The sequence below is a fragment of the Rhipicephalus microplus genome, chromosome 1 (assembly GCF_043290135.1).
Source record: "Rhipicephalus microplus isolate Deutch F79 chromosome 1, USDA_Rmic, whole genome shotgun sequence".
Lineage (NCBI taxonomy): Eukaryota > Metazoa > Arthropoda > Arachnida > Ixodida > Ixodidae > Rhipicephalus > Rhipicephalus microplus.
The window spans coordinates 140206218-140350396 of NC_134700.1; the positions used below are offsets into that span (position 1 = coordinate 140206218).

The window sequence follows — 144179 nt, forward strand, 5'->3', positions numbered from 1 at the left end:
ATCTCCGAACTCAACTGCCGCTCAGCCCCTGGCCCGGATGGCATAAAGAATAAGCTTCTCAAAAATTTTGCCGAGGAGGACATAAAAGTTCTCACCAAGCACAATAACATATGGTGGGAGACTGGCAACGTTCCGCCTGAATGGCGCGAGGCAACCGTCATACTTATCCCTAAGCCGGGTAAGCCATTAGCGCTAGGTTCACTTCGTCCCATCTCGCTCACGTCCTGCGTGGGTAAGGTGGCCGAACACGTAATACACAATCGAGTCACAAAATTTGTTGAGGAGCGCCAGATTCTACCGATCAACCAAATTGGCTTTCGTTCGTCCCTCTCCACGCAAGATGTTATGCTGATGCTCACCTATGAGCTCATGGATAAGGTCACCAGAGACACTAGAGTCATTCTAGCGCTCGACCTCGAGAAAGCATTCGACCGCGTCAAGCACTCTCATATCCTCGACTCGATTCGCGAAGCAGGATTAGGTACGCGTTTCTACAACTATGTTAGATCGTTCTTGCGCGACAGGACGGCTACAATCAAACTCGGCTCGATGGGCTCGAAGAAATTCAACCTGGAACCAAGGGGCACACCCCAAGGGGCCGTGATCTCTCCGTTCCTGTTCAACCTCTCCATGCACGCTCTGTCGCAAGAACTCTCACAGATCGACGGCATCAGTCACGCCTTCTACGCAGACGACATCACCGTCTGGTGTACTAGCGGCAGTGACGGCCATAATGAGGAGCGACTGCAAGACGCGGTAAACATGATACAAATATTCTTACGGCAGGCCGGTCTTTCGCTATCAGCAGAGAAGTCAGAATTACTCTTATACCGCCCGAAATACAAGGCGCGCAGAGACGCATACGCGGGGATCAATGTCCTGACGGCGGATGGTACACCCATCCCCACGGTGGACCAAGTTCGCATACTAGGCATGGTAATTCAGGCCAACGGCCATAATGACGTCAGTATTTCTCATATTTCTAGGAAGGCCGAAGCAATGGCTAAATAATTAACAGATAGCTAACAGGCGTGGTGGACTATCTGAGGAGAATCTCCGCAGACTGTTTCACGCTTTCCTCATGAGCCACATCAACTTTGTGGCTCCCGCCCACCTGTGGCAAAAAGGAGACATACGCCGTCTCGACGTGATCATCCGCCGGTTCGTTAAACACGCGTTCGGGTTACCTGGCAGCACCCGTACGGTCAAGCTCAATGAGCTAGGCATTCACAACACATTCAACGAAATCGTAGAAGCTGAAAAAGTATCTCGAATTGTAAGGATGTCTTACACTGCAGCTGGGCGACGGTTACTAGCCCACCTCGGGCTCAAATCTCCCGTATCCCAAAAATGTTCGCAGCAGCTCTCCGAAGACCTGCGCGCAAAATTAACAGTGTCCCCGATACCCCGTAACATGCATCCCACACATAACGTTGAGAGACGTCAGGCATGGGCGCGAGCCCTGCTCAGTACCGCAGCCGCTATGGAGGATAACGTGGCCTTCGTAGACGCAGCAAAGTACAGCTCTACGGACCACTTTGTCTCGGTGGCTACAACACTCAAAGGCGAACACTTGTCGTCTGTGACTTTATTAAATTCGAACGCTGATCGCGCCGAGCAGGTCGCTGTGGCACTAGCTCTCGCTGCCACCGATCGCACCGCCATTTACACGGATTCGCGCGCAGCCGCACGGGCCTTCATGACAGGCTCAGTTTGTCGGGAAGCCGTGCGCGTTCTCTCTGCTGCCAATTGGTCAGGCAAAAAGCACATAATCTGGTTCCCGGCACACGCTGGCCGACACGTACACGGAACCATCCCTAATGCCAACGAGTTGGCTCACTCCCGGGCGCGAGGTCTCACGTTCCACGCCGGGGAGAACCTCTCGAAGGCTGAGGACGTCACTTGTTTCTTCAGAGACCCGTTGCTAAGTTTTAATGAAATTGGCAAACACTACCAGTTGGAGCGGCGGAAATTCCCACTCCCGCACCGACACTTAACAAGACCTCAGTCCAACACTCTATGACTTTTACAGACGGCGGCGTATGCATCGCCTCTAACTTGCTCTAAATACATAGATGGCATAGATTCGGAGTGCCCACGCTGTGGTAATCCCAAATGTACTCTCCAACACATGCTGTGGCAATGCCCTGCGTTGCGCGAGAGCAGCGAGTCTCCCTCTACGGAGGCGGACTGGACCTGTCTCCTCACAAGCCATAACAAAGGAGACCAGATTAGGGCCATCCAGAGGGCCCACGACATAGCCGTGGAGTTTAACCTCCCCGTCCCGTCGTGGGAGTGGCCCACCGGTGTTGCCCCATAAGGGGACTGAGCGCCGCCTCCGGATATTAATAAAGTTCTTTGCCTGCCTGTTTCTCAGCTCACGGCTGCTTGTGCGCAGAGCTGTTAGACGAGCGTCCAAACGACGGTGAGGTAAGGCAAAATTTATGTACAGGATAGAATAGAGGAGTTACATTATCAGCAGTGGGGCCGACATCTTAGGAACTCGAAGAGCCGAGATGGGTTCGAATTCTCTAACGCTGTCGTCTTCTCTTTGACGCATAGGTCGGCTGCTTGGTGATGCGCCACTTGACTTTTTGTTATAGGCCCCCCTGGTGGGTTCTTACGCCAGAAACGCCCAATCAGAACCACCGCTGAATGTGATGTCAGAATCCTCCAGTCAGGAACTGCCGCTGTGTTGCACTCGGTTGCACCCATGGACGAGTGATGTTGCCTCGCATTGCGTAAGACTCGCCAGACTAGATGGCTCCGATTGCATCATTGGCCTGTTATTGGGCCCGAGGGTTGAGGGAGCTCACCGTGCGTTGCGTAAGACCCACTGGCTCCGCCTGGTTAGATGTCGTTGAGGTGATGTCGTCAGGCGGGCTCGCTTTGCTGGCGTTGACACAGATTGCTTTTGCAAAGGCAATGGCGTTCGGTCTGAACTCCTAGGTGTAACAACACGCATATCAGACGTGTGGCGCATATGGCCACGCGGGTATGTGCTCCACGTCTGGCCGAGAGGGTTTAACGACGTACGCGACGTGATTGAGAAATAATTCGTGTCATGACCTGAGAGTCATCTTTGTGAAATGATCTTTCCGTCTCATAGTAATTTTGGTTTACCCTATACGTGAGCGGCTAGATAGATAGATACCTAGATAGGCGCTCAAAGTTCCTGCAGTACACAAAAAAATGCTTCCATTAGAAAATGAGTAATAAGTAAGAGCACGGTCATTTATATCAAACGTGAACTTGTACGGTTCTATAACGCTGAAATTGCCACCATGCGTGATCGATCGCTTGTGCATAACGTTCACTTAGTCCTCAATACACTTATTGTTGCTGCTTAACGCTCAAGAAGAAACATGCTTTCCGGTTCACGCAGACAGGATACCAACACGTAATCTTGGGGTTCGCCAGCTTTAAGCGGTGTATAAAGGACCTTGATATAGTTTCGCTGAACTCCAAAGTGGGAACAGAAAAATGCACATGCACGCTATGATATGATCATGGTTACTGATTAAGCAGATCGTATACTAAAGCTATTCAGCCAACGATCCTCTATCACTGCACTCAAATCTAAATCCAGCGTTTATGTAACCACATTACCCCGATATTTACGACTACTAACGGACAACGATTCCAAGAAAAGAATAGCTCATGTTATTAGTAATCGCTATGAAATGTGAAAAAAAATTGGCAGCATATCCACGGAGTGTATGATGGAGAGTGGGGCGAAGCATTCGTCCGTCCATTCGTTCTTGCTTCCGTCCGTCCGTGCATGCGTCTGTTCGTCGTCCATCCCTGCGTTCGTCCATGCAGCCGCCCCTGCGTCCGTTCATGCGTCCATCTATGCATCTGTCTGGTGTCCGTTCGTCCATCTATTCAACACTCCAAGTACCACCATCTTGCATCTTTTCATCATATATTCCCCATATAGAAGCACCGCCATCCAGCGGACATTCCAAGGACTAAACGAGAAGTCGCACACTTTCTTACGACTTGCGCTTCAGGTCTACTTCCCACCTTTAACCACCTCGAGTTCATGGTATATACTAGTTCACTGTATTCATGGCACTGCGGCTCAACGCTCACTAAACCTTTCTAAAACTGAGGAGGTTAGACCCACCGAGTATAACGTGGCAACCTTTTCTTGTTAGATAGTGCTCAATGTACATGCCAATGGCTGCTGATGGGGATTACAGCGTGTGCGTTAACTAAAAGCCGAATGCTCCTGTCTATCATTTTCCAGTAGCAGCCATCGGCATGTACATTGAGAACTATTTTTTATTGTTCAACAACGCACAGAAGAAATCTCTCACTTGCACCACCTTGGAGGTCAAAATGTTATACTTGTTATACACTACAACGGCTAAGAGGGACGAACGGGTTCCGTTATAAAGAGCTTCGTCTCTAAAAAAGAAAATTGAATGAGAAAAAATAACCCCAAGCCAGCACCGACCGATCCTGCGACCAACAAATAACGCACGTACGCTCGCCCGAACGCAGCTATTTCTACTTTATGTTGTCGCTTGTGTCATTGTATGTTCTTATCAACATTATGTGTATAACTGGAAATGAGCCCTTAAATATTCACTTCTTTCTTTCAAATTAACTAAAGCTCATAAGAGACGTCACATTTATATTGCCCCGAACAATTCTGAACTATGCGCTTGGTGGCATGCCGAATGCTCGATAAATACAAGCATTTTTTTTGCAATCAACGTTCATTGTTACGGAGCTTCTTTTCAGCAAACTTCAACATGCGAACTTTTTCGTGGAGCATCTTGCATTGACAATTATCACCTTATGAAGAGTGAGAATGAACTCGTGCCATACATTTCGAAACACGTGGTGTCAGTTTAATATAGTAAAACAAAAACAGTTGTTAGTGTATCTTACGTCAAGAGACTAAAAAAAGGTAGTGAACACATCTAGTCGAAAACGTGTATGGCTGAGTTTTATTAGGTTGAACGATGTCAATGACTTATGTTAAATTGCCGCGCCATGGTGGTCTACAGGCTAAAGTACCCGGCTGTGAACCCGCAGGTCATGGGATTGAATCCCGGCTAGGGCGGCTGCGTTTTCAATGGATGGGGTAATGCTGTAGGCTCGTGTGCTCAGATTTTGTGCACGTAAAAAACTCCAGGTGGTCTAAATTTCTGGAACCCTCAACTACTGCGTCTCTCATATTTATATGGTGGTTTAGGGACGTTCAACACCACATACCTATCGTCGACTGATGTTACATTGTCACTTTAAACATATATTCTACGTTGATTTCATTATAGAATAGTGCGTGTGTGGAGGAAAGAGCACTTTCCACCTTCCACCGGTGGAAAGGGCGCGCTCATTTTTATTACTGCCATTTTGGGTCATAGTCACAACACGCCGAAAACAGCAATTGCCCCTTGTGCTTTCCATCGCTGGAGTGTTCACTACTTTTATTGGTGCTGGCTTTCACGAGGCATAGTCACACATCCCGTTCCTAATAAAATCAGTATATACACCGTGCCTTAGAAATACAGAACTTTGAATTGGACAAGTTGATTCATGGTCAAACTTTTGGGTTTCAGGGCTACGAAACGCACAAACAAAAAACATCACTTAGTATACGTAACGATGCTGATATACAGCTGGTTTTTTTTGCCTTCGCCAGTGAAAAAGTGTGCGTGCCATAACCAATTGAAAATGACTGTGAAAATCACGTTTCTTCTGGAACCATTTATCCATTTGACCCAAGGCCACTCTTACGGGACGGCTTTGAGCTCTCCCATAGTAGAGTACCCTGTACTCTAAATCGTTGCCCCTTTTTCTAATCCCGCCCCCCTTCTGAAACTGGCACTCTGCAATAATAAATCAGTGTTAAAATTTTTCTTGGTGCAGAAATCCACCTGCAGCATGCGTGGAGGAATGAAAGAGCACTGTGAGCACAGCAGATGAGCACCTCGAAAAAAACTATTTAAAATAACAAAACTAAAAGACATGAGTGACCAAGGTGCGCTAGTGAAACGAACGATTAATTAACGCCTTCAATATAACCAATCTCAGCGTCTGACATAATGATGAAAGGTGTGCTAACATTATTGTCATATTGATTTTTGAACAATAACGGCACATATGTGTGCACTGGTGAAGTTCAATTCGTTGCACATCAGCACCAGTTGCATCCACTATGCGTTTCACGTCCGTGCGTTTCCCAGCGCTGCATCCCAAAAGTTAGAATTTTTTTTATCATCGGTTTCAGTTGACTCTATTTGTTTAAGGATGTTCAATTCAGAAAACTATACAGAATATAAAAAAGTCATCACTCGGTCACTGCAAAACACCACTGAAGCCAGGTTGAATAATAATGACACTCTATAGTATTGACGCTGCAAACATTCATTTGATAGTTATTGAGAGCTTGAAAATGGCAATACTACAGAAATATGTGCTGTCAAAATATATTTATTAGAAGTTTAGGTGCGCGATCTTCACAAAATTAGATGAAATAGAGGCCTAATTTATAATAATAATATGAAGGCCTCACTACGTAGTGCGTCTATATTGAAAATAAGTTGCGAAATTGAATATACATATAGCATTCTTGCCCGGATATCCAAAACATTGCACAACACGAAGCAGTCGTCGACTACTTGAAGTACAGTGCGTGTCTTTGGTGGATTAAATTGTTGCCTTTAAAAGGCATTTGCCATAAATAGCCACTTCGGGTTTTTAGATAAAGCTGAATATCGGGAGACGTCACTGGAAAGATGTGCGGGTTCAAAAATGTCTGGTACATTCACTTCCGTCAAGGAAACGGTCCTCCGTAGAGCCTCGTCATCACAGACTGCACGGCTGTCAGTATCTCGAACTTGCCAAAATGAACAGTCTGGCCTCGGTAGGTGAAAGTCCGCTCTACATTGTCATCCGACAAGTCATCGAGGACGACGCACTTGTCTTTTCCGTAAGCACTGAGCATCTGGTTAAGCTGCAGGAGAATGTAGCGCCATAAGAGTGTAATGAAAGCTACTTCACACCACTGAAGCGATTTCAAGCAACAAAAAGATTCTTTTTTCACAACTATAATCAGCAAAAGGAGTGAAAGGTTTTCTTCTCAGAGAGTTCTCGTTTCAACAAGCAATATTATTTACCTTAAACATCTTTTGGGCGCTAAGCGTGTTATGCTACCCCGTTGTGGCGGCCAGTTTATTACGGTGCTCGACATCCAATTCGCAACTCCCGGGATTGAGTTTCGGCTGCGGGGGCTGCATTATTAATGCAGGTCAAAATGCTTGAAGCCCTTATGCTTATATTTAGGCGCATGTTAAGAAACCACAGGTGGTAAAAATTTTTGCAGCCCTCCTTCAACGTAACAGTGATAATCCCATCCATGTGGTGGGACGCTGAACGCCATAAATTATATTTATTATTAAAAAGCATGCTATATTGAGCTGAACGACGCATTCCGCGCGGTTTCAAAGGCACAGTTGTGCCTTAGCAATATTTATTGGCCATGAAGATACTGATAATCATATGGTGGTTTTGGGACGTTAAACCCCACAAATCAATCAACAAATCATGAAGATACCTAAAGTAACGAAAAAACTCTCTACCATAACGAAGATCAGCAAACAGGGGTGAAAAATTTTTAAATGCCAAGCATTTCGTAGCGAACTTCAGCGACTTCGAGCGTATCTATCTATCTATCTATCTATCTATCTATCTATCTATCTATCTATCTATCTATCTATCTATCTATCTATCTATCTATCTATCTATCTATATATCTATCTATCTATCTATCTATCTGTCTATACTAACTATCTATAAAAGAAAGATCTTTTGAGCACTAAGGATGCTGTATTTGGCCTAATGATGAATACTTGGCGGCTTTAGAGTAATAGTGGTGTCTTAACAATATGTCTTAGCCTTGAATCAATTTCAAGCAAAGAAAAGATCAGATTTTATTACCAGAAACATGAAAGATAGGGATGTGAAGATCGCTTGTTTTATAATGCAGTTGTCCTTTGAAAAAAGCACTATTATTTACCCTTAATATGATTTGAGTGTAAACAGTGTTACATTAGGTTGACGAATGAATACTGGCGTCCTTAGAATATCAACGGGCCTACAATAAATGCACGCATATGCGGCGATTGTGCATTGCCTGATTATGCAGGGCCACTTGATCTCCAGCAGCACTGAATAATGATTCATGATATGGCTACATATACTGAAAGGTCGACATGTGTTTGTATGAAGCTAGTATTCTCTCCAGTCTGTCTTTTACTACAATATGGCTTTGTGCAGGATAAACATACGTGTGTTTGCGTGTGTTCGCATGCGCGTGCGCGCGCGCGCGCGTGTGTGTGTGTGTGTGTACGTGTGTGTGTGTGTGTGTGTATGTGTGTGTGCGTGTGTGTGCGTGTGTGTGTGTGTGTCACATTTTTTTATTCAAAGTTCATGAGATGGTATTGTTGTGCCTGTTGGACTTTAAGTTCTTGTTTTTCAGTTATGACGGTGTTTAGACATTTGAAAAGCCTCCATGATATCGACGTATTGTGCTAACAAAGACAACAGCACTTTGAAATGTTATGAATTTTGGTTATCTCCTGCAACCACTAACTTTGGAGTTGGCAAATATGTCATTCAAAACATTTTCTAAAGGTGTCGTTCGCTCTATTACGTGCAATGCAAAAATAACAGAGCAAATAAAGCAACGTTATTATTCGTCACCTTATGGTTCACTCAACTTCATGGTTTACGAGGAGAGATGTCTATTTCTATCTGTTAGGATGTCTTTTATATAGAACGAAGGCCGCTCAACGGCCACAACGTTAGCGCTAAATGATAGTTTTTTTTGTTGGCTCATCTGCTTTACTTGAGCACTTATAACACTGCCGATTGAAGAAAATATTTATTAATGCTACCTCTCAACCCCTCGCACCCTGGAAACGCCACTTCCGCCGACGATTAATTCATACACAGTTTTTCCAACAACCTCGGTAGAGACGCCTGTAATACTCACGCATTCAAAAACGTCTGCTTCGAAGGTGGAGTGTGCGACATACCTTGTACGATAGCGTGGGACCAGTGTCGTATGCGAAGAGGGTTAACAAGTCGCCGTTGCGAACGTAACGCCAGAAATGGGAGTACGTTGTGTTGTCAAAGTGGTAGATCGTCTGCAGGTCTTCTACCGGGTACTTGTTATTGCTGCCCTGGGTTGTGAACTGCAGATAAGATTGCAGCACAGACAAAAACAAATGAAACAAGTGCAACGCGCACAATGCAAGAGCAATGCATATGCCAGAAAATGTTCTTGGAGAGGCAATTGGCATGCACGCCACCAACATAAAAACAGAGCAGAGATTAGGCTCAAGGAACGGTTTCTGTGCCTCTTTCTCTTAAAATGCGAAGCATTTCTTAGCGAACTTCGGCGACTTTGCGTCTATCTATCTATCTATCTATCTATCTATCTATCTATCTATCTATCTATCTATCTATCTATCTATCTATCTATCTATCTATCTATCTATCTATCTATCTATCTATCTATCTATCTCTCCCAGCCGTTTCGTTATGGTATCAATACCAAACCTGGTATGGCACAACATGACTCTATGAATAACATATTTGACTAGTCATACCATGAAAATCAAGACATAGATGTCATTAATGTCGTGATTTACATTTCATGGTCCGGCAGCTCTTTCGGTGGTTTCGTTCGCATGGCATGTTGCAAAACTGGTATGGTATTGCATGATTACATGGCGAACACAAGCGACCGACCCTAACATGAAAGTCATGACATGCATGTCATGTAACGTCATGACTACATACCAAGCTCCTGATGCGCTCGTGGGCGTTTCGCTGGCGTCACATATACCACAATTGGTATTACGTTACGTGAATGGATGACGAAGGTATGCGACTGGTGCAAACATGATAGTCAAAAGTTGCGAGCCGTATGGCAACATGACGACATGCCACGCTTATGATGCGCTGGTGGCCATGTCGCTAGCTTCGCTTGTACCTAATTCGGTATTTTAGGACGTGATTGGCTGATGAAGGTATTATACTGATGCAAACCTGATAAATATGAGATGCGTGTCATGTAACAACATGACTACTAGCTACACTCATGATGCGCTCAGAGCCTATCTGATAGCATCACATGTACCAAGCTCGGTATTACACGACTCAAATGACGACATAGGCTAATTACACATACAAACATGATAATCGTGACAGGTGTGTCATGTAACAGCATGACGACATGCCACACTCGTGATGTGGTCGCGGCCGTTTCGTTAGCTTCAGATATGCCTAATTCGGGCCCCGCCGCGGTGGTCTAGTGGCTAAGGTACTCGGCTGCTGACCCGCAGGTCGCGGGTTCAAATCCCGGCTGCGGCGGCTGCATTTCCGATGGAGGCGGAAATGTCGAGGCCCGTGTGCTCAGATTTGGGTGCACGTTAAAGAACCCCAGGTGGTCAAAATTTCCGGAGCCCTCCACTACGGCGTCTCTCATAATCATATGGTGGTTTTGGGACGTTAAACCCCACAAATCAATCAATCAATCAATGCCAAATTCGGTATTACGTGACATCAAAGGATGACAAAGTATGTGACTGGTGCAAACATGATAATCATAACTGTGTGTCATGTGGGAACATGATTACATGCCGCAGTCAAGGCACCAATACATTTAGACGTGACGTGGTGCGCGTGCTCACCGACGTTCATTTCATCGGGTCACGCCAGCGTTGCCACGCGAGGCACTGGTCCTGCCATATACTCGCACGCACCCGCCGCACTGCGTTGCTTTGACGCATGCGCGTTCCAGCGCGTCCGGCATCCCTCCGTCACGAAAAGAGAGAGACGCAGTGTTGTCTGTGTAATCGGTGCGAAATGCAGCATGTCGCATTTCGCGCCTGTTGGCGTCAGGCCGCGCCGAACAGACCCTGGTCACGCCTGGCGTCTGACTATGGAGTGCTCGCGTTTTTCTAACGTAGCGTCGCTGTGCCCAGCGTGGGCACGCGTCAATGCTAAATTGGAGTATATTGGGCCCTTCATGATGCGCTCGCAGCCGTTTTGCTAGCTCCACATATATCAAATTATGTGGTACGTGATGTGAACGAATGACGAAAGTATATGACTGGTTCAAACATGATAATCCTGGCATGCGTGTCATGTAAGTACATGACAACATACCACGTTCATAGCATGCTCGTGGTCGCTTCGCTAGCTTCACATATACTAAATTCTGTATCACGTGGCGTGAATAGATGACGAAGGTAAACAACACATCCAAACATGATAATCATGATACGGAAGTCATGCACGGCATCGTTTATCCCCACCTCGTAACGTTGTGCTGATTTTAAAGTGACATATCAAGCTTCCTCATTTGTGCTCTTCATATCATCGATGCCCACTGTAGGTGGGATCTGCCAATTTTTTTTTGTATTCGTGCTGCTTCCATCGAAGCGGCGAATTGGATGTACTACCGGTAATGTGGAATCACATTGGCAACATTGGTAAAAAACTCGGCCATACACTGCATTGACTCAATGAGTGCGTTTTATTATGTGTTGGTGGATAGCCTAGCATACATTGACCATCTAATGCCTTATTCCCAACACGGGGTTGGGAAAACAGTAACCTTAGCAGGGGCAGCACTGAAAAAGGTGCGATGAAGGTCGCTCTGCTGTTAAAACAAGATGGAGGCTGAGTGGATTGATCAAATAAATTAGGTAGCACCGGCAAGCCTACCTGTCCGCGTGTGGATCCAGCGAAAACCTATCATTACCTATATAAGAGACGTGAAAAATGCATATGCTTCTCAGCTCCTAATACAAGTAATGTTAACTTTTGTTTTAGTAGATTTCAAGAGATCATGGGTTCAAGAAATAACCATTTTGCCTCCTTTCTCTGTTTTTTTTTGGAAGAGGTGCAATGGCTTGGGATACCCCAGACACCGTGCCTCTCATTCCACTGCTCAGACGACAGCGGCTCGATGCCATACTTGTGAACTCTCTGCGCAGACAATCCATGATGCTCTTCACAGTTCAACTGCCAGTGTTGTTTGTATAAGTAATAACATTTCAAATCAGCCATTTGTTTAGCGTAATTACCCAACGTTTTAAATAACTCAGCAAACACTAGCATGCTAACGAATATTAGCCACTGCTAAGTTAGCGATAGTGGTGTTATTCATAAAACACAACACAAAATGAATACGAGAATTTCTGATTGTCCATTTTAAATAGGTTTGGTTTTTTTCCCTAAATTTGATCAGGAGCCATCGATATTGGGTTTTGAACTAAAGAAAAACAAAGGTTGAATGTGCGCCAACCTCTAGGTCAGCCCAGACGCTTCATTATTATTCACGGAATATGGTAATAACCACATGGTGTACACTTGTAAAAATATATAGCCCACAGATATAAAGCATTATAAAAGATGTGAGACGTGGGAGGCAATTCTGCACAAGCGAGACTTTAAGAACAAGGGCGCATTCGTTCATAGAGCATGGTTGCAGCCACTTTTCGTGAATTTATGATTGGACTAGCTCTCCCGGCCAAAAAGGAAAAAAACCCTCTTTTAGAGAGCGTGTAAACAAAAAACATCAATATAATTACCTTGGTTGATACATTCACGCAGCGAACATCATTATTAACACCACACATATTGGTGAGCTTTATGCATATTGAGCCAGGCCACGGTGGTCTAGTGGCTAAGGTACTTGGCTGCTGACCCACAGGTTAAACCCCACATATCAATCAATTTATGTATACATTGAGGCAACACTCACCCTAAGCCGTCCGAATCGTTGCACGTCCGGATCATTGTGGACTTCGCTCACGAAGTCGATGGGATCGGCGCTGCTGCGCATGTAGTTGATGGACGTTGTGAGGGAGAAGCACAAAGATCGGCGGTTCAAAACACTCTTCCAGCGCGGGAATTCCCCCAGTATGTCGAGCTTTGAAAGATAAAGTAAGAGACGACGTGACGTTACCTAAAGTATTTAAGGCCTAGGTGTTTTGCGAACAGAGTAGACAGTTTACTACGTGTGAACGCCACCATCATGCTGCACCCCCCCTCTCCTCTGACATTGGCGATTGAACACTTCGTTCATGGTCACCATCATGATGATTATAACAACTGTACCAGTTGTTAAAGAGATATGGGAGCAAAATGTTGCGGCTTAGCAAGTGTCGCTTTACAAGGCGTCACTGTATCTATCAACGTTACTAGATTACCTCAGTTTGCAAGCTCCGCCGAAATGCGGCGGCGAAACGCGGCCCCCTTCGTTTCCCGCTCTCTAGGTGGCGCTTCCGACGCCATTTGACCGGTCGCCGCATCGTAACAGAGCTTTCGCGCAATGTTAAACGGAATTTACGCGGTTAATTTTGTGTAATGGGAGTTATTTTCCGAGAGGGTGAGCGAAGGTTATTACGAGTGTGCAAGTAATTCACCAGTTGAGCCGCTAAGGCGATGCAACACGGCAGAGACGTGAGCGCGATGCCCGAATCTTGCGGGACTTCTGTTCATACAGCTCTTTTGCGATCCTGTTCTATAAAATTCGATTGCCTGTGTAAAAAAACCATTGACAGTGGGCCACAGCATTAAGTCTAAATGCTAGAGGACTATGCACTCCGATTCAGGTGCACGTTAGAGAAACCCCAGGTGGTTAAAATTTCCAAAGCCCTTCACTACGACGTGCCTCATAATCATATCGTGGTTTTGGCCCGTAGAACCTTCGATATTATTGTACGATGAGCCACGCACTACAGCCATCTAATGACGCCGGATTCGTTAAAGTGTAAAGCCCAGAACGACTTGTTCGTTCCAGATAACTGAATCGTATGATTCGCATTATTTTAGAAGAAAGATACCGAACTACTTCAATAAAAATTTGGCCTTTTTAAAGCTATAAAATGCGCGAGATGACAAGAACACAAAGTCAAATTAAACACAATTTATTGAACACTGAACAAAGTCAAATTAAACACAATTTACTGAACACTGAAACAAACGAACTGGAAGCCACTTTTCTTCAAAGGCAAGAGCCAGAGTTACAGGAGACGTGCTTTTTTGTTTGCTACAGCCGCCTTTTCTTTGCTTTCTAATGTATGGTTGAAATCTCTGAAGGCGCACCTCGTCAGCGGGAGGCTTGAAAAAATGTCTCTTTTCGGCCGCGGATTTCGTCGAATCGTACCCACTTCGGCAAACAGTCACAAAGCAGCGAGGCATGTTTTCTCACATTCAAGAACCGTCACATGAGACATGTGAGCTGCGTAGCTCACAGGGAAAGCGATGACTGAGTAGAAGACATTAAAAAACACCCGGCACCATGCAGATCACGTCAACGCTGACAGCGTCGGTGCCGTTGTTAGACGGCACCGCCGAGAGGGGGCGCGCTTGCGGCTTTTTGACCGGTACAGGGAAGGGTGACACTCACGGCGCCGCAGTTTGTAAACTGAAAAAAGTATCTAGTAACTTTGGTATCTATTGCATGCATCTATAAATGATCGTACGCATGGTATTATGTGAGTGAGAGTGACATGGGTGCTGCCAGCTTGGCCAGTCGAACGAATGCTTTGCAATTTTTGTATACAGCGAAGAGGATTGATAAGGTCATGATAACGTCTAGTGCATAAACATAACCGTTTTCATGCATGGACGTCCAGAGAATAATTATTAACCGTTTGCTTATATACACAACGGCCACGATAAGAGGCCGTTATTATCGCTCCGAAACCGTTCGTGAGCGGGTCAAAGTAAGAGTTTTTTCATCGCCATAAAAATTTAGCTCGAAATTTTAACAAAATCTGCGCTCATGCCAACCTCGACTCTGACATATGCTGCGTTTTCAACTGTGCTCTTTGAACACTAAGCGCTTTCGTATTCTGGAAGACGCATGAGTGGAACCTTTTATATAGCAAATGATTGATTGATTGATTGATTGATATGAGGGTTAACTTCCGAAAACCACTATATAATCATGAGAGACGCCGTAGTGGAGGGCTCCGGAAGTTCCGACCATCTGGGGTTCTTTAACGTGAACCCAAATCTGAGCACACGGGCCTACAACATTTCCATCTTCATCGAAAATTCAACCGCCACAGCCGAGATTGGATCCCGCGACCTCCGGGTCAGCAGCCGAGTACCTTAGCCACTAGACCTCTACGGCGGTGCTTTTACAGAGCAAGTAAACTTGCAATGTGGGATGGTTGGTGCGGCATATTTAAATAATAAAGATAGCACAAAGTAACAAGGCACACAAAAACACAGAGAAACACACGCATTGCTAAACTTCCAACGAATGGTTTATATCTGGGCCCCACGTTTATTTTATACACTTTTATACACACAGCTGCAACTAAGACGTGTGAGAGCACAAGCGGTTTCGCAACATTCCATTATTTTTTATTTTTGTGCCGATAATCACGGAAATGAACCCTATCGCACGGTGTAAGACAAAATTACTTTGCGCACCTTCCAGCTTGCGCGCATGTACTGGAAATTCTTTTTTAGGAGTGCAATATAGACGGACTACTGGCACAAGCACTACCATATACCAGCCAAATTTATCCATTCAGCTTCTGAAATAGGGCGTGTCACTTAACACTTTCTCCTACATAAGAAGGAACTATTCTGAAAGCATGGATTGCACCTGCATATTTCGCCATGAAAGGAGAGGAAGCCATCTGGCAGTATCTTGTTCACTTTGTTGCTATGATAAGATACGTAAATTGTTGTACCGGTGTTGTACACCAGGTTCTGTTATAATGTAGAAAGAGCTAATTAGAACAGATGGAGAGGTATATCAACGACAGGTTCACTGTGTTGCTATGCGCAAACATAGCAGCAAGGTGAACAGAATTCGAAGAGGTGGACGAACGAGCCAACAAAAGCAGTCCCTGCGGACTCGTGCACAACTGCGACGCCATGACCACATTAAATCTGGGTAGTGAGGGGCCCTTTGCCGACTGCAACCAAAGAATCTTTATTTGCAATCTGACATGCAAGAAAAAACTGATGATTGGTTTCAGTAATAAGAATGACAAAACAAGTGCCAAAAACACCAGCAATGACCACGTCACTGTGAATATTGAGAACGCCTTTGCATGTCTTTCCGGTAAAGAACCCATTGCAAGTGATTTGCACTTGACATGAGTGCTTGGAATGACTTCAAACGGCCATTTCTTTTCACCTTCGCCTTTTCCCGGATAAACAAATAAAAGACCAGTCTAGCAACTCTTTTAGTTACTTCTATGGCTGTCATGGGTAGCTGGACCACGCAATGGACACACCAGACAAATAGCATAAATACGATGTTCAAGAAAAAGGATGAATAACATGTGCCAAAAGTGTCGCGGAAGCAACCATGGTGAACTCCAGTCATGATTACTATAGCGATTATTCTAAAGTACAAGTAATGACAAATACAGCATCAAATCATGAGCATGTGTGGTGATTGATACAGCTTCAATACACACACCCATTCACAGGGCGAAACGGATGCGACGTTATAGGTGCGGATCAGTTTAGTGGACGAAGCTATCATATCTCTTCATATTTTGCCCCACCGCGGTGGTATAACGGCTAAGGTAGATCGCTGCTTACCCGCCGGATGCGGGATCCAGTCCCTCTTTCGGCAGCAGCATTTTCGATGGAGGCTGAATTACTGTAGGCCCTTAGCTCAGATTCGATATTTGGGGTTTGTCGTGCCGAAAGACCATATGATTATGAGAAACGCCGTAGTGTAGGGCTCCGGAAATTTCGGCAACCTGGGGTTCATTAACGTGCACCCAAATCTGAGCACACGGGCCTACATCATTTCCGCCCCCATCTGAAAAGCATCCACCGCAGTCGTGATATGATCCCGCGACCTGCGGGTCAGCAGCCGAGTACCTTAGCCACTCAACCACCTCGGCGGTGTTTGGTTAAGATTTGGCTGCACGGTAAAGAACCCCAGGTGGTCGAACTTTGCGGAGCCTTAAACTATGCTGTCATAATCATATGGTGTTTTGAGGATCAGTCAATTCCTTCAGATTTTGTCATCGTCGCTTGGCGTGTGACAGGCGAAACCTCGTATAGCAGGGCCAGCTGTACCATGCGCACGCACTCGCGCCAAAGTGAGGTCTTCTTCCTTTTGTTCTGCAAGTACCTCGAAGCTGATGACGAATGTGGGCATTGCTGGGGTGCCATGCAGGATAACCCGAGCTTCTCGGGTAGCCCAGTTTGCTCCGGGCTTGCTAGCGGTGGTTGTGGCATGAAGACAGTGCGGATAGCGTGATGGCAGCGTTGTTAAAAACGGCTACACGAATGCGCGTGGCATAGAAAATGCAGGTGGGACATTTGCAGCGGTTGTCTCAAACATCACAGCCGAGCACGTCAGCGCTGCCACTCATTCAACATTTCAGCATTGCAGCGACGTCAGCGTGATTGTTGGGCTGTAGTAATGCGATAGCGTTACAGAGCTTTTGTCGCAGAAATCCCGGTTTGTGAGCAAAAAATCAAGTTACCAAGATAGCCACAGGAGGCCGCTACTTGTACACGCGTGCACGTGATCACACTGAAAAAGCAGGACCTGGTCGAGCAGCGTCAACTGGTCCCTCGAGCCAGGCGGGCTGTCTAGTCCAGAGTGTTCCCGGAATAAGGGACCCTCCCACCTTCACTTGCAAGCTTACTACAATAAATGTTTTCTCTCTCTCTCAAGGTCACGAGGTGCGGTAGTTTCTTTGCCCTGCCACCCCTCCTTGCTTAGCTTCTAGCGCTTTCGTCGAGAAAAGAGAAGAGATAATGCTACAAAACTTTGTAGCTCCACTAACACTGGACAGCTTCGTAAAGTTTTGGCGGCGTTGACTACATGAGGCAATGAGTTCTTTTAATTCATTTCGTGGTTACTAGAAAAAGTGTTTTAGGGCCCCTTTAACGTATTTTGTGCGACAAGTGTCACGAAGAAAACGAGCCTATTCGGGGATAATAGCGCACGCTGGTCCAATCTGTGTGCGTGTTTGTGTGCGTGCGTGTGTATGTAACAAAACATATAATTAAATTTTCGTTTAATGGTTGAAGGTTGCACAAGAGGCCGGATTTCCCTATCGCGTTCAACTTTTAAAGGCAAATTTTAAGGGTCCATCAATTTTTTTTTTGGCCAAATCAGCACGCGCCCCCGACAGGCTTGTTTGTGCGCGTATGTCTTCTTTATCACATGTTTTCTCGTTCCCCCTGCAGCATGAAAATTTCCACTATCGAAGACAGCAATGCTGCACACGCAGCACTCTGGTGCTGCTCGCTTCGCTTCTATCGAGTATTGCGGATAAATGTAAGGAAACGTGGTCACCAGACACACTCGCATCTTGTCGACAAGGTGGCTTTGCTTGGGTATGTCGTGAGCACGGTGAAACTAAATACGAGACATAGGGAAGTTCAGAATAACGTTCGGAGGTGTTGCGGGCGTTGCTGTAGTTACGGGTGCCATGTGAGTTTTATAATAGCGTTTGCTTCCCCTAGGAAAAATAGGCAGATCTCAAGTACAGTGGGAATCGATGATATGCGAAGCACGAATGAGGAAGCTTGATCTGTCACTTTAAAATCACCACAACGTACGAGGTTGACGAAAATTATGCCGTACATGAATTCTGTGTCATGATTATCATGTTTAGAAGTGTTGTTTACTTCGTCATCTATTCACGTCGCTTGATACCAAACTTAGGTTATGTGGAGCTAGCGAAACGGCCGCGACCACGCTATGAGCGTGGTATGTTGACATGTTCTTCCATGACACGCGTGTAATAATTATAATGTTTGCATCAGTGATATGATGACCTTCGTCATCCTTTGACGTCACGTAACACCCAATTCGGTATATGTGGAGCTAGCGAAACGGCCGCGAGTGCATCATGAAGGGCCCAATATGCTTCAAAGTGACGTTGACGCGCGTGCACGCTGGGCACAGCGACGCTATACGTTACCAAAACGTAAGAACTCTATAGTCTCACGCCAGGTGCGACCGGCGCAATCGGATGGCGACCGGCGCGAAATGCGACACGCTGCATTTCGCGCAGTTGCGTTACCCAGACAGCACAGCGTCTGCCTATTTCGTGACGGAGGGACGCCGGACCCGCTGAAACGCGCATGCGTCAAAGCAACGCAGAGTGGCGCGCGCCTGCGAGTATACGGCAAGACCAGTGCCTGGCGTAGCAACGCTGGCGTGATGTGACAAAACGAACGGCAGCGCCCACGCACAGCCGTGTCATGTCGAAGTGCATTGGCGCCTCTAGTGTGACATGTAGTCATGTTGTCACAAGACACGAATCTCATGTTTATCATGTTTGCACCTCTCGTACCTTGGTCATCTCTTCACGTCCCGGAACACGAAATTTGGTATAAGTGAAGCTAGCGAAACGGCCACCAGCGCATCATGTGGTCATGTTGTTACATTACACGAATGTCATGATTATCATGTTTGCACCAGTCACATACCTTTGTCACTCATTCGCGTACCGTAATACCAAATTTCGTATATGTGACGCTAGCGAAATCACCGCAAGCGCATCTTGAGTGCGGTATGTAGTCATGTTGTTACATGACACGCATGTCATGATTTCATGTTAGAGTCTGTCGCTTGTGTTCGACATGCAGTCTTGTCATACCATACCAGTTTCGCAGCATGTTATGTGAAGGAGACCACCGCAAGAGCAAGACCATGAAATGCAAATCTTGACATTCATGACATACTTATCATGATTTTCGTGTTATGACTAGGTAAGTATGCTCGTCACACAGTCATGTTTTGCCATATCAAGTTTGGTATTGATACTATCATCTAAACGGCCAGGAGAGCTAAAAGTCGTAAGCGGATAGATAGATAGATAGATAGATAGATAGATAGATAGATAGATAGATAGATAGATAGATACGCTCAAATTCGCCGAAGTTTCCTAAGAAATGCTTCGCATTTAGAAGTCTAGGGACCTTGGCCCCGACCGCAAATTTAATGCACTGAAGCTACACACTGCACTTCGCGGGCCTCGCAGGCCGCGCTCACCGTATGCTATTTCGTATTTTATGCGGATGGGTCGCGATCATGAACAGCAGACCGAGTTACGACGCATGCGCAATAGCAGCGACCGCACCGCAAGGGCTTGCGGTGCTATTCTAAACCTCCCTTTTAGTCACCGCATGGTGACATAGCCTTTACTTCTGCGCGCGTATGTGCGTAGCCTGTGCGATAAAGGCTGTAGCTGAACCGTGTGCTCTCTGGCGTTGCGGCGTGAGCACTGCTCCTCGGTAAGAGCAATATTGATACGCGGGCTCGATATTTGCCGTGGGCGTCTGTCAATCAAACTGATGGCTCGGATAGAAACTCGTTAATTCTGAAGGAACCGAGTTCAACTCATGAGTGTGATGATGCCTATGTAACTGTCTAGCGCTTTTAGATGCGGAAGCATCTTATACTCGCGCCTTGTAGTGCGCCGTCCGCGCCGTTCGCGCCGTCCGCACCGCTTCTCGAACATTCGACAGCTGACGCGCGCGCATGCGCCGTCGCGCCGTCGCCCACTCTTCTACCATCTGTGCATCCCTTCCTCCTCTACACACCGCGCGTGCTTCACTCCTCCACCATCTGTGCACCCTTCCTCCTCTACACACCGCGTTTGACATCTACAATTCTCCTGATTCTCCAGTGGACACGCATGTGGCGTCGCGCTTCGAAACATTCAACAGCTGACAGTGCATGCGGAGTCGAGCTGTATATATACTCAAGGTCGGCGCTCGCTCGCTCAGTTGCCGCTCGTCGGTTGGTTTGTACGGCGCGTCGACGTCCAAGGTCGCGGTGAAATGAATTCTAACGAATCCACAAACACAATGATCGACGTCCCTTCGACCAGCGCCGCCCTTTCGCATACGTGTGTACGTGTTCACTCATTTAACACCCCCTCCTACAACCACGTTAACCAATTTAGCCATCGACCCAAGTAAGTCGCAATTTAACACCCCATTTCACAACCACGTTAACCAATTTAGCCATCAACCCAAGTAAGTCGCACTTTAACACCCCGTTAACCAATTATATGCTCCGCATCCTCCTCAGTGTTCCCCCGAGGGAAGCTGCGGGCAATTTTTTTATCCCCCTTCTGTCTGTGCACGCGCTTCTCCTGAAATGCCGACTGCATGCCATAGCACTCATGTGCGACGCGGACCGCGTGTCGCTGGCACGCCAGTGCGCGTTCGTTACTGTGCATTTGGAAGTGTTTCCGCGCACTTTTGGGACAAAGACAGCGTTCTCTTCAATATGCACCACTTGAGAGAGCTCAGCTGATGGGCGTCTTTTGCACGGCCCGTCCCCAGTCATAGGGTACACTTATGCACTCAGTGGAATGACAAAAAAAAAAATGGTCTCATATCTGCGTGTAATCTGCAAATGTCGTCGAAATACGATAGTCTTGCGTGTAGAGAGACTGAACAAAACGTTTATTTGATGTTCTGCGCAATAAAATTCGTGAATGGTATTCCGGAGGCGCTGCGTTAGAGTGCCTCGAGCGTGCAGCGGAGGCGAACGAGCGCATGAAGTCACGTCACACGTGAGACATGAGTGCCATCTGACAGTTCTTTTTGAAAAAAAGCACGTGACCCTGAGACGGGCATGCGCGCCCGCCTCAGAGGTGATAAGCTGTAGAACGCAAGGCGACGGGTGGGTGCCAGCAGCGTATCGTCTTAGCAAAGCGTTGGAAACACCCCCCGTTCCATGCAAGCGTTGCATGGTCGGCGCAGCGTAATAAGCGCTACGGTCGTCAAAATTTCTTATATATGCCTTTTCTAAAAAACGACGAACATGCAGAATTAATATGTGTTGTTATGGTGCATCAGATATGCACAATATTTGCTTTTTAATTGACAATTGCACAGGTATGAACGCTGACTCGAGCAACATAAGTGGGCGCTGCGGATGGGGTCAGCCGTTCGGGGTATCGGCTGGTGCTGTTTAGAGTGCCCGGTTCCCAGTAACGGTGGACAAACAGACAGACAGATTATCTGTGAAAGGTCTCCAAGAAAGGCTATCGTCTTTGATAAAGGGTGATGCCTCGGGTTTGAAAACACCACCCAACTTAGAAGACAATCCTTGACGTGATGACTGGTTACATCATAGCCAATGAAACGCGGCGCGCTGAGAGGTGTGTTTACTTTCCTTAGCGAACTTCGGTGACATTGAGCCTTACTATCTATCTACCTATCTATCTATCTATCTATCTATCTATCTATCTATCTATCTATCTATCTATCTATCTATCTATCTATCTATCTATCTATCTATCTATCGACATAGCCACCTACGACCTTTAGATTTCCTGGCCGTTTAGATTATGGTATCAATATCAAACTCGGTATGGCATAGAATGACGGTATGCACAATATATTTGACTAGTCATGACATGAAAATCACAACATGCGTGTCATGTAACAACATGACTACATGCCACGCTCATGATGCGTTTGCAGCCGTTCCGCTAGCTTCACTTATACCAAATTTGGTATTACGGGACGTCAATGAATGACGAAGTTATGATACTGGTGTAAACATGATAAATAGCGTGTCATCTAACAATATGACTACATGCCTCACTCATAATGCGCTCACGGCTGTTTCACTACCTTCACATATGTCAATTATGGTATTATGTGATGTCAATGGTTAACGAAGGTATGTGACTGCTGCAAACATGATATCCATGAGGTGCGTGTCATGTGAGAACGTGACTACATGTCAAAGTCAAGGCGCCAATACATTTTGACATGACGTACTGCGCGTGCTCACCAGCATTCATTTCATCGGGTCAGGCCGATGTTCCAACGCGAGGCACCAGTACTGTGATGTACTTGCAGGTGGGTGCCAAGCTGCGTTGCTTTGACGCATGCGTGTTTCAACGCGTCCGGCGTCCCTCCGTTATGAAAAAGGAGACGCAGCTTTGTCTGGGCAACGCATCAGCACGAAATGCAGCGTGTCCCATTTCGCGCCGGTGGCTGTCAGGTCGCACCGACGCACGCTGGTCGCGCTGGTCGCGCGTGGCTTCAGACTAGAGTGTGCTTACACTTTGCTAACGTAGCCTTGTTCCCAGCGTGCGCGCACGTCAACACTACATTGAAGTATATTGGGCCCTTCATGATGTGCTCGCGGCCATTTTGCTAGCTCCACATATACCAAATTTGCTGTTACGTGACGTAAAGGAACGACGAAGGGAAACGACACATCGAAACATGATAATCATGAAAGTTACCTACGGCATCGTTTACCTCCACCTTGTAAGGTTGTGCTGATTTTAAAGTGACTTGTCAGCCTTTCTCATTCGTGCTTTGTATATCATCAATTTCCACGGTACATGGAATCTGCCATTTTTTTTTGCACTATTGGCCTGTTCATAAGGTGGTGTTGCCAGGACTCTGGAAGATCCAGAGTTTCACGAACTCGGCCTATACTGTGCCTATCATGCATAGCACCCCTGCTACGGCTAGCAAAACTTACACAAACCACTGCATATCTGATGGAGGCGGAAATGTTATAGGCCCATGTGCTCAGATTTGTGTGCACGTTAAAGAACCCCAGGTGGTTGAAATTTCCGGAGCTCTCCTCTACGGCGAATCTCATAATCATATGGCAGCTTATGACATCCAGAGACAGTGACTGGCGTCCATTCTTGCGCGTATCAATACCAGTCCAATGTCTGTGGACACTATTCTTTCAAGTACCCCAGAGAGGACATTGCAACAGGAGGTGACAAAACCGCTGTTGAAATTCCTACGCGACACGGACTTGAAAAAGCGGCTGTAACAGCAATATCAGACACCACGAAAGACAAGACTGGACTATGACTGATTGTGCGCGCGTGTGCTGCCTAATGTGCTGTGTCTATCTCTCTTTCCTCTCTCCATCTTTCATCTCCTCCATCCCCCTCGTATGCCCAGGGTAGCAAAGCGGCTGCCTATAGGCTGGCTAACCTCCCTGCCGTTCTTTTCATCCTATTCTCTTTCCTTCCTTTGGACTTCAAAATCCACACATCAATCAATCAGCAATCACTACGCAAACTACGTATAAATTCAATAGCGAGCAACGAAGAAATATTAAGAGACAAAAATAAAGGAAAACTAGAAAGATAATATAGGAAGAAAGGGAACTCAAAGAGAAAAAAGAGAAATTAGTGGCAAAGAAATGAAAACCGAAACGAGAAGGAAAGAAAGGGAAAAGCAATCGCAACCAATGAAGGCTACCCGGCTTCACACTTCCTTAACGTTTAGCGCTGCTAGGTTGATGCAGCCTCAATTTTTTTCGTAGCTTGAATACACCTTTCCTGTGAGAGCCCTGGGTAAGCAGGTCTTTGGTGACGAAAAAAGGACGCTTTGCTTACCATTCCACGGGTGCCCGGAGCGACTGCGTTGAGAGGATTTGGCGGGGAAGCAGCCTTGTATGGAGAAACGTTACCTCCCGCTCGGCCCAAAATTATGTTGCTCTCGTCGGTAGTATTGCTCGTGCTTACCCCGACTACGTCCGCATCCCTGCGTATATAAACAAGAATAAGAGAACATAAGGAAGCAAAAGACACAGTATGAAGTGCTAGACCTTGTGAACGTACACGCTGAAGTACAGTGACACTTAATGAGTCGCTCAGCATCCGTCTTTAAGCTGGTGTCTGCTACAGGCGAAATCACTAATGTTTCCGCCCTGTCTGGCAGTGCCGTCGTGTAGACCAGTGTTCCCAGTGTACACTTCACCAGTCGCCGCTCAAGGTGCCTCTCTGGTCGCCTCTCCGTTGATTCGAAAAATGCTCACTACATGGCGCACCTTCAACCAAGGCGCTTGAATTCGAGCTGGCACGGTAAATGGTAGTGTTTTTTGAGCGCCCCCGATCGACTGCGCAGATAAGTGGATTCGCATGTTTTGAGATTGCTTTTATAGTTATTAGGGCAGCAGTTTAAACCTTTGTAGCACTTTTTACATTGTACGGCTCTTTTGTTTGTGTTTTTTTTCTTGCCACCTTGTGGGGGAGGTGCACGTTCACCGAACACAAAAATTTTTGTAGTAGAGCTTAGGCTTTCTTTCTTTCGTTGGGCAGGATTCGCTGTACACCGCGTTTCGTATTTATAGAGTAGCAAAGTTCATGAGGGAAATTGGTGTCAAAAAGACATCGCTAAAAAAATGTAAAATGTTCAGGGGTCAGGGTGGGCTTGAAAATGGACGCAAGTGTAGACGCAAATGGTGAGGAGGCTCCCGCCAAGTGTAGGCAATGTGAGGTCAAGGAAAAAAAATGGAGCAAATGATGTTTGCCCTGAGCGAACTGCCGATGAGAATCACCGAGCTGGAGACTGCGTTGGCGACATAGCAAGAAAAAACAACGACTTAGGGAGCAATGGTCAGGTCTGCCGAGGAGGCACTAGCAAAGATGAACAAAGGAGCGGCCAGCAAAAAGAACGGTAGGGCACTGGCAACCAGAACGGCGGAGAAGAAAAAAGCAAGCAAGCTCGAAAAAACGGGTTCAGCCGGTTCAATTGTCGCAAGACCAAGCTTCAGCAGCGAAATAGTGATGGGTTGGGGGGGTACAAAGCAGCTGGCATCACAGGTGCAAGTAACTCCGAGGTGCCGGACGATCCAGCTGAAAAGTCACAGCACGTAATAATTGCCGGGGTCTTTCATTTAAATCTATGCGCAGAAGCAATCAAAGAGAGGTTAAGAGGTGACAAGATAGTACCAGTAGTGACGTTACCAGGACGCAAGCTGGAACAGTCATGAGGCAAGTGAGCAAAAAACTCAAAACTACAGCTGATGGACAAAACCTCATGGTAATTGCAGGGGCTTTAAACGATGTCCTAAATGAAGATACGACAGGATTGGTGACAACACTGTCGAAAGTGGTCGATGACATGCGCACCATTCTCCTCAGGTACAGGTAGTGAGATGCACCATACCGGAGGTACCCGTGCCTGACAGCAACCTGCAAATAGCAGTTGTCAATGCAAACCAAGCGATTTGGCGTATGAGTCGAGAGAAAGACTTTGAGGTGGTGGAAATAAACAGAGAGGGGCATAGGTAAAGTGGTTTTCAATCAGACAGAATTTAATTCGATGGGAGGCTAGGTTGTGAGGTGGGTTGGCAACTTTTAGGACGCGCAGTACTTTTTTGTGAAGAACGCGGGCCCTTCAGGGTTAGGGATAGCTACTAACGAGGAAAACAACCTGGGTGACTCTTCGACAGGCGGCATAGGCAGATACAAGTCCAAAGTGGCCCCAATATCTAAGACACGTAGAGTCCGGGCAAAAATCGACGTAGCCACGAGGGCCGAGCCAATTCACATGTAAGGTATATTAACATGCAGGGTGGCACGAATAGACTGAAGTGGGAAGGGATAGAACAACAGCTAAGAGAGGAGATGCCGATGGTATAATGTTTTGTAGAAACACATCTTAGGGACGCGGAACGACCACCTAAGAATCCGGACTATGCATGGGAAGTTTGTAATAGAACAGGAGGCAGCAGAAAGGGGTTGGTATTGGGACATTAATTCATAAACGTACAGACTGGTAAAGGGTCGAGCAGGAGTTTAAGGAATATTTATGGCTAAAAGGAAAAGTGGCAGAGCAAATGACGTTCCTGGGGTTTGTATACTTGTGGACAGGGACAAAAGCCAGAGAGGAAAACCAACAAATATTGTAGTGCCTAGAAAATGACATTGACGAACTAGAAGAAGAGTGCGAGGTAATTGTATCAGGAGATATGAATGCGCGCATTGAAAATCTCGATGTATATACTAGCCCAACAGGCAGAATGCTAATGGATATGTGTGAAAGGCATGATTTAATCATTTGCAACAGCACTGAGCAATGCGAAGGGCACATAACATGCGAGGTGGGAAGGTTGCAGACGATCATATATTACGCAATATTTTCACTTAGGATGTACGATTGGCTAAGGCTGATGAAAATAGATGAATATGAGTCCAGAAGCTTAGGTAGTGACGACAAACTTATCAAGCTGACTTTTTGAAGAGAAATGAAATTGGAATGGTGGCATTACGAGCAACCACATGGTAACATTTATTCAGAAAGGCAAATATAAATGGAAGCTAAAGAGATTGAGAAAATAATCACAGATGATACTAAAACAGAGTGGACGTACACAAATCTTACTCGATTGTTTGAGGTATAGCTTGCTAAGGTACGAGTCAAATCAACCGACAAAAGCAGACACAAAGCTAAGAGCTGGTGGAATGAGGAAGTTAAGAGAACCATAGGAAGACGTCAGGAAACCTCCAGGGAACACAGCTATGCTAAACAGAGAGTGAAGCAGAATATGATGTCAAAAGAAAAATGGAATAAATTTTTGAGCTGCAGAAGGGAAGCGTCCAGCTTGCTCAGGGACAAGATTTAGAAGAAAGGGAGCACAATGATTGGCGGAAGTGAAAAAAAGAATAGAAAGGCAGCTGCAATGTTTTGGAACCATCTCAATTTTCTGAATAAGAAGACAAGCATAAAACAGGGTTTATAACTACAGTTCATGGGGTCAGACTAGAAGAGATGAGGTAATGGTATATATAAAAACAATGATGACAGAAAATTTTAAACACTGCGGAAACGGCGCATGCACCGTACCAAATGAGAATGGACCGATTAGCTCAGTGGCTCCACCGGGACAACAAGAGTGAGAAACGGCAGAGAAAAGGGTTCCTAATAGCTCATGAACAGGCCCTGATGGCATCCTATAGAGATATAACTATAGAGATACAACGCGGCCTTCGACATGGATATCCCTTGTCGTTTTTGTTATTTATGTTATATCTCAGGGGACTAGAAGCCGAATTAGAGGAGAGTTGACTCGGATTCAGCCTCTGTTATGCAAAGCAAGGAAAAGAAATGGAACAGTCATTACCAGCATGGATGTATGCAGATGATGTAGTATTAATAGCAGACAACAAGGAAGACCTGCTGGGATTGATATACTTCTGTGGTGATGAGGGAGATGGGTTAAATTCGAAGTTCAGCAGAGAAAAATCGGCAATCATAATATTTAGTGATAACACCGGCAGTGAGCATAAGATATAGGAAGTCACGCTAGAGATAGTGGATAAATACAAATATTTGGGCGTATGGGTAAATAACGGGGCTAAGTATCACAAAGAGCACGAAAGATACGTAATGACTAAGGGCACTAGGAATGCAGCTGTAACAAAAAATAGGGCTCCGTAGAACTACAATAGGTATGACGCTGTGATAAGAATTCGGAAAGGTGTCAAGGTCCCGGATTTGACGTTCGGCAATGCGGTATTATGCATGAAATCAAAGTTCAAGCAAGATTGGAAATTAAACAACATGGCGCAAGAAGACTTCCTTTGGGAGCACAGGAGATTGCCCCAAATCAGGGGGTACAGGGTGACATGGGATGGACATCGTTGGAGTGTAGGGAAGCTAATAGCAAGTTAGAATTTGAAGAGCGATTGAGAAAAATAGGAGACAAGCGTTGGGCTAAGAAAGTTTACTACTTTTACAAGATGAATGTTGATACTGAATGGAGGTAGCGAACTCGAAAACTGTCAAGCAAGTATTTTAACAGCAGAATACCAAGCAAAAAGAAAACATCGGTTAAGAAGAAGGTGAAGGAGACAGAGAGGGACAGGTGAAAGATGGGAATGTTTACGAAATAATCACCTTCCGAACTTTTAAGCAGGAAATTCTAAGAGAAAGATCTACGATAATTCTCGGGGTAGTTCTCTGCTCTTCGAGGCAGAACGGGAGTATTGCAGACCAAGACGTACCAAGCTAAACACGAAAGCAAAGACACGGTATGTAGTGCGTGTGGAGAGGAGGAAGAAATGGCTGAAGATTTCATAACGTTCTGTAAAAAGCTCCGCCCTATAGTCGAAGATAGTGGCGCCAAATTTTTCAAAGCATTGGGTTTGAGGAACAGTGTAGGCAAATTGCCTTTACACAGGCACAAATAGCCAGAGGAGACTAACTGATTAGTGGCTGCAATCGAGGTGCGAGTGGAAGTCAATCGTTAAATACATAGTGATAGTACTTACTTTATGGTTGGATGGCGTGAGCCACAGCCCGATCTAAAGGGCACAGCCGATGACATCCACCCATTCTTCCAACCGCTCGTTTTTGATGGCCCGCGTGCTCACGTAGTCGTGACTACGTCCACTTCGTTCTTGTCCCTTCGTAGGCGCAGCAGCACGTGAGAAGTTTTTACGATGAGTGTTACGTATAAGTACCGGTATCCTTCGAAGCACCCTTACCTGCCTGCTCTTAATCCCGCTGAAAAACGCCTGATAGCTCGACGTCTGCCATTTATTAGCCTTAAGCATTTGACTCACGACCGCGGCCAGTGTGGCATAAAGGGCGGGTGGTTAACGTGCTGATTGACGTGGCCATAACTGTACAGTGCTGGCCACCGAAAGTGCCCGACAACGCTGCCTTCGACATACGCATGATCCGCCGGCTCGTTGACAAGCCTTCCTGCAGAAATGGTCTCGCCAAGAAACGCCCCGTGCTCATACAAGCACTTTCATCTAACATCATTCACTTACGAATATGGCGTTGACCTTTTTGCACTTTCGCTCTGTAAATTATGTTTTGTTTTGCAGCGTCTGAATATTAGAAGGCCTACAATGGTTGGTCATTTAATGTTTTAGTTCATGCGTACATAAAAAAATGAAAATGCGTATCACCTATGAAGTCATTGTCTTTGTACCTGAACTGCTGCTTCATCGTACCTTCAACACACCATCTCAACTATCTGCACATCATATATATATATATATATATATATATATATATATATATATATTAGAGCCGCTGTTACATATGCCATTCAATATGATGCCTTGTTTGTAGCAATGCAACGCAATATGGCTGAATACACAGAAATCCGCATTTTTTGAACAGCCCAGACCACTTGTCCATCACGCCAAGATAGGGCACATGCAATACGCTGCGAAAGTTGTGATTATTTGCGCGCGTATTTTGAATATTGAATATTTAGAAAAACAAATGGCTGGTGTCCCCGTCATAGGAATCGGTAAAACACCAAAGTAAAATATGTCATTATGGAGGTGGCTTAAGTTTTAACGTACATTGATATAAAAAATCTTGCACAATGCCTGTAGGTGTTCGACAGCTAAAGCACCTGGATGCATCCAAGTTGACGTTTATTCATTCATTCAGACCGACTGAAGACCATAATTAAAGATTAAGCAAACCGTTGCGGGTTTGTGGTCAATATGCTTGTGGTAGCTCTAGTAGTTACCGTTGAGAGCGGAACCAGACAAAGCGATGTAACCGGCAGACAGCGTGGCTGACTGAATGCTGAACTTGGGCTAAGACTACGCACTCACGGCTTGTTAGAGTATTGGACAGCACTGCACGACCACAGGGATACGGAGCGCGCGTCGTCTCTTCCATTTAGCTGGCCCTCATTATTCGCAGAGCGAGTGTGAAAGAGGAACGCGCGAAACCGGCAGGCGTCACAGTGCTACTCTAGAGGCGAAGCTTGTATGGGTGTAGGTTGTTCCCTCCTCTGTAATAGTATGTTGTAGTGGCCACTTCTTGTTAGCTTTAGGAAGTGCTCACTAGATGACGTTGCGTCTATATATGACCTTCGAAATAATATCACTAGATGGCGTTACTGGTTTTCGTATAGTTGACGTTCAAAAATGCGAGATGAACTGTTATAATAAGAAATGGACAGCACATTGACAGAGACAATGAGGATGACTGATACGGAGTGTCCATCAGTCCATCCAGTGCGTGATCTAGTACGTGCAGGAGCGGATGGATGTATAGATGGATGGGTAGACAAACAGACATGTGGACAGACAGACGGATGAACAGACGCTTCGCTCTACTTGCCGTTCACCCCGTCGATATTCTGTGAATTTTTTTTTATGAATGGATGCTATGTGAGGCGGCGATGCTTGTGGTAACGTCACCACATGGGGGTTTATAAAGGTGTTAATAAAAGGGCATTTCTGCAATTGGAACGGAGCTGAATGAGGCGGACGCTTAGAAATAACGAGTGCATTGGTGGATGCCACGGTCACGATGTGTTGCTGCGTTTTACTAATAATGATGTTTGAGGAATTTGACAGATGTAAAAAGCGTATTTTGAAAAGCGTATAAATTATGTGACCGTGTCGCAATGGCTAACGTGCCTGGCATTTGTTGTTGTTGAATGAGAGGTCATGAGTTCAACTCTCATTGACGGAACTTCTTTGCTTTCTGATTATGCGTATTTTTTCGACGTCATTTCCGTGACAGAAATTTATCACTCAAGTCTTGGTGAACCCTGCTTGAAAACATTTGCATGTAAAAAAAATCTACGGTTTCTGTGTTCGAGCCACTGTTACTCGAAAAGACACAAGAGGAATTCATATACACTGTGTAATTTATTTATTATTTGATGCTGCTTGGCAAACGCACTCTCTGTATCGATGTAACAAAAATTTTAACCATACAAAGGCTGAAGCAAGATGACATACCTCAGGACATCAACCACCATCGACTCGGGTACGCCTGCCTTGCTGCCAGGCCAGATTGCTGCCGTATGAATGTACACCCAGTCGGGTTCCAGGATGGGCTCACTGGCAGCCCGGAAGGCCTGCGCGCCGAAAGTGGTGGAAACCAACAAGCTTAAGTCTTTTCGAAAGTGGTGACTTTATACATCACCTATGATATTTTCGCTCTGCTATCTTGTCTTTGAAGGGATGGTTTTTACACATATACATGTTACCACGCCCGCTTCTTTTTATGTTTTAATAGTTCACCCACAAACTCTGTTTGCAACGCATGGCACAGGCAGAACCATAGAGTTCCCGAAGTTTCACAACTGTATGAGATTATTCTGCCAAGACGGCGCGCAGGATGTGAAGTCAATTTTTTGAAAGCTGTCAGAGGTGCTAGAGATTACACTAGAACCTTCGACGTGGCATCTATAATTGCTAACGCACCTTACAAAATATCAGGTTATTGATGGTGACGACTCGTTCACTGCTATCAGTGTACGAGATGCATTACTGTAGTTTGAGTTTTCTGGGCACAGGTTTGCCTAAACATAGTGTCTTGAACACGCAGAGTGCTACCTTTTCAACGTCACAACCACCTGGAAATACATTTACAGTGTTTGCACTAACTAGGACTACGATAAAAAACATCATGCTCTAGGAAAGTCCTGCTTCCTAAGTGAATAAGCGCTATTTATTAGTATTTTTAATAACGAACTTCTCATTCTCGCACAAATTGGTAAAATATTGAACCAATGTTGTACTTAGTCACAAATATCTATACATTGAAACAATAATTTTTGCTGAAATCTCTGTGATTGTTTTGTCGGCGAAAAAAGTATGCGAAACACAAAATACAGGGCGTCGCTACTCAATGGCTTCCATCTGCGAGCGTGAAGCCTTGTACAACGCAGTGACGAATGAACGCAGCCATGTATCAGCTGAAGAACGCTTGGAAGCGCTCAAGTTGTAGCGCACGAGCGCGCGTTTATTTTACAGTTCGCGTGTTTCTTGACTTTTTGTTTATTAATTGAAACAAGAAGCCTTCTGCAAAACATTTCTGCTTGATTCTGCAGCTATTTAAATTGAGGTACCGATAAAATAATTATTTTAGCGATTTGAGAAATGGAAAGGAAGTTGGCAAAATAGAATTCATTGATAAGTTAGAGCTTAGTCGTAGAGAAATACAGGGTCATACCTGGAGTACGTTTTTTAATTATTGTTTTTTAATTCGCTGGGTGACCTCATAACACTCGAATTGCCACAATTCCTTTATTTATAGAACAATCACTAGAGTAAATAAAGTTTTCTGAGGTTCTCACCCAGTAGGTTGCTGATTAACGACTAAAAATAGCCAAATAGGACGCACAATACTTCCATATAATCATACTACGCACCTCCATACACTTGCGGTGTAGTGCTTTACACACCTTTATTAGGCCTGTAAGGCCTCACCAAAACTAGTCACAGCTGAGGCACAGAAAAGACTCAAGAGATGTCCCCACAAACGATGAAGATTAAGAACACTATGGGATGATGGTTATGTAGAGAAGATGAAGAAGCGTCTTATAAATGTTCACATTATCAAGAACAAAGAGTATATTTTTAGTGCATTATTGTTATGATGAAGCAACTGCTCCCACCGACGCCGTTGGCTTTCATGTTCCGACATGTGATTCAAGATCAGAATGCCGCGGCTATGTCGGTGGCCTTTTATGACCACGTTGTCACCATGCCTCTTACTTACTCTGAGGTAGCAAAGGGGCAGCAGCTACACAAGCCCTCGCCGCTTGATGGGCTGCCGCATGCCGCACTCCAACTCAGTCGTCCGCTGTATGGGCTCCTCCCATTGCTATCACAGCTCCGACTTAGCAGTACACCGAGTGGGTGGCGCCCCTTGCTGCAACTGCCTGGCGAACGCGCAATAACCAGCTGATCTGTTTTGCATGCGTCAGCCTTTCATATTGCCAGATGCTGCCAGAGTCAGGGGCCAAGCTACACAGACGCCGGAGCACAGCAATTAAAGGGACCGACCCTATATCGTTTTAGGATGCTATGTCAAGCACATTTTCACGTGACTGTCCGGCCACTTACTCTCGCAGCTCACCCTCACCCCAACGTCGCTCTTTGTCACGCATGCGTCGACGGCCAGCCCCAAAAAATGAGGAAAACTAGCTGCCGCAAGAGAGGACGATAGTTATAGCGCGAGAAAAACACGACGACACAGAGACAAGAAAGACACGAAGGGCATGAACGGCTCGTGTCCTTCGTAACTTTCTTGTCTCTGTGTCGTCGTGTTGTTCTCGCGCTATGACTATCATCATGTCATACCAACTAGCCCAAGCTGCCACACTTACAAGTTGCAAGAGAGGAGGCAAGAACTGCGCTATCGAAACGCTCAAGTCATCGAACAATGTGATCAAATATTGTCGAAAGTTTGCAAACGGCGCACATGCATACGCTGTTGTAGATACAAGTGCTGCTATGTCCGTGAGGTGCAGAACACAAGGTGCGAATTCGTATGCGATATGCCGTGCGGCTTTTCGGGCCAGTAGCCGCATTCGACAGTTGTCCAACAGGTTCCAACAGCACGCGGTGACGATTCACACGCCGCGCGATCAGCCAACGTGCAGAATGTATCCGTTACATGGCCGCGCGGCGCAGCCAACAGCCAACGGCAGAGCGGGAGTGCGAGAAGGGACTCCACTAGTTGGCTTCTGTCGCTGCTTCGTACCTCGCCAGTGCGATAGCCTCGATAGCCTTGGCACTTGTGGGCAGCCCTTGCTGGTGGCATGGAAAACATTGGAAACATTAGAAACCTTGCAGGGCTTGTGACGTGAAATAACTCATGATTGAATAAAGTTATGCTTGAAGTGTGCCGTTTCTGCAAGGCATTATATGTTTCCGAACGGCCAAAGAGATCTCGAGCCTTGTCGAAAGACCACCGGTATCAGTGGCACCAGCCGTCTCGGTGAACCAGGCCACTTCGTTCCCACTTTTGTTGACTAAATCGGTACCATTGAGGAAACCAGTTGCGCGTGTAAAAGCTCCATAGAAGTGTTCAAGTTTTTTAGATGCTTAGATGCTGACGAAAAAGAGGCGCTCGATAATGAGCTCACGTTGAAAAGCGAACGGCACTACAAAGAACTTCCGCCCAACTGAGCCTACCCTCGGAGTCATGAATGAACGCGGCCTGTGGTGATGTTTGTCGCTTGCGAAGACGTAGCTTTGTCGGCGATTTTATTAGAGAACGAAGCATGACTGTGTGAGTTTGTTTTGGGCCCAATAAAGAGAATACGGTGTATTCCAAACGTGAAAGCTGAGGTGCCGCATGTGAGCGGAGATGGAGCACTGACGGCTAATTCACCCCGTGTATCGTTAATCGTCGTACGCCCGTGCGGCGTCGAGTGCTGCATCGGACGCTGAATCGCATTATGTGTCCCGTGCTTTATAGACAGTAAACGTTGCCGCAAGCTTTGAACACTTACCACATCATTTGATATATAAGGTGCTTACGTGCAGCGAATAGAGAATCTGGTCATCCTATAGTCGCCTGCACATCCAAACTGACCGTCGTGGAGGATCACAACTATTATGAGTCTATAGTCCTTTCCATCTGTTCTCATGACATCATACTTGGCTGGTGTTCCCTATCCCGTAATCACGCCGTTATAGATTGTGCCTGATCCAAACTTGTGCTCCTCAAGTTGATTGTGTCGCCCTACTCTCCAAGGCAAACTGACCCGAAAAAGGAGTAACGGGGCTCAAGAAGCGCACGCGTTGAACGAATAGACCGTTGAGGAGTAACCACAAAGGGATGCGTGCCGCGTGCAAACCATGTCTCTAAAGAGAGGAACCACCCGGGAGATGCAGGCCGTGTGCAAAGCGTTGTCAAAAACACTAGCGGTGCTCTTCTCTTCTGCTTTAGTCTTCCCCCGTATTTTGCTGGTGACAGCTGGCGTTGCGTCCCACTCGGAGAGCTTGACGATCTAGGAGAACGCCTCCTCAAAAAATTATGCCTGGAATCTCAGCCCCGAACGCACTGCCCTACCACCTAATTTTACCCTCCTCCTTCGGTACGAAGGCGAGCGTCTCCGACGGCGGCCCTGTGCAAACTCAGCAATGCTCCCACAGTTGCCTCCGAGTAGCCGTGATGCCACATGACAAAGCGGTACAGTTAAGTCACGTGACTGAACGGTACGGCAGTGAGCGGACTCGCGCGGCGGCCGGTCGCAACACAAGGCCGGAGGCACGGACTCCGAGATTGCGTGCTGGCAGGAGGCTCCCAATTCAAAAAAGATCGACGTTCCAGGCAGTTTTTTTAGGAGGCGTTGTCTAGGAATCACGCCGCGGTGCTTTGAGTATACGCTTGGATGAGCGTGCGCTGCCGCTTTTACGTTTCACCAGACCCATGAAGTCTGTAGTAGGTCTCGACACGTTGCCACACCGATTGTATATCTCTAGCTTAGTGAACATGGTCACGACCAACTCACGACACCCCCGGTTGGGAATAAAGGCCAATGTGGCGGCCGAGAAGACAGCTTGCCTATCGAATACGCCATTTCAGTCTAGGTGCAAAAATCAGCGCTGGATTCTTTAACAAGTAAGTGTTCATTCTTTATTCTGCCGTACTTGTCGGGTGTTTGATACATATCGCGCTTGCTGGCAACGGGCTCGGTTGTGTTGTATATCCCACACAAGAAATGCACAACCAAGGAGGGCTTAGGCGTCTGCAGCTCGGCTGTGCATTTTGATTGCCTGCGAATTGGCTACCAATGCCATCGGCCACCCGGACACTCGCTCATCGTGTGCCCGACTGTGTTCGCCGCCGTGATGAGCTCCGGGCTTACGATACTGGGGTGGGGGTGATGAGATACCTCGTCGTTGTGTTGGCAGTAGTATAAAAGACGTTGCGGTTGCTAGTAACGAGCTTGGTTGTATTACGTCGTGTGCTGTAAGTGCACTGGGACGAGCTGGCGGGGCTTTCGCGAGCGTCGAAACTCGTTGAGAATGGGTCGCCATTACAGTTGGCTTCCACATCAATTGGTCGCAAGCAGCTCGGCGCCGACCGCTGGCGACAGTCCCAGCGTTGGACTCGCGTTTGCTCACTACACTTGCTCGAGTTCATGGAAAAGGGCCGTATTACCGTCGTTTTTTTTTTTGGGGGGGGGGGGGGGGGAGCTCGCTCTAAACCAGCTCGGCGATGTGCGTGGCGGCGGCCCAGCGTACGCTCACTCTCCTGTTTGAGGTTCGCTGGCGGCCCTCGCTCCACGTGCAACGCCGTGTTCAGTCTCGCCTTCGCTTGCTCGAGCTGAACGATGTCGCTCGATTACAACTCGCTGACTTTTTAAGGGCACTGTGGTTCGCGGCGCCTCACAGGTACGGCTGGGGCCACCGAAATTTAGCTGTTGTGCTACATGGCTCAAAGTGTGTTTTGGACGATACATGACACCACGGTGAAATTAATGGCATTTCATATTTTACACGTGTGTTTTCATTTTACTTTGCACGTATTTGTTATATCCATGCATATTTTTCCTCTGTCACGTGTGACAGCAATTTTTACAATCTTATTGAGCAGCCGCGGGCACACACGGTGCAGAAAGCTGTGGCTGGGTGCGGTGACGTCTGCAGCAACCGTCACCTCTCGGTTTCGCCGGAGCAGCTTCAGAAGGACTCTACGAGAATAGTTGTACGAGATGTGAAGGTAAAGTTATTTGCGAGTCATATTTTACATGTATGTATTATTATCAACTAGCATGTTCTTGTCATATTCTTCTGTATTGTGTGACTAACAGTTTTTCCAATCTATTGTGCAGCCTTGGGCACTCAATATGCTGGCTATGTGAGCTGGGGTCTGCAATGCCTGTCATCTATCGCTTCCGTCGAAGGAGCTTCATAAGGACTGTATGAAATATGATAATGAGACTGATCTAGTACATTTCACCGTGACTTCCCTAATGAATGGAGAAACTTCATGTGTGTTTAAAAAATGAAAGATTTAATTGTCTCACTTTTGTCTTTCGCTGTTGCACTGAATGCGAAAGCAGTGATACGCAGATGGCGAAATAACTTTTTGCGTGTTTTTTTCCGCGCCATTTGTTGCTCACTTCGCAGAAAAACGGGCGGAAGAAGTATGAGGCCTGGCGGAGAATAAATAGGAAAGCAATATTTTAACTGGGGATAAAAATCTTGGCTGATTGGATGACTAGATTATTTAGTGGACCACCAGTTCGTCCAGCAAGGTGCAACTGTGAGAACTAACGGTTGGTGTAAATGTGGGGACTAACGGCTGTCCCATAAAGTGTAAAAACTCAAGCAGACTTTGTACCTGTTTACGGAAGGTTTGTGTATATTTTATGTAGCACTCGGTGATTTCTACCCACATTCCACTCTGATTTCTTGTCCAGCCAACTTGAATAAACTTGTCTGTATATTTTTGAGATTGTGAGGACTAAATGTCAGTTCAGTGAGGTGACTTGTGGGACTAACGGTTACCCACTTAAGTGTAAATATGAGGATTAGGTGTTAGTATCTTCAGTTAGTCTAAGAGGACTAACTGTTAGACCAAGTGCCGTTAGTTCCTTAAAGAACAATTAGTTGTGGCAGCCCCATTAGTCCCCAAAAGGACGAGCTGCACACCCTTTTAAAACCATTTTGCCTTAGAGTGTACACGGCCATACGAATAAAGCAGAACACAAGTTAGTTGTCGACACGTTCTTCTGTGGCAGTGTCTTCTTTGACACTGCCACTCCACTGAAAACGGTCGTTTTGCTCCCTGTACTTTCCGACGGCATGAGTGAAGTCGTTGTCTGAACCCACCAAGCTTCTTTCTAAGTCGCAAACCACTTCTCCCTTAATCGACATTTTCAATTTCAAATAGAGCCAGTGCGCTATGCCTCACCAATTTTTCTATGTATTTTATCAGACTGGTGTGAATTTGGATGCGATTTACCGTACGGCTGTTCGCGCCGACAGCCGCATCTGACAGTAGTGGAACAGGTCCCAACAGCAAGTGACGACGATTGGCACACAACGCGGACCTCAAAAAGCTCTCGATAAGGAACAAATTTTTACGGTGAAGCAAAAATCATTCCGAGGTCACTTTGCAGCCGTCAGCATGCTTAACCACTCGGTTGGAACGGCTTCAAAAGTATTCGATTCGTCAGCCGCAGATGAACAGTCACCATCTGAACTGAGCTGTGCCACTTCTGCGAATCTTTCGATGTTGCTCAACCTGCACATGGCAAAACTTCTACCACTGCTCGTCAAATCAACACAGGCTCCTATGTGCTAGCATGACAACGACCCCACCGGGTTTCCGCAGCAGAACAACAAGTCATTACTGAACTGGATGACCATAAGGTGTAACGTGACATCACTCCACCTTCACAAAGCCTATAGGCCTCGCCTGTAAGTAAAAAAAAACCTGTAACACCCAGCGTATGACACTCTGCTGGAGACGCCTTCTTGCGTGGATGTGAAAACATCGGCACCACGTTCGAAAATGTTTTTGGACAGCCAGTCGACGCATAAAACCACAGGGACTACATCGATACCAAGTATCTAACTGTGGGTGAGCTTTTTGACTCTTTTTCGAGACCCTTCTGGTTGCCCATCTGCTCAGCTGAGCGCGCTAGGCTGAGGCTATGGCGGAGCGGCCGCCGGCCCTTCTCGGAAAGGTGTTTCAGCGCTCTACGCACGGAATGTCTATGCAAGTCTCTGTTGATGGGGAGGATATCACGCCCCATGATCTTCAAGATTCTGGATGGTCTGTGGCTACCACTAAACGTAAACTTCGTGGGACGCATACCCCCAGGACCGAGACGCAAGCAAGCGTCTCCATGCACAGCGACGCGTGGTCGCCTCAGTGCTCCCTAGCTGAGGCAAAGAAGCGTCTTATCGCTGCTTCTAGACTTCGTCACCTTCCAAGAGGTCACCATCGAGTCATTGTGAGACCTAGAAATGGCCTGGACATGAGAACTGTGAGTCAAATTAGGTTCGCGAAGGCACTCGCACTGGCTGCAGCGCTCAGTGAGGAAGAAGTCACGGAAGACGTGGTATGTTGGAATATGATGCAGAACATTGCAGTTATAGGTCCTCCAGTGGAAAGGAACACCTGAGCGTATTCCAAGATCACCGCCATTACTCTCGGCACCGCCAGTTTTGATGTTAGTGCCTACCGAGCTGCCCCCGATGACACATGCAAAGGTATCATCAGGGGTGTTGACGCGGACATTTTATTCGCTTATTGTACACCCAAAGAACCCTACTGCACTACAAGTGAAAAGAATCAAGAATTCCACCACGGTGATCATCCTCTTTGACGGATTAAATGTCCCAAATTACGTCATATGTGGAAATGGTTTCGTTCGCTGCACCCTGTATTGTCGACAGACGGATGTCTGCTATGCCTGTGGAAAGCTAGGTCATCGAGCCGATGTTTGTCCCCATCCAGCGGAGGCGCTCTGTGGAGAGTGTGGTATGTCATCTCCTTCGGGGGATCATGTCTGCACCCCATAATGCAAGTTGTGTAGGGGTCCACATCTCACGGCAGACATGACGTGTAAGCATCGTTTTCAAGTGCCCTACATAGTCCGTCGACGAAGACGAGAGCAACGGATGCAATATACGATGGAATTAGCGGAACAAGACGCCGACTACATGAACTTCACAGATGGTGGAGGAGAATTCCCATCGCTACCAGACGCTGCAGGCGGCCGCGCTACGACTGAGCACCCGAGCAGCAGCTGGCGCCCGCGTGAAGTCAGCCAACAGCTACAACCTCCGCGAGGGCGATCCCGTTCCAGAGGCAGAGAAAGGGGCCGTTCGAGATTCAGAGGACATTCTTGATCTAAGGGCCATTCTAACTCACGGGTGCCTACCATCCGCAATGGTGTGCAGCAAAAAAATCAGCCCCAGACTTGGGCATCCAAGATCAAGTGCTCCCAACCACAGGTAAAGGGGTGTACCAATCCAGAGCAACATTCAGATATATACGCGCAGATGCAAAGGGAAAATGCTAATCTCAGGGCCATTATCGAGCAAATCAGAGATGAAATAGCCGACTTAAGGAAATCACAGCAGGTTTCGTCTCCGTCTCCTTCAAACACCGTTCTCTGTACAGAGGCCACATCGGATGCGAGTCATGATGAGGTACCCATGGACGTCCAGCCAGAGGAAAAAACAACAAAAAAGAGAGTGCTAGAACAACCGGCCAATAACGAGGACAGAGATTTCAAAACAAAGGTCAAGAATACCTGGAATGATATCAAAATTGCTCTCAGGGCGGTTGTCGAGTCGCTTGCGGTATTGGACAGCAGAAACAAAAAAATCGAGGCTGACCAAGTTAAAGCTTTACAATCTGCCGAGGCTACTCTGGCCCAAGTTATACCCAAGGTCAGGATTGTGCTGAAGGTGGCAACCCGTAGCGTTTCTCAGGAGAGAGCTTTTGAAGGTCCCAACAATGGCTGGACACCTTAACAATTTCGTAATTTGGCAGTGTAACTGCTAGGGCTTCCAATCAAAGAAGGCAGCTCTCCAGCCGTATATTCAATCCCAGCCAATTCGACCACATGTTATTATGCTACAGGAGACGCTTACGGAAACAGTGAGCCTGTCAGGCTACACCCATCACATCACGAAACCTCCAGATGGCCGCGGTATCTGCACGTTTGTGTTCAAGAAGTACACTTACACTGAGCACAATTCGCACATGGCAAACAGCAAGATTGAACACTCTCTTTCAGAAATTATACCTGGCAGCAACCTTAAAAATAGCATTTTCATACTCCACATATATAGCTCTCCAAAAGGCAGGCACCATAGCTTCACCTCATTGTTATCATAAGCCGTTACAATCGCTAAGAAAGTGGACGCACCTATAGTTATAGCGGGAGATTTCAACGCACCCCATCAGCTTGGGGCTACCCTCGCACCGCTGCCAAGGGAGCCGAGCTCTGGCAAGCGGTATCGGATCTGAGTCTTACTTTGGTCACTGACCCCACGTTTCCTACCCACACTGGAAATTCTTGCTCTAGGGATACTACCCCAGACCTCACCTTTGTCGCAACAATGGGGGACGTGTCATGGTCAAACTTGGGAGAAAACTTGGGGAGCGACCATTGTATTCTGAGTAGGACATTACAAATTAAAGCAAAGCCCTCTAAAGCTTTCAAATTCACAGATTGCGACCTCTTCCGTAAGATCAGAACGGAGAGCGCAGAGGAGAATAATGACTCACTGAATTTCAACAAGTGGCTGTCTCAGCTGGTCGAAGACGTCAAGTCGGCCACCAAAACGACAGATACTGATCTTCCAGTCAATAAAATGGATAGCTCACCTTCTTGAGGCTAAAAGCGCCCTCCTAGCCAGGTTGAAAGCTATCGTACAAATCGAAGACTGCGAAAACGCCTCGCAAGTCTTAACCAGAAAATAACGACTTACTGTCAGACGCTGGAAAAATAGCATTGGGACGAGATTAGCAACAACTTGGATGGTCAGATGAGAGTTAGGGAAAAATGGAACCTCCTCAAACACCTGCTGCAGGAGACCAAATCTAAATCCAACCAGACGCGCTTGGTAGACTGAATACTGCACTCAGAAAGGGAGGTTAAATCGGACACGGAAATAACGAAGTGTCTCGCACAGAGATACCTCCCTTTCGACACAACCCAGCCTACCTCTGGCTACGCGCAATACGTGGGATCACCAGCCTTCGACTTGGACAAGCCCTTCCAGGAAGCAGAGGTCCGGACCATCTTAAACATTCTTAATTGGAAATCGAGCCCGGGTCCAGATGGCATTACAAACAAGACACTACGAAATTAAAACGATGACTCTGTCACCTACCTCACCAAAGAAATCAATCGTACTTGATAGACAGGGACTTTTCCTGAGCACTGGAAAAGGGTGTCGGTTATTCTCATATCTAAACCTGGCCGGAATCCCAGTTTTAGCAACTTACGACCCATTTCACTGACGTCCTGTATAAGCAAGGTTGCCGAGCATGTCATCAACCATCGAACATCAAAGCACATAGAGAAGACTGAACTGTTCCCGTACAACATGGTAGGTTTTAGACCACACCTATCTACTCAGGACGTCATGAAAATGCTGAAGCATCACATCATAGATCAGGAGACAAAAGACGTTAGAGCTATTTTTGGTCTGGATCTTGAAATGGCCTTTGACAATGTCCCACACTCCCACATACTTGCCTCCATCTCTTCTCTCAACTTAGGAGCCAACTTTCACAAGTTCAACAGCTCGTTCCTTGGGAATAGAAAAGCCACTATACAGATTGGGGATCTCAAGTCTGAGCCCTACGATCTCGGTTCCTTCGGCACCCCGCAGCGCTCAGTCGTCTCCCCACTGCTGTTTAACATTGCAATGTGCGGCCTTGCTGCCAAGCTCTCAAACCAAGAAGGCACCAAGTTCGCCATCTACGCGGACGACATCACCATATGGAGTGTCGGTTTCTCGGAGGGCTCCGTGGAGAGCTCTCTTCGAGAGGCCGTAGACTGTGTTGAGGTCTACATAAATAAAATGGGCCTCAAGCTCTCGCCAGAAAACTCCGAACTTCTCTTATATCGACCCACGAGACGGGGACCCAAACTCAAAAACTGGCAACCACTGGCCGACATCGTCATTAGGCTGTACATGGCGGCATCGGGGAAGCGTATTCAAAGGGTGGACTTTATACGCATTCTGGGCATGATTATCGAGGCTAATGGACAGAACGGCCACACGATCGACCGTCTGACTTCTAAGGCGGAAGGGGTCATCCGACTAATCTCACGCATTTCCAACAGTCGGGGTGGCCTTCGAGAGCACAACCTCTTCAGACTGTTCCATACATTCTTGATGAGCCACATAAGCTATGTCGCATCTATGCACAGGTGGCAACTTCATGAAAGAAATAAATTGAACATCCTCTTAAGGAAAAGCATCAAGAAAGTTATTGGCATTCCCATGCGCACTAGCACTGAGAACCTTATTAAACTTGGAGTCTACAACACGCTTGAAGAAGTTATCGAGGCTGAACAAACAGTACAGGTAGCCAGGCTTTCAATCACACCAGCGGGAAGAAAGATTCTGGTTAAACCTGGACTCAACCCCCTGACGCTCGAAGTGCAAAATACGCCACTTGATGATTATATACGCTCTCGCATCAAACTTTGCCCCCTTCAACGAAATATGCATCAACAGTACAACGCGGGCAGGCGTGTCGCTCGAGCCTCCTCTCTTATAGCTCAAGCTCACAAACACTCGCCTGTTTCATGCTTTGTTGATGCCACCCAGTATGGCGTTTCCGCGCGCTTTGCAGTAGTATCCGCAGATCATACTAAGGGTTAGATTTTATCCTCGGCGTCGGTTCGAACCACTTCTTCTTACAAAGCAGAGCAGATGGCCATTGCACTAGCACTCCTTGATCCGCAAAGAACTGATATTTATACGGACTCTAAATCCGCTGCTAGGGCCTTCGCCTCTGGTTCCGTGTGCAAGGAAGTTTTGAGAACTCTCGCTGACAGGGAACTCACCCACCACACTCATATTTGGTTCCCTGCTCACCTTGGCTCAAGGGTCGGAGGCCTTCCCAATGTCAACGAGCTAGCCCACTCCAAGGCGCGAGGCTTCACTTACCGCGCCGGGACTTGTGCTTCTCAGATAGAAGAGTCAGCCCCCAGCCTTCATTTAAGGGACATTTTGACTACCTTCAATGAGATCACGAAGCATTATCAATTAGGCCGTAGGTCCTTTCGATTGCCATACGAAAAGTTGTCTAGGCCACAGACAATCTCTCTTCGCATGCTTTAAACGGGAACATACCCTAGCCTCGTAACCTATAGTCATTACTCCGATATTTCAGAACTTTGTCCGGACTGCCAGAATCGCAGTGATTTTGACCACGTGTTCTGGAGGTGCCCTTCTTTACAAAAAAATGGAGAATTTTCTGAGAACTTTCATTCGATGCTCACGTGTCCGGTTCTCATACAACAACTCAAGGCTTTCCAGAAGGCCCACGATGCAGCGGTGAGGTTGGGCCTCCCCATCCCAACGTGGGAGCGGCCCGCGATCCTACCCCTATAAAATGGGGGTGGAATCCTTCAGGACCTCAATAAAAGTTTTACATTCATCATCCATCGAGCCCAGCGTATCATATGCTACGTCGTCTTTGGCAATTAGTGGCTGTGCTTGTTTCACCCACCAACACCTCAGCCGAAGCAGTGCAGACCGATAGTCATGAACACATAGACGTTTTCGTTTTTGACTAGCACTGAAATTCACCGAGAGGGGGCCACACGTCTACAGCGAATATAGCAGCACCCAACTCAAGAGACATTGCGATTCCACCAAGAACATTTTATGGCCGTTCTGCAAAAAACAAAAGTAAATATTTCGATCTTTATCTGATTTGTGCTCTGGAACCTTTGCTGGTGCGGTTAAGTTAGTTTTGTGTGGTGCAGTCATACCTAAAACTGTTCTGACGGGAACATACTTTCTGCGTAGCATATATATTACAGCGGGCATTTATCGTAAACTTCACCGTCCGTATTATGTATGATACGAATTACGATTACCAACAAATATATCTTATATAACTTCTTTTTTTGCTCCAGGGTCAAGGATATCATAGCCTGAATGCCTTCAGTTCACGACAACGACTTCGGTGTCCTGACTGACAACGATGAATACATTCGAAACAATGCGCCCAGACTTGCTACAGATAATACTGACATCTCTGATCAGTCCTCACAAAAGGATGAATACGATGTGAGTAGCTCGCAATGTGGCAATGGATCCATGGACAAAGTCACTGGAGGAAGCGCTTGATGAATTGCTGCCTCCCAATTTTTACAGACACATCCACGCAGCCAGCCGAAGTACGTTCTTTCTAGTCTTACTTCAGACAGTTCGTAACCACATCAATGATGAGCGAAGTGGCTTGCGACACCAACCTGTAGAGTACTCAGACGACTGCAAAATCCCTGAATATCATGGAGAGCGAGCTTGACCAATTCGTAGGTCTCTACTTATTTATGGGACTCGTTCAGATGCCCAGTGTTCACAGCTATTGGGAACTTGAAACGTGGTTTGATCCCATTGCAGTCATAATGCCACGAAACATATTTGAGAAAATTATGCGCAGCTACTCACCATATCGTAAGAAGTGGCTCGAAGGCTTTCTCGAAGGATCTGCTCTACTATATGTGCGTCGTTTCACCCCCCCCCCTTCAATATGCTCACGCTGGTGTCTTCAAGACCTACGAACGCCTACATAAAAAGGTATTACTGACATGGAATGTTTAATTTGATCTACCAGTTCAATCGCGGCTGCCGCGAGTGTCAGCGGCGGGAAAACCCACCTCAATCTGCAACAGGTTCATTGCAGTCACTTCCATACGCACACCATTCATTTAACCAAGTTAGAATTGACCTCTACGGACCACAGCTATTCACAACGGCAGACAACCCATGGACGATTGTCACTGTGGATCATCTTACGCAGTACGCCGAAACTGCTGCTCTGGCCACAGCGACAGCAATAGGCGCAGAATCCTTAAACCTCAGTAGTTTTGTGCCTCGTCATTGTCTTCCACAGCTAATCCTCAGTGACCGTGGGTGCGTATTTTTCTCCGACGTAATCCAACCACTTTTTCAGCAGTGCCATATTGTACACAGGAAGAGTACAGCCTTCCACCGTGAGACAAATGATTTGTCTGAGCAGTTTAATTGTACTCTGAGCACCATGATCGCGACGCATCGAACCACTTCTTCAGCAGTGCCATATTGTGCACCGGAAGAGTGAAGCCAACCATCGTGATACAAACGGTTTGTCCGAGCGGTTTAATCGTACTCTGGGTGACGTAACCGTGACGAATGTCGCATGTTATCAAACAAACTGGGACCTCATTCTTCGACTTGTGACATACGTGCATAACACCGCTACGTAACTGACTATTTCGCAATTTTCTTCTGAATGGCCACCAACCATCGCACACGATCGACACTTTGCTGCATTACGTGCCACATCCCTCTGAGAGCACGCCTGTCTCGGAAGCCACCCCTCATGCAGGCGAGTGCCGCAAAGCTAGCCAAGCGGTTTAGTACGGCCGATCAACAGTGCTAGGAAGAGACCCACGACGACGCTTTCACTCCTGCCGCAACGTTCGTTCATGGGGCACTTGCATGGCTGTATGTATCGCCCAACGCTCATGCTTTAGAGCCCAAGATACTGTCCGATTACCATAGCCCCTGCCAAATGGTCGAGCGTACAGCGCTAGTGAACTACGCCATTTAACTTCTTACGCCACCGAGTGAACTCCGCAGGCGTTGGCATGATTTCGCTCACGTAGACCGCCTCAAGCCGTACTTCAACACGCCTATTCCCACGTGTCTATATTAGCAGGATGGCTTCATTTTTTCGATGGGGGCAACTATAGGAAATGAAGACGTTGATATGACGAGCTCCACCAACATCACATTGAGTTGAATGCATGAGATCGGCAATCGAGCACCATCAAGTTGGTCCGCGTGCATACGTTTTGACCTATCAACCGCTCGCTTGGCTAACTGCGCCACCCCAACAATATTAATAATAATGCATAAGCATGCAAGACTTATGCATTATTAAAGCATTATTATTATGTTCTAAAGAAAGCAGTCCAGCAAACTTTGGAATATTGAACTTTTTAAGTGCTTGCTTTTTATACCAAGAACATTGACTACTTACATGCACCAGCTGTATTTTAATTGATCTCGATGTATTGGGAAGGTATCACGGTACAACTGATTAGTGTGTGTATAGATGATAATGGTAAGCAAGTGATGGCATCATTTAGCGGTTACAATGTGAAAGTTTGCAATGCGTTGCGCTTATAACGCACGAACTGTGTTGAGCTCATAGAGGTACTTATGTTCAAGCTTCACTGAAACGTAACCACTGGTACCGTACCTAACACATTTATGAGTATTCAAGAAACATTCTACATGATCAAAGAAATGAGCCTTTCTTATTTGTTGTGGGGGTGTATTTCAAGCAATTTACCACGCGCGTTGACAGTAATTTTTCTGTATGCGTTCCATTTTACATAGATCCTTAAAATTTAGAAAGTAATTTAGCATATGTTCAAAAAATTACACATACTACTTTTTGAAGGTACTGATTTCCCACTCTGGTGAGAAAAGTTTAGTTTAAAAAGACATTTTTATTAAAGTTTGCGAAATGACAATTTTTATTGATTGAAACGAAAAATAGCTGTTCGTATTTCACTCAATTTTTCTAAGACGATAACATTAGGACGCTACTATGTTAATAACGAAAGAAGAAATGATAAGCAAATGAGACATACTCTTAAGCAATGAACAAAGCGTTTTGTTTATTACAACCCCTACTAGATCTGTTCAATGTGCACGTACCTCTCCGAATGACTTGGCACGACCCAGTATCCTGGTGTCCTGAATGATGGTGTTAATTACGGCGAAGCCATTGAAGTCGCTCATTGTCAGCTTCTCGCTGAAATTACTCCGCAGGGTGGCACGAAGTGCTCTGCGGAACACGTCGCCATCCCATAGACTGGCCCTGTAAAGGGACCACATTAGTGGACCAACATACTGGTTTTTGGTAGTCAATTTTCAGTTTGTTACCCTGCACTGTGGAAAGTAAAAATGGGTTTTAAAGGTAGTCGCTAAAATGTGCATTATCATAGCTTAGTTAATTGGGCACCTCGCAGCGAAAATTATTGTCTCTATTTGTGCCCACTGGATACACCAGCTATCTGCGCAGGTGGTTTTCCTACTCTTACAAATGCTTTCAATGAAGAAAATGTTTGAACATTCCGTACATAAGACCATCGCGAAATTGCTGATAATAATAATAATAATAATAATTGCTTTTAACGACCGAAAACCACCATATAATTTTGAGACACGCTGGTGGAGTGCTTCTGAAATTTCGACCATCGAGGATTTTTTAACATGCGCCTATATTTATTCCCACGGGCCTCAAGCATTCTCGCTTCCATCGAACAGGCAGATGCCACACCGGTATTCTATCCCGTGGTCTGCAGGTCCGTAAAATTTCTGAAACTACAATCTACTTGATGGTAAATGTCTCCAGTGTTGATTTTTTACGTTAGTTCAACGAATGTTGCGTATACTACAACCCGAATACTTTCAATATATGTCAAGCTTACAATCAGCGCGTACAAATCGGTAAATACTGGCAAGCAAGACCGACGTCTTTCAATAATCTCCTGGAGCCACATGTCTCAGCTGAAGCTTTTTTGTGCCATAGCAGCTGAAATTGTAAAAGATCAACCTTGATTTTTTTATATGTCACAACATAATAATTTTTGATAACATAAATAAAACCTACATTTATTCACACAACGTGCTAACGCACGCAACCACCACTACTAAATATTAAACTGTACGGGCGGGCATTATGACCAGTCTCTTGCACATTTTAACGCGAAGCTGCTCGTTTTCGATACATTTATATGTATACCCGGGATTTCGTCCTTATACAGCTGGGCATCATGAAGTGGTGTGAGGCACAGATGTTGGATAGATCTTGACATACTAACTAACCACTCGTCTACTCGGAATGATAAGGAAAAGCGGCCCAGAAAACGAGTATGAGTCACATAAATCTGTGCAACTTATTACAAAACTAGAAGAATCGAAACGAGTATGTTCAACAGAAAGTAAGAAACTCTTATTATACACAACTTGCAAAGAAACGCAACAAAGCAACATTAATCCAAGAAATGGTGGGCGCATTACTCTAGTCACGTCAATGTAACATCTCAATTGGAAGTTCTGAAAGGTGGCGGCGGTATTCTCACCTAAAAGGTTAACGAAGTTTTAACGAAGAGCAGTGATATATCTGAAAGACTTGAAAAAATGAAAATGCGAGAACCTAATGAAGGGAAGGCTCCCAGCTACGCTGTGTTAACAGATACAGCGCAGCGGCTGAATCGTTTTCTCATTTAAAGTTTGTTGAGCCTCTCACAAGCGTCATGACTGCGGCCTTTCTGGCAATCTCGAAAGTTTGTAGAGTTTGTGAGGTTTCGGCAGCCTACAATCTACTGCTGTTTAAGAACATGGTCTTTCAAAACTCACATGAGCCGGCTTAATGTACTGCCCCAGATGCCGAGGAACCAGCGCGAGAGAGGAAAAAAACGTTTGCTGGTTTTGACGTAGTTGTCCAGGGCTCTGTACGAGCCGAGCTTGCGCCACACCGCGGGTGTATCTTCATAGTACAGTTTGGCGGCACCATCTGTAAAGTGCCACAAGCAGAGAACACAGTTCGCATGCTTAAGAAGCATGCGAACTACCAGTAAGAAATATTATGCGTATCACAAGTCCCCCAGTTAACTCGGACTGGGTGAATAAGAAAAAGAATTAGAAAACGCTCAATGATAAAACTGTAGACGGGGATGTTGTGAACAGCAGAGTTAAACACTTGCAAGTTTTCCTGACATATTTAACGGCAGATTTCCAGTCAGTATTTCTGGCAGTAAAGTATACAAAATAGCCACTGACATCAGCGCAGTTCGATTGCCTTCAACTGTTCCCAAATACAACGGGCTAAAGAAGATATCATTTTTCTTGAATAGGTGACGACATCTATTTTCGATAGGAAAGTTGCTAAAAAACTGATACTTTCACCCGTAGACATCGTTATTCCATAAAGTTACTTCTAGAATATTGTTTTAACCTTTTGGTGAAAATTTGTAAACATGCTGAAGTTCTTAAAAACATGGGAAATGTGTAAAGGGCAACTATTCACCAATCTTTTTGTATTGAGGCTTCTGAAATATGTTGACTACTTACATTACCATCATCATTCATTTTTCCAAAATAATTAAATTTCTATTTCACATCATACCCTTACCCCGATGTTTTTTTTATTAAGCAGTAAGAATTGTGTCTGAAATATTGTAAAAACTAAAACTGACAATTTTTGTCTCTATACCACGAAGTGAATATCAGAGACTACGTAGTAGAGGGCTCCGGAAGTTTCGACCATCTGCTCTTTCACTTGCGCACATACCACGCAGCACACGAGCTTATACCGCTTCAAATTGAACGAAATCTTACCGTAGTGGCTGGGATCGAAGCCACGATCTGCGCGTAAACAGTCGATTACCATAAATCCGATACGACACCGCGGCGAACATAGACATCGCGTATTTTATCCACTGAAATTGTGTATCTTTGCATAACATCAAACAGCACTGAATACTGCTTGCCATTACTTTCTCTTACGAAAATTTTGCTGCATGTACTGACGCACCATCTATTTTTTATTCTTCAAACTCCCTTATTTCCTATTTACCTAATGCGTCCTTGAGCGCAGGGTTGCTTTCAAGGGGTACTCACGCAGCAATTTTCCTGTCGCCTTTTTTTCTCCCTATGTTTCTGGAGATGCTTTAGTCATAACGTGACACATCGCTTGTTGTAGTGTGCCATAGAGAATTAATTATTCTCTTTATTACCGACTACCCTACGTTGATTTTGAGGGAGTTGCGAGAACGGGAAGTCATCGGCGCGGATAAAGGTCAGTGAAAACTAGAACGCACTTTCGCGATACCTGCATGGACTTTCGCACGCAGCATGTGCACCGCGACATTAGTACTGCCATCGTCATCATCGCCAAACACTTTCTTGTGGATTCGACAAGCTTGCCGTGGTTCACGGACTAATGAGAAGCCAGCAAATTGTAGCCTGCTAGTGCAAGCGCAGCAGACATGCAATGGTGATGACGTCAAAATTTAGCTGCGCGTCTTGGTCTTCAGCCGTAATGGTTACGTCAAGGAAGTTTATTTCCTTCAGGTCACTTTAGGTAATGTCAATGTCGTGAGGCGCAGCGTATTGAGCTGGAATAGGCACGAAAACTTCACAATATATATAATTACTTTTTAAGCATTATTCGCTGTTAAGATTTGGTAAACGTTATAGGCATGCTCACAAAAATCCATCCCACGTGCTACCTCAGCGGCAATACTTAGTGTCAGTACTCCGTTAAGATATTATGGCAAAACCTATGAGCGCGTGTGTATGTATGTATGTATGTATGTATGTATGTATGTATGTATGTATGTATGTATGTATGTATGTATGTGAAAATGCCGAAAAAATAGAGCAACTGCTCACCCATTCGCTTCTTGTGTTCGAAGACCAATGGCTCCTGGTTCACTCGATAGGAATAAACGAAGAACCGGATGTACACATAATCTGTGCACTGCGGCGTATTCCGCGGTATAATGTTCTCGAGGTACTCGAACACACAGATGAGAGTGAACGAACCTGCAAATTTAAAAACGCGATATGGGCCAAAATATGAGGCAGATGTACAACAGTACGAAACAAAGTCTATACTGAGCAAGATATATATCTTTCATAAAACTTTAGAGCCTACGTCCTCGGTAACATTACATATATACTAAATAAAGCCGAGTTTTAAGTTTCGATGTGCAAAATCCAAAATACACCTCTTCTCATATTTTAAAACTTCCTCAAACAAGCGTACAAAGATAGTATTTGTATCAATTTTCAACGCTGTATGAATTCTTCAACGCGGTCGCCAAAGCGCACGAACTTTCGGCCACCTAGAGCGACCTGAGGGCTCATCGTCTACTTCTTCCCTGTCCCTGTCCCCCTCCCTCACCTGACCTATTTTTGGCGTCATAAAAGTTGTTTTCTCTTCCACCCCAACATTGCAAGTGGTAAATTCTTTTTGATATTGTATACCTAAACATAATATCACTAGGGACGCGAGCAGACAAGAGGGCGCCACGCCTTCATTCTGTTTTTTTTTTTTCGAGAATGTAGCTCTTATCTGGTTAAGCCTGTTTTAAGGGGCGTCGCCGTCGCTGTTGCTGTATGTTGCTGTCGCCATTGGTGGCATAGCCGATATAGATAAATAAGAAACGAGACAAAACACCCAGTATAGAAAATACAATTTCAACCAGGAGCTTCTGCGTAGCAGTGGAGTGTTCCAACACAGAGGCACACTTGTCTGTCAAATTAGTTTCCAATTACGCCCCCCATAGGCGTCATGTAGGGCAAAAATTAGCGTAGACGTTTGTAATATAGCTTGGCCGAAGAGTGAAATAACAAGCACTCGTGACGCGATCCCGAACGAGTGTGTTGTTTACAGTTTCTCACCCACTGCCAAGTGCTCAGCCATAATCTTTCGTTATCACCAGCAACCTGCCGCATCAACGAAATACAAATACTAAATTACAGATGTGTAGTGGTACAACCCCTATCTGCCTAATGACAAATAATAGCGTACGGGGTGCTGCAGTACTTATAATAAATTATGATTTATGGAGTAGTGCATACCTCGCTGAAAGACAAAACTTTCAATCCTTTGCCCTTGTTCCGACACGAAGGAACGTAAGGAATTCGCATCAGGCAGTATCGTAATCATCGATAGAAATTTTCGGTTTTTTAATGCAAATGCATTTCTTACTCGGGCTATGTCAGGCGTCCGTCGGGATCTGTTCATTACCCTCTCCCATAGCAACAGCTGCGGGCGCGCGCGTCCCAAGCAAACGAAACCGGCACCATGTCTCTCGCCGTTCGCTCTCTCTCCTCCCTGCGGCCCACTTTCCCGTCCACTGGCGCCATAAGTACTCTCGACCATTCGCTGACTGGGCGTCTCTCACGAACATCCGAAAATGTGTGGTTGAGACGCCGGTGTGAAACGCCGATTTCAAACCGAGAACGCTGTTTGTTTTGTTCACTTCGTAATATTTTTAACCGTCATGCTATCTAGTGGAGCTGGAAACGCATACCCTGTTTCTCGTGACAGAAAAAAAAACGTCACGTGCGTCAAACGGTGCTATTGGCTGCACGATGTAAGAAAAAAAATAAATACATTATTTTTCTAGTGCTGGGTTCTCACGTGAGCAACGCCGTTATGGACGCAACGCAATGAATTCGCATTTCCACACGATTCCACTTCGGAAGTTGACGCACTTTACGGGCGAAGCTCCTGAAGCCATGGGCCGTGCGTCCGCGATGTATGTATGTATGTATGTATGTATGTATGTATGTATGTATGTATGTATGTATGTATGTATGTATGTGTGTGTGTGTGTGTATGTATGTATGTATGTATGTATGTATGTATGTATGTATGTATGTATGTATGTTTGTATGTATGTATGTATGTATGTACGTATGTATGTATGCATGTAATGTAGTAGTAGTGCGTAGTAGTAGTGCGTAGCCACCTGCGCAGCCGCACTAGAGGAGTGGCACGCGCGCACTCATTTGAATTGTGGTGGAGACCCACGCACGTTAATCCTAAATAAAAGCATAGTTCGTTCTGAATAAATACCCTATAGAGACGAGTATCGGTGACTTAATCTGCAATAAAATTTGCTTTGAATTCGATGCTTATCAACGAAAAACAAGTATCAAGAGGACGCACTTTCAGCACTATGTTTTTGCCACAATAAACTTGCTGAGCGTAACTTTCTTAGCTTTAGAAAGGTTTAGCGAGTGTTTGGGCCGCGGTTCCACGATATTTAAGTGGCGAAACGTGGGAATTAGACACAAAGCGCAGGCCGTTAGATAGCACGTGCGTGCCGCTCCTATAGTCAGGCTGTTCCACCTCTCGTTTAGTCTTTGGAATGTTTGTTGGATGGCGGTACTTCTATAAAAAGACTATATGATAAAAATATGCATGGGTGCAGGACAAGTTTTGACCAGTGAGCTCACAACCTTTGTGTATTTAGTTGACGGGCACAAGTTGGCCATTATTAAATAGCTGTTTTAGCTTCCCTCACTGTATTTGTTCGTTACAATATGATAAAAAGATGCATGGATGCAGGACAAATGCATGGATGAACGGGCGGACAGATGGTAGGTTGGAAACACAGAAGAACGGACGCACGAACGGACGGATGGATTGTCGCACAGATGATTACACGGACGGACGGCAGCGCAGACGAACTGATGAATTCTTCGCCCCAATCAGCATCATGCGCTCCATGAGTATGCTGTGATTTTCCCCTTCTCTCTTTCTATGCGTTTTATTGCTGTATTTTATTGTATTTCTACATTATTATGTCCTCGGTTTATTTATTTTCATTTTTCTCTTTCTTTCTTGCCGTTTCTTTGTACTCGTTCATTCACTTGCCCACTCGAGGAAATTAATTCAAGAGACATATAGTTCTGAATACCGAGCAGAAAATAAACGCGAGGACGTAGACAAAGCGTGCCAGCCGTGTTATTACACTCATAATGCAGATAGTTTTCACGACTGATGAAGATAGATGGAATAATGCAGATAGTTATCACGCCTCATTATGCAAGCAGTTATCACGACTGATGAAGATAGGTGGAATATGTTCATTAAACAGCTTAGCCGAGGAAATTTACCAGCGACAATTGAGCCTGCTTTGTGAATAAGTGTGTTGCAAAACACGTTTGGGTGCTTTAGCTCTACTATCAGTACATAACAAAAGGCACAAAGTACGAGTATGGCAAGCTTAAGCAACGTAGAGTGCGAACAGATCAAATTGTTCCAGCAAGGAATGAAAACCAGGCCTTAGCGAGCACCGCAAAGAAGCTGGCACGCTATAGAGCACCGTAGAAGTGATATCAAAAGGGGCAATTGAGAAGGAGACGGCCATGATGCTACCTATTGAAGCCTTTAAGAGAACACAACTTAGCGCCAACAATCCCAAAACAACGTTTTGATAGCCCAAGAAAAAAAGTAGTGATTATCATTCACACTGTACAGCTTTACTGGACATAACAAAAAAAGCATGTGCCCTAAACCTAACAGACAGCACATTTCAAGCAATACATGTGTTTGTGTAGGTGTGGTAGGGTAAATGGTATATGTTATTTTTAGCATCAAATTTTAAGAATGGCTGCAAGTATTCCCATATAATTTTACGAGCTAATCATTTTTATGGACCATTCCTATTCAGTGTACCATTTGTCTGCAACATTTGAAAAGAATGTAACCATATCCAGTCGTGTTGTTGTAGAGACTCATAGGTTACATATGAACTAAAAGAATATTACATTTTTCCAGATTTTTTTAAAAAATGGCTTGCACAACGCACCGAAGAGTGCGTATTGTTGTGTAATTTTTTACACCTTCACTTTTTACGAAATCAGCAGTTTCTTTAGTGCAGGTTGTTTGTAATTTGGTGTAGGTCACGCACACAAAACTTCAACGAAAACCATTCAATACCTTTTGAGAAAAGGTACATTGAGGTTTGAAAATTTACAGAGAGCGCAATTTGAGAAAAATTTAGGTTTACGTGCGCGCAATGCGTACGCCAGAGGGCGCGCGGTACACTTCAGTGCGGCATTGAAACCTCGTGGAGCGTACGCTCGACGTCGGGCTTCCACAGGTTTGTTGCTCAGAGTACAGTGGATTTTTCGGTGCCAAAATCGCAAAGTAGATTTTTTAGAGGTTGCCCCATCATACTACCTAAGAGGTGTTACGTGATTCAGCCCTCCACGACAGAAAGCCAACAGCGCTGGTAGTTTCAGTGGTGAAGAAAAGCACCCAAGCGACGCAGCCCCCCTCCTTTCACCTCACCCGCTTCTCTTATATTTCTTCATACGCCTTCGTGCAACGCAAATGGTCAGTGCGTTTCATCTCTGGATGCGTCGTAGTAGTCTTTGCACGCTTTTAGTTGCACATAGAGCATACAACACGAGAGGTAATTGACTTTATGAAAACGTGAGTGCGACGGCAGCAGCAAAAAATGTGCATCCAGCATCTACCTTACCCCTTCTCTGTTATGTCTTCATATGCATCTCTTCATTGTTATCGCAATAAAACCAACACTTCCGCACGTTATTATGAATTTTCAGCGGTTGCAATTACACTACTATAAAAGGCTCAGAAAAAATGATGAGGTTACACTACAATGCTTCGAATCATCTAAGAAAATATTCGTGTACTTACGTCGATCATAACTAGGTGGAGGAGCTTTGAAAGAAAGAAGAACATTGAATATCAATATATACGTTTATGACTAAGCATAGAGTGCATGAAAAACAAAGGTGAAATGCAAAGTAAAAGAACAACTGAGCTGGCCTATCTTTTTGTGGAGAGCGGTCTTTTCAGTGAGCGGCAGCATGCAAATCGTGAATAATCTTGAATAATGTGCTAACTGGTTTCTCACGAGATAAACATTTAGTAACATAAAAAATTGTACCAGGAACATTGTCAATAAATGAAGTCGGTAAGACACATGAAATGTATGCGGCCCGCGACAAAATATTATGATAATAATCGCGGGCCTGATGTGCCACTCGCTGGCTGCGCCACTGGCTGCAGGTTAACAGACAATAAGTTCCGAAAGCGTGATACATTGCGCCAAACGAAGTTTTTGCATGAAAGAACCACCTGCGGACAAAAAAAAAATATCCAGCTTTTCTTTAAAAACACTGAAACTGAATACCCATATATAAGCAAATACAGTTTTAGCGGAATTCATAAGTAAAGAAAGAAGTTGCCAAGTACGTGATCCAAATATGAACATTTTCAATGTGCGGCGCTTGATTCACGTGCAGTTTCAGACGGAGGCACCAAATAACTATTGCAAGTAGCCGGAGTGACCCCTCAAATAAATTTCATCGTCTGTAGGACACGTATGAAAAACTCATAGCTGCAGTGTTCGTTATTTTTCTAAGATGTTTATTATAAAATCATTTCTTAGCAAGCTTCGGTGACTTTGAGCGTATTTATCTATCAATCTATCAAGCCGCTTACATTTGGCTGCTGTCGTGGTCACCCCGTTAACTTGGTGTGAACCAAAATTAGCATGAGATGGCAAGATTGTTTGACAAGTATGACGCGCTGGTCAAGACATGAATGTCACAATGCCGTCACGTACGTCGTCAAACATTTCCCGCCAGACATTGCCACAAACCCACGAGTGGGTATGAGCGGTATGTGGGTATGTGCGACAGGTGATTGTCACTCAGTATCTACCTAGGAACAACCAAAACACACATGGGCAATTTTATCACGCGAGCATTAAAAAACACTCGACATCGGTAGCGTCGACCACACGAATGCAAAGAATAAACGTCAGGTCCCAGCTGAAATCAAACCCAAGCATTCTTCGTGACAATTAAACATTTCACCACATGGCTTCGCCAAGTCTCGGAACTACTTTTCAAATAGACGCTAATCCTCGTGAAACGTCAATGGTTGTAGCAGTGCTGCCTACACAATTTTATAAACATTACATATGTACTCCTTTAATACAGCCGTCACGTTGGGTTAACGTAAATTGTGGTTAGTTGCCATGCGCAGAAGTTGACTAATGCAGCAGTGTCCAGGGCCAGCATCCTCGCGAGCGTCAGCGCTTCATATCAGCTTCTACTGTTGCCAATACGCATGCTCTAGCTGGCATCGTTGCGCAAGTGCAAACAACTAGTTATATAAACATCACCAACTCTTCAACATATGTCTGTGCGTGCCACTTTTCTATGTATATTTAGCGTCATTTCACGACGTGTTGCTCAATAAAAAATTGCAACATGGTCACCTTCCCTCCGCATGCTTCGCGAAACGTTGATTCCCAGGTACGCGGTTTCTGGTGGATTTTTTATCTGTTTAATATTATCTGTAGACCAATATATGATATTGAGATACGCCGTAATGAAGGTGCGCGAAATTTTAACCATCTCACAGTACTAGCGTCGACTATCTCGCGTCCATCGAAATGTGACTGCCCCATCCGGCATTGAATCTGCGACCTATGGGTCAAGGTGGACGATTGGGCCAGTTGGTGATACATGATCTAAGTGTACTACGCGGTAGAAAACATGGAAGGGTTTTCCGTCCATGTTTTTTACCGCGTAGTACTGTAAGACCTTTGGGTCAGCAGCCTAGCCCCCTAGCCACTCATACACGAAAGCGTGCATTCTGAAATGTTTCGGTGTATCATGAAAATGAGCTAAATAAACTTTTCTGCATACTTACCCGTGGTCGTAGTCGTAGTCGTTGTTGTCGTCGTAGTTGTTGTAGTTGTCGTAGTTGTTGTAGTTGTCGTGGTTGTCGTTGTTGTCGTGGTTGTAGTTGTAGTTGTTGTCGTAGTTGTCGTAGTTGTTGTAGTTGTCGTAGTTGTTGTAGTTGTCGTAGTTGTTGTACTCGTGGTCGTGCTTGTTGTCGTACTGGTGGTTGTACTTGTGGTCGTGCTCGTGGTGGTGCTTGTGGTGGTGCTCGTGGTCGTGCTGGTGGTTGTACTTGTGGTCGTGCTTGTTGTCGTACTTTTGGTCGTTCTGAGGGTTGTTCTGCGGGTCGTGCTCGTAGTCGTACTGGTAGTCGTACTTGGGGTAGTGCGGCGAGTGGTGGGGACTACTCGCGTCACTGTGGGCCTAGGAGTTGGTCTTCGTGTAGGTGGCTGGCTAGTGCCTGCGCAAGCGCAATGGCAATAGCGGTGAGATTGTGTGAATGTGACGTACAGTCTGCTTTCGTTAAAAGTGACAGATTGTAAAGCGCGTTACACTGTAGTTAAATTCTGATCGAGGTTTATTTCGTAAGAATTTTGTGCAGTTTTATTGCTAAAATTGGGTAACTGTTGGCTCAATCAAATGAAGTTTTGCATATATTCAGTTATTTTTGCTTTTGTATAGAGACTGCACAATGACCTTAATGAATATGCAACAAAAATATTTCTTATACTTGTGCCCAATATTTCTTTCTGAAAAAACAGACAAACAGTCTTCAAGCACTCCAGAGGGTTGAAAAAAATGTTTCCTAATCGCACATAAAGCTATCCATTTCCATACTAACCCCTTCCGTTAACAAGTCAATCACGCTCCCTTTTTTGCAAGGTAATACAAACACCTTGCTTATTATTTCATATCTAAGCTAAGGTGGCCTGCGTGCATAAAACAAATAGCAGCAAAATCATGCCAAATTTTTCGATACCCAAAGCTTAAATGTCACAGCACATCTGGTACAACTGGTAAGGGCACCCAGCAAACTCTATTACGCTCTCACCTCCAATATGCGTCAGTCATAATAAACAGTGGTTAACGTGCTTACAGTGGAGGTTTTTCTGGGTCGGGCAAAACTAAAAACCACGGTAACTTATCTTCCTGATAAAGGTACATTTTTAGAATTACAAATAACCCTACATTTCACATCTGCGTCGTACATTCCAAAAAGGTTCCCTGAGAAATTACTGATGCAGCGTATTAACCTAATATCCAGGCCATCGAACACTAACTCGTATAGGAAAACTATTACAGCTGACAAGCCCTGGGAAATATTTTGTTCGGAACCCAATAGTGCACCGGCATTCGAGCAGGCTTATTGCATTTTTTGAGTTTCACAAACAAGCAATAGTTATTGTCGAAATATGAGGGGCCAGGCCTTTATACAGAACACGTATTGATATATATAATTCTTTGCGAACTAAAGTGTGTTTATTAGTTTTAATATTAAACTAAGCTAGCAACAAAATATAACAAAAAGTCACCTCTGCCTCCTGCATTATACACTTTCTTACGTTGATGAAGATATATTTTACGAAAAAACGTAAAAGTAACTAAAAACGGGAAAATATTATTGGGGCCCGCAGCAACAGCAACGCTACATTTGCAAGAAAAAAAATATTCAGAAAACACGTTGCCAGGCGTCAATAGCTGAGTGATCAGTATACAGGGTGTTCAAAAAAATCCTGTATTCTTTAAAGAACAGAAGGCGCTATTTGCGCGCTGTCTTCACAGTTGCTTTTTATATGGTGACAAGCATCTTAAGAGGGTTGAAGGTGCTACTTGAAACAGTAATTAAGAATGTTAAAATAATTATTTTTTAGTGCAGTTAGGCAATTAGGTCAAATGAAAGAGTTGAAGTCCTTCATGCAAAAGTCTTAGTGTCGCTTTGAGATTTCAGAAAAGTGACCTCTAGTAATACCAGCGAATTCATGAAATTCTCCCGCCCCGCCGCGGTGGTGTAGTGACTAAGGCACTCGGCTGCTGACCTGCAGGTCGCAGGATAAAATCCCGGCTGCGGCGGCTGCATTTTCGATGGCGGTGAAAATGTTGTAGGCCCGTGTGCTCAGATTTGGGTGCACGTTAAAGAACCCCAGGTGGTCGAAATTTCCGGAGCCCTCCACTTCGGCGTCTCTCATAATCATACCGTGGTTTTGGGACGTTAAACCCCGAAAATCAATCAATCAATCAATCAATCATGAAATTCTTCCAAAGTCTGTGGCGAAGCCAAAACTGAAACGCGAGTGAGCCCAACTGAAATGAGAGAGCGTTGTTATATCAACCGTAAACTGATTTCGTTGTGTGAGCGTGTGGGCTGCGCTCGCAATTACAGCACGCATGACGCACATACGTTATCGAACGGAAAGAAAGTGCAGCCCCGTAATAGGGAAGTCATTTCAGTCGCCTACTTATTGCGCTCTTCAGTCCATTGATTTCGGTTTCACCGCAGATTTCAGGATAATTTAATTGACTCGTAGTTATTACTAGAGGCACCTTTTCTGTTTTTTTAAAACGACAATGTTTTTTTCTCGCATCAAAAACTTCTTTCTTCAATTTGACTTATTTGCCGAACTCTCCTAATTGAAAATATATAATTTAACTTTCCTAATTACTGTTCCCAATACTGTCTTTTAAATTGTCAGCAAGCAAATTATGTCTTTTGCTGATTTAAAAAAAATATTGGACGCATTTCTTGAAACACTCTGTATATTGCCCCTTGACTTCACACAGTAATTAGAAAACAGACACTACTTATCTTTTTAAAATATAATTTACCTGTAGTGCGTCTTGTACTGGGTCTGCGTGTAGGAACTGGTCGATGAGTGCTAAGTCTGCTAGTAGGTCTGTTAGTAGGTCTAGTAGTCCCACTAGGAACCCTGCGTGTAGTGCGTGTCGTCCCAGCAGGAACGGTTGTGAGGTTGCCGATGCCAGGACTTGGAGTGTGCCCACCACCTGGGGTAAACCACCGCTGTAGCACTATAGCCTTGAAGTAGGCCCAAAGGCTTCTGGACAACTTGGCAAAATGTGAGAATCTTGGCAGTGGCAGTTGATTTCAATTGTGGTCACGTCAATTGTACACGTTCTCTAAGTGTTAGCCTAAGGAACTACAAGTGGATAACAATAACTTGGCCAAGTACAATTACGTTTATGATCCACAGCAAAAAGGACGCAGACAAAAGATAGCACCACCTGACGCACTGTTTGTTGGAAATCATATTGCAATAATTATTCGAGCTGTTTTGAAGCCTAAAATCAAATGACCATGAATGCAAGCAAGGCAAAAGTAATAGGCTTAAGTAGCACCAAAAAAATGAGGTGTATCTATGCATTGATAATGCCAAGCCTGAAGAAACAACAAAACTTGATGGCCCTCAAAAGTACTTATTTTTCTCCCTTCTTACTTTTTCTGTTTTTTAGTCTCGATTATTTTTCATTTCTTTCTTTGTCTATCTCTGCTCACTTTTTTGCTTTTTTCTTTTTGCTTTTTCTTTTTTATTTCTGGCTTAATTTCCCGATTATATTCACTCTCTCTTATGCACTGCATTTTCTAATCTATTTTTGTGTATCTTTTGCTTTTCGCTTCGTCTCCTTAGCTGTGTATGAATGATCGCACTAGTGCATGCGTTAGGCAACCATCAATTAACTTGCGCAAAGATTCTTAAGAAAGCCATTGTCACAACTGTCACGTGTCACATACACCACCACCCATGCCTGATTGATAGGTTCGCTTATTGCACGAGCCTGGCCAAATAAGCTTTCGTACCTTCGTTCTTTCCCGCTGCCATAGTGCGACTCATGAGTTGTACGTCGGCATTTTTGGGTTTTTACTTTTTTGTTGTGTCCGCGTTTGCCCACTCTGTCTTTAAGAATCAATACTTGTCAGCTAGCTCAGCAGCATGCTCTTACAATCACTGTTCGTGTCAGTATTTTCAAGCGTATGTCTGTATAAACAAACGCATAACGGCTCGGCATCAGCGACAATAAGACATGCCCGGGACACATACAACACCGTGATAACAAATGTCCGGTTATATAAAGGATAAGGCAGTTGGGTTCACTCATTATAATCTCCAACGAAGCAGATGAATAACCACGAAAAATCGGTTGCTATCCCGTCGGGCGAAAGTGAATGACCAGCGAAGCTCCATCAACCGTCACTCATACCGATGGTTGGAGGGGGGGGGGGGAGGTGTACATTTTATTGTTAAGGTCTGTCAGCACATTAAGCAAGACAAATTCGTAAATTTTTGCTCGAGTATTTCATTCCCGCTGTTGTTTTAACGTACAGCTTCCATGGTCTACCTAAGGTTGTCTCAGCATGAACTGAATGAATAGCTAGAAAATTCGCTTTTTACATACCTGGAAACACATGAGGAGAAGGGAGGGCCGTTCGACGTCATTTCAAGCCCATGTTTCAAACGCGAAACACCCATACCATAATCTTTACCGAAAACGCACTGCAGGATGTTCCTAATGTTCACATCCTCTAATTATGAAGCATGGGATTTTGATGCTTCTTTGGTGATTTTCTTTATTGAAACATGTAGTCAGCTCAAAAATAGACATACCATTCCCGATCAATTGTCGAAAGGTCCGTAAAGCACCCAGAGGTCAAAATTTAGTTGTAGACAGGCAGTTGTGCACGAGTCTACAGCGAACTAAACAATATTTCCAGTGAACGCATTTGTGGATTTGTCTGTCCGGCTCTACAAATGCCCTTCCTGATCGTCTGACGGGACAAAGTAATGAACACGCGCATCTACTAGCAAGAGCGAACTCGAGCGCGAGCGTCTTTTGGTGAAGTTGGAACCTGAAATGTTGTTGTAACAGTGAAGCTCTCTACGATATCCGTAACTTGCATGGCCTTTACCAGCAAACTATAATGATAAACAAGTACGTGTTGCTTGAAAAGGGTAAACATTACTATTCAACAGCAGTGCGCTAGAATTACCAGAGACAACAATTGCTCCTATTACCAGCAAACTATAAGGATAAACAAGTACGTGTTGCTTAAAAGGGGTTAAAATCACTATTCACCAGCGGTGCGCTAGAACAACCAAACGCAACAATTACCCCATCAAATAGCTGTGAAGTGACGGTGGCGAACGGAACGCCCCGAGTACGTACATACAACGAGATAATACTAGCGAACAGAGAAGAGAGCGCATCTACGATGAGAGGTGCGAACGCTTGACTTCAGTGCGAGTTTTTATTATTAGAATTTGGACATTTGTGTCAAGTTGTACATTTTTAGGGTGAACCTGTCTATGCTAAAAATCAGCTTAGCAACAACCTAACATAAACTTGGTAAATGCTTGTAAATAAATATCTCAAGCTAGAAGCAACCTCTGTCACCTCATTTAACTGGTATACTTGTATCACCTACAAACAATCTGCATCACCTGGAAGCAACCTCGAAGCAAGCATATTAGTCTTCGCAATTGTACAGATCGGCTATTTGAAGCTTTGCATGGTTAAGTGAACGCTTCATCGTTTTCTTTAGTCCAGGAAGACGGAGTCGTTGCAGGAAGTACAGCCGACCACAACAGTTTAAGGTCCACGCGAACGCGTGACGAAGAGCTTCACGGCACTTCCGATACGGCCGCATTGCAATCGCCAAGGCAAAACCTTCACTTAATCTATTACCTGTCTGCTTTCTTTAAGGGTACAAACACAATTAAACTTCTACTTTTCAACGTGACGCGCTTTCCGGCATCTGCGTCTACGTGTCTTTGCCTCTAGAGCAGTTCATGAGCACAACTATTAAATCTCAATCTTACGTGAAAACTACGAATAACAATGCTCTACGCCCCAGTGAATAACCAGAACAGCAATTTCCGGCCCAGCACTGCGGTCGATGGTAGTTGGTGCACCGCCGGGTGGCACAAACAGGCAGTTTGAAAAGCACTCACGTGGTCTGCATACTTCTATTCTTCACAGTAAATAGCTTTGACCTAAATAGATTTAAAGGAAAAGCGCTCATATTATCCTCTGTGTTGGTCCTTGACCTTGTATTCATAAATGAAGAACTTCATGTGGTAGTAATATTTTGTGAATTCTGCGTGATGTTCATTCATATAATGATGCCTTGGTTTAGGAACTAAAGTTGCAGAACATATCACCTGGAGTCGTTCGACCACCTGGGACAGGACCAGGTCTAGGACCAGTGCTTGAAGTGCGGCTGCCACCTGGAACGTGTGTCCTTCCACTAGGAGTGTGTCCTGCAATAAACAGCTATCGTGAATACGTGGCCATGTAATGGGCTACTGAGGTCAAGGCGAGCCATCCCCATATTCTATTATCAGCAATATTGGACAGTTTACCCTGAGTAACATGAAAAATGCATGTGCGCTTTAGCTTTTGTGGTAAATCATTTTAAGTGTTCTATAATTATAAAAAATCTGTCACAATGTTGCGCAATATAGTGTTAACTGATATATTGATTTTTATGCGCTCTGCCCCGAAACCTAATGTATCGAAATGCATGCTTTTTAAGATAATAACTTGCATGCTGGCTACTTGTGTTCTCTGCGTACTCAAGTACTCTATCTTTATACACGTTAATAGTTTAAAGCACGTCCAACTCTACAGGCGTATCAAAACTTGAACGTATACATCACTCATGACATCGTAGCGACTACGTATGGAACCACCGTTCGTCTGTGTCCACTGGCCTGAAGGAGTTCACGCCCACCAACATATGGCTCCATTACGAGCACTTTAACCAAATATATTGCCCGCTATACACCCAATGTACGCGCTCATTACCACATTTTATTCTGCAAGTGTTTAGTTCCTCATTACGTAAGTAAGTTTGCCACCCCTCACAGTACGTAGCCTTATCATTCACCTGGGTGTGCCACCTGGATTAGGCGCATACCTGTAGGATGACTGGTCGTATTACCGCTGCCGGGATGATGCTTAGTGCTGCGCGATGGGCCTCCAGTGATGGTTTTCGCTAAAGCCAAGATATTGGGAACAAGATGGGAGGTGTTCATAAGACACTGAACAAATGGTGCATTGTGTTCTCAGCGACACTCAAATCACCAAAATGTCACGCATAAAGCTGCATTCACACGACAGACGCAACCGCGGACGGATCAGTCACGTAACATGTGACGTGCTTCGCACCCCTCCACAGCCAGCATTCACGCGATAAGGAAAAATTCACCCTACATGCGAGGATTTCCGCATTGGTACCCGAGAAACCAAACTGTGATGTAAGCTTCGGGTGATTGAGAAATCAGTCTGCGCGGATCGAAGAAAGAACGCGAGAACGGTTGACGTATCGTGACGTAGTACACAAACCGCAGGATTGAATCGCGGTGCGGTCAGTCGAGTGAACACAGCTTCCCCCGTGAGTTTTATCCCTCCCACCTTTATAATGTGCCGTCAAGAAGAACACTGGCAACAATGTGGTTGAAAAGATATGACACTGTTGTGCAGTAATAAGAGCAGTGACATTCAAGGCGACGTTGTTAGAGCATCCTAAATGAAGACGACTATTGCACGCTGATATGAATTATTATTGAGTACTATCAGACGACGGATGCCGAGAGAAGTATAGGGTATTGTATTAGAAGTATTTGTAATACAAATTTGAAGAGCATTGTGTCTCACATAGGAAACTAAACCCTTGAATTTACAAATGAAGCCTTATATTTGTTAAAATGTAAAATACAGATTTTTCCTTCTCACACACATGCATATTCTGGTGTAATTATTCTTACTTTCCGGGAAAACAGTGCCAGAAACAGGATAAACAAAATCGATGACCATGCGATCGTTCGTCTCAATTATTAATCCTGTGTGTTGAGTTATAACGACAGTCACACTGATGCGCAATTAAACAAATAATAATATAAAATTCAAGTCGTATATAAAACAGCCTTGCATGAGAGATGAAGCTGATAAAGAAGAGTACTTAGTGGCACTCATTTGCGAAGTCCTCGTAGGTTCTCTGATGGTTCTATGATGACAGGTTCTGATGATAGGTTCTCTCATGATATGTTCTGTGATGCGGAGTTTCAATATGGGATGGTTGGTGATGCATTTGAAACACTTATGTAGTGTAAGCACAATACGCAAACAGAAAGACACAGATGCGGTCCTTTTTTATGGATATGTTACATGTATTACAACCTCAAACATCTGTCGCCTTAAGATGCACTGTCTTTCGAACTGTAGTTCAATGTGTTTTTTTTTTCGATTGTTTCATCTCTACGGAAGTATATGTGCCGTAAGTAATGCTTCTCGACCAAGTATTATGACAAGCCACATGCTAGAATAAGTACAATCTTATCTTTATTTCAAACTTCATATGTGAATGGCGAAATTCATGCACTTTTCTAACACTTTAGGTCTGTATTATATACATATAACCTCCACTCAACAAGGTTTTCAGCATGTTATTCGGAACAACAGTCCTCGCCTGACTTGTACTAATAATTATTACAAGCCAGTACATGACACTGGTCTAACAATTTGGATCCACACGAACGTTGTACTTCAAAAAGGGCAGCATCAAAGGCAGTAAAGTTCTCTATTTGCTGTAGCTTGCTTCAAGTTTCTTAACTATAGTTAGCCAAAACTCAACAAGTCCATTCAAGCATGGCGAGACGACCTCAGAGTGACCTCAAGGCGACCACAGATTCCTCCACCACTAAGTTGATTCTACCGGCCATGCAGTGAGCAACATCTTCCAAAAGTAGTGTTTTGAGCCATCCGGCTCCCCACGTTAGTCTAGAGTTGGCCCTCGTTGGTGCGGGCTAGTGTGCACCTACTTTGCGCAGAAATTACCGAGGGCTACTCAAGTTGTATGAGACTATGCGCAGTTTAGGTCACTAGCATAAATAATGGTATCTTACTTGCTTTAGTTGGCACACCCGGTCTGTACGTCACACGACTAGTGTCTGCAAAAGAAAAAAAGCAACGGCTTGCAAGAACTCAGCAGCTCTCCTGCTATCGAAACAAAATGGGGAAGAGAAGCACTTGATTGTGTGGCTTAAGTACCACTCAAAAATAAAAATATAATAAGTATTAGATAACTATTTATTTTTGTGGCGATCCGCAGTACTTCGTCCTACTTTTCCCCCTATGTGCCTGGGATGGAGCGCTGCATGAGGCAAATTAAAGATTGCACAGCTAACCACCTAGTGCTTTAGCAGCGCAACCCTTAAGTTTCCTCATGCAAGAACGACGGTCAAGTATATGAAGGTAACAATGGGGAGTGACAGCATTGATTGACAAGCCACCTGGATAAAAGATTGCACTGTCATAGCAGAAACGGTAGATCACCTACAAGTACACGATAAAAATAGCGCTATTATCTGTAAAAAAACTAAAAAACTCACGTGTCACTGAGAGAGCACCGCAATGAATACGAAAACAAAAAAACTGCATTGTTACATGAAGTATGCCTAGCAGTTCACTCTTGTAGACCTCCTCTCATGTAACTATACAAAACAATGGTAAGCCCCACTACAACCAATTCTATACGATGATTTGATGACTGCTGTATGAACGAGCACGCGTCCTACCGAGCAGCTATAGGGGTCAGTGTTCGACGCCTGCGAACGTGGCTTTCCGGACAGTGCGTGAATCGACGTGTGCGAACCTTGACTTTTTCCATCAGACTGCCCAATTTAGGGACTTTTTTCATCAGACTGATTTTGGGACGTTAAATCCTACATATAAATAAATAATTACGTCGTAGTCTAACGCTAGAGTAGCTCCATACACGGATCTGAAATTTTAGCCGTAAAAAATTTCGCTCCTTTTGAACGGGCCTCGAACTGCTCCACCACGGTGGTCTAGTGTGTAAGGTACTCGGTTGAGGACCTGCAGGTCGCGCAATCGAACACCGGTTGTGGCGGCTGCATTTTCGATGGAGGCGAAAATGCTGTATTCAGTTGTGCTCAGATTTATGTTCATGTCAAAAAACCTCAGTCAGTCGAAATTTCTGAAGCCCTCTACTACGGCACCTTCCGTAATCAACTGGTGAATTCGGGAAGTTGAACTCCACGTATCTGTTAAATTAATGCTCTGAAGTATAATGCTGGAGTAGCTCATACACGAACCCGAAAGTTCGGCCAAAAAAATTTCGCCCCTTCTTTACGGGTCACGAACTGCCCCGTCGTGGTCGTCTAGAGGCTAAGGTTAGAGCCCACGTAACAATCTATCTATTGGGTCAGAAACACACTTACTTCATCCGAGATATTTTCTGGCGCGATCGCTCTGCGCAATCGTCAACGTGTGCAGGAACACGCGGACAATTATCAGCACCTATCGTTGAAATGAATTGGATATTGATTATAGTAGATAAATAGATTTTATTTCCAGAAAAACAAGGTTTCTGGTGGATACGGTCGACGAAAAACTGCTGTCAAGAACGTTGACTGGGTTGATGGTTCGTTACAAGACATACCTATTTATTATTTATTTATTTGCAGATAATATCAGCCCTTACATAGAGCTACTACAGGAGTGGAAGTAAAAGTACATGAAAACATAGCGATCCCTCTCAAAACAGAACCGAGCTAATAAATATAATCAGAAGTAACAAGCTAGAGGACAAGACTGAAGTCATCCAAAAAAAGAAAAAAAATGCAACCAAAAACACAACCAAGAACTTAACCAATAAATGCAATAGAGCATGCAGACACAAATAATGCTTTACTAATTACAAACGGGAGTATGTGCTAGGTGTTTAAAAAACATATCTATGGATGAGCATGAAACGGCTCCATCACTCAATGAATTCCAATAATGATAGCTCTTGGGAAAAAGATATACTGTATATCTGAAAGTTGTGAAAAAAAAGGTAGCAACAAAACTAAGAAAAATAACACTAATGTTTGCACAGATGTACAAAAAAAGATCTAACTATTAAAAGAATGATGATAATAATTAATACGATTGGTTACGGCAAGTGAAACACTGGAAAAATAGTTGCGAAAAATAGAAATTACGTTTAGTCATCACATGTTTAAAAAGTGCGTCCGAAGTTCTTTCGCTGAAAAGAGCTTTACATATTACTGTTAAATTAAAATACGTTGCAAGGTCTGCTGTATTGATTGTAGGCTATATTCAATATGAAATCTAAAAACATGACACATGTCATTATTTCTGGTATTGGCGGAAGTGGCTTTAGGTGTGAATGATATAGTAGACGCAAAACATTTCAAAGGCTCTTGTAAAGAAATAAAATCAAATAAATACGCTAAAATTGTAGAGGTATTCTATTTTATTCATTTTAAGATCTATGAAACTGGCCTTGTTGTCTCCAATAAACCCATATTGTGAATATGCCGAATCATCTTCTTTTGCAATGAAAATATTTTCATAATGTTTATTTTTCCAGTAGTCCCACTGACTAGGCTACAACAACCTAAATAGAAAGAAAAAATACTTTTTATAAATGTTAAGGTTTGCTTTCGGTGGATGAAAATACCTACATCTAGATAAAACACCTGTGATAGCTGAGAGATTTCTGGAGATATTTTCTGTGTGTTTATCCGAAGTAAGCTGCGAAAAAAAAGGAACGTTTAGTAATTTAGTTCAACAATTCGCCGTTCTCTACCAGCAAACAACCACGTTTGTTGGCAAGTCAAAAGTTGGCTTTTAGAGGGAAATAACATTATTTAGTTTTCATTGAGTTTGATTTTAGTCAGTTTGCAATCGACCACTCGCATAACTTAACCAGTACATTGTTTTATTGTTCGATTAATTTTTGCGAATTCGGACCAGAAATAAGTGTGTAGTCTTCAGTGTATACGATGTAATGAACAGACGTAAGATATCAGTAATGTCGTTAACGTAGAGGTTAAAAAGCAGTGGACCTAATACGATACCTTGTGCCACGCCGTCTAGTATGGGGAGAAAAAATAGCTTTACGTCTTTTATGTAAACGAATATCTTGCGATCAGTTAAGACTAGAATAATGTTAATGGAATACCTATAAGGCCAATCTGGGATAACATTCACAGTATGATTTATTGATTTATGGAATCGAAATATTTACTACGAAGAAACAAACAAAAGCAGTTAATGTATTAGCTGTAGAGGTTGGCGAAGTGAAAAGATGGCCTTGTCCCCGCGTCTCATACACGCATAACTTGGATAAACAAGCTGACTGCGGAACGTAGAAAGCATCACGAGTAACATTGGAGTATTCCATGACTCGTTATAAAAGTTGTGCTCCACTGATGATCAGATTTCCTGTGGCCGACGCTCTGCGTGGAGTGAGAGATCCTTGCACAAGGAAATTCTATTTTTGGGGCACAAGTTCGTCAGAATAAAAAGTTTTGTCAAGAAAACATTGACGGCCATCTTCTTGAACATCAAAACCCCGTGACAAAATTGTGCAGCGAGTAACTGCGTGGGAAAACGTGCAGAAACAACTTACCAGTTTCATCTTCGTAATCAGCTGAAAATAAAATAACATATGCATAAGATACCTGTGCAAGATGTACAACCGCGTGTCATTCGGTTCATTCCGAAAATTAAGTGCGTCTACGTGGCAAATCGCCATTGTATCTGCCTCGAAGTTGTCGACGCATATACAGCAAGAACAGTACTGTTAGAGAGGTTTAGCAGTGCGCTACGTAACTACACAGCACTTCAATAGGATGTAATGTACTATTATTACACGTAGAAAAGGAGTGTAAATTTTTTGCACTCTAATGCATAACTCTGGCAACTGCAGATATAGTCGCCTGCGCTTACATGCAGGGCAGTAGTGATGAGATGTCGTATCCCTTATTATAGAATTATAAATCAAAGTGAGCAAAAAAAAAGATTGGTCACTTTTACGTTATCTGCGAAGTGAAGGGAACAAAACATGAACGCGCAATAGTTTTGTTAACAAACAAATTGTAGTGAAATCTGTGAGCGTCTTGTCATCCGCTGCAGGAGACTGCTGAAGCAGGCAGTTCACAATATTGCATGTAACAATTATTAGAAAAACGAAGGTCAAGAAATAATGCAATATACATGGTGTACAACCAATCATTAGACCATGTTTAAAAACTCAATCAAAATGCGACCATGAATGTTGCGTGCTATTGCGTGCAGTGAGATGTACTGTTTTATTACGATAACTATTAGGTTCGCACTATCGGATATATATATATATATATATATATATATATATATATATATATATATATATATATATATAATGCTTTTTCAGCGCGCAAAATTGAATTTGGTGACCTCTCGCTTTGCAGCGAGGTGAGTGGCATTTTAGAGTACTAACAGACAGCTATTTATTTACACTATTCACCGTTCACGGTACGCTATCTCAGGGGAATATTGTCCTGATAAGAAAAAAAATGGCAGCATATCCACGGAGTGAATGATGGAGAGTGGGGCGAAGCATTCGTCCGTCCATGCGTCCGTCTGTGTGACCGTCCATGCGTCTGTTTGTGCGCCCGTCCCTGCGTTCTTTCATGCATCCGCCCCTGCGTCCGTTCATGCGTCCATCCATGCATCTGTTTGTGTGTCCGTTCGTTCATCTATTCAACACTCCAAGTCCCACCATATCGCATCTTTTTATCATATATTCCCCATATAGAAGCACCGCCATCCAGCGGACATTCCAAGGACTAAACGAGAGGTGGCACACGCACACTTTTTTACGGCCTACGCTTTGGGTCCACTTCCCACCTTTAACCACCTCGAGTTCATGGTATATTCTAGTTCACTGTATTCATGGCACTGCGACCAAACGCTCGCTAAACCTTTCGAAAACCAAAGAGGTTACGCCCAGCGAGTATAACGTAGCAACCTTTCCCTGTCAGATAGGGCTCAACTTACATGCCAATGGCTGCAAATGAGAAATGAGAGACAGGAGAATTCGGCTTTTACTTTCTTACGGCTTGCGCTTCGTATCTACTTCTCATTTTTAACCACCTTGAGTTCATTCATGGTATATACAAGTACATTGTATTCATGGCACTGCGGCTCAACGCTCGCTAAACCTTTCTAAAGCTAAGGAGGTTACACCCAGCGAGTATAATGTAGCATCCCTTTCTTGTTCAATAGTGCTCAATGTACATGCCAATGGCTGCTAATGGGGATCGCAGCGTGCGCGTTGACTAAAAGCCGAATGCTCATGTCTCTTATTCCCCATTAGCAGCCATTGGCATGTACATTGAGCACTATTTTTTATTGGTAAACAACGCACAGAAGAAATCTCTCACTGGCACCACCTTGGACGTCGTGTTATACCTATTTCGGGCATGTGCCACTGGTGGTTACATACGAGTAACGCCCAAGCCACGCCATAAGGAGCTTCGCCTCTAAAAGTGGTTAACAATTTGGAGTGCGCAGTAGTCTACCATTCGGTTGTCTCTATTAGCAGCGTGACGGCGTAAATGGTATGCTCAGCGCTCCTGTCGTAGCAATACATGTGCTCATCAATTTGTACTGTGCCCTACTGAGCGTTAGTTTTGTGCGCTTATCTTTTGGTGGTCGAACATCCTGTCTCTTCACAAGAAACATTGTGTTACCCAGCGCATGAAGGTCACTTATCACGCCGCACATACCCCAAATTGTGAAAAGAGCGCGGTGTACAAATATCGGCTCCTTTTTTTTTGCGAATGTTCCCGCAGCTTTTTGGTCATTTTGTGGTTTATATTTGACATCATCAGATCCTTGAAGACGAGATTATTCGGCAGATGTTGGAGTTTGAGGTGGGCCATGAATCGTTTGGACATTATCTGAACTTTTGTGCTGCTGCCACCTTGACCAAGCGATATGCACAGCGTCTGCAGCCTTACGCGGCGGGACGAACGCTTCCGGCATAGAAGTCGATGGGGAAGTGCTTTCGACAGATGAATTCACTAGGAGGGCGGACAGTGTACAGACTAAAGTCAAGACTTCCGACAAACTCTTCATTAGTGTGAACCGTCATTAGCAGGTGATGGCTGTTCACAAGGCGAGTTAGCTGAACAACGGGGCACAGATGAACGGTGCAGAAACTTGGCAATCAAGCAACTCATTCTGATTGCGCCGCGAACGCCACTGATGCAAAGGGAACACATGAAGGCAGTCATTCTTCCACCGGGTGAATTGAACTTGGAGTAAGTCAGACCCACAGTGGTGGGTTGGGCTGTCGTAGAGGCAGTAGCCCCTCACTATTGAGTAGAATAATGATGTAATTTTCCACAACTTCATGCAGAATTGGTCGAGGTAAACAACGCAAAAAACTCTGACAAATTAAAGGAAGGACACAAGAGGAGCGCTGCAAATATCGTGGTGGTTAGTATGCGGACTAGAAAAAACGCTGAACGTTGTCAAAATCAGGTCAGTAAGAGCGGCGGACAAAGATTTTGATGTCAGTTCATGCAATACTACCCTCATACACTACGATTAGAGGGTTCATTCGCGATGTCGACCTTGTGGATTGGGCTACTGCACTTCGGCGGAAACTGGTTATTGATCACAATCCGCTGTCTCTAGTCGTTAAAGTAATAAAAAATACGGGCTCGGTAATCATAGTGTTCGACAGCTTGAGAGTACCCAATTTCGTAGTACGCGGCACCTCTTGTCCGTTTTTACTTGCGCCGAAAGCAAGTCGACATATGCTATGCGTGCGGAAAGCTTCGACCTCATACGTATGCCTGTCCTGCGCCTGAGTGCCTTGAACGCCGAGGACGCGTTGTTCGGAATCCTGCAACAGACCATAACTTGGATCCTCATTACAAGCTTTGAGGAGGTCAAACCTGATGACGAATCAACTATTCAGACGGCGGTACCAGGTTGCCTACTTCTTGCCTGTTCGCCGATAGGAGTGAGGCAAGGCGGAGTTAGCAGCAGGATTGATGCAAAAGCAGTCGAGAGCCAATAAAAAACAAGAAATAGTCGAGGCGGCGCAGCTGGCAAGCGTTTCTCCATGCTCTGGATGAGGCTCGTGCTCCCGGAGCTGTTCCAGGTCGGGACGGCGACCATCGTGTGAGACTCTAGCCTCCGCGAACCGCTCTGCGTCTATTGGTAGGTGAGGTGATGCAGCTGGGCACCTGGGGCAACAAGGTCAAGGGTGGAACCAGCACTGGCCAATTGCGTGAGCAGAGCCTGGAGCTTGTGTGTGGTAATAGGAATGAGAACAGGAATGCGCAATTGGAGAAAGAGAAGGAACTTAAAAACAGCCATTGACGAGGTGGTAAAAGAGATAGCCGAACTTAAGAGAAGTTTACAGTCTGGTAACAGAGATAGCTTATATCAGGGTAGCAAATTTGATGGATCGGTGGAGGTACCAAGGCCTGTGGAGGTTTCTGAGAAACATGGTTGATGAGGAGGCACCGGCACCGAAAAAGAGGGCGCTCTCGGCTATGTGGGCACAGTAGAATGTTGGTTCCGAGCGCAAATAAGTGATGGCAACACTGCAGGAAAATGCGAGTCAGGTCATTAATAGATTGGATCACATTAAAGAGATAGAAAATATTACTGGTCAGAGATTTGAAAAAGTTAAAAAATATCTTAGTGGAGTGATAGTGCCTGCTATGAAGCGAGAGTGCTCTCCGCCGCTGGCCCAGCAGTACAAGTCCCCTAGCTGAAACAAACTCAACGCAAGTGGGCCAAATTTATTCAGTCAAGGTAATGGCTTCAGTTAGTACTTCATTTATTATTTGGCAGCCCCGCCGCGGTGGTCTAGTGGCTAAGGTACTCGGCTGCTGACCCGCCGGTCGCGGGTTCAAATCCCGGCTGCGGCGGCTGCATTTCCGATGGAGGTGGAAATGTCGAGGCCCGTGTGCTCAGATTTGGGTGCACGTTAAAGAACCCCAGGTGGTCAAAATTTCCGGAGCCCTCCACTACGGCGTCTCTCATAATCATATGGTGGTTTTGGGACGTTAAACCCCACAAATCAATCAATCGATCAATTTATTATTTGGCAGTGGAAGTGGCAGGGTTTGAATTATAAGAAGGCGTACCTGCAGCTGGTTGTTAGAACGGGCAATGTGAAACCTTAAGCTATCATGACGTCTAGAGTAAGTCGGGAAAACTCTGTCTAGTGTAACCCGAGGGAAATTCTGACGTCTAGTGTTACCTTAACTAACATCAAAGCTAATGAGCAGGGCATACGGCTCGCAACAATCATTTGTAGAAGGTACGCGTACGTTAGGCATGATCTCCACATGGTGGATTGAAGGAATGAATATAGTATGGTAGAGGTGAGCTACGTCGGCAAGCAGCAAGTCAGTGGATTATTTGCCTGTATATCTTCTACCCCTTCCCCCCCCTCCCCCGAAGACGAAACAGAGCTTTATATCTTTTTCGACCTACAGATTCTCGCCAAGGATGCACTGTTGCTCATTAAAAAACTATTCAACCCGCCCAAGAGGAAGTGTCTGCGTATGTTGACGCAAGATGAATTAATTGAAAAGATGCTTACTCGGTGGCGGTGGTAGATAACAAAGGGCGCGTTAGAAATGTTGCTTCCGTTTACAGCAAAAATCTGTGGGTCACTGAGCAGGTGGCCGTTGCCCCAGCAACGGCCACCTGCTAGCACTGATCGATAAGGGCAGTTTTTTTTTTACTTTACTGGCTCTCGTTCTGTGATTACAGCCTGCTCGAGGGCAGTTTTTACAGACCCTACTTACAGACTGCTGCAGGTAAGAACATCATTCGGCACAATATTAAAGGTTCCCGTTGCCAATGGGGTCAGTGAAGAGAATGCCGCGCAACCTCAACGAGATGGCGCACAGAGAGGCATCAGGATTAGTGTGCGTGCAATAATTGAGACAGCTCAATCTCCCACTCCTGAGTTTAGGGACCTGCTCTTAACGTACGAGATAACTAAACATCATTGCCTAGGGCGCAAAAAATTCTCTCTAGCAAATTCAAGACTTGACATGCCAAGATGGCTTCATTAATTAAGACTTGTGCAGACGCGGACGTGCTCTGAACCGGTCATCATGACTAAACTTAATCCGGAATGCAGGTTTTCGATTCATTGTAGTAAGCGTGCGGACTTGGTTCATTTTCACCACATGCTCCAGCACTGCTTGGTGTTGGCCGGTGAGGCTTCTTACGGGGAACAGTGGTGGCAAAAAATTTTGCACAGTAATTTGTCCGCGCAACAACTCGGAGCTGTCCAAAGGACCCGTGTGGCGGTAGAGGAGCTTGACATCTCTGTTCCGACGTGGGAGCAGTCATCATCAGTCTTGGACTAATACTCAAGTCTTTAATAAACTTATTCTTACCGTACAAAGAATGTAGTAATAACCGTGACGTTTGTTAACGCTCGTCATTTGTATACATGTGCGTATGTTGTTTGCGTCATTTCAGCTTGAGCAGCACGTTCATTGTCAAGCTAAGAAAGTTGTTAGTTGGTGCTCGTCCTGTATGTGTTCTTATCGTGCGTGCTTTGTGTTTGAGCAGCTCATCCCTTGTTTTATTCTGCTTGCTGCTCTTCGCGTGACATTAAATTTTGTTGTTATCGCATTCGCTGCTTCATCCTAGCAGCGAAAGACTTTCTTGTGTGTGTCCTCAAGAATCTGCCTAATAATGTCACTTTATTAGGTAACTTTTTAAAAAAATAGGGTGGACAAAAATTTATAATGATAATGTTGTAGAATACGTTGAGAAATGCCCCAGTTTAACCTCCTAGTCGCCAGATATTTATGGTTTACAGCTTACTAAGGAGGTGCGCCAAATAAAAACAAATCTCACGTTACATGCTCGCTCGCACGTCAGTTCGGGTCATGATTCTAATGCTCGCTGAAGATGCGCGTTCGAACAATCAGAGCCTTCCCTTATGTTGTTTCGACCGGGCTGCGATGACATTGATGGCTGTTTGATGAAAACTCTGTTCTAGTGACAACGCAAGCGACAACCGTTGCGTCCGCTTGTCTCTGTCATGGTACGGCACGACGGAAGCATATCCTTTACACGTGGTAAATGAAGGAGCAATAGAATTAAGGCGTACGCAGGCACGAAAGTGGGTACATCATGTTTGATTTTTTTTCGCATTTTGTGGCTATTGGCGGTAAGCAGAAAAATACTACTATTTAATGACAGAAAGCCAGAAACTCTGAGATTGGACGTTTTCTTATCAATTCTAAACAAATCTAAAACTTTCACAATAGCAATTTCGCCTATTAGTTTCTTCACAAATCGAAATCGTAATTGAAGTGGCATAATTATAAAGCAATCAGACATGATGGAAAACAGCATCACTTACACCAGGAAACAGTCATTTGATCGCATTTGATTCAAATGCATTCGATCGCATGAACTCTAACCAGAATTAGCTCGGACACCTCTTACGCAAAAGGGGCTACAACTCTTAAACTGTAGCTCCCTTCACGAGAGGGTGCATGAAACGCCCACGTGCACTGTGTTGATCCCACTTGCTGCGCGTTCCCAGTCGACTTCCTCGGCGGTGCATCAGACGACCAAGCGAGCCGTGTGCATCGCCAGTGTGCAGCATGTGTCACCTTGAAACTCGCTGGCTATGGGCGTGGCTCTTAGAACTGTTTCAAAGCCAAATTAGTAAGTGGTCCCAGAAAGTTATCGGGAAACAATTTTATGGACGCCAGTACAAGAGCAATAAATGAAATATTGCCCTATTTATGCTACAATTTGTTAGTAAACTGCACTACTAACACTGATGTCAACGAGTGTAGCAACTAGTTCGAATGCCTTATGTTTCCGTCATGCCACAGGACCATAGGCAATAGACCATCAACAACCGTTAACATAGCGAGAAGAGAGAATGGTAAAGATTCCCGTCATGTGCTAGCACTAGTGTGGTGGTGCACGTTCCGCGAATTTCTCTGCTCCTATGATCATACCGCTGCGGTAACGAGAACAAGGAAGCTCTGTCAGGCTGGAGTAAGACGACGTGACTTATCGTCACTTGGGCAACAGCTACGATTATCGTAAGTATGCCAACTCAGCACTCGTGCGAAGGCTTTCTTCGCGTAACATTTTGGTGGATATGCGGGGCACCAATACGAAACTTTTCCGGGGATGTCATCTTCCTGCTGCCCCCATGGCAAACCAATTGCAAACGTTTGAGCCAGCGACAATAGCAAACCAGTCTTTAACGTACATGCGAGCAGCCTTCCTGACTCACCTGCGAAACGCTGGGCCATTTGGTGGCAGGGATGAGACTGACGTTGATGAGTGGCTGAAACTGTATGAGTTAGCGAGTGACAGCTACCGGCGCATATTTTGAGGGGAGGATGTCGATCATCGACAGTTGGTAGATCTGTAATTCGAGTAATTACTCTCAATATAAACCATAAAGGTTCCACATTGAAGATCTATACCTGCCTTGGTGGTCTAGTGGGTAAGGTGGTCTAGTGACCCAGTCTATACGGATCCAAAAGTTCGTGAGAACAAAGTTTCTCGATCTGTCACTAAGGCAAATCTGATAATGGTAAGCTGCTTTTTAGAGAGTACACTCATACTATGGAGCACTTTTCTTCTGCTAATAGGCGTTCCGTCAGTTTTTAATTTTTCAGCGTCGACCCAGAAGTTGACATATTGTCCACCGGGGTGTGGTGCTCCGTTGCTGAGCTGAAGGTCGCGGTTGCGACCACGGACCTGCAGTTGCACTTTAGTGGAGGTGAAATGGTAGATGTTGCTGAACTGTGTGTGACGTGACTGCTCAATAAAGAGTACCAAATGGTCGAAGTTCCAGAGTATTCCTCTTCAGCATCCCTCTCAATCGTATAGTGGTTTTAGGCGTTCAACCCAACATTACCATTATTACATTCCTTCATCAAGTCTTGCTATCACCCGTTACACTGTAAGAAATTTTCAGCGGAAATTGCGCCAGCAGAGCTCGAGAAGCTTCGGGGCTGCAGTAGAACATTTCGGTAAACTACGCCCACAACATGAACAATACAGATTATTCTGGAACCAACGTGACCGCTAGCGATAACGCTGTAATATGCAACGGCACAAGTATAATTGACGACGTGCTTCATCGCTTGCCACTTGATCGATGGCCGGTGGTGTGTTGCCGCTATCAGTGTCAATGTGTCACTGTATCTGACCTTCCAGTCACCAGCCAAATAAACAGTTTATTCTTGCACCTACAATCTGATCACTCAATATCTTGGTAATTTAAGTGCAATGTTTTGCATTTGTAATTTTAAATATTGAGTGCTCCCTCACGACAGCTGTGCATGCTCATTTAAATTCTTGCCTTGCATCAAATGCTTTCAGTACTGTTCTAGTACGCTTGAGTTCCAGTGGCCTAATTGATAATCCTGTCTCGGTAACACGGACACTGTCTGCAGTTGCATCACGTATTCCTGCAAGATACTTCTTCTGACTGAAATAACAGTGTGACCATATACATACAATACGATAAACAGTCCTTTTCAAGCCACCATCACAAATAGTGTCGTACTAAACCAGTTTGCCCTAAAACATTTAAAAACAGAGTCATGCATGCAAAACCATGATGGACATGAGACTACCTGCTGCCATCTGAAATAATCGTGATGGCATACGAGCGGCACAATTGCCAGTATATACAAATTTTTTCAACGTTGGAAGATGGCGTGTTGGCAAGTTGCTGTACTGACAGCCAATGAAAATTTGCCTGAAAGGCGGTACGCTGAGGAAATGCACCCCGTCCGTTGAAGTGTACTTTTTTCTATGGGAGTTGGCTTGAAGCACGATGTGAGCTGTTAACGTAGAAGAGTTGCTTAAAAATAAATTGCACAGTCTGATTATGTTTTATGCTAAGACACGCTGAGTTAAATAAAGCGACGTTAAACTTTACTATGACGAGCTTTGGGCATTAGCGCAGTGGTCTCAAACACGGAACCCGAAGAGTGCAAACGGCCCACGCCTTTTCTTGGAATTATGTTTTATGAACTAGCTTGGCTGTACTGACATAGTTTTCTCGCTTATTGCAATAAATAACGCTTTGTTCGCATTTTTGTGAGGCCCTCTGTGTTGCAACTATGGCTTGTAACACATCCGAATGGATCAAAATCCGCATATTTAAAAATGGTGTGATGATACTAGTGAATATGAAATTGATTATTATGTGTTTTGAGAAATGAGGTCAAATATAAACCAAAATGATTACCATACAATATAAAGGGGTTCCGTTTAATGCAAGGTTAAGTAACACTTTGAGGTTAAGGAGGGAAGATGATGGCTTTGTACTGATGCTATGACTGAAAAATGTTTTGTACTGATGCTACGGATGAATAACTCCCCGCACGTCAATCAGTATGTGCAAAGTGATAGAGTAAAAAGTACCGATACTTACTGACGTAGACGTTGGAGGTAAGGAGAAGTAGGATGATCATGAGAATGAACAGGAGTAGAATGCAGCAGTAGATTATGGGAACAATTTCATCTGGATAAGTGTCCTCATCATCATTGGGCGTGTTGATACCACTGCGCAAAATGATGTAATGCAGGCAACAGTTACTTCACGAGTTATTGCTGGACACATTGGCGGCACAACTGCAATTTATGATATATGCTTCCGTGACACCGTAAGGAAAGCTTTCCATACAACATTTTAGCTTATTTGAAGCCATGAGTCAGCTCTACACCATTTTTAAAATATCTTCTCTATGGTAGTTCATATGATGCTTTTTGAAAAGATTAACCCTAAAGGTCGGATTACAAGGGCATGCACTTATACTTAACGAAAACAGTTTTTACAGCGTGAACGGCTAAATTTACAATAAATAATAAGGAAAAACTTTAGGTGAACAAAGTAATGCATTTAGGTGTCTTTTACAGCATTATAACCACTACAGTGTGTAGACCTTTTAGTTGACTTTTGTAGACCTAAGGTTAACTTTCATGTTTGACTAATGCTTTTTAACTTATGTGTACAAGCTCAATGCATCAGGACAGAGGTGTTCGCAGTCGTACCCTTTCATTACTTGAGGTACAAGTAAGTGCAAGCCGCTCTTGTTTTGCAATTAGTACAGCAGTTAAGAACGTGTCCTAGCTCATTTGCATATCAAGCGCCAAGTGATAGAGGAGGCAAAGCGAGTGATAGCACGTATTCGAGGCTGCTGCGCCATGCGAAGACAATTTTACATTTAGCGATACCCGCTACCTAGCACTTCCGTCTCCCCCGGAGCCGACGCGAAGGAAGGGAAGCGCTGGCTGCATTTAAGAGAAGCAGCATATGACGAGATGGGTGCGCAGCACTCATAATGTAGCGACTTCACACCTAGTCTATTCCAAGAGAAGTTGCACCAGTGAGGGTTCGCGATTCAATTCATCATTCAAAGAGTACTGTTCTCAAGTTGGCATATAGAGCCTAGATGAAAATCTGACAGGTCATTGACTCTCATATTCCGAAATTAACGCCCGGTATCTTGTTGGTGAGAGGTAGGCTGGTATCTGTAGTGACGAGAATCTTGAAATTCTCTAGAGTAATCTCTCCCGACTTGTATGTTTGCCCATCTATTATCTAGCCTATGTCTGTTATCCGAATGATATTCTGGTGGAGTTGATGGGTACGGTATATAAAATGGTCTCCGGGGCATACTGCTGATACAAGCCCACAGAGTAGTTCACCTGAGTTCAGCCCTGTGCGTGTACGTAGTAGTCGTCGTCTACAGGGCCTGCAGCTAGAGTATGCTTTTGCTATTTGAAGGCAAGGGGTGGCAGCGCATCAGAAGAGTGAACCAAGCACCAGAAAGCGCTACCGCGTAAACACCAACGCTGCTTGTTGTTAACAAAATCAGGACGGTGAAGGCATTCGCCGAGTGATTTTGAGTACGCCGACAAGTGGTGACCGTGTTTCCATCATCAGTGAGTTGTCCGAAGGGTGTGGTTTGAGAACCACGAGGCAAAGCCAACGTTGTACAAGAAGATTCGTAGTCAGTTCCTCAACGCTTTGCCAGAGCACACGTGAAGGAGAGAGCTGAGTGTACAAGAAAAGACAGTGTAGACACCTCAAATAAAAGGGTGATAACATACATGGGGGACATGGATCAATTTTAAGGCGCGCAGGCCACTCTGTAACTGAAGCGAAGAAAGCTCGCTGACTAATGGGAGGTCTCCAGGTAGGAATTTTAGAAAGCTCTATTGAAAACCAGCTTGCCTCACTTTCAAACTTTCACGATAAATTCGCTGTTATAGATAGGGCCTTGAAACAACATACCAGGCAGTATAACAATGACGCCACGCATTCGAGCGAGGTCACTTCTCTCACGTTGGGACAATATCGGCGTTTTGCGAGAGCACATCAGGGCTGGTATCAAGGAGTAGCTGCAAAGAGATGCAGAAGACTGCTCCACTTGCAGGCCAGCTTTCCTTTGAAAAGGTGGTGCGCGCCAAGGTGCGTCTGGCTGTCCACACTCCCCATGACACTCCAGGATGTCACAACACACCAGCATTGTGTTAAGCGAGATACGCGGAAACAGTGCGACATCCTCAGCCATCCAGTACACCTGGCACGGTGCACCCAACCGAGCAAATGAATGGACAATTCCTGCGTTGTTTCGTTTTGTACCGTTTTTTTGCCGAAGCAATACCGTGGGGGAACGATGTCTGCTGCACACAGAACGAGGGACCCCATTGTTTTCATTGTGGCCTTACCGTTGTGTTGGTCTCCGTACGCTGAATGGCCCTCGACCGCGGCCTCGTGAGTGGCCACCAGAAAAAGAAACCTTCATTTTGACTGGTTGCATTGTAGAATATCCATGAAATGAAGCCTGTTTGTAGTTGCCTGCTCCTTATAGGACGCCAAGCCGAGGCTCATCACGCGGCGCTGCGAGAGGCCGTGCGCACAGTCCTGCAGGTCGGGAAAAGAGATTTCATCGTTCTCCGGAGGTGAGGTCGTTGATCCTCTATTGAGATGACATCAATGAAAGGAAAAAGACGCACAGACGCAGTCGAATGAGCTACCAGAAGTGGTAACGTCAAACATTACTCTAACCGTGGATGACGATGAAGTGGTGGCACTGATCAATAATAGGGTAGATTTGTCAGCATTGGAGCTTGCGCGGAAGCCGAAGAGTTTTTCTACCTATTTGACTGGGTCGAAAATTTACACGGCAGGATGCCAATTCAGTATTCCGGGGGTAATATAAAAAGTGCGAGTAACCATTCGCATCTTTAGGTATAACATAGCTTTGATTGTCCTGCGAGCTGCTTCAGAGACCGTATTCTCGGAATGGGTTTCAATTACGACACTCTCCTGCGTCAAGCTGTAATTATTATATTCTTCTCTGACCGTGGTGGAGCGTTTACTGCAGAATAATTGCGAAGGAATGTTAAGCCGACAGACCACGACCACCGGAACACCACAGCCTAGCATCTCCAAAGCGATGGTTTGACGAAGGAATTGAGCAGAACACAAGTAGGTATGCTTTTTTGTGTGTGTTGATGTGGAGCACGAAACATGCGGTAAAATTCTGTCGTCATTGACATTTCGATATCACAAAGCTGTGCAACATGTCACCAAGTACAGGATTTCAACTTCTCTTATGGACAGCACGTAAGGACATGTTAGGTTCCACACTCTCCGTAGAACAAGACTCCAGCAGAAACGACAGCGTCGTCAACTTTATAAAAAAAAAAAGCCGAGAAAACCCGCTGGCTGGCTCGAAGGTGCATTTGCACGCACGTGGGTGATAACCCGTAAGATGAAACAAAGTATGGCTGGTCGACCTCCTAAATTTCTTTCAACAGTTCTTGTATTGCTGCTTAATCAGTGGAAAGGAGAGATGCGCTATTGATTCTTGCGGAAAAAAGTTATCCGACGCTCAGTAAATCAATAATGACGAAAAGTTGGAGTGCCACGCTTACCTGGTCCGCAGTTGTTTTCTGCTTTGGCGATAAATGACACAAAATATATTGAGGCTACCTACTTCAAAGGTGTTTGTTTTTCGCTTCTGCAGGTACTGCGCATATCGTGATAAAAAAAAAACTCCGAAGCAGCATAGGAAAAAATTTTTGCCGATTTTGCATGTCGTTATTTCAAAGAGAGCTTACTAAAGAGCGGTTTTAAATCCGCACTACTTTCTCAGCATGCCTCTCTATATTTAAAAATTGCTAGAGCTTATAGCACAAGCCCTTTTCGATAAAAAAATACAATAGCGCTAGCTTCAAGAAAACAGCATGCAAAGCAAACTCCTAATTATGGTAAGTAAAAAAAACATTTTTAGTAAGTTTCACCACTAAATTTTTACCCATCAGTTTTCACAATCGATCAAAAACAGGTTGCACAGTATGGTTTCACTTGCACTTACGACCCATCAAATAATGCCGTTGCGCAAGAAAGATAGCGTGTAGATTGGACTTCCTGCCCTCTCAGTATAGAATGCAGGGCTATTGGCCATCAGATCTTGTAGTGGCGCCCGCTCGCGTGCGACGTCTGTTTGTGGACTCCACTCTCAACCGTGCTGTAGCAGCTGCTGCTCCTGTGCGCGGATGGTCTGATTCAGGTGGTAACTTTCTAGAACGAACAGCCTTGCGAGGGGCAACCAACGCCAGGAATGCATGTTTTCAAGTACAATTATGAATTTGTTTTAGTTGCAGCGCAATCGACAGAGCCAAGAAACTTCCCAGATGGTTTTAAAACACGCCGATGCCGCCGACTACATTGCTTGTCAGAAAATGGATCTATGTGCGAGCGCTCTTGCTCGTCATCTGTCGTTTCTGCCATACAACACTAATTTGTTCGGGTGTTTAAAATTTCAAAGAGCGTGCCATTTTCTAGCATCTACAATTATGTAGATACAGCAAGCGAAACGTCTTGGCGTCTCAACGACAGCGCGGTGGTGTACGACACAGGCTACGTTATTGAATGTGCACAGCCGATATCGTCAAAAAAATCGCATCACTGTGGCGGCTCTGGTCCTTAAAACACGTGAACTTGAGAACCCGCCCCACAATGCCCTCGTGGGGATCAAGGGCTGCGCAATGATGAAGTACTCCTTTGTGGCTCGGTGTGCTTTTTCCGCCTATGAAAGGACGCTAGCCTTCACAACACTTTGAAAAGAAGGACGTCACTATAATTTTACCAATAATGCCGACATCGGCCTACGTTTGTTTACAAACATGAAATGCGTTTATACTGTGCACAAGGCCACAAACAATATGTGACATTCTTTTGTGGAAGTGCACCAAACGGCGACAGCAGGTTTCGCTTATGAATTCATAGTAAGCAGTGCGCAAGGCGCACGCTCGTCTTGATCAGTAAAATACGTATATACGTACGTTCTGCGCCACTTAGCTGCGCTCTCGTGGCGCGCTTACCCGAGGTGATTCGGAGGCCACGTCGTCGGCTCTCTTTCTAGAGGCCTTCACGGCCAGTTTCGAACCAGCACCTCACCTGGTGAAAGTGGGCTGCGCTTGTAGCCGGAGTGCATTGAATGTCTGAAGTACTGGCGAGGCGCAGGAACACTATTTGCAAGCTTACCGAAAAGTGGAGCACATGTCGAATATACCAAAGGCACTGTCAGCGAAGTGCTTGCTGCATCCGCTCGATGACCGTGTGAGGTGCTTTTTCACTCTAAGTGTGACTATCCGCCTATTCCTAAGCTTCGGGCCCTTAGAATATTTGGGAAATATAAAGCCTTTGTTCACGGGTCGGTGATCATAGAGAGGCACACAGCAGTACTCCACTAATGCGCAGCACTCGTCGTGGTGACGAGCGGCCGCAGTTTTAAGAAACAAAGTGCTTTGCTTTTGAAATGAGCGTTAAAAGTGGACACCCGCACTTGTTAAAACAGCGTCGGTAGGCACCCCACACTGAATAACCCACTGAACTGCGTCTTTGCCGAAATTTACCACGACGGTGCTTTCTATACGCCGCCAAGCCTCGGAAGGGCGCGAGTCCTCGAACTGTGTAATACAAGCGCTGTTCACAGCACCGTCATCAGTCGCACACCAGGCCAATACTTCCTGTTATTAAGAGGTAAGCATCACTGCAATAGTTGTCGGCTGCACTGAGGACGCCACTTTCAAATTTCTTCGTCTTTTAAAGTGGCCACGAGTGCAGCGTTACCGGGCAAGCAAGCGTGCACAGACTAAATGGAGTTCTCTACTGTAAAAAAAAGCATATTGAATAAGGCCCTTGCGCATGACTGGGCCCCATTTCTTGAAAGAGTTAGTGGCTGTATTGAGCTGCAGGCATTTGAAGAAGTCTGATTGAAAAACAACTTCATTTGCTCTACTTACGATAGGGTACTGACGTTGCTCTGAGCAAAATTGCTTTGCGAGCTCTCGCTCGCAGAAGAAAAATCGCTTCGCGTGCCCAGAATGCTCTGCTCCATGCCTGAAACGTGGCAAAGTAAAACAAAAGCACTTGTTCACCACCACCTAGAAGAAAATAATGAGCTAAATTTTAACAGGCTTTAACAACTCCTCATACGTGCAGTGTACAAAATTTTGGTAACTAATTTGCTGAACACGAGGTTTATAATGAAGTAGTTGTAAAATCTTGACAACATTTAGTTTAAACCTCCAACAAAGTTTATGTAAAGAAAACATTATTTCATCGCTTTAAGGCGGTTACCAGCAAGTGGAAAAAAATGCTCGAGTATCAAATGAAAACTGTTCTTTATAGTGGCAATGTAAAGAGAGTCAAACAAAGGAAGTTGAAAAACTCGCCTCAGTCACCATGTAAGGAATGCGTCTCTTAATATGAAAGCTTACGATAGCTCTGAGTGGCACCCGTAGCGCACCTTTCTTTACAACGCGGCTGCAACGTGTTCACGAACGCAAAGTTGTGTTGACTACGTGGCATAAATGAAAATTTATTATATAATTTTTTGTTTCTTCTCAACGACACTTTTCATAGCTGTGATCTAGAAAATTGTCTGACACACAGAAGCGTAACGCGCGGAGTGGTCGTGCCGTGTTCCGTAGACGGTGGGAAACTGCATCGAACCATTCAGACGTGAGCGTTTGCCATTGCCGTCAGGAAATGGCAATTCACAACGTGATCCCGGAGCACGCCTGTTCAAAGCACCAGCGGCTACAGAAATGCTAGCACAATCAACGTTACTGGGCTGAAAAACTGACAAACTTCAAGCCACTAACGCTACTAAGCGCATTGTCTGCGAACATCTTCAAGTGCCACCATTCGTCTAGTTGGTGACAACAAATTCGAGTGCTTTGCCGCAGCCTCGACAATGCGAGTTGTGTTGGGATCAATTCGTGTACTCTTAGGGCTTGTGTGATTGTCTGTGCTTCACCACACAACTTAACACCACCTTCAGCGTACGATATAAGAAACACTTAATATATAGAGGCTATTTATGCCATGCTATATTAATCACATCCAGCTTTCTCGCTATCATAATAACACAAGAAATTTTCAGTTCCTAAGGCCAAGGAAATATTGTGAAACATTTCGCAGCTGAGTGTTTCGGTAATGTCGATAGCCTGGCATTCTTTTACGTGCTCTTCAATCCAGCCACACAGGCCTCAAGCATTTTCGTTTTCGCCGTAAATGCAGCCGCCAAGGCTGGATTTGATCTCGGGATCTTTTCGTCAGCAGTATAGATGTTAGGTCAACGTGGGAGGTGTCCAACCTGCTCTCGTTTCTGTTCTTGTTTTCTAAATTTTCCCTACTTCCCAGTTATGAATGCTAGCTGACGCCGATAACACGCTCAGCCATTGTTATTGAAGTGCCTAGATCACCTAAAGAAGATAAAGGGAAGCACGTGAGGTTGATGGTGATTATAGCTGTGTGACACCCACATCCTCTACACTTCCTTTAAGCACGTGACAGTGTGACTGTGCGGTGACGAGGAACGGCCAATCAGGAGCGACTTTCCCAAGTGAGCGCAGGTGCACTGCACGTCTCGCAAGATCATTCTTCAAGAAAACCGAGCTCTTCTTGTTCGCCGTTCTGTACCAACGTCCGCGTGAGCCACCTTGTGCCAGAAATCTTTCCAAAGTAATCGTCAAGGGAAAACTATTGTAGCAACGCTTGTAGTTCACAATGCATGTGTCAGAACCATAGTGGATACCGGTATGGTATGAAAAGAAAAGGGATGACGTTTCTCTTATACCAGCTATTTCCAGAGCGATATTTTGAAGTAAAACTGGAAAAATAAATAGATTTGCTTGTTGTGTCTTATTAGCATATAATAAATGCTCTAAAATGATTTATGAAGAATAATTGTGGTATAAGCAAAACAGGTTCACTGTGAAATACCTTTTTTGTCATTCTTTGTTTTCTGGTGTGCATGTCTACGTTTCCAAGCCATGCAAACTACGATGGCACTGCTCGTTTTATTAGGCATGCATCGAAGCTATCTTTTAAGTGATTATAACCGAGGGTTCACAAGGTCGTCTTGATCAACTGAACAACGAAGAACGAAGACAGCTGCATATTAGGAAATATTTTCTTCACAAACCTCTAAGGTCTCCGAAACTGAAAACAATCACAAGACGCGCGTGCGCACCAAGAACTCAGAGTACTGTACATAATAAATTGACATATATATCTGAGAGATCAAAAAATCACTGAAAAAATATGACGTCGTATGGGGGAAATTACACTGGCTTAATTACACTGGCTTATTTTTAAAATCACATACTCTACATCACGTGGAATTCTAAATATTCAGGCTCAAGTGCATAGTTTGTGATGAGGCAGCAATTTTGTTCTTATGTTAGAGACCTGTCCAGCTAAGTACGATCGGCTATATACTCCAGAATCCTGAGAAGCTCCACCACACTGCCCTGATCCCAACATTGAAAAAAAGGTCATCCGCCGAGCCCTTGCTGCGGCCTTGTCTCAAGGCACTCTGGCCCACGGATATGAGCGGCGAAGGTGTTGACTTTCTCCTATGTCCACTGATTGATATTCAAAGAATTCTTTTCTACCTTTGCTCTCTAAAAACTCAATCGCACGAAATGAAGCTAAGTTGGACAGAAGTATTACCAACAGTGCACGCGCGTCTAATCGAGTTATACACACTTACAGCGGGGCTTAGCCGTCCTCAAGACCGTCAACTTATAAGCAGAACCCAGGCATAAATGAGCTGGTAGCAATATTTTCATAAAAGTCGGGAACTCATTGCCATTGTCACCATCACAGTGTGTATCTTTGAAGCCGTTAACATTAAGACATAACCTCGCAAGCGAAGCTTTAAAACGATTCGTATTTATGCACCATCATGCCGAATTCTCGTTCTTTATTTTAAATTGCTGCTGTTTATTTTTACTGACGAGAGTTATTTAAGTACACGGGGCTGAGCGACAGGAGCAATAAGAGGCTGCTCTGTGCAGCTCACGACCAGAAAGCCAACTACGGATTGTACGCTGGGCCTCGGGTCGCAGAAGCGCGCGGACTTTGGGCTACCTAGAGCGGCCTGGGGCTCATCGTGTTCTTATTCCCCAACCCCATCTCCCTCCCTCATCTCACCCGTTTTTCGCGTCATTAAGGCTGTTTCCTCCTCCTCCTTCTCTTCCTCTACCCTTATTACTGATAGTCGGACAACCTCAGAAGTAATCGCAAGTGTTCTCGTCTTGCGCACGATCTCAACAAAACGATCTATCATAATCACGAACTTTCTGAATCAATAAGGCGCAATTCACCCTGAGCGTTCCTGAGAGGCTTTGTGGGCGAGAATCAAATAAAGCAAAAGTAAAAATAATAAACGCGTGCGGCAAGGTATGCGAATGGTATTCCATCGAGTGGTTTATTTTTTTTTGTTCGTCCCCACAGAATGCGACGCCGCTTCCGTGATACGCCGCTTGCTGATCGCGATGTCATTAGGCTTTCGACCCCTTCGCATTCAATATTTCGCACCCGGCTTGAATTGACCTTGGTATAACTGCGATCAAAAACGGTAGAAACAAGAGGCAAGCAGCAGTGTGATCACACCTCATTCTTTCGCGCCGCGTCCACACTTCAGCAGTGGTGGTATATGTACTGGGCGTCCCGATCATTGAGATAATTTAGTGCCTGTGACCGGGCGTAATGTGAACGGCTTCTCAACCTACTTAGCCACAGCCACGCCGGCGGTGCACTATCCCACTTCTATTTCACTGTAGTGGTGAAAAGGGTGTGTGCACTTGTGTGATGCTCGTAGGTTTTTGACAACATCCCCTTCCATTATTCTGACATCGGCAGTTGGCCTTTTGAGTGTACTGTGGAAGAGAATGAGAAAAAGGGGCAAAAGGCTTGTTGGCGTCCAACGCGAAACGTCGCGGATGTCTCCTCCAGCACTTTGGGATACAGAAATTCCGACGGGTGATCGCCACTGCCAGATAAAATTAGCCCGCCGAGCATGGTAATGTGATCATAGATCCCTCACGAATGGATTATGGTAAGCTTTACAATTTTATGCAGACGTCGATGCTACATTAACAAAAAAGAAGGCTTTGATGTGATCCAGGACAACATCAAGTGTCTAAGCGCGCCCTTTGTGTAGACGCTCAAGTTACCTGTATTAAGAAATGCTGGGCATCCACTTCATTGCCTCATAATCCATATAACACCATCGTCCTAATACCGCATCGCCACAAGCTTCTTGCGTGTTAAAAAGTATCGTGCCGTGGAGTGTCACAAAAGTTGCTTTACTATACTGACTTACTTTGCTGAAAACATAATCTGGGCACCTATGGGTTCCAACAGAAGAGATCCCAACGCTGCTGCGGAAATTCCCTCCTCAAGTTTATGTGCGTACCATTAAGCATCTGAGGATGACTTCTGTTTCGTTGGAGTTTGTTTGCGTCGACAGACACGATAATGAGGGAATTAGTTTGAGAAAAGTTTCCAAGAGTGTGTCGTAGAGTGAAGCATGAGCACAAAAATCACGAAGATTATTTTGCGTATTTGCTTAGGAACAAACGAACCCGAAACAAAAACGTGTACAGACTTTAATCAAACCGTGAAAACTATTCAAAACAGAAGACGCGTGAAGGGCAGGCCTTGCATGTTAACCCACATGATTCCCACTGAATGAAGCATGAGTTTCTCATTGACCCGCCATTTACATAACGCAGGTGAGTTTTTCATCTTTTCGAGTGTTTCGACGCATGACATGGTGTTCTAAGATGCAGGTCATGAGCGTTTTGCAAACATTATATTCACGAATTCCCTGGTATTGAATATTGTATATGCCTTCCTCAAATATAGTCTTAAATTGCTTTCGCAGTAACAAATGTCCTCTCGAGGACTGATGCATACACGAGTGAACAATGGTGCGGCTGAAGAATTCATTCACGTGAAAGCAAAATTTTAAACACCATGAGAAAAATACAATGTTCTCGAGCCACCCCGCTCGTAGAAAGGGTCCAATTTTCATCACCTTTTTCATTGATGCCACGAAACATGAACCCGATTGCATTATAGAGTACCAACGGCACTTGTAACGATTCGTTCATAAGAAAAGCACCGCCAAGACAGCCCTCTAAGCAAGCCTTTTGCTAATTTCGTGGAGAAAATTAAGTGAGAAAATTATATCAAGCTTATCATCACCTCCGCCTGTTTGTTTACATGAAGATATTCTAATACTCAAAAATGTTTCCGCTTCTTTGTTTTTGAGGGACCATGGTTCCCTAGGCAACCATCTGGCTCAACCTAGTGCTTTTACAGATATAAGCATCACACGAGGTATAAGGACTCCCAAGTATATTTCGGCAAACAGCGTGCCTTTGCTTGAAGCAAATCAGAAGATAAGGCGAGCGCTGACGATGCGCTCACGGTTGTCCTCATTTAAGTGTAAACTAGATCAATCAAGTACTACCATAGCAGAGATGCAGAAATTCGAGATCTTGCGTTGATTCTTTTGCATTTGTGCATGTGTCTCAGATGCCTAAATTTATGAAGGTGAAGTATTGCAATCAAAATCTGCAAATCTACAAAAAACGCAGGACTTACCTTCCCCCATGGTGAATGGCGTCCGTACCCTGGCTGGCGTTGTCTTCTTCTGCCACTCTCGTGCTCTCGAGGAGGTGACGAACGGCCAAGGCGTTGATAATGATGATAATGATTCACGAGATAACTACGCGAAATGGAATGAAGTCAAGTGGTAACATTTCAAATAATTTCAAAGATTATGGCATATGAAACTGATTTCAAGCAGTATTGAAAGCGACAATAGTGTGGGCATATTGTGGACTAACTCATTAAGAGCGCTTCACGATGAAACCATGACGAACAATGGCATAGGCAGATGATAGCCCTCCTGGCATTTTAGGTGCATTGTCCAGGCCCATGCAACCCCCCTCCTACCATTTTTTTAAAGACGCACACCACAAAATGACACTGACCCCATCTGCCTAATCCACCCTTGACATAAACTAAGACCTCCCCCCGCCTCCTCCCTCCCAACTGAACAAAAAAATCTGCTTTGCTCCTGATGAGGAATACAAGTGCAGCAGCTCCAGCGTGCTGTCTCAGTAACTGGAAGACAGTTGTTAATTTTTTTTATGCAGTGTTAACACAAATGGCCTAATGATCAAATCTAATGTGATATATACACAGGCTGTTTCAAGTAGAGTGTACAAGAACTTGGAAAGTCATACAAATGCAGTTGTAGCGTCCTCGTTAGGATTTCACGCAAAACAAAGAGCGCATGAGCGCGAAATGAAGAAAGTAAAGATGGCGCCTCACGGTGGCACGTGCAGCCAAGGCTCGACTTTCCTTGTGGCGTCGTATTATTTACCTTTAAAAGATGACTGAATTTTCTTTTGAATGCGAAGCATTTCTTAGCGAACTTGGGCGACTGTGAGCGTATCTATCTATCTATCTATCTATCTATCTATCTATCTATCTATCTATCTATCTATCTATCTATCGATCTATCTATCTATCTATCTACGTCCTATAGCTCTCCTGCGCTTTCGACGATGGTATCACTACTAAACTTGATATGGCATAACGTGACTCTATAAACAACATATTTGGTTAGTCATAACATGAAAATCATGACATGTATGTCCTAATTTACATTTCGTGGTACAGCAGCTCTTCACGTGGTTTTGTTTTCATGGCATGTTGGAAAACTGGTAAGGTATGGAATGATTGCATGGCGAACACAAGCGACAGACCCTAACGTGAAAATCATGACTTGCGTGTCATGTAACAATATGACTACATGCCACGCTCATGAAGTGCTTGCGGCTGTTTCACTAGCTTCACTTATACCAAATTTAGTATAACGTGACACCAATGAATCACGAAGGTATGTGACAGGTTCAAACATGATAATCATGAGGTGCGTGTCATGTGAGAACATGACTACGTGCCACACTCATTATGCGCTCGCGGCTGTTTCGCTAGCTTCACTTATACCAAATGTAGTATTATGTGACGCCAAAGGATGACGAATGTATGTGACTGATGAAAACATGATAATCAAGAGATGCACGTCATGTGAGTACATGACTACATGCCACACTCATGATGGTCGTTTTGCTAGCTTCACAATGCCAAATTCTGTATTGCGTGACGTCAATGAATGACGAATGTATGTGACGGGTGCAAACATGATAATAATGAGATGCATGTGGTGTGAGAACATGACTACATGCCACAGTAAAGCCGCCAATACATTTCGACGTGACGTGGTGCGCGTACTCGCCGGCGTTCATTTTTTCACGTCACGCCGGCGTTGCCACGTCAGGTGCTGGTCCTGCCAACTCTGCGCTGCGTTGCTTTGACAAGTGCGCCTTTCAGCGCGTCCAGCGTCCCTTCGTCACGAAAAGAAGGAGACGCATAAATGTCTGGTTAACGCATCGGAGCGAAATCCAGCATGTCGCATTTGGCACCGGTTGCCATCGGGCCGCACCGACGGACGCTGGATGCGGCTGGTCACTCCTGGCGTCACACTAAAGTACTCGCGTTTTGCTAACCTAGCGTCGCTTTGCCCAGCGTGCGTGCGCGTCAACGCTACATTAGAGTATATTGGGTGCTTCATGGTGCATTTGCGGCCGTTTTTCCAGCTGCACATACATCAATTTTGGTGTTACCTCTCGTCAATGGATGACAAAATAAATGACTGGTGCAAACATGATGACCCTGACACGTGTGTGTTGTAAGAAAATGACAACATACCACGCTAATAGCTTGCTCGCAGCCGTTTTGTTGGCTCCACATATACTAAACGTGGTATCACGTGACGTGAATAGATGACTAAAGTAAACGAGACATCCAAACAAGATAATCATGACACGGAAGTCATGAAAGGCATCATTTACGTCTACCTCGTAACGTTGTGCTGATTTTAAAGTGACATATCAACATTTCTTATTCGTGCTTCGCTACATGAGATCTCACAATTTTTTTCATTAGCATTTTAGTAATAGTGCCACAATAAGTGCACAGTGGTAGTGTATAGGCTACTACACGGTTTTTTGCCAATCTCCAAGAGTGGTTCGAGCCAGTGTTCACAGGCAACAAACAAACCTGCTGCCATCGATTGTTAATCAGTGGTCTCTTTCCTTCACTCCTGTGGCGTAAGCCTGCAATTGGGGACCTAGGACAAAGACAATGACTTAGCCGAAAGTGCACTCAACTGAACAAGCCTCAAGGCCCTCACGTCTGCAGGACGTCTAGATGGTGCAACTGTGTCTCCCATCTTTCTGGCCCCAGAACCCACAAGCTTGGTTTCACTAGGTCGAGGCCCGTTTCTCGCTGTACCACATTGCCTCCCAAAGGAACCGCTACTGCCACGTCGCTTCAGTACTTTTCCTGATGTTGCCAGTGAGCTCTCTGACGTCCTGTCCAACCTCTTGGACACTACGCCATGTCAGGAACTTACGATGGAGGTGCTCGAGTGATTCATGCTTCAGAATACGCCCGCATACAACAGATCCTTGCAGAGAGAAGCCTTGATGACAGACGCCCCTCAAAATCATTGCGCCGAATGTTACAGCTTCTTGGGAAACTCGACGTCTCCACCCATCCAGCGTTGCTTCATGAGCTGTTCCTCCAGCGTTTTTCCCAGCCAATCCACCTCGTCCTCGTAGTGGTCGGCGAGATCCAACTCGACCGACTTGCGGGGCTCACCAGTTGGGTCCATGAAGTGACCACCTCACCGATCAACGCTGTCTTTCGACCAGCAGACACGGCAATTTCGCGTCTTAAGGCTCAAATCGACGAACGCACCGCCTCATTTATTGCACCTGCGGAGCCTCTTCCGGAAAACACGCTCACCTCATCCTAGACATCGAGCTCATCCACGCACACAAGTAGCTCGGAGTCCCAGCCCTCATCCTCTCTGCTGGCACCACTGGCATTTCCGACAGCGAGTCTTGAAGTGCACAACTCCGTGTTCAGGTTGGAAAAATCTGGCCGCAATCAGTGATGGCTGCGTGTGATCTGCCTTTTCGCCCCATCTGCTTCTTCACGGTAAGAGACCAGCTGTCCGGCACGAGGCTCCTTAAAAATACAGGCGCAAAAGTTAGCGTTTTGTCACCGACGAAGACTGGTCATTCGAAGTTACTTGAGCAGTCACGTTGTACTGCCAACGCCTCGTCTATGGCGACATATGAACTTCGATGTCTCACCCTTGACTTCAGTCGTCGTCATAATTTTCGATGCGCTTTCCTCGTCCCAGGCATAGTTCAACCGACCACTGGCTGGGACATCCTCACGTACTACGATTTGGACGTAAGCTTGCCGCATCACCTCATCAGAGCCGGCCAGGCTTGCATCTCCATCTCTGGGGTCCTGTCCGACATTGCTCCTGTGGCCACCCGCATGCTGATAACTGCCAACTATTAATGTCGATTTGTTCATGCAGTTGTTGCGCTCACGTTGACGCGAGGCGACAGCTTTTTCTTCGTGAATGACAGCATTCCTCCTCGGGGCGATGCAGCCAGCTGTTTCACATCTATGCACATCAGCTGGGTTTGCGGCGCGAGCGTGATATCCAGTATTTAGATCTTTCAAGAAGGAAGAGAAGGGGGGGGGGATATTAGTAGTGTAATCATGGAAATAACGCGTCATCGAGCAGCCAATGTATGGAGTTCTAAATGACTTATCATATAATGAAATGAATAAAGTATTGCTCAACAGTATAACCTCCGATGGGAAGAATTTCTGGTCCATATTATTTCTGTTTAAGCTACTGCGTACAATTTTTCTAAAAAACCCTCTCGATAAAAAAAAGCCTCTTTAAAGAACAATATTTGAGCTTTGCTGTGATGTTATTCCTTTCAATTAGTGTTGCTAGTTATTCAAAATGCTGAGCGGCTGTCACAAGAACATCGATAGCGTAAATTGGTGTAAAAAAGATTTATATTACTTTTTACCTACCACAACTGCGAATGGTTAGTTCTCATGACTTGACCAGTAATACAGCTTCCGTAATCTCTTATTCTCGCATAACTTTGCTGTAATCATTTTCAGTTTCACTTCTGCTCCCATTCTGTTAGTGTTTGAAGCACAAGTATGATTACAGCTATTTGGCATGCAAAAGTTCCATTAAAATTGAACTTTCACATGACCTGATCTCTCGGTATCTTTGCTATATTGCCTCGTTGCAGAAACCACGAATACATAGCGTATTGTCCAGAATTGCTATGAGATGCTTTTCTGTAGCACAAAGTCCTAATATATGTCCTCTATATTAACATAATTTACCAGTTGTCATATGGACGGAGAAAAAAAAGCAATATAGTCAACTTGTGAGAGCATGTGACAGGCCGCTCGGTGTGTACAGCTGCTTTCGTGCCGACAACATGCGACAGCTGCCGCGATCGTGTGTTACAGCTTCTCGGTGACAGTAACTCTGTCATGTCCCTTCTTTCTTCGTCTACAAGTTAGAATATGTACCTCTTGCACTTCTTGATACAGCATGGATGAATTACTCCTGAATATTGTCTCACTGTTTTTTTCTTATTGCGGGCAACATAAAATGAACTTATTATAACATTGTTGAGCTCGAAGATGAACGAAGTCTACAGGGCGAGTCCATGGTGGTAAGTAGTAACATCTATCTATCTATCTATCTATCTATCTATCTATCTATCTATCTATCTATCTATCTATCTATCTATCTATCTATCTATCTATCTATCTATCTACCTATCTATCTATCTATCTATCTATCTATCTATCTATCTATCTATCTATCTAACCGTCTACAATCTTTAGCTCTCCTGGCCGCTTCGATACTGGTATCAATACCAAACTTGATGTCACATAGCATGACTGTATGAAGAACATACTTGACTAGTCATAACATGAAAATCATTATATGGATGTCATGTATATTATGATGCAAATTTCTTGGTTCTGCAGCTATTGTGGTGGTTTCGTTCACACGGTATGTTGCAAAACTGATATGGTGTGGCATGATTGCATGGCGAAAACGAGCGAGAGACCCTAACATCAAAATCAGGACATGCGTGTCAAGTAACAACAGGACTTCATGCCACTCTTATGATGCACTCGCGTCCATTTTGTTGGCGTCACATATACCAAATTTGGTATTATAGTATGTGAATGGATGACGAAGGTACGCGACTGAAGCAAACTTGATAATCATGAGATGCGTGTCATGTAACAACATGACCACATGCCATGGTGACGATGTGTTGGCGGCCGTTTTTCTAACTTCACTTATACAAAATTTGGTATTAGGTGACGTCGATATATGTTGAAATATAAGAGTGGTGCGAACAAGATAAACCTGACATGCGTGTCATTTAAGTACATGATAACATACTACGCTCGTAGCATGCTTGCGCCGTTTCGCTAGCTCCAATTATACTGAATTCGCTATCACTTGACGTGAATAGATGACAAAGGTAAACGACACATCCAAACATGTTAATCATGACACGGAAGTCATGTACGGAATCATTTACCTCCACCTCGTAACGTTGCACTGATTTTAAAGTAAAGTCACATAACAACATTTCTCATTCGTGTTTCGCATATTATCGATTCCCACTGTACCTGGGAACTGCCAATTTTTATATACGCGCCTAAGAACAGGCAATAATGCAAAAAGTAGACAGAAATTGTTAATCCCCTTCGGCACATAACCGTATACCAGTACCACATACTCGCCAGGGGTTATGTGCCATACGTCTGGCGGAAAGAATTTGATTATGTGCGCGAAAGGATTATGTCATAATCTATATTGACGAGCTAATAATATTCGTCAGACCATATCACCCTCCAATACAAACTTTGGTTTACCCTAAATTAAGGAGGTTATCGCGAGAGCAACCCTTCTTAGGTGGCTAGATACGCAGATACACAGATACATAGATAGATAGATAGATAGATAGATAGATAGATAGATAAATAGATAGATAGATAGATGGATAGAAAGATAGATAGATAGATAGATAGATAGATAGATAGATAGATAGATAGATAGATAGATAGATAGATAGATAGATAGATAGATTCTCAAATTGCCTACAGTACGCAAACGAATGCTTTGACTTAATTGAAGTAGAATGGCTGCAGTATGATTTGCCAACCACCTCGCGGGCAGCAGATGCTGAGAGCTTCACGCGCGAGCCAAAAAAGAGCGAGCTCACATTCTTTGTGGTTAGCACGCCTGCGACCACCGCCAGCATGCCAATATGTGCACTGCTTTCTCACTTATTTACATGCATGACTGGGCTATGCCACGGGTACATTATGGTAGCACCGAACAATCCCAATGCTCCCCGCACTTGCAATCATTCGCATCGTGAAGATGGGGTGTTCGTTTGGTTTTCACGAGCAAATTCAAAACGTTATTAATGTTTTGCAGACGGACAAGAAAACAATGCAGCAAGTGACCACAGTTTAAAAAAATAGCCCCGTATCTGCATGTCTCACTGCAAATGTCGTCGAAAGGCGATAGTCCTGCGTGCCCCGCCGCTGTGGTCAAGTGGCTAAGGTACTCGGCTGCTGACCCGCTGGTCGCGGGTTCAAATCCCAGCTGCGGCGGCTGCATTTCCGAAGGAGGCGGAAATGTTGTAGGCCCGTGTGCTCATATTCGTGTGCATGTTAAAGAAACCCAGGTGGTCGAAATTTCCGGAGCCCTTCTCCACGGCGTCTCGCATAATCATATGGTGGTTTTGGGACGTTAAACCCCACATATCAATCAATCAATCAATAGTCTTGCGTCTGGAGAGAGTGAACACAACGTTTATTTGATGTTCTGCGCGGAAAAATTGGTGAATTGTATTCTGGCGGCGCTGTGTTAGACAGTCTCGATCCGTGCAGCGAAGGCAAACGAGCACATCAAGATGCGTTATACGCGAGCGCTATCTGTCAGTTATCTTCGAAAACGAAGAAAAGCGTGCAGTCCAGTCTTAAAGGCAACAAAGTGTAGAACGGAAACAACGGGCAAATTCCACCACCATGTCCAAGTAAAGCGTCGGAAACACTTGCCTCTCTGAGCGTCGCGTTGCATTGTAAGCGCAGCGTGATAAGCGCTACTGTCCTTACACTTACTCATGTATGTCTTGTTTAGTATGAAGGCACACATAAAAAGTTTTGACGTTTTGTTATGGTGCCTCAGATTTGCGCAATAATTGCTTTTCAATTGACAACCGCACATCTATGAACGCTGAAACCTTAGCAATATTGATGGCCGCTGTAGATAGGGTTGGCTGTTTGACGCACCGTTTAGTGCCGTTTGGCGTTTCATTACAGCGAACAAACAGACAAATGTACAGACAGGCAGAAAGACAGACAAACCAAAATGTTTGCGTCGAAGTAGCCCGAGAAAAACTATCGTCTTTAATAAGGTTAACCTTAATACTTAGTTATGAATTTTCAAGGCGTTTACAGCTTTCACAAAAAGAAAGGCGTAATATCGCACAATATTTGAAACTTCTTTTATCGACAGATTTTGCTTACAGTCACATGTAGCCAGCTTCACAGAGCGTCGTCATACCCGGACGAAGCCAACTGTAGAGAGCGCCGGAGCCAACCGCAGAGATCACCGCCACACCCTTCCGGGCATAGCCAACTGCATAACGCACCGGAACCAACCACAGAGAGCGCTGCCACACCTGACGAAGCCTCAGAGAATGCCACCGCCCAACGACGGAGCCAGATTTGTAGAGAGCCAGAGCCAACTGCAGCAAATATCACCAATTGCTGACGGCGCCAAATGCTGAAGCGACAGCACACTTTTAGTAGACCTAAGGCCAACAACTATTAGAGGTCACAGCAATGTATGTGACTGACAAAGTCGATGAGATCTATGACACCCGGCCACATTGCACATGCTTTGTACACATATCGTTGCTTAATATTTTGTCACTCGAACGCCTTTTAATTGTTACCATCCTTACCGTGTGTGGCGGACTATATCTCTTACAATAGTCATCTTATGTGAACTTTCACTGCAGCTTTTCACTGTCCTGATCAGGCAACCAAACAGGGCTAGGCAAAAATACTTTTTACTGCCTCGATATATGATAAAGGTGATCCGGGTAAGAAGTATTTGATAAGCAAATATGATATGCTACTGCAATAGCACGGGTCCGGAAGGTATTGGTTACCTTGACTATGTCAAAGCCCTTTATGGGGCACATCATCATTTCTTGTACTGGCTGTAACGAAATCTCCAGTTATGTGACAGTTTGAGTATACTCAATTGTACTTTAGGTAGCGAGGATCGAGTAGGTCTTCATAACTGTCTTTGCGAAAGCCTTCGATAAGGCGCATCGTAATCCGCTCTTCCATATTTTCGCACAGTTTCAGTCGAGGAATTTATTATTAGAAAGCAACGGGTGGTATTGTTCATGCTTGGTGATCGAGCAACACTGGGTGCTCCCGCCATATCCCACTGTGGGCAGTCGCTAAGCAGCTTCGTAAAAGCGTCCACAAGGAGGCAATGCGAATCCTGAGCATTGGTAGTTGCCCAAAACTCATAATGTAGCGCAAAAAGATGCAGTGGACACAAAAGCCCCCACTTCACGCACTACTGTGAAGCAGCGGCTTGATGGCAACGCCGAGTGGCTTCAGCGGTAAAGGTCGTCTTGATATGTTCTACGTTGTACTTCGCAAAAACTCTTACTACGTAGGAAATCATACCATCGATTTGTCTCCACGAATTGAGGGTCCCACTAATGTTTATGGCTCTGGGACCCTCGTCTGTATATCCTAGATTTTGTAACTTGTTTTTGGAAAAATAATAAAAACTTGAAAGACTGGAAACAAGCTCCAACCAGCACGAGAATGTGCATGAAACTCAATTTTTTCCTTAAGTCCTTTTAGAGCTACATAATGATTTTCAGCAAACATACTAGCCCAAGATCAAGCTCTTCAGTAGTTGCCGGAGTTTCGGGTCAAATAATTCGGCTGCTATCTTTGACATATAGCGGCTAATGGTTGGCGCACCTCTCTGGTATGCGGGGTTTAACGTCCCAAAACCACCACATGATTATGAGAGACGCCGTCATGGGGGGCTCTGGAAATTTCGACCCCCTGGGGTTCTTTAACGTGCACCTAAATCTGAGCACACTGGGCTACAACATTTCCGCCTCCATTAGAAATGCAGCCGCCGCAGCCGGAATTCGATCCCGCGACCTGTGCGTCCGCAGCCGAGTACTTTAGCCACTAGACCACCCCGGCGTGGCGATAGGCACACCTCTTTGTTTATTCACTAGTCCAGAACACAATCTCGGAGTTACGCGTGCTTGAGAACTTATCCAAATGGCAGCTTCAGCTGCAGAAATCGGACACATTCGCGAAGCAGAGCCGTCATTCTTATAGCGAGGCGCACTTCAGTATAAAGGTTCGAAGCTTTTCGTCGCCAAGGTGATGCTGGCGTCGAACTCCTAAAATAGCATTGTGCTGCAATGCATTTCCTTGTATTTAGCATGAATATTGAGAAGACGCTTGAAATTTTCAAACTACGTTTCTAGGTGTCAATGCTGTTCTCCTTTTTATTTTATTTGATTAGACACGCAATGATGGGCACATATGCGCCTTCGTTGTGCTTTGTTTTAGAGGCGATGCCCCAATGGGTCCATTTGCAATGCCTCTTTTGCGGTACACAACATTCAAGGTACCGACTATACGCTATGATGATGACAATGAAGAGAATGACGCTGATGACGATTTAGAATGTGCGTCAGCATGCGCAAGGCACTCGATCAATATGACGCGGAATACAAAAGAGGGCACTGAGGGGCAAACTAGAAGGTGAACAAGAGCGAGAAATGCGTAAGTGCGTTTCAGACCATAGACAGTTCTCTTCTACAGATGAAAACGAACGTAAGGCGCGGGAAACACCGACGACAAGCTGCTCTTCGCAGGCGAGCGCTAGGCAGGAGGGTGCAAGATGGCGAAATTGCCAATCAGACTCGAAGTTGAGGGTGCCGGAAGCGGCGACTCAACTACAACACTGACTGGCTTATAAAAATGTATATGACGTCTGGCTGCGCTTTGCGATGCATTTCGCATGACTGAAAAGAGCCAATAGCCACGAAAAAAACTTCAACATGTAAAGTCAGCTCTCGTCTAATTTCGGTTTGCCTCACGGAGCTCACTATTTAGTTCTAGAGCGACAATTAGCCTAAACTAGAGAGTAATAAGCGCGCCATTGAGGTATTGTGTAAATACGACCACATTTTTCGCTCTCATAGTTCTTCTGCATCTATTTTTTTCTTTCATCTTTCAACTGACGTCACTTCGTTAGTTCGCACCGCTATTGTAGAACCGTGAGTGAAAGCTGCGATGCTGTTTGCTACCGACTCGCATGCCACGACGTTCTCCAGCGTCTGAGAGCAGTGCCTGGAAAATGAAAGCTATGGCCTGCCCGAAAACGACACCAGATGAGGGAATGAACGAGTGTAAAGCCCACCTCGTGAAGTAAGGGGATAGGGTAGCTGCGTGTGTGTAGTGAGAGAAAGAGATAGAGGAGTCAGGTGGAGGAAAGGGGCGGAAGAAGAAAAGCCCTAATGATGGGCTGTGCAATATATAAGGGCGGAGAAACTTGAAGCCACTGTAAGAAATTCTTTGTTGGCACAAAAGCCACAGAATGGCTCTCGTCGCCTCGACTATCGGCGGCGCAGTACTGTTCGACAACACCCTCATAGCCAACGCGGATGGGCGACTGCCGCGTCTCTCGCTGAAATTTTTTGTATCGGGTTCCTACTTGTTCTCTTGCATGTGCCGCTTGACTCGCGTATTTGCAAGCAGAGTACGATAGACGAAGCGCAAAACCTTCATGACGCTTGTAAGTGCTGCTCGTGTTCTTGTAGTGGTTACACGAGAAACTACTCAACGTTTCTCCAGGAAGGCAACAGAGAAGCTTCCACAAAAGAATTATAATAAAGAAGAAGCTCTTCCGTTTGCGCCAAGTTTTGCAAATTTTCGTGACAGTAAGCATTAGTTGAAATACTCACATTTCGTTTGAGTGCTTTGAAAGTGCGTTTGGAACTTTTTTAGTTTCGTACTACCTCTGGAAATTAAGACGTGGCACAACTGCTTTGAGGCGTGGCTGCAGGAATGCGCTGATAACACAACCCAGTTAATGCAAGTCGTAATAAAAGAGGGCACTCAAGTGCTGCCAATACCTGCTGGTTGCGGTATCTTTACGTACTAAACAATTACATGCACAAGAGATTTTTATTCACGCAGACAATTTGAGCTTCAACTTTGCAAGCGTAAAGTACGTAAATTAGTGTCCCCATTACAAATATAAAAGTCTGAAAGCAAGAAAAACATAAGCTTGCGCAGCACGCGCTGTACAGTCACAGGGAAAGCTAGAAGAGCGGCCTTTCAGAGCTGTAACTGCTTGCTTAAGTGTAACCGGCTGGGAAGACTAGTGAAGCTTGCAGGAGCTTTTTCTTCCCATGGCTTCTACTTGCTGAAGTTGATAATAAATTGTTGATTGATTAATTGCTAAAATAAAATACAGACTTCAGAAGAAAAGCTGAACCGAATTTCTACAACCGTAAATGTCTTCACAGCTTAGAACTTGGTCATTGTTGCCTTTTCAATAGCTCAAACAAGGGCTCAATGTAGCAGTTTACAATGCTCAAATGCTCGCAGTATGAATTATGAACAGGCGTGTTTACGTATTATAAACGGACGGAAATTGTTTGATGTTCAAATCATCTACTTGCAAGAGGAATACAATTGCTATTTATGCAACCTATTGTGCGTGGGATACAATGTTGGCGGGTTTGTTTATTACACGGCGCCATCATTATAATATTTTATCGTTTGAGGGCGTGGCCGTGCGGCTTGAGTACGTCAGGTGAATTGTATATTGTGTATTCACGTCCTTGCTTTTTTTTGGCATGAGTGAACAACTCAACTTTATGTGACAGTCGCTAACTGCGACACAAGAGAGATTCATGAAAGAAAAGGAATGCCGGGGTTTATTGCAAGTGCAGTCGCGAGTGCATTGGGACGTCACCTGAAAGCTAAGTATTGTTTCACCATGGCTGGCAACCGATCATTCTTCGGTTTTACTGCATGGGACCTTGGGTGAGCTTTTCCTGAAGAGTTTCAATATTAACTTCATATTTCAGAGCTTTTTCTAAACACATTGGGAACTGCTACAAGCACACTGCTAGGTACCCACTACATCATAAATAATCACAATTTTTGTGTAGTAGGTTAGCATACACCTCGCTATCCTTCGTCATTCTTTGTAGAAGCCTGGTGTCCGCTGCACACTTGTTAGGAATATTGTTCAATTTTTATGCAGTGTCTGACGACGACTATGAATTATGCCTCAAGTGTGTATGCACCATAGTAATAGGTAATGAAGAACACGTTTTATAATGCGTTGGAACATTGGACGAGCTACTCGTTCAGCAATTCCCAGTCTCTAGCGCCTGGCTGTTTCTTTGGTTTTCTAAAACACTTTATTACTCACATTAACGCAATTACTATCCCGGCATCAAGCCCACTTAAAGCCAGCTTGTAAACGAGCTCCAAGCGGTAGCGTGACTGACTGCTAGAATACAGGAGTGGCACGGAGCTAACCTTGGTTCAAGTCCCAATTTGTCATATGTCAAAATAAAAGTCAAAGTTTGTTTCACCAGAGGAATTTTTGGATAGTCTTCAAGGCTGCAAACTGCTCGAGGCAACCTAATGCGGTCTTTGAAGACTCTTTAAAATTGGTAGCATGAGATGTTAACTGTACAAAAGTGGTTTTAAGATCATACTTAAACGTACATGATTAATACTGTAGAAGTTGCAGTTTGGAATATATCAAGAAATAGCAGTAGCATGCAAAGAGTCAGTGATATTTTGCATGTAAACATCCAGTACAGCATAAACAATTTTTCAACACTGAAGGTACAGAAATTACAGAAATTTTATGGAATCACATTATCGTGTAATGATCGAAGACAGAAATATTGAAATAGAAGAATGCGGTGTAGCAAGATAAGCTAAAAAGTCACGACTAATTAACTCAAAGACTACGACATAGACGCCAAAATTCACGCAACTAACGGTACATTGCAGTAGTAATTTCTGTATATTCATTTAGGGTTGGAAGCCAATAATAGTGCAATGTTTGTAAGTTGTATGTGGTTCGGTAATGAGGAAGAAACCACGCTAAAGTATGTGGACATAGTTTTCAGCAATACTTTAAAAGTATCGGAGAAGTAAAAACTTTACGAAAGCCGCTATTTGTATAAGTGCTCATCCTGTATGACAGTGTATTCTTGAAAGAGTGTTCCAGTTGTAACCAGGTATGGAATCTCTATAATATGTCGAAGAATTTTCGTTTGCAAAAGCAAGAATTTATTTAGGTGATGTTTGGTTGTGGTGATCCAGTTTAGGCTGCAGTAGTTGAGTGAGATGCAAATAGTGCGTAGTGTAAGAAGAAAGAGTGATATTCTGTAGTGGGCCACGACCTTAGCCTGAAGGGCTGAGCGCGAGCTGTTGTGATACACGCTGTGATTCGTGCACTGGTGGTCACCGCCACTCTCAGCGTCCATAAGCCTCCTCATAGAGAGCTGTACTTGAACCATTAAGCCCTATTTCACAGTGGTGGAGGTGCGGGGTGTGAGTGGACGAGACATGCAGACCAAAGGGAGAAAAAGCTTTTAATCGTTAGACGGAAGGCTTAATACAAGCACGCGTTTGCTGCTCTCCGCTCTTCGCCGGGAACTGCGGGGCGACACCCAGGATTGCTTGACCTTGTTCTTGAACCCGCTATCTCGGCAGCTGGAGCTTCCTTCAGAAGTCAAAGTCTACTTTGAAAAGAAAAAAAAACTAATCTTGTGTCGATATGTCGAATTCTCGCAGATGTCGAAGTTGCGTACCATGACGCTGGGGTCATCGGCTTGAAGGTGGGGCTGAGGCTTAATTTCCGCATGAAGGTAAGGCATTTGCGTCAACCAGATCAGTCGGGTCATCAGCTGGTGCATGTTTTGCTGAAGGGGACTCATCCGTGTTTGCAGTAGGTGCCATAACTGGACAGGGTGGAGGTTTTGTTTCGTGTAGGAACTGGTTTGTCCTGATGATTTGGCAGTCATATTGCTTGAAATCATAAGTTTGTTGCCCGGGGGTTCAGTGTGTGTGCTTGCTTTCTTGGAACTATACTTGGGAGTGTGCATCTGCCAGTCTTCTTTGTGCTTGTGCTGTTTGCGCCGTTTCTTGTGGTTGGAAGAGCCCAATGTTGAGCCAATCTTTTTGGAACTTCGAGGTAGTCTCACCATTGTTCAAAAAGTGAGATTTGAAAGTGGACTGCAAGGCATTCGCTGACGGTGCTGACCACGTTTGCTTTGTGCAGTCTGTATGTACCTTAAGGGGCACATTTCTAGGGGGGGGGGGCTTTCACATATGTGCGCGAAATAAAAAGAAGCAAGTTGAGGGAGGAACTTGCTGTGGCACGTATGCAGGTGATTGTTCAATGGAGGACACCACTGTGACGAAAACTGCAAGTGACGGGTGCACAGGGGCAGGCGTTCGCTGTTCCACTGTCGGTGTCGCGTAACAGTTTGACAGCACTGCAGCATGTTTGCTAAGCTGTGCAACAGTGATGCCGTTGAGTTGCTCTTCAGACCTTTATGGGCTGCAATGTCTTTGGGATGGTGACGGACACGTGGCAGGTCACCTTTGCATTCAGGGACACTGCGGAAAGATCTGCTCATGGCACTGCCTGTGCGAATGCTTTGTTTTCTTGTGCACTCTTCATGTCACACATTGAGGGGTCAGCAGATGCAGTGCCCGTTTTGTCATCATTCTCAGACGGGGAGTAGGTAGCGGCAAGGTCCGCGCACTATGCTTTGCTAAGATGCAAACCAAGCAAATTTCTGTAGCTGTGCTGAGGGCTCGCTCGTGCGCCAAGGCTTGAAATTGGGTAACATTTCTGGAATAGGAGCGTTCTGGAGTGGCCATGAACACGACACCTCTGAAGGCAATGAGGTGGTAAAGATTGTCTTGAATGGCCTTGTGGAACATGATGTATGAAGATGAACTAGCGTAGCTTTGTTGAGCTGGTTTCACAGGGGATTGTTCTCGTCAGGCTCATGCTCGACATGGAGAGGCTTAATGTTGACCGCAAGGGCTCTAAACGTGACAGTACAGACGTTGTGTCAATCCCAGCATTTCACATCCTCACCGACATTTCTTATTTGCACAGCACGACTACGTTAGTAGATGGCTGGCAGATGACAGGTAACTTGGTAGGTTTGAAGTGGAGTTGGGTTTGAGCTGCGTAAAACCAACGTTCGCCCAGAATAAAGAGAAAAGCATTCTGTTCAAAGATGGCTGCTTCAACAATTGCAGATAGTGGTTCAAAGGTAATTTTTAAAAAGGCAGAACTTTCAGGCACAACGAAGCTTCCACTAACGACTAGCAAAGGTGGTAAGTCCATGGCTCAATTTTGAGTTTCATGCTACACTTGCTGCAACAATTGTGATATTTCAGCCACTGTCAGGAAAGGCACTCATTTCCCCCACTTCGTTGACTTCAGCAGTAACCATGGCACATCGAAATTTTGATCTGCGCAGGATATCAAGGAAGCGGCCCCACGAATGCTGTTGGTGCTTTGGGAACTGTGTAGTTGTCGATAGAAGGATGCTTTGGTGCAGTACATTTATTTACTTGCAAGGTGACCCTTCTATTGGCATTTGTAACAAACAGTGTCCCTCAAGTATTGTCCTCTTCTGTGGGCTGCGGAACCATATTTGGCTGAAATTGCTTCATAACTTTACTCTAGATCATCACATGATGGGCTGGCAACGCGAGGAAGCTGCGTCATACGTGTGGTATACGAAAGTGTAGATGGTGGAGCACGCTGTGGGTGGTCCCCAGTACTGTGAGTTCCAACAGTAGCACTCTAAAACTGGGGCTGTCTCGACTGTCCTACGAATCGCTCTGTCGACTAGGGAGATCGGATTAGGCGCGCATGGTCGAGTGCTCTATCCACTTCTGTTACAATGTTGAGAAATTCGTCCACAGTACGGGGTTCTTCAACAGCGAGGGATGTGGCTACCTGATCATCGCGAATGCCTTGAGCTAGGTGTTCGATGCGTTTCTTGTCAGTAATAGGAACTGGGCGCGGGACACAATCTTAAGATTTAGAAAAGCATACTGCTGCAGGCATTCTCCGGCTTTTTGTGTGAGGGCTGTGACCTTCTGTTGCCACTGTATGATTGAAAGTTGCTCACCGAACTGTTCTTAAAGCCATGCTTTCGAGATGATTCAGGTGGTAAGCTGACAGCTTGTTGAGGCATACCAGTCTGTTGCGACTCAACGAAGTTTCCCTTGTGCAATGGCGAGGAGAGTCACGTCTTCCCATCGTGCAAGTCGTTAAACACGCACGAGCTCTTTTATCCAGTGCTTGAAAGTCGGGGTGCCACTTCTATTGAAGGTAGGCAGCAAAGCTGATAGATCCGGCAGCTTTGTCACATGCACTTGTTTCGTATGACTTGCCATCATTGTCTTCATAATCGCCATATTCTGGTGAAAAAGACCACCATACGTTGCGTGTTCTCTGCAGACAGGGCTTGGCTGAGAATGACACCATAGGCGCTGGCATGGACGCTAGCGCCGTTGAAATGTCGGACTCGCTTGGCTCGAGTTTGTGAGCTGGCGGTAAATCTTTGGTGATATCAACGAAAAGTCGGTCTATGAGTTTCCCTTTGTTTCCGGTGGTGGACAGGCTACGGCACTGCAATTCATTTCGAATTAACTGTACACTCACGGCGGCGAGGTTTTCGGCGGTGGCAACACGCCAGTTGATGAACGGCATCCTTGTTAACCCACCTGGCTGGTTACTCTTAGGGCTATTTTGGCGTTCAACGTTTGGTCGAAGGCACGGTGACTTACTAGGCGGCAAAGTGCCTGTAGCAGGTTTTGACGTCGACTGTGCCATATGTTAACTGACGAGATGGACTGAAAGGGAGGAAAACTTTTAATCGCTAGAAAGAACGCTAAATACAAGCAGCGCGTTCGATGCTCTCTGCTCTTCGCCGGGAGCTGCTGGGCGACATCCATGGTTGCTTGACCTTCTTTTTGAACCCGCTATTTTTGAAGCTGGAGCTCACAGGGGTGTTTAAGCTTGAACTCCGCCACAGTAGACTGCCCGCTAGCCCAGAAATGGCTGACGAAAACACTCAGCAAGAAGACACGACCAAGGCTCAGCCTTCAATAGTCATTGTGACCACTGCGTTACGCGTGCGTGGCCCACTGTTTTTCAACGGCACACATGAAAACATGCAGTCGAAGATTGGCTGCCGGCCTTTGAAAAGATGGACGTGAGCAACAAGTGGGACGACCCTTCGAAGCTTCAATATGTTGCCTTCTACCTAAAAGAGGTCGAGAACCTTGATTGATTTGTGGGGTTTGACGTCCCAAAACCACCATTTGATTATGGCAGACGCCGTAGTGGAGGGCTCCAGAAATTTCTACCGCCTTGGGTTCTTTAACGTGCACTGTAATTTGAGTATACGGTCCTACAACATTTCCGCCTACATACGAAATGCAGCCGCCCCAACCGGGATTTGTTAACCGCATCTGGTTAACCGCAAAGGTCAACCGCATCTGGTTAACCTCCCTGCCTTCCTTTTTTTCTCGTTTCTCTCTCTCTCTCTCCCAACCAGGTTTCAAATCCGCGACCTGCGGGTCAGCAGCCGAGTATCTTAGCCACTAGAGAACCATGATGGGGCTGTCTTGGCCACGCGTTCACAAGATGTGGTAATCGGTTGGTTTTTTTTTTGTCACGCCAGAATACCACCATTGAAAAAGTGTTTAGTTTAGTTGATCACGATAGAACTCAGCATCCTGTCAACGATGACTAACGGAGGTAGGTGGGTGGTGTTTTCAAACCAGAAGCATCTTCCTCCTTTTTTGTCGTTCCATTATTTGCAAAAGTTCAACCATGCAATGCAAGTGTCAAAAACGTTACTAGATGATATTTTGAAGGAAGGCTCGTATGGCCGGTTGTTTTTGAAGCTTTTAATGCCTGCTCAAAGTCTGCTTAGAAAATTTGTACTTTGACTTCTGAGATTGCGGCCGAGCACCTTATAACCTGAGTTTGTGTGCTGATGATCATGGTCAGCCGGCACATTTGAGCGCGCTGCTCGGGGGGTGCGTGCCGTCATCGTCGTCATCATCGTATGCTAGCAACCGAGCGCGTGCAGCTGGCTAATCAACTAATTGGCTTGGCCATTTACTTGGATAATTAGATCAGGACATGCCATTACAAGCTTATTAAGGCTTGTGTTGGCATGTCCAAGGCAAATACGCCTCATATAATATTATCATGTTAATGAAGGTATGTGAAACTAGGAATGTGCTAACTAAATCACGTTAGTAGATGCGCTAACAAATTAATGAAATGAACCTAATTTGGACCAGGCTCTTTGTATATCGGCCTTAAGGTGGATGGCCTCCAGTACAGGTAAGCGTGGCTCGCTGCCACCGCTCCAGCCCGGCTCACCAATCGTAGCTGGTTGTCAGGGTCTTGCGTCACCAGCAAAGCCTCCCACTGGCTTTCCTTTGATTTGCAATACTAAATACATGGCACATACCCACTTTGGGTGATTGGCCAAGAATGCAACGTAGAGATTGTTAAGTGTTGTTTTAGGTAAGCTATGAAATATAAAACCAAACCTGAAGTATTGAAATGGCAATAATACAAGAATTATTCAGTTTAGCCCACTGGTCTTCGAATGCTTCCTCTTCATCTGTTTATTTCTCTTCATATGCGTTTGCACTTGGCGGTGACGACGGTGGTATGTCCGGATTGTTGCCACACTCCAGCACCATGTGGCGCAGATTGTTGCACGTGTCTGGGGGGCAATACTTGCAATCCCGCCTGAATGTTCCTGGATAGATAGCGTGACATTGTTTCGGGCGGGTAAAATTCGCCTTGTAGCTTTCTGCATGTCACTACTTGTTTCCTACTCAGATTCTTGTGTGTTAGCGGGTACCACTTTCTGTGCTTTCTGTAGTGTGCCAAAATGTCTGCGTACGTTTTCGGTATGTGCTCATGCTCGTCGTGACAGCCGTCGGTACGTGATCCCCGCGCGTCGGAGATCGCTCGGCGTGCATGATATCTAGCCTCGGCGTGCGACGCGTGGTTGTGGTTGCCAGCAAGAAAATCGTGTCCCGATGCTCAAAGGATAGTTATTTCGTCCACCTTGGTGCTATTTAAGACATGTAGTGCTGCCTTCTCAGTCCTTACGTTCATGTATCTTCTACACGCCTCTTGCGATACCGTTATCACGGTAGCCCGCGTATTCTTGCATGTAGCGATGGCCAGGCCTATGCCCAGTTCTTCCGCTGTACTCACGTCCTTACCTCGTGGCTAACCTTACAAATGACTGTCTAGCTATAAGCCTGGTCGACAAAAGCGGCAAAGAATTGAGATGTGCTAACCAAGGAATGGAAATTGACGTGACATTAGTTATAAACACGCAAAGTAAAGCCAGGATAACATGAGACCTTACTTATATGCAGCTAATAAAGATCCTGCTATTTTGAATACGTTTGATACCCCTATACTAATCATAACCTTGTTAGTTGCAACTAGAATAAATATTACCATTTTATCGAGACCCTAATATTAAAGACAAAACAATTGAGTGTAACGTGCATGCGTGGCAGCAAAATATTATAACCAGGAGTAATACAGAGCTGATGTGGTCTTCGAAGCAGACCAAACAACTGAGGAGACGACTAACCTAAAAACCTTGAAGAACCTAGGTTATGAGAAGCTCCTTCAGGGCTCCAGGCTTGCACAAGCAGTCAAGCTGACCAAAATATTTACTTGCGAAGAATCAAGTGCTTAGCGTCCACAACATGAATCGTATAACACTCACACCAGCACCTAACAGCAGCACCATGACACAAATATATAACATAAGGAGTTATTACATCGACATTCAGATAACGTCCACGATCACTTTTAAGCAGGGCTGTCATGGTAGTGATTCGCCGTGTGTCTCAGACAGAATATTATCAGCATGAATCCGCACATGCTCAATCACAGCCCAAAATGTGTACAAATGTCTTACAAAAGAATTCGAGACGCAGGTTTCCGTGCTTATAAAGAAGAAAGAGGGAAAATGACGAGAACAAATTTTAGGAAAGTATAAAAAGGAAACAAAGAGTGAAAAACAAATACACATAGACATAGAGAGTTTGTAAGGCACACACACACAAAAGATAAAAAAGCAAATATATATATATATATATATATATATATATATGTATATATATATGCATATATATATATATATATATATATATATATATATATATATATATATATATATATATTTAAATATATATGTATATATATATATATATATATAAATATATATATATATATATATATATGGCGGCACAACAAGCGAGAGGCAGAGAGAGAGGTGAGGGCAAAAGCTTAGACACATCGTGATTGCGTATATGCCCACCAGGTCTTTTGTGACTCAACCTTGTGTGATATGCTGCAACCTTTGCTAACTTTCCATGTATTCGTCGTATGAATACGCTATTCGAGTTGCCCTGAAACTCAATGGCCGTAAGTTTGTCGCCTAAATACGGCAATAAAAGTGCATAGCTTACATAAGTGGTGCAAGACTGAAAAGATCATCAGACTTACCATTCCAGCCCCTTGACTTGTGCGGGTAAATCCAAATTTTTTGCTAGTCGTACTAAGTATGGCTGGACTTGGCTAGAGACTTCACGCGAGAACTCGTAGATTGATGTCTTGACTTTGGTCACGTTACTAGCGTTACTACGGGAACTGGTCACGTCAGAGCTAGTACTCTATGTTGCGCTAGCCTAGTCACGTCAGTAAATATTACGAGATCTTTAGGCACATTCCTAGATTTTACAAAATGGTACGTCGAATTTACTCACGCAAATGGCTACGTGATGGTACATGACACTCTAGTGACGCGACTAGTTACTTGGTGTCACTAGATTTTTTCACGTGGGTATATGTTGCGTCATGTATGTTATTTTAATCACGTGACTTCTTACTCTGCAATCATAAGTCTTTTTATTCACCTGAGTAGTTGTCACATGTGTTGCTATTTAATGTTTAGTCGCCTAACTAGTTGTCACAGATGTCACACTGGTTATACTCACGTGACATGGTGTTATTTGATTTTACTTTTTTTTCTCCTTGCTGGTTATATTTTGATACGCGTTTGACAATTTATACTTAATTTTTTTAAGATTCTTGCCGCCTGACGAGTTATTACAAGACACAACGAGTTTTTAGTCTTCTGACTTCACTACATTTCGTCGCGCTACAGAACGCGTCGTCGGCACGTAGCTACACCCATTGCAAGATATGAAACTCATGGAAATGACACTCCTTCTCCTTAATTCTATTAACCCTCATTAGCGTCAGTATATGCAATCGTGTGCTGACTATCATAAACTTAGTATGTGTTTATGTAAGTTTACTGTCATCAAGCAGCAAGTGCCGTCAGCTCTGAAGCGAGTAAGGAGCGAGAATATACCTGAAAAGAGCGTACTTGACAAAGTGGCGGCCTCCCGCTTGATTTGCAAAGTAGTGCCGCACATGACTACTAATTTTGCTGAACTGCTCACAGTGTAGGTTTCCATTCGCAGAATTCACTATTTCTTCAAGAACCATGTGTCGTTAAAAATCCTTAAATTCCCATGGCGTACGAAATATACAGCACAGAAATTCAGACGCAGACTTGCAGAAGTGAAATAACGAACAACTATAGGTGATACTGGTATCTTCCAATACACCACGCACATGAGTAACCTTTTACTACGTATCGCAGCCAGCATGTAATGAGTCAACTTTTGCATGAATAAAAAAACACCTGAAAGGTTTGCCTAGAGTGATGAAGTGCTCAATCCCAATTTTCTTTCATTATTCTTGTACTCCCTCCCATGTCAAGATAAATTCACCACGACAGTAACCTAATTAGGAAAATATTACTTTAATTGAAACCTTAGCGAGATATTTCAGTTGGCGATCAGCAGTACTAGCACTGTGTGTCCTGCATTACGTACGATGTTAATGCTTCAAGGTCACCTAATAAGAATGGAGTGCTAACGCACACTTTACAGGCATTTTATGTGAATAAGCATATTTTCAATATTTATTGCGTGTGACTGCTGACTCATGGCACCTCAAATTTATCTTTAACTGCTCCTTGAAACAGCGACAAATGGCTTTCTTTTTTTCTGATTCAAAGTGCGAAGCCTCCTTCACGTTTTGCTTCCTTGAGCCGTGTGTCACGTCTAGCATCTGTAACGACTCCCACAGGAGTGCTCACTTTTGAAAGAAGAAAGCGAAGCTTAGTACCGTTAAGCTTGAGCAAATTTCTTTTGGTACACACGAGGCAGTGTTTCATTCGCTTCATCAACTTCGGCATTGCATGATACTAGAAATACTCAGCAAAAACCCTGCAAAGTAGGTCATCGCACACGCTGGAACCAGCTTTTTAGTTCTTGTATGTCAAAAGAAAAACCCTGATCACGGGGCTTTTTTAGAATGACTGCACGCGGCACAATACATTCGCGCGTATATAAAGAGCATCCATTGGGAACAGAAGGAGCAGCCATAAAGTACCATCTCACTTGTTTATTAACCTTGCGTAACATGCCTATAGAGGTGACATCGCTCACAAGCAGTGTTGATAAAGATTCGCATATTGTAAATTATATTTTTGCTCAAAAAGGCGCCCACTTAATCTAGGCGCAACCTGGAATTTCCCTACTTTCCTAGGACCTAATAACGCTTCTTTTTTCCCAGTAGCTTTGCGAAACACCTTGAAAAAAGCAACAATCTACAAAATTTGTGCTTAAAGTATGCTTGGTAAACCAAGTAATCAAGGGTTTTTTATGAAACACCGTTTAAAAAAAACAAGAAATATGCGATATCTAAATTATTTATTATCAGTGAAATGTTTCCCTTCTGTTATAGAGTAATAAAGCTTCTGTGCAAGCAAGTAAATTAGTTTCGTTTCTTTTTATGGTAGTAAAACTTGCGCTGGGTTCGTATGAGTTATGAAAGACACTATGTTTTGGTTATAAATATCTCATAACTGCCTTTAAAGATGTCTCAGTTAGAAAGCATTCAAGCAATTCTTCTTACCGAGGAGAGTGTACTAGAAGTGTTCTAGTATTCTATACTTTAGAGACATTTTCAGTTAGCAATAGAATGGCCTCCTCACTAGGAAAAAAAACTTTTTAAAGGAGGAAACCATTGCAGGGAAATGAACGTACAGCAGCACCAGTCATGCTTTCGCACCAGTTATGAACCGGGGCTAAAAAGATCAGAATAAATACAGAACCACGTCCATTCGCTTTCCGGAGCACATCCAGAGACTTTCCTTTAGGCATAAGTTTTATCTGTGGCATCTGCAACGGCTTCCTGAGAAATGCTTACCCTTGAAGCGAAGCTTCACCCTTGAAGCGAAGTGAAGCTAAGTTTCGTAAAACACGAGGATATAGTTTTAAAGTACACTTAATAAGAGTGTGCCCAAACGCACGGTGAACTGTGTCTTTCGCTATATCACCTTCGGGCACCGTGTGATTCAAGAAGAACGCAGCAATGAACCCAGCAAGATTGTGATCGTCGTAGACGGTGTGATGAGCGTTTGAGTTCATGTGCGTTCAAAGAAATATCCCTGGCCCCGGGGATTTCAAGGATGTCATCATCAGGGCAGAAGTCTTTCGTGGGTACACATCAAGGGCGCCTGTGGGCACCGAAGCAAGCGGCTACAGACCACCATCCCACCACTACAGCAGCCATCCAGACCGGCACAGAAACGCAGAAGTTTGTTTTTCCTCCTTAATTGGCCTCCGTTCTTAGTTGTTCGCGTCTTCACCTTTCCTACCCTTTGATATTCTCTTATTCCTTCCCGCATTTTTCTTTTTTTTTTCTTGGTTTGTTTAAAGGCGCTTTCCTGGCGTAAAGCCACGTGCGCAACTGGGGAGGGGTGGCTGCCCGGAGCACGTACGTGACTAGCCTGTTTTCGTCTGAACGTGAGCATTCACTGAGTTTCTTTCATTATGTTCCCTGTATTTCCATTTTTATCCCTTCCTTTCAAGTCACAGGGCGAAAACGGGACACGTGCTCCCTCTCACGTCCGCTGCACCTCGGTCCCACGAAGTGAACACTCGTATTGAACTCCCCCCGCTTTGTTGGGGGCACTTTTCATCGCGAAAAACTCTTATCGAACTTTATATGACAAAAATATGGCAATTCTGGGGACTTATTTTTGTGCTTTTTGCACATGTTTTGGCTAGTACGTCAGTCTTGCCAAATTTAATTATGCCTATAATTTTTTATATTTCATCTATTCTTGAAGCGCACTGCAAGAACATTTAGCAGAGATCACGTACCATGATGGTAGGCAAAGCATAGGAATACAAGCTTAATACATTAGAACTTTTTTATACAACCAAACGTTACGAAAAGGCGCTCAGGATACACGCGAACCCACGCACAAATGTTAAACAGGTGCGTACCTTATATATAAGCAGAATACAGTTGTGTAACAATGCCAGAAACATGGGCTTTAGAAAGCGATACGCTGACATTGCCATGCGCTGAAAGGCACGTGACAACGTGAAGCACTGATGTTATCGCGGGGATGGAACCCTGGACAGCGCTACATAAATGAACTTCAGCGGATAGCGAAAAACTAGAATAGACATTCACCCGACACCACGGCTCTAGTGTAGAAGTACATAGGTAATTTTCGAAGGATTGCACAGCTAGCGCTGTGACCATGATTAATTACTATGTTACGAGTGTCTCTTTAAAGACGCCAAGCCTGCGTGGAAGGCGCACAGCAGTCACAGCGAAAGCTAGCAGACTTTCAGAGACTTTTAAAAAAACACTCATTGAATAACTACTGCAAGCACACTTGCTTGATACGGACTAGAGCGTTAATAAGAAAATATGACTGAAGTGGGTATGCTCCACAGTTAATAGGGGAACATGAACATGATTTTGCAATGGATTGGAGCGTTTGACGGCCCACTCGTTACTTTATTCGCATTGTGCGATGACTGGTTGTTCTGTCGCGGTTTTAAAACGATTTATAAGTCGTGATTACGGGATTGCTTTCCCGACATCAAGCCTGCCTAAGTCAAGTTTTTCAACAACTCAGAAGCACCGGCGTAGTTCAGTGGCAGAATGCTGGACTGGCATCTAGCGAACCTGGGGGCCCAAGCCCCATTGTGTCATTGGTGCTAATTGTTTTTCCAATTTTGCGCGATGTGGTTACGAACACCAGCGGCGACGGCGGACAACTGCGCGTGACCCGAGTTGGGATCTCATTGCAGCTTTCGCTGTAAAAAGAAGTTCTGAAACGTAACGTGGCTCAGAGCTAGAATAATTGATTGTGACGCAAAACGCCGAGTTTCGTTCCTGCTGGGACTCTGACATTTATTATCTACATTCTTCGAGTAAATGCTGAACATGTCAGCCTTTTCTTAAAGCTGTCACGTTAAAATTACTGATGTCTGTTCTCACCGTTCCTGAATAGATATAAGATGTCCATCACCTACGGCACATACCGGCATGCATGTGGCGCACACCCACCCGCAGCTATGTGTTCTTTTCTAGCGGAAAGTGTCTGACGACGTACCCGACAAGAATGACCGAATATTTGTGCTATTACCAGCGAATCATATAGATAGATAGATAGATAGATAGATAGATAGATAGATAGATTGATTGATTGATTGATTGATGATTGATTGCTTGATTCATTGATTCTGGGTCTTTGTCTTATTTTGCGCAAACCAGTTCACCATAAAATATGAACCAACTGCCCAGCTGCAAGATTTATCACCGCATTTATGCTACAACGGTGCCTCCCTTCATTGTTTCTTCCGCTCCTTCGTCGTGAACCTGAAACCTCTTTGCGAGCCACATAGTCATGACTGCTTGCCCATCAATATATCTTTCGTTTTGTGTAAGGAAAGTACTGGTACCCGCCGATGCTTTTGGGCGATTCGATACAGCGTTACGAACTCCACACTCTAAACGTGTGTGTCTTCTATTACGCTCTGAACCTTCGAAGCTATGCCGGTTTCTTCAGAATTATCTGCGTGTGCTGCGTTCAAGTGACTCTCACTGGAAGGCAGCAGCAGAGTAGCGTTCCCTGGGGATTTTCACTGGTCGTATGGATAAGTTTTGATGGGCCTCCAACCTAAGTAATGTGCTTCAACTGATTAGTAAGAAAAAAGTGAAGCGATGAGGGGAGTCACGTTTTCTTATTTAAGGAGATCATGTGCAAATAGCTGAACTCGTCGAACGCATGCTCAAGAATGGTTCCCAGTTTAGCCATGAGCTGGTTGTAGCGCGCCATGAATTACCCACTTTTAACAAACGTGTTGCTACTAATGCACCTCAAGATATATACGCGTGTTGTTTGCTTGATGGGGGTACACGTATTGCCAACGACTTTGCAGAAAACAGACTTTCACCACGGCCTGGATCCCACAAAAGAGGTGGTGAAGTATTCCAGAGGCAATGACTTTTGACTTTTTCAAGTAGAAGAAGGTGGTGGATTTGTTTTTTAGGTGTGGAGGCGTATGCTCAAAAGGCCAAAAAAAGCAGTTTCCCAATAATTATATTTTCGTAAAAAGGCAGTGCTGTACATGTCAAAACTACAGCAGTGAACATGTGCAAAGACTTCGAACTTGTTTGGTTGCCAAGCGATAATAATACGTACAACGGTAATGCACTAACATATTGAATTTGCCGTGAAAAGTATTTTTAATGCATTGACGCACAAGCCTGAAGTTTCTTTGCGAAGAATATTTCATGAGCAAGGCTCTTGGTAGCATTTTGATGACCAGTTTTTGCTAAAAAATGGCAGATTCCACGTACAGTGGGAATGGATGATATGTGAACCAAGAATGAGAAATGTAGATATGTCACTTCAAAATGAGCACAACGTTCCGAGGTAAAGGTAAATGATACCGTACATGACTTCCGTGTCACGATTATCATAATTGGGTGTGCCGTTTACTTTTGTCACCTATTCAAGTCACGTGATATCACATTTAGTATATGTCAAGCTAGTAAAATGGCCGCGAGCACACTATGAGCGTAGTATGTTTTCATGTTCTTACATGACACGTGTGTCAGGATCATCATGTTTCCACCAGTCATATATTTCGTTCTTCATTGATGTCACGTAACACCAACTTTAGTATAAGTGGAGCTAGCAAAACGGCCTCAAGCCCATCATGAAGGCCCAATTTACTCCAACATAGCGTTGACGTCCGCGCACGCTAGACACAGCGACGCAGCGTTAGTAAAACGTGGGCACTCTATAGTCTGACGCCAGGCGCGACCTGCGCGACCAGCGTCCGTTGGAACGGCCCGAGAGCAACTTGTGCGAAATACTACATGCTGCATTTTGCGCCGATGCGTTACCCGGACAACACTGCGTCTCCCTCTTTTCGTGATGAAGAGACTCCGGACGCGCTAAAACGCGAATGCATCGAAGCAACGCAGCGCGGCGCGCGCCTGAGAGTGTATGGCAGAACCGGCGCCTAGATTAGCAACGCCAGCGTGACGCGACGAAATGAACGCCGGCAAGCACGCACGCCGCGTCACGTCGAAATGTATTGCTGCCTTGACTGTGGCATGTCGTCATGTTCTCACATGACACGCATCTCATTATTATGTTAGCACCAGTCACATGCCTTCGTCATTCATTGGCGTCACGTAATACTAAATTTGGCATATGTGAAGTTAGCAAAACGGCCGTGAGAGCATCTTGAGCGTGGCGTGTAGTAATTACTGACAAGATATGTGTATCATAATTTCCACATAACGGTCTGTCACTTATGTTTTCCATGCAGTCATGTTATGCAAAACCAGTTTTGAAATACGTCATGAGAACTAAACCACCGAAATAGCAGCGAGACGATGAAATGTAAATCATGACATTCAAGACATACATGTCATGATTTTGAAGTTATCACTAGTCACTTATTCTACTCATATAATCATGTTATGTCCTAACAATTTTGGTGTCATGATCATCATCATCATCATCACGATCAGCCTGTCAACGTCCACTGCAGGACAAAGACCTCTCCCATATTTCTCCATTTAACTCGGTCCTGTGCTTGCTCCTGCCACTTTATACCCACAAACTTCTTAATCTCTTCTGCCAACACAGCTCTCTGTCTTCCCCTAACCCGCTTGCCATCTCTGGGAATTCAATCAGTTATCTTTAAGCTAGATTTACCCACGAGATATAAAACGCGCTGCTCCATGGACCGAATAGTCACGTGACTATTCTGATTCAGCGCAGCAGCAGAGACGTCGCGTGCACACAGCCAGAGCTACGCTCACAGAATCCTCGAAATAACGATCATTCATACTCTCGACTCCTATGCTTATGCAGCCCACTTGTGAGGTCATGCACACCATGCGCTGTGAATGAAAACCACGAATCCGCCACCAAGAACACCAAAGACCACTTGCCTCTCCCATTGTCACACGAAACACATTCGGTAATTGCCGCAAAAATAAAACATGTAGATTATAAGCCGGCAGCCTGCTTCCTAGCCACGCCAATCTAACCATTGTTGACAGATTTGACACTGAATTTTTTCAATCGAGAACAGACGACCGTAAAACGGAGTACTTTAAATAGCGGCGACACATTTACATCCGTGTTGGGAGCAGAGGAGAGAGGATGAAGTGAGGACGACACGTTTCGATGACGCGCGCGTCACGTGATGCGCCGTGCGCTGCGAAAGTTCCTCCTTTGTTTCCTCATGTAAATTCAACTTTCATGACCACCGGTTATCCTGCCTACGTGCTACATGCCCCGCCCATGTACATTTGTTCTTCTTGGTTTCAAGTACGATATCCCTAACTCCTTATTGTTCTCTGATTCACTCTGCACTCTTCTTGTCTCTTAAGGTTACACCTACCATTTTTCTTTCCATTGCTCGCTGCATCGTCCTCAATTTAAGCTGAATCATTTTCTTAAGCCTCCAGGCTTACACATAGTTTTGAGCCCTGTAGGTAAGTACCGGCAGGATGTAGCTGCTATATACCTTCCTCTTGAGACTAGTGCCAATTTACCAGTCATGATTTGAGAGCGCTTACTGAATGTGCTTCAATTCATTCTTATTCTTCTAGGTATTCTAATCTCATGGTTCTGCTCCACAGTCATTACCTGCCCTTAGCAGACGTAGTCTTTTACATCATCAAGTGCGCTATTACCTATCTCGAAGCGCTTGTTTTCTTCCGAGGCTGTTTTACATTACTTCTGTTTTCTGCAGAATTATTTCAGAGCTATCTTTGTGCTCTCCTTGTCTAATTCAGTATATATAATTTGGGATTAGTCCTCTGAGTTACTCAGCAATGCAATGTCAGTGGTGAAGCGTAGGTTACTAAGGTACTCTTCTTAACTCTGATTCCTAACTATTTTCATTCTAGGCCTCTGAATACCTCCTCTAAGCACGCGGTAAATAGCATTGAGGAGATTGTATTCTCTTCTATTACACCCTTCTTGATTGATATTCTGTCGCTCACTTTATGAACCACTATCGTAGCAGGTGATCCCTGCAGATTGATCCTCTCCAGGATGTTTGCATACGCTCTGTTGAAGCCCTGACTACGCAGTGTCTGCATGACTGCTGATAATTCTATTGAAAAAAAAGAAAGCCTTCTCGTAGTCTATGAAGGCTATCCAAAGCGGTGGTCTGTATTGGGAGAGTTTCTTCATTACCTCATTGATAGTATGAATATGGTCGATCGTTGAGTAGCCTGTTCGAAATCCTGATTGTTACCTTGGTTGATTGAATTTCACTGCTCTATTAATTCTGTAAAAAATTACCTTTAAAAATTGCAAACTGATAGGCCGGTGATTGTTCAAGTCCTTCTTATATCCTGTCCTATGTATTAAGATGATGCTAGCACTCTTCCAAGATTCTGGTACCCCCCCCCCCCCCCCTGTCAGGAGACACTTCGTAAACAAGGTGGCACAATCTGTCCTCCGTCTTTCAGCAAATTTGATGTTACCCAATGCTCCCCAGCATCTTGGCCTCTTAGCATTCCCTTGAAGGCTTTTTTGACTTTCTGTCATTACTAGTGGGATGTCATCGGGGTTACTGCGAGTTCTTACATCATGGTCGTGGTTTTCCAGGCTACTGTACAGATCTCTGTGAAACGCCTCTCCTATTTTCACTATTACATCAATATATGTAGTTACTTTGCGTTCTTTGTCCCTTGATGCACAAATATGAATTTCGCCCATCCATAGTTTCCTCTTCACCGCGTTGAGGCTTTCTCTATTCTTTAAATCGTGTTCTATTCTCTCCATGTTACTATTTGGTGTAATTTGGCATTAATAAGTGTATAGGTACAATTACTGAAATGGCCAGGGGAGCTAAAAATCGCAAGTGGTTAGGTAAATAGATGGGTAGATAGATAAACAAGTATGGTCAAAGTAGCCGTAGTTCACTAATACATAGCAATAAACAAGCTCGGCACCTTTGAAACATTCTAGTGCCTCATTAATCCTGGAGAGAGGGTGCACGTTTGTCCGAGTGACCCTATTTAAGCGCGGTAATTGACACAGAAGCAAATGGAACCACCCTAATTTTTGCCTAAAATTACCGGTGATGCCCACGGACTTCTTGAAGCTGGAATCACGTCGCACTTGATGATATCGTCAACCTGTTCGGTGATAACTAGGAGCTCGGCGGTGGAGACACGGCATGGTCGTTGTACTACAGGATGATTGGAGCCTGTGTCGATGTAACGAAGAATGATAGAAGTTTGTGTGAGGTCAGTTTGAGGGAAATTGAAAGATTCGTGGAACCGTTCATGCAGCTCACGAAGGTCACAGCATTCAGATCATCAGAGCATTTAGGAGCCATCGGGTCATATTTGTATGAAGCGAGGTTTAGTGCGAACGTTCAGAACCCACTGAATATTGTAACGCTGCTAAAAATAGCAATTTTTTCAAGATTCTGCACGAGGAAGATAATTTGAGATACAAGGAATTAGATGCCAAGAATCTTGTCAAGGCTGTGATGCTGCTGGTTATGCTCAATTGTATTTGCTTAAAACATTTGTACTGGCTCTATACTATACAAAAACGTTATGACATCAGGTGAAAATCGGAAAATATTACAAGGACAAAATAATTCTTTCAACTATGTCTTCAACTCATCATTTTCATTCAACAGGTACAGCTTACCGGTTTTACATTCCCTCTACGAACGGTCTCAGACTGAGCTAAGCTTAGGAGGAAGGCGCAGTCACGGAATGGTTTTGTACAAAGGCCGGCACCATGAATAATATTTTCAGGATGGCAAGAGCGAAGTAATTTCATCAACTCGGCTACTTTCATTGATATTTATCGTCAATGGGCTCTGCAGGGGTTTCAGCAGGAATCCTCCCGTCACCTCCTGTAAGCACGCCTTCGCTACAGCGACACAACCACTCACGACCACTGGGTACATGACAAGACATTCCACAAGCCAATACGGTACTTCATACAGCACACTAGCCTCATGGCGCACATTTAATACACATATAGACACAAAATAATATGTCTTATGTGCAAGTCTATATCGCAGTACCACTTTGCTATTGTGGCAATAGCCCTTTGCTAGGTGTAGAGGCACCAGAAGTTGTAAAGTATTATCTGCGATTAGGACAGGTGGTAACCCAAGAGCTGAACCATGAGAGAGAAATAATTAAAAGAATAAGAACGACGTGGATCATATTCGACATGTATTCTCAAATTATAAATAGTAATCTGCCCCTAACCCTCAAAAAAAAAGGATATAACAGCTGCATGGTGGTGGTGGTGGTGGTGGTGGTGGTGGTGGTGTTGCAGCAGGCGGGGTTAGCCTGGCCTGCATGGCCGGAAATTGTTCCGCCTGAGCATCTCCTGAATTCGGAAATGTCACCACGCGTCAGACAGCCCAGTGTCTCGCAGGAAGACCAACAAAATTCGTTGCACGTTCCTCCTAGTTGCCGTGGGTCCTTAAGGAAATATGACGTCATCAACTGTCCGTTGCCTATGACAGCCTTTTCGCAAGGTGCGGATCATCACTGCTTTTTGCACATCAAACTGTAGGCAAAGCCAAATGAAATGTTAAATATCCCTGATGTCACCACAGAAGGCACAGAACGGGGAAGAGTATCTCCCAGTTTTGAATGACCAGGCCGGGGTGTATGCGGAGCCAGTTCTTATGCGGTACAACAGCGTCGCTTCTTCACGAGAAAGTCCATGAATTACACATGCTTGGTGTGGGAACTTGTAGATCGCCTTGAAATGATTGCGTATCACATCTTTGTTGTTCTGGTAAGTCTAGGGAGTTCTTACTTTTGGAAACGATGTACGTGCTTCGCATGCAAGGGCATCAGCCTTTTCATTGCCCTCAATGCCAACTTGAGATGGGATCCACTGGAACTTTGTATTAAAACTCCTGCTATTTAGGTGTTTGATTAGTGCCAGAGATTGCCTGGTGAACCTTTCTTGAGGTAGGCCACGATGCAGTCTTTGTAGCGCCGATTTGGAGTCCGTCAGCACTACAACATCTCGTGCAGAAAAGGATCGCAATTTTCGCAAAGCCGCCGTGACTGCAGCGCTTTCTACCATTGTGGACGAAACCACGCGATCCAGGCGGTCCGACCAGGGTATGCAGGGTATGCAGAAAGCCGCTGCGCAGCTATCAGTTTGTGTGCACACTGATCCGTCGGTGTACACCTGTAGGTGGCTGCGGTACATGGTGCTCAAGTGGTCCGGCGCAAGAAATTTTGCTTCCGCGGCTAGAATGGCGCGCCTCGCTGGTAGTTTGGGTACACTGAAATTACGCGCAACATCCACAAAAGACCAAGGCGGGTCCATAGGGCGCCGTTTAGGCAGTTTCAAGCCTAAATATCGAAATGTGTTTAGTGCCGCGTTGAAATGTGAGCCAGTTCTTGCTCTTAGCCGCCGGAGAAGCGCCGTGCCTGTGAAAGACTCGCCCAGTCTTGACAGCTGCGTCAATAAGGCCTGAGACGCCAAAAGGCGGAGCGGAAAAGACTCGGCTTCATTGGTGGCCTTCGTGTTTGAAGCCGCCTGAGGGACTCCCATCGCCAAGCGAAGACCCTTTCGGTGCACTGCCTCTAGGCGTTCGAACTGGCTTGGTGATGGTGATATCAGGGGCAGCTGATAAAGAATGCGGCTTGTTTTAGCGCATCATTCATTTTAAGCATGGACATAGGACTGTTGCCCCAATGGACCCCTGCCATGCGACGAAGAGCGTTGATCCTTTTCACTGATGCAGTGACTATACCATCAACCGCACGTCGCCATAATAGCTTGTTGTCGATGGTAATGCCCAGGAAACGGACACTTGTTGCACAACGAATTGAGTGGCCTCGAATATTCAGCGACAGACGTGTTGACTTCCGTCGCGCTCCCGGGAAGAGCATGAAGGCCGATTTTTCCACTGATAAAGATCGGCCAAGTGTCAACAAGTGACGCTCAATGATTGAAATAGCGCTCTGTGCTATCCGGGCCAAACGTTTGTGCTGGTACCCTGAGATCCAAATGCAGATGCCATCGGCGTAGAAGGATATTTTAACTACTTTCAGAGCCAAGTGCAGCTTGTCGGGAAGGCTGGCCATGGCAGCGTTAAAAAGCAAGGGAGATAGAACACTTCCTTGTGGTACGCCGAGGGAAACGCGTCTCTCTTCGCTCGTTACATTTCAAGCTTAACACGGACACAGTGGTCTCTGAGAAATTCATGTGCGAACCGAAGAGCATTTCCCGACACACCCATGGCTTGGAGCCCGTTCACGATGCCTGCCTGAAGCACACAATCATATGCCTTGGCAACGTCCATGAAGACGGCGAGTGTCGAGAGTCCGCTGACCTGGTGGTGCTCGATGTGGCTTAATAGGTCCAAGACACTGTCCTGGGCACTCAGTCGTGGGCGAAATCCGGTCACGATGGCCATCGTCTTTCTTGTTCAAGGTACTAAGTTAATCTTGTACATATTAATCTTTCCATCAACTTAGTTACGCATGATGTAAGAGATACCGGTCGATATGACGCGACGCTCGCAGGATCCTTTCCAAATTTAGGACTGGCACCACCCATGCTGTCTTGCAAACAAATGGGGTCTCTCCCGTGCTCCAGACATGATTAAATATGTCCAAAAGGGCCCATTTTCGCTCATATGGTAGATTTGTCAGCGTTTGATTGCTCATCAAATCGGGACCACGGCACAGCGTCTTCTTAATTTGCTAAATGCCATATCCAGCTCTCGAAAGGTGAATGGCGTATCCAACGTGTGAAAAAACTGGTGTGACAGAGGAATCGCCGCTCTTGCTGATTTACCATATGTGTACACGTCTGCGAAATCCTCTGCAAGGGTTTGCAAATCTATCCCTTGTTTCAAAGCGAGTGCTTCGAATGGCTTGTGTGTTCGGATCTTCCCAGAAAGACTATTTATTACAGCCCATATTTTTTCAAGGGCGTAAACGTGGATAAACTCTCACAGAAAGCGGCCCATTGATTTCGTCCTAACTTTTTTGTATGGCGACGAATCGCAGCGTTTATCCTGTTATATTCGGTTTTCCCAGACGGATTTTCTTTTCTTCTCATTATTTTCCGCTCCACCCGTCTACGTGCTGCGCAGAGGTTCTTCAATTTCAAGTCAGGAGCAGGAAAATTGTCGGGCAGTTTCAGCAAAGAAGTTGCTGCTCGCTTGCTTTGCAACATATCTGTGAACAGCTCACCAGAGGATTTGTTCAACGCTTCTCTGTGGGTGTCCCAGCGTGTTACATTGTAGAATTGTCGACCAGCAGACCAACAGCTGCACCTTGCTGGTACTTACCTACAGAGGAGAAACCTGGAGGATTACAAAGAGGGTTAAGCTTAAATTGAGGATGACGCAGCCAGCCATAGAAAAAAAATTATAGGCGTAACTTTAAGGAAAAACATGAGAGCAGATTGGGTTAGGGAACAAACCGGAGTAAGGATATCATAGCTGAAATCTAGAAGACATGAATTTCGGTCGGACACGTAGCACGTAGGCCGGATAGCAGCTGGTCATTCAGGGTAACTGATTGTTTTTTGAGAGAAGGCAAACGCGCGAGGTGGAGAAAGAAGTTTGGTAGGGCTGATGAGGTTAAACATTTCACTGGTTTAACGTGGCCGCAGAAAGCGCAAGACTGGGTTGATTGGCGGATAATGAGAGAGGTGTTTGCCCTACAATGGGCGTAGGTAGGCTGATGAAGATATGCCGCAATAAAATTGAAAAGCAAATCCGATAACTAACATTTTGGCCACTTCCTAATAATTCCTGCTCTGGATTTCACATACCACTGGGACAATATTTTATGTGAAGTTCTCTACCAGTCGGGCTATCAGCAGGCTATGGGGGAAAATTAGTGAATGGCGTAAGTGTTTTGGATTTTGAAACATGCTGTCAAATTACGAGATCAGGGCTCATCTTAACCATGCACCATCTACTTCATCAGTGTAAATCTTTGAACCATGTTTGAAACTTCATCCGGACTACAGCGCTAACCCACCTCGCTTAGCCACTTTGGCTCAGCAAAGTTGAGTTAGCGAACCTACCTTTTTTAGCCACTTCTGTCAAGCAACCTTTTTTTTAGGCGTCCAGGCTCCACAAGAATACCCAAATAGTGGTGTCAATTCTAGTTGTAAATATTGAAGAAATATTACCCTAAATATTTCCAGTTTTTTTTGCATCTGTGGGGTTAGGGAAATTGTGTAAGGGTGTGAACGGGCACCACAAGGACAAACAGGTTATGTTGTGTGGTGATGCTTAGTGTTCGAAAATAATATCCACATTGACATTAATACGAACTGACATCCAGACGCCGATTACAATAGTTTTTTTCGTTAGCTGTAATGCTAAAATACATGGTTACCGCACGGGTTTCACAAAACTACACGCTTGGGACAAATCATCTCTGTGCCTATCACGAATATATATTCCAAAAGAAAATATCAAGAAAGAATTATGATCGTGACTGACGTTTCCAGAAGAAGGTACTTGTTGGGCTTAAAAAGTGGTACGTTCTTTTCAGATCCTGCCTAAAGTGCCAGATACTGCTAGTAAACCAGACATGTTTATTATGGTTTCTTGAATATTGCCAGAACCAAAGTGAGACCTGAATAAGAGTACATGAAAGTTTTGAAATCTTCCCTTTCATGGTTCAGATTTCCAAACAGACACCAACCATGCGAGCATGAGCTTAAATTGTTGTGTCCTCCAACGAGTTGCTATCTACCTACTGCATGCCGACAAAGCTATGTTCTCGCCAGCAGGCCGCTTGACATTCGGCAGCTGAAGACGGGAAGTTTCCATGCTTTGCTGTGGCGTGCACTCTTTCGTGGTTTACGGTACAGTGAATCAAACGGATGGTGTTTGGCTGCAAAGCGTAAAAAGTGTGTCGTTGCAGTAGCATCTATTTTAAAACCTTCCAGCGCCACCTTAGTATATATATATATATATATATATATATATATATATATATATATATATATATATATATATATATATATATATATATATATATATATATATATATATATATATATATATATATATATATTTGTGGGAGTAATAATTCAATGGGCCTTCGTGAAGGTATGGGATATGGCACAACGGGAGCGTTGTCAACAAGGATAAATATATTTATTTCCCAACAGTTTCGGGAGGGGACCTCCCTTCATCATGATGAAGGGAGGTCCCCTCCCGAAACTGTTGGGAAATAAATATATTTATCCTTGTTGACAACGCTCCCGTTGTGCCATATCCCATTTATATATATATATATATATCCTAAAAACCCTACTTTAAGCTGACAGATGCATACTAGTGGGAACATAAAAAAGAGGGAAACATACTGTGGTGGATAACAAACACTGAACTTTCACTCTACAGCACTCGCTTCGGGATTGCCAAATTTCTGTTGGCTGTTGACGTACGAGAATTTTCAATAAAGAGAAAAAAAAAGTCGGAAAACTTGGTATTGCATATTATTTCACGCCTCCTAGAAAGTGTTGAAGCATGCGGAAGCAAGAAAAAGCTGGCTGAGCTAAAAGCATGGCGCAGGCAGGTAAGGGACGAAAAGATGAATTCGAATTGAAAATGGCAAATAGGGACACCTCCTTTCAGAGTTGCTGTCAAAGAGGCGTTGAGCGTGCGTGTGCCTCCACTGAGGCACACTATACGGCACCTGAAGGCACGAAGTAAATGCGAACTCTGCCGCTTGGTTTGCGCACGGCAGGCCTCTCCTATTCAATGTGTTTGTGTATATTGGTGTTTACGTGTGTGTTATATGAAGCAAAGCTCTTCCTATCGCTTCTGTCTTATGCGCGCATGAACGGTTTTGAAATCTAGGACACATGGATCTCATGCGTGGCTTGTTTGCTTTCACAACGTATTTACTGAACCGGCATATCGAGCGCAGAAAAAAAAAGTATACAGACTTATGAGATAGCAGAACTGGTTGTGAACGAGCGGTGCAATATTAAAAACACAAGATGTTGCAACAAATGCAGTTATCATGTGAATTACGCGACACGCCGAGTAAAAATATTGTGAAGTCAAAGAAGGCGTTCAGGCGAAGCTAAAAATGTATGCAGCTACACATCTCAACTTTGTTTTATTCAAAATACACCCGTCATTCCTGCTTCGTCTTGAACTCTACGAAGAGTGCATCGATATTTCTGCTATACCAACAGGTTAGACCTTTTTCGGTATTTGTCGCTTTTCGGAGTCAAATTGTCCTGATGTGTCTATTTTGAATTTCGTTGTTTAGTGCTCCTGGCTTTTAGGCTTATTTTTTGCCGGAAACACTATCACTTATTTTTCACCTTGTCAAAGTTAGGAGAATCTCTAGTTGCCAATGATGTTCACCAATAAGCACCGATCAGATAAGACTGCGTGCCAGATTTGAGGGAACGTGGCACGAGCAAGAGGTTCTCCGCAGCGATAGACTTACCGCAACATTGAAAGGCAAGAAAGTTCAGCGAAGCAGTTATCTGCATTCAAACGAGGGGCCACTTTTGCTACTTTGCACTGTATTCTAGAAAAGTGTGTTTTCTCAGTGCGCAGAACGTTTTCGAAAAGAAGTCATGTGCCTTGATATATGGTAAGTGGTTCTCTCCGTAAATACTATGGCGACCAGCACTATGTCAGTGGTCTTACCTGCATGAACATGTCCACTGTGGCTACCACAGTTCAATTGTGGTAACGGTTTTTGATAGTTTTGATCGAGCCAATGAACGTTGTACCTCAGGTGTTTGATCACGCAGCAATAGCTCTTGTGCGAGCGGCTTTTTCCGTTTTGAAATACCTTCTATGAGTGAGATTTCAAAATAGATGGTTTTTGCTTTCTAGCCATCCTGAGGGACTGCATAAGGCACCCTATGCTTTCTGTCTGCATAGGCGGACCTATACCTACGCAAAAGCTATCCAAGACGCGATTCTTGGTTTTTAGTCTTGAAGAAAGAGCGAAGGAACAAAAATGTTGCAGAATAGAGGCATTTTGTAGTTCACATATTGTGAATAGTCTTTCGAAGAACGCAAAAGAACACTAATTATTGGAGAAACCTTTGGCGTGCTCTGAGCTGTGCGCTGGTGTCTCGTCTGAAGATAGCCGGGAAGTTCTGCTAAGTGTCGATGAATTCACGTGTTTTTTTCTCCTCCTGCCAAGCACGTTTGGAGAGTCTGGCGAGCTATGCTCGAGAGCAACATTTTCTCATTCGTTGTAGTAAAGTAGACGTTGAACTATTTGAGCTCATGAGAAAGTCGTTTATCACCAATCATTAACGCAAGTAGCACAACTGGGGAGTCGCCTTCTCAAGCTTTTGCCTTGAGAGAAACACTCGTTTGAGAGGTACGAGGAAAATGTATATTCTTGGCGGCCTGACGAAATCGAACCTGGTAAAAGAAAGAGAGTCGCAAAGGTGCTCTCCATCCAGATGTTGCATACTTTTATTAGCTATTCGGCTGTCAAAGATATAGCTGTGACCTGAACTTTGTCATGGCGTCTATTAAACTGCCAAAGGCAAGAAAAGAGGGGCTTCACAGAGTTGCTGTGGCAGGCTAGGGTCAAGACGTAGCGAACGCCGAAACAAAACTCGTTCGATAATAATTCAATAAACATATGATTCACTGCGATAATAGTTCTAAAAAAAACGTACCTGTGTTCTAAGATGTATTCAGTCACAATATACAGCTGATTTTGTATTCATTTTTCCCACTTCGCAAGATCCCTGTATAATATTTTGGTGTGCGCAACAAAAACAAAAATGGCAATGGCGGCTGCCAGAAGACTCATGAGTGAAGGAAGTCCTAGTTGAATGACAACCTGCCTTTACATCTACGTAAGAGATGACCACTCGCGTTCTGCCTCGGTAGTTTCGACAGTCATGCCGTGTTTCCGAGTGTCTGTGATTTACCTTGAACTTGTCGGCGCTGAGAAGCAACTAGAGAATGCCTATAGCAACACCCAGGTAAAGCTTTGCAACATCTTAGACAGAACATAACGCGTAGTTGGGCTTTGCTATTTCAAGCATTGAGACATGCAGTGCTGCCCTGACTTTTTTACCTTAGTAATTTTTACTTGTGTGAGATATTCGCTCGCGAGAAACGTCAAATTTTTGCTCACAATCAACCACACAAACAAGGCGGTGACATGGGAATACCTGCGAAAAAACCTCTTTATTACTCTGAAGTTAATATTTCCTGCCACTATTTACCATATTTTTTTGGGAAGGAATTTTGTTTGAAAAGGTCATCTTCCTATTTACGGGCAAGGTGTTTTAAGCAGCGTTCGAATTTCAATGAGCGTCAGTGTCTTCAATTATTGAAGCTCTTGCGAGGACGCTAAGGAGCTAATTGATATAGTGGTTCTTCTGCCGTCATTGTACTTCGCGTAATGAGTAGATAGGTACGCGTAAACTTTCAATATATGTTCGACATACTTGTTAATATATGTTTCTAAAGGGCAGTCATTTTTTTAAACCTAGCTGAACATGATCACATCTACAAATCTACGCGTGTACAACCAAGAGGTATGCAAGACCGTGACATGCAAACCAAAGCGGTCACTTAAAGTTCAGTAAGTATAAATAATAAGTTTGAACAAAATGCTGTGATCAGCAAAATATCCAAACGATGATGCAATTCCACTGCTTCAAAGGCGCGCAAATTCACTAGCGTTTATTTCGGCATTCGGTTCTGTGGCTATGAGCCGGTGTTAATTTTTTTGACGAAAGAAATGTTTGTAGTCCTTTTTTGATGTTCCTTAGGATACCGTGATTACTGAGTTTAGATTAGTATGTTCGAATAGCAGGAAGCTGGCATTTGTCTCAAGTAATAACTTATTGCCTGGTAGTAAAAAAATGCCCGGTATGCGCGGTGGGCATCGAACCTTCACAGCGAAAGCTAAAAGAGCGGCCTTTCAGAGCTTTTTCAAAACACTTATTGGGTAACTACTGCAAGCAGACTTGCTTGATACTTACTAGGCCCATTAATAATAAACTTTGGGGTAGCTGGCCGGCGTTTTCTATGCTATTTTTCGTCATTCTTCTGAGAAGCCTGGTTAAACGCTTGCGAGGAATTTCGTGCCAATTGTTCATGCAGTGGCCTACGATGATGAAGAAATATGGCGGAAGTGGGATGCGCCACAGTTAATACGGGAACAGGAACAAGCTTTTGCAATGGGTTGGAGCATTGGACGGCCCACTCCTTACGCTATTTGCATTGTGCGAACAGATAGGGTAAATGTGTGCGTATATCCGCGGGCACGGGAACGAGTTCGTTTGGAGGCCACGCCATGTGATTGCTTGTGGTTTCGTGGGTTTGGGATGCGGTGGTTGTTTTTTTTTTCGACGTTCGAGGCGATACTGCTGAGAAATTTCGTGATAGGATATGAGGGGCTCACCGGTGTTCTCTGGGCGGGGCGCACCGCTCGGTTGACGAAGTCTTGAGCTTGTCGGTTGGCGGCCTCGTTCCCCTAGTTTCCTGCGTGCGCCGGGACCCAGATAAGAGACATGGGAGGCGGATCCTCGCCTTCGAGGTAGGCGAGGGAGTCAAGGAGCCGTAAGGTACGTACCGGGAGCAACGCTACCGTGAGCCAAATGAGAGATAGCGGTTTTCGAGTCGCTGAGGATCGTAGTGAACCCGGAGGACACCGCGAGAGCGATGGCCGCTTCCTCGGCTTAGGCGGAGAGGAGGACACGGACAGAGCCAGCTACTCGCAAGATTGCGTCGGTGGTGAGGGGGTACGAGTAATTATTACACTAAGTGCGTACGCGCTTGGTTGAGAGGGGTAGCGGGCCGCGTCCAGGTAGGCCACATCACGCCACGAGGCGTAGTCGTCGTGTAAAGCTTGGGCTCGTGCTCGCCGTCTACCGTCGTGGTGGTCTACTAGCATGTGTTTCGGCAGTGGTTTGACGAGAAAACGTCGACGTAAAGTCGTAGGTATAGAGACCGCGTCTGCGCCCGATGGCGAGGTGGTGTGTCCTATGCGAGCGAGTATGCAGTGACCAGTCTTGCTACCGCTAACTCTCTGGATTTGTGCTATGCGATACACATTTACCTCAATCTCTTCAGTCCGCATTGCTCAAACTGTGGCTCCGTCACGTCCCTCTCTCATAATCTATGGGACTGCAGCGAGTATACACCCCCGCCTTATCTCCTGACCACTCCCTCGTCCGAGGCATGGGAAAGAGTACCCCGAGATGCGAGCCTAGAAGTACAGCTCCGGGTCATACAGCGAGCGGAGGAGGTGGCGGCCAGGCACGCCTGAATGCCATTCCTCTGTTAATTTTTTCACCCCAATAAAGCTGTTTCTCCCTCGCTCTCTCTGCATTGTGCGACGACTGGCTGTTCTTTCGCTGTATTAAAACGCTTTATAAGTAGTATTAACGCAATTTATTTCCCGACATGAAGCCTGCCTAAGGCAAGTTTTCGAATGAATCACAAGCACCAGCGTAGCTCACATTCTATCATAGGCACTCACATGCGTCGGAAGCAAGGATCTTGTGCTCTGTAGGAGCGGCGTTTGCGGCACAGACTAGCCACGGTAACAGAATGACCGAAGATCAAGGCGCAGGATACCAGATTATTTTGCCACCACTGCCCAAGGGATGCGTCGCGCAAAACAGTGTTTCAGGGGCGAAGCTTCTTATAGCGGCCCCCGATCATCCCTCGTAGCCGTTGTAGTAGTGTGTAACAAGTATAACATGTTGACCTTACAGATGGTGCCGGCGAGATATTTCTTTTGTGCGTTGTTGAACAGTAAAAGTTCTGGCTTAATGTACATGCCAATGGCTGCTAAGGGAGAATGAGAGACAGGAGAATCCGGCTTTTAGTTAACGCGCACGCTGTGAAATTTTTATTGTTCAACAACGCACAGAAGACAAGAAAGGGTTGCTACGTTATACTCGCTGGGCGTAACCTCCTAGGTTTTAGAAAGGATCAGCGAGCGTTGGGCCGCAGTGTCATTGTGATGACGTTTATTCGAGCAGAGAAGTCGCAACGAGGTCGCAACGAAAAGTGGGCGTACTGCAAGTCTGGCAAAGGTGGCACAAAACTCTCGCGCAAGCAGAGCACCAGCTTTTCGTTGTCTTCGGAAGGCGCATACGCGTTGGTGCGTATGCTCCACTACAATACTCCCGGGGTGAAGGGTAGCGATCCTGGCGACTCAGGGAGTAGGCACAATGAGGGGGTCGTAGTAGGGCTTGAGACGGTCGACGTGTACGGTCTTGCGTCCTCGACGGCGCAAATCTGGTGATTGTGTTAATGGTTCGATGATGTAATTCATCGGGGAGGTCGCGTCAATGGCACAGTACGGACCATGGTACCGGGACAGAAGTTTAGAAGACAGGCCAGGAACGTGCGGGGGCACCCAAAGCCACACAAGGGAGCCAGCACGAAATGTAGGAGCTATGCGGTGAGCGTCGTCGTGTCGAGTCTTTTGTAGAGCTTGAGCCTCACTTGTCAGAGACCGAGCCAACCGACGGCAGTCTTCAGCGTATCTGGCGACTTCCGAAAGCGGGGAGCACTCAGATGCATCAGGGCGGTACGGTAGTATAGTGTCGAGTGAGTGGGAAGGTTCGCGGCCGTACAATAGAAAGAACGGGGAAAAACCAGTAGTCGCTTGCGTGGCGGTGTTATAAGCGAATGTAACAAAGGGCAATACAGCATCCCAGTTAGTGTGGTCGGAGGAGGTGTTCATCCTGAGCATGTCGCCAAGTATGTGGTTGAACCGCTCAGTAAGACCATTTGTCTGTGGATGGTATGCGGTAGATTTCCGGTGGATAATGTTGCATTCAGCGAGGATAGCTTGGATGACCTCCGACAGAAACACTCGACCCCTATCACTGAGTAATTCCCGCGGAGCACGATGGCGTAGAATGAAGCTGCGGAGAATGAAGAGTGCAACTTTGTGGGCGGTCGCTGCCGGTAGAACTGCAGTCTCAGCGTAGCGTGTCAGATGATCGACTCCGACAATACTCCACCGGTTTCCAGAGCTACTATATGGGAGGGGGCCATAGAGGTCTATACCCACGCGGTCTAATGGGCGAGCCGGGCACGGGAGCGGCTGTAACATGCCAGTAAGGTGCCGCGGAGGTGTCTTGTTCTGTTGGCAAGTGGTGCAAGACTGAACGTATTTCTGCACAAAGCGATACATTCCTCGCCAGTAATAGTGTTGGCGCAGCCTTTCGTACGTTTTCAGGACACCTGCGTGAGCACTTTGGGGATCTGCATGGAAATTCATGCAGATGTCAGAGCGCATATGAGTTGGGACAGCAAGGAGCCACTTCCGACCACCAGGCATGTAGTAGCGGCGGTACAGAATGTTCTCTCGTAAGGAAAAGTGAGCTGCTTGCTGGCGTAGCGCTCTCGTGGAAGGGACAGCAGACGGATCGGTAAATTAGTCGACTAACAAGGCAAGGTATGGGTCTTTACGCTGCTCCGAAAGCACGTCAGTGGCGTCGAGTGGTGACAAGGTGGGAAAAGAGGGTGACAGAGAAGCCACATCTGGTGTTAATGGCGATCGGGAAAGCACATCGGCGTCCGCATGCTTGCGACCGGAACGATATACGACACCGATGTCGTATTCCTGCAATCGAAGTGCCCAACGCCCCAGACATCCGGACGGGTCTTTCAAGGTGGACAGCCAACATAGAGCGTGGTGGTCTGTGACCACGTCGAAAGGAACGCGGTAAAGACGCGTTCCTTTCGACGAAACGTGGTAAGGACGCTGTCGCAGAGGCGAATGTGAGCCGGTGTCAATAGTATGAGTGACAGTCGTGGTGCGGCCCAAACGAGGTTTCTGAAAGTCGAAAGAAGAGCGAAACTTGTTAAGGAGAGCAACAAGTTGGCTGCGATGCGAGGAGGGAAGGTCTGCGTCAATAGCATTGTCGAAGGCTGGCGAGTTTGATGGTTCAGACGCTTGAGTGATAGCGGCAATGTGACATGGCGTTTCGTCGGGAAGAATAATATCATTGATATGGTCGACAGGTTGCACATATCCTAGCGTTTCACCACGAAGCATGCCAATGGGGTAGTTGAAGTGGTTGGTAACCAGCATTACGGTTAAACCAGACGCAACCGTAAGAACGGCAATTGGGAGAATGCCCTTGCGTTCAGTAAAAACAGGGGATGGCGTAAACACCACCGTGGCGTCAGGTTGCGCCACACATGAAAGGCTAATAGGGACTGAAGCTTCCGGAGGCAAGGTGATGTCGTCGTCAGCGATGAGTTTGCAGAGCAGTGGTGAATGGTCGGGCGATGGGAATTCACAACTTGGCACTAGGGACACTTCCGCACGGCAACAATCGATGATAGCTACATGACCTGGTAAGAAATCCCAACCCAGAATGAGGTCATGAGAGCATGATGGTAGTACAAAAAATTGGACGATGTACAAAACGTCTTGGCTGACGACGCGCGCCGTACACACAGCCGAGGGCTGAATGCGTTGCGCGCTAGCCGTGGACAGCACGATGCCACAGAGAGATGTAGTCACTTTCTTCAGTTTGCGACAAAATTTTGCGTTCATCACAGAAACGGTGGCCCCAGTATCAATTAACGCTTGTGTGGCGACTTCCTCAACATTGACAACCACAACAACATTTTGCGGCGAAAATAGAGGCCTTGATAATTGCGCAGAAGTTGCAGTTCTTGCCTCTGGAACTGCACTGATTAGTTTCCCTCCTCAGGAGGTGGTCTACGACGCATAGGAGATGGCAATCGGCGACGAGGAGATGGGAAACGAGAAGTTGATGGGCGACGATGCGAGTCAGAGTGCCTCTGTTCGTATGCAGACGTGGTGGCCTGCTGCGATGCAGAGGTAGGAGTTCCAAAGGAGGAGGCGTATGCAGGTGTGGGACGGCGGCGGCAATAGCGTGCAATGTGGCCAGCGATGCCACACGCGAAGCAGATAGGACAGTTGCCATGGGTGCGCCACTCATTAGATGGACGGACAAAGCGAGGTGAGGGCCTGTAAACCGGAGGCGCTGCCGGAGGAGGTGGAGCCGATAAGGATACTGGATGTGGTGGGGGCCGCTCAACCACAGCTGCGTAGCTGAGAGGTGAAGATGGTGCAGGTGGTCCGTAGCTGACAGCTGAGAGATTAGATGCTGCTGATGTGCTTGCGTAAGGGGCCTGCACTGTAGGTAGGATATCGCAAATTTCAGTGCATATGGCCTGCTGCAGTGTGGAAGGCAGACTTGCGGAGGGCGCGTCGCTATGCGGCAGCAGGGAGAGCTGTCGGGTGACTTTCTCCCTGATGAAGTCTTTGACCTGGTTGGACAGACTTTCTTGGCGAACGTTGGCATTAGCGAGTGCGACAGCCGAGATTGAATTTGGTGGTGAGACATTCTGTCGGGCGATGGAACGCTGACAGCGAAATTCATCTAAGCTCTGGCACAGGCTTACGAGGATTGCCACCGAGGTCGGGCTTTTCGCTAGCAACATCTGGAATGCGCCATCCTCAATGGCCTTGAGAATCTGCCGAATTTTCTCTTTTTCGGGCATAGATGGGTTAACACGCCTGCAAAGGACGAGCACATCATGAATGTAGCTCGTAAACGTTTCACCAGGCTGCTGGGCTCTGTGGCGCAGACGCTGGTCAGCGCGGAGCTTGCGGACCTCTGGTCGGCCGAACGCTTCTGTTACGAGGGTCTTAAAGGAGGACCAGTTAGCGGTTTTGCGGTTGGTAAACCAAAGCTTAGCTACGTCTGCCAAGTAAAAGATAACGTAGGCGAGTTTAGAGTCGTCGTCCCACTTGTTGCTGGCACTTACGCGTTCGTACAAGGAGAGCCAGTCTTCGACGTCTTGCTCAACACTTCCGCTGAAGATTGGTGGGTCCCGCTGGCGAGTAGTGCCGGGGCAGGTAGACGGGGCAGCCGATGGTGCTGGCTGGGCTGGAACGGGCTGATTGGCGACTGCGTCAGTCATGTTTGGCGGTAGTCTTTCAGACAATTTGCGAGAGCGGAGCTCCAGGTCTGCTCGGGGATCTCAGCACCTCCACCAAATGTGATGACGTTTATTCGAGCAGAGAAGTCACAAAGAGGTCGCAACGGAAAGCGGGCGTACGGCAAGTCTGGCAAAGGTGGCACAAAACTCTCGCGCAAGCAGAGCACCGGCTTTTCGTTGTCTTCGGAAGGCGCATACGCGTTGGTGCGTATGCTCCACTACACCATGAATGCAGTGAGCTAGTATATACCATGAACTCGAGGTGGTTAAAGGTGGAAAGTAGACACGAAGCGCAAGCCGTAAGAAAGAGTGCGTGTGCCTCCTCTCGTTCAGTCCTTGGAATATCCGCTGGATGGCGGTGCTTCTATATGAGGAATATATGATGAAAAGATGCGAGATGGTGGTACTTGGAGTGTTGAATAGGAGGACAAACGGACACACAGACAGATGATTGGACGGACGCACGGATGGCTGCACGGACGGATGGACGCATGGACGGAGGCAGGAGCGGATGCATGGACGAAAGCAGGGACGGACGCACAGATGAAGGTGCGGACGCACGAACGGACGCATGGACGGGCGTATGGACGCACGGGCGGCCACACAGATGCACGCATGGATGGACGGAAGCAAGAACGAATGGACGGACGGATGCTTCGCCCCACTAACCATCATTCACTGTGTAGATATGCTGCCATTTTTTACATGGTGATGTGCATGGCAAACCGTATCGAGTAGAAGATTTGCGAGACACACTAAGCCCTACAGGACTGCTGCCGGAGGTGTTGGCACTGGGGGGCCTACCAGATAAATCATGTCTGGGCAGTCACCGAGAGCAACGTGGACGCTACGAAGCGCTTGCTGGACGTGAAGGAGCTGAAAGTCAAGGGGCGATGTCGCATCATCGTAGACCCCCAGGATCAGCAGGCGCTGCTGCGCCTTCATTGGTTGCTGCATGGCGTCAACAATAAAGACGTGCAAACCTCGTTGGCAGCTTTTGGGAAGGTCGTACAAGCCACCCGAGAGCATTGGTGCATTCAAGGAGTCAGCGACTATGGGTCAACCACACGGTCTGTCTTTCCTAAGCTGAAGAGTGGCATGAAGGCTGAATATCACGCGCACCAAATCAGGCTGGCTGGTGAACTGGCTCCTGTGATAGCGCCTGGACGGCCAACGCAGTGTTTGCGCTGCCAAGGTACCAGTGGGAGATAGCGGTTACAAAAGAGTGTAAGATACCCCGATGCTCGCGTTGTCGGTGGCTTGGCCAGAGCGAAGATGAATGCATGCGTACGTACGCATCGGCTATCGGGTCAGCTGAAGGTGAAGACGCAGAAGTGTTGGTGATGGACACGACCGAGGCTGGAGACACGGCGAAAGTCGCAGGTGACGTCGTGAACCAGAAGCTTCACTGGGTACAGCCACACCAACTGGTGGTGATAGACCAACAGTACAAGCAGGGAGGTTAACATCTGGGAGGTTACCCAAAAGCCAGCCGGTCAAACCGAGGGAGGCTACACAAGCACGCCATTGAAGGAGCCTGAGCCCGTGCTATTAACAGACCAACCTCCAGTGTCCAGCGAGAGTACCAGTGGTGGGGCGCCAAGAAAAAAGACCCCACGAACAGCCTGCAAGACGGCGCGAGGTGTCCAGTGAAAAGCATGAAGATGGGTCACCTGCAAAGACGACTTCGGTCTGACTCAGTAGCTTAAGGCTGCGTGTCTACCCGATATCGTACAAACACTGGCCACCATTGTCCTCTAGTGACACGGGTCCACCTGGAGGCTCCGAGGATTTCTATCCCGGGATAAGTTTTTCACTGTGTAGACATGGCTTTTGCACTGAAACTTCGAGTGGCAAGATTAAATGTTCATGGTCTTGCCGCCAAGCGGAAACGAAGCCAAGTCTACAATTTGCTCGTGGATCAAGATCTGAATGTACTAGCGTTACAAAAAACAAAAGTAGACGGTGAGGAAGAGATCCAGGGCATGGTGCTGAGGTTTACGGCGCGTTACTACGCTATGTAAGTCAAGCAATAGGCACTTCTGCAGGCTGCGTCTTGTTCATTAGGGAGTTACTAGGTCTGTTAGTGCAAGATACCTTCTCTTTCCCGTCTGGTAGATGGGTTTCCTGATATTTTGTATTTATTAAATGTCAGTGACGTGTTGAGTGTATTTGGGCCCAAATTATTTGCGAGGAACGTTCACTTTTTTTCAAAGCTAAAAGAAGGCTTCACTTTGGAGAGTAATCAGTATTACTTGGGGATTTTAACAGCATCCTCAACAGGTAAGATTGATCAAACGGACGCGCCATGTACGATAAAAGTAATATGCACGCTAGAAGACAAATAATGAATTCGAGTTAGAAGACGTTGGTGGCTGTATGGAAGGAACGCAGGAAGCGCGTTTCACAAAATTTCAGGGGAATATCCACGCACGCCTTGATTGCGTTTACCTGTCGCTTGAAATAATAGCCCACTGTACGGCATATGCTGTCTACCCAATACACTTCAGTGATCATTGTATATTTAAATGCGATATGGAAGAGAAAACAAAATGTGGAACTTTTTCATGGGAGCTGTTGAAGATGAATTCCACTTTGCTCACAGACGAATATTTTTTTAGATCAGGTGATGAACTGCACCAACGAAATAAAAATGGATGATGAAGTTAAATTTGCAGAAGAATTGGAAGAGTTCAAGCAGCAAATAAAAATAAAAGCTATTGATCGTTCTTGTGCATTTAGTTATGGAAGATAAAGAAAAAAAAGGAACTCTGAATGACCATGGAAAGACTAATTGACTTGGAGTAAATACAACCGGGAGAATATAAAATGGACAAACGCAATATTAGGCAGAAACTTGCACTGCATGACTAGGAACGCTACCACGGTGCACTCGTCCGTGCTAGGGCTGATGCTTTGGCTACTGTAGAGACGGCAACCAAAAGAGCGTTAGGGGTGAAACACACGAACGCTCGATGGAATCACAACGAAAAAATCTAGAAGGATGGCCATGAAGTTAACGATACCGACAGCAATTTATCTTTATTTTCAAGATATTTTAAAAACGTTTTTGCGTGTAGTAAGGTAAACCTAGAAAGGTGTAAAGCAGAATATTTAGGACGCATGCCACATGGCAGTGAGGAAGTGAAAAGCCCTTAGAATTTCCTATAACTGCTTCTAAACGTAGACTGAGAAATGTTAATAAAACTTTTGGGGGTTAGAATTCAGTCAGTAATAAAACATATCGTCGGTACACACGAAACGTGTGGAATTAAAGGTCGTTTCATAGTAACAAATGTTCAAAATGCTGTCCGTGCTCGAATGTGTTGACATCAGTCAAGCTCGTGTGGCCCTATTCCAGCTGGATTTGGAAAAGCATTTGATTGAGTCGCTCACGCTCTTTTCTTTGCAGTATTAGAACACATTATTGTTGGTATTATAATCACGCGCGGTGTAGCCATAGCATATCGAAATGGTAATACAAGACTAATTATCAACAAGACATTGGGACCCCTCGTTAGAATTGAGCGTTCAGTGCGTCAACGTTACCCTGTTAGTCCGCTCTTGTTTTGCATCTACATTGAAACATTATATCGGTCGATGTTGCAGAACGATATCATTAGTGGGGTTAGAGTACAATCCTCAGAGGTCAAACTACTCGCATACGCTGATGATGTTGTGATTTGTAGCACTTCCTGTGAAGCTACTGAAGAATCAATGAAAGTTTGCAAATCTTTAGTTGAAGATACCGAAAGACACCTAAACTGGGGTAAATGCCTCGTTTTTGGCATAGATATTGGCCTTCAACTCCGGAATTTTTTGCAGCCATTAAATGGACGAAAATGCCAAGTAAATATCTTGGAGTTCCGCTTCAGTCACACAAAAGTATTGATGAATATTCGACAGAGCAAATAAAAGAAATGAAACAGAAGCGAATAGGTGGAATGCAACTTATCTATCTATTATTTGCTTGGGCTACTGCATGCAACTGGTCTTTTGTGTCTAAGCTACGATAAAGTGATGCAAGTGCTGTACTGTTCTCGGGTCAATGTGCAAAAAACATCGGGTGTTTGCAATATTTGTGTTGGGGTCTAATTGGGAAAGGTTCAGTCACACGAATTTGTTTAGACGGGTGAAGTGTGGAGTCCATGGACTAGGACATCTGTTTATCAAACAGTTAGTAAATAGTTTTTTTTTTCTGCGAGACAAGAGATCCTTCCCTAATAACAGTGTGTCAAACAAGACTAAGTAGACTGTTGCCTGAGCTTGTTGTGAGCACTCATGTTACCACAGGGGCTGAGCAAGGATATATGAAGGAAGTTGTGGCCAGCGTGTGGTTTTTGAGTGTTCTTTTTTCAACTGACTACCTGTGGTCAGTTGGAAAGAGAGAAAAAACAGACTGTACAAAGATTTCTGTGACACTATGCTCCCCATCCCACTGTACAGAGCGCTATATACAGCACGCAAGGGTGAGAATGTACTTAAACGAGTTTAAAAAAGGCCGGCAGCTCCAAGTGCGAAAACGTTCCTATTTAAATTACACACCGGAGCACTTCCTGTAAGAACTTTCCTAGTGGAACGTGGGTTTTATATGCCTTCGCAATCTTACTGTCTGATCTGTAAGAAACCGGAAACTATTGACCATGCTTTCCTGCACTGTTGGGAAGGAGATTTCTTTTGGGACGTATTACAAAGGACATATAAAAAGAGTTTCCGTTAGACCCTCATGAAATCAGGTACTTGGCAATAGAAAATGATGATGGATTGTCTTTCGATTTTATCATGGTGACTGCCTTGCACAGCATATGGCGCTCTATAATGGCTGCATTTCT

The 144179-nt window shown here is 45.0% G+C and overlaps 1 protein-coding gene across 1 annotated transcript; it reads right to left on the reverse strand.

Annotated features, from left to right (window-relative positions):
• Nucleotides 1–6148: 6148 nt before the first annotated feature.
• Nucleotides 6149–82866, reverse strand: LOC142765774 (uncharacterized). Its single transcript, XM_075867421.1, has 17 exons — nt 82799–82866; nt 80797–80927; nt 70957–70977; nt 67418–67462; nt 65431–65508; nt 64673–64771; nt 61326–61502; nt 58531–58962; nt 56500–56523; nt 51705–51857; nt 49668–49824; nt 47961–48123; nt 31518–31636; nt 24399–24546; nt 12800–12967; nt 9057–9215; nt 6149–6973 (listed from the first exon to the last, which is right to left on the reverse strand). Exons 1-17 carry the CDS (start codon nt 82864–82866, stop codon nt 6794–6796), a joined length of 2322 nt encoding a protein of 773 aa, XP_075723536.1. The 3' UTR covers nt 6149–6793.
• Nucleotides 82867–144179: the final 61313 nt, after the last annotated feature.

Bases quoted from the DNA above. Each gene is read 5' to 3' on its own strand.
- LOC142765774 (XM_075867421.1), bottom strand. From the start codon at position 82,866: ATGGGGAGTGTGGACAGCCAGACGCACCTTGGCGCGCACCACCTTTTC. The intron at 24,547-31,517 runs GTATGTCATCTT...TTATATACGCAG, and splicing joins ATGGTGGTTGATGTCCTGAG to GGATGCGGACGTAGTCGGGG. The intron at 12,968-24,398 runs GTAAGCAAAGCG...TATCTTTCAAAG, and splicing joins CTCCGGGCACCCGTGGAATG to CTCGACATACTGGGGGAATT.